Source organism: Phlebotomus argentipes, unplaced genomic scaffold, assembly GCF_947086385.1.
Source record: "Phlebotomus argentipes unplaced genomic scaffold, Phlebotomus argentipes genome assembly contig_15, whole genome shotgun sequence".
NCBI classification, from domain to species: domain Eukaryota; kingdom Metazoa; phylum Arthropoda; class Insecta; order Diptera; family Psychodidae; genus Phlebotomus; species Phlebotomus argentipes.
In genome coordinates this window covers 4,648,906-4,770,801 of record NW_026776181.1, presented here as the reverse complement: position 1 = coordinate 4,770,801, position 121,896 = coordinate 4,648,906, and the positions used below count along the sequence as shown (strand labels likewise).

The 121,896-nt window shown below is 38.8% G+C and overlaps 9 protein-coding genes across 17 annotated transcripts; 4 read left to right on the top strand and 5 right to left on the bottom strand.

Annotated features, from left to right (window-relative positions):
* Positions 1 to 1,611: 1,611 nt before the first annotated feature.
* On the top strand, positions 1,612 to 10,109 carry LOC132263459 (chromodomain-helicase-DNA-binding protein 1). 2 transcript variants are annotated; one of them, XM_059763231.1, is made up of 10 exons: positions 1,612 to 2,022; positions 2,091 to 2,212; positions 2,745 to 2,824; positions 2,897 to 3,143; positions 3,250 to 3,338; positions 4,098 to 7,068; positions 7,141 to 8,585; positions 8,653 to 8,889; positions 8,952 to 9,056; positions 9,337 to 10,109. In XM_059763231.1, exons 2-10 carry the CDS (start codon positions 2,201 to 2,203, stop codon positions 9,539 to 9,541), a joined length of 5,391 nt encoding a protein of 1,796 aa, XP_059619214.1. In that variant the 5' UTR covers positions 1,612 to 2,022; positions 2,091 to 2,200; the 3' UTR covers positions 9,542 to 10,109. The 2 variants fall into 2 exon arrangements, with proteins under 2 accessions (XP_059619214.1, XP_059619215.1); XM_059763232.1 differs by lacking the exon at positions 2,091 to 2,212.
* LOC132263464 (mitochondrial fission 1 protein) lies at positions 10,104 to 10,895 on the bottom strand. Its single transcript, XM_059763243.1, has 2 exons — positions 10,726 to 10,895; positions 10,104 to 10,601 (listed from the first exon to the last, which is right to left on the bottom strand). Exons 1-2 carry the CDS (start codon positions 10,768 to 10,770, stop codon positions 10,200 to 10,202), a joined length of 447 nt encoding a protein of 148 aa, XP_059619226.1. The 5' UTR covers positions 10,771 to 10,895; the 3' UTR covers positions 10,104 to 10,199.
* Positions 10,896 to 10,901: 6 nt separating this feature from the next.
* LOC132263461 (uncharacterized) lies at positions 10,902 to 60,894 on the top strand. Of its 7 annotated transcripts, none has more exons than XM_059763237.1 (16): positions 11,028 to 11,136; positions 27,131 to 27,268; positions 36,423 to 36,492; positions 37,655 to 37,813; positions 38,571 to 38,693; positions 40,661 to 40,826; positions 41,811 to 42,021; positions 42,165 to 42,778; positions 46,104 to 46,278; positions 46,395 to 46,662; positions 46,770 to 47,011; positions 48,102 to 48,828; positions 50,190 to 50,323; positions 51,237 to 51,527; positions 53,113 to 53,202; positions 54,576 to 60,894. In XM_059763237.1, exons 2-16 carry the CDS (start codon positions 27,265 to 27,267, stop codon positions 54,668 to 54,670), a joined length of 3,369 nt encoding a protein of 1,122 aa, XP_059619220.1. In that variant the 5' UTR covers positions 11,028 to 11,136; positions 27,131 to 27,264; the 3' UTR covers positions 54,671 to 60,894. The 7 variants fall into 7 exon arrangements, with proteins under 7 accessions (XP_059619217.1, XP_059619219.1, XP_059619218.1 ...); XM_059763240.1 differs by lacking the exons at positions 11,028 to 11,136; positions 27,131 to 27,268 and adding exons at positions 30,121 to 30,444; positions 30,759 to 31,043; XM_059763239.1 differs by lacking the exons at positions 11,028 to 11,136; positions 27,131 to 27,268 and adding exons at positions 30,121 to 30,615; positions 30,759 to 31,043.
* Positions 23,673 to 25,576, top strand: LOC132263384 (kelch-like protein 10). Its single transcript, XM_059763119.1, has 3 exons — positions 23,673 to 23,687; positions 23,749 to 24,513; positions 24,596 to 25,576. Exons 1-3 carry the CDS (start codon positions 23,673 to 23,675, stop codon positions 25,574 to 25,576), a joined length of 1,761 nt encoding a protein of 586 aa, XP_059619102.1.
* On the bottom strand, positions 59,235 to 70,426 carry LOC132263465 (profilin). The gene is made up of 4 exons (XM_059763244.1): positions 69,872 to 70,426; positions 62,422 to 62,593; positions 62,229 to 62,330; positions 59,235 to 60,937 (listed from the first exon to the last, which is right to left on the bottom strand). The coding sequence occupies exons 1-3, from the start codon at positions 69,980 to 69,982 to the stop codon at positions 62,233 to 62,235; spliced, it is 381 nt and encodes a 126-aa protein (XP_059619227.1). The 5' UTR covers positions 69,983 to 70,426; the 3' UTR covers positions 59,235 to 60,937; positions 62,229 to 62,232.
* Positions 70,427 to 70,656: 230 nt separating this feature from the next.
* On the bottom strand, positions 70,657 to 73,427 carry LOC132263463 (eukaryotic initiation factor 4A-like). Its single transcript, XM_059763242.1, has 5 exons — positions 73,324 to 73,427; positions 72,920 to 73,010; positions 72,712 to 72,859; positions 71,508 to 72,345; positions 70,657 to 71,438 (listed from the first exon to the last, which is right to left on the bottom strand). Exons 1-5 carry the CDS (start codon positions 73,344 to 73,346, stop codon positions 71,294 to 71,296), a joined length of 1,245 nt encoding a protein of 414 aa, XP_059619225.1. The 5' UTR covers positions 73,347 to 73,427; the 3' UTR covers positions 70,657 to 71,293.
* Positions 73,428 to 73,469: 42 nt separating this feature from the next.
* LOC132263462 (ATP-dependent RNA helicase vasa) lies at positions 73,470 to 77,682 on the bottom strand. Its single transcript, XM_059763241.1, has 5 exons — positions 77,569 to 77,682; positions 75,948 to 75,983; positions 74,409 to 75,878; positions 73,855 to 74,343; positions 73,470 to 73,791 (listed from the first exon to the last, which is right to left on the bottom strand). Exons 2-5 carry the CDS (start codon positions 75,972 to 75,974, stop codon positions 73,732 to 73,734), a joined length of 2,046 nt encoding a protein of 681 aa, XP_059619224.1. The 5' UTR covers positions 75,975 to 75,983; positions 77,569 to 77,682; the 3' UTR covers positions 73,470 to 73,731.
* An 88-nt stretch (positions 77,683 to 77,770) lies between these two features.
* Positions 77,771 to 95,707, top strand: LOC132263503 (RNA-binding protein 5). Of its 2 annotated transcripts, XM_059763287.1 has the most exons (12): positions 77,771 to 77,995; positions 78,093 to 78,183; positions 78,252 to 78,416; positions 78,485 to 78,556; positions 78,624 to 78,708; positions 80,705 to 80,774; positions 81,293 to 81,366; positions 82,301 to 82,411; positions 85,779 to 85,893; positions 86,439 to 88,153; positions 95,210 to 95,386; positions 95,494 to 95,707. In XM_059763287.1, exons 1-11 carry the CDS (start codon positions 77,986 to 77,988, stop codon positions 95,336 to 95,338), a joined length of 2,637 nt encoding a protein of 878 aa, XP_059619270.1. In that variant the 5' UTR covers positions 77,771 to 77,985; the 3' UTR covers positions 95,339 to 95,386; positions 95,494 to 95,707. The 2 variants fall into 2 exon arrangements, with proteins under 2 accessions (XP_059619270.1, XP_059619269.1); XM_059763286.1 differs by having other exon boundaries at positions 95,210 to 95,707.
* Positions 95,708 to 95,818: 111 nt separating this feature from the next.
* LOC132263504 (GATOR complex protein MIOS) lies at positions 95,819 to 110,547 on the bottom strand. The gene is made up of 4 exons (XM_059763288.1): positions 109,947 to 110,547; positions 106,176 to 106,645; positions 104,391 to 105,201; positions 95,819 to 97,756 (listed from the first exon to the last, which is right to left on the bottom strand). The coding sequence occupies exons 1-4, from the start codon at positions 110,461 to 110,463 to the stop codon at positions 96,987 to 96,989; spliced, it is 2,568 nt and encodes an 855-aa protein (XP_059619271.1). The 5' UTR covers positions 110,464 to 110,547; the 3' UTR covers positions 95,819 to 96,986.
* Positions 110,548 to 121,896: the final 11,349 nt, after the last annotated feature.

Below are 121,896 nucleotides of genomic sequence, written 5' to 3'. Positions count from 1 at the left end.
GGGTTTAAAAAACACAAAATTAAATACATTAAAAATATTTTTTATATAAATTCATATTGCCAAGCAATACATTATTTTGATGAATGGATCTTAGGTATTGAATTAAAAAAGAATAATTGTAAAATTCATTATTCAAGAGTATTTCAGTCCATCAAGAATTCACAGTCGAGTTAAATGAGAGAGAAATAGAATTTCTCCCAAGAAAAAAAATCGATGGAAAATCATTGCAAATACAGCGTCATCTGCAATGTTTTGCGAAAATGGAAGATTCAACCACTGAAAAAATACCCTAAAGCAGTTTTGATCTAATTTGGAGAGTTAAATTCTATTGGACATACGTTGTCATCGTCATTTCCTAAGATTTGGACTAAAATTTGGCCTCAAAGACCAACTGAGAAAAGTGTCAGTTCATTTTCGCAAAACATTTCTTGCGAAAAAATCATGTTAAGTCAATTTAAGAAATTATATAAAAAAAAACTGTCAAAACGTATGATTTATGAAATAATTTCGGAGCAAAAGACAAACACCGATAAAAAATGGGTTCGGAATATTTTGCAAAAATGATCATTTGAGAAGAATTTAAGTGTTTAAAAAAAATCTTTGAATGTCGATACAAATTGTGTGCATGTGAGTGAATTTGATGAGCGCGAGGGAAGGCCAATAAAATCAATACATTTGAGATTGAAAGAGTCATCAAGTGCGATAAATGAGAAAAATACACCTGAATGAACCAAAATAAATGTATTTTCCGAATTTTCTAGGTACTAAGTTCACAATAAATAGTAAATATACATGCATAAATAGATGATTTCAATAATAAGCGAAAGAGATGAAATTTTTGTGATAAATTATATTAGGAATTACAGTTATTAGGTTATCAATTATGCGGAGCAAAGTAGCAAAAATAAAATTCGTGTTTTTATTTACCACAAGAAAGAAAAATTACTATTGTAGAGTGTTCGTCATGTATCCCTTGTAGTAACTGATATTATAGACCGCGAAAGATTATGTTCTTTCACTGGAAAATTAATGGAAGATTATATCTATGCTGAAGTAAAAAAAATAATTGATAGCCTAATTTCGTTAATACTTCATTTCTCGATAAGGCAAAGATATTGTGTGTTGGGAAAAATCTGATATATTTTGGGTTCGACAGGTTTCAAGCATTATGATAACTTGGCCACATTATATATGAAAGCATGAAATGAAATATAAAATGTTTAATAACGTTATTTGGTATTTTCTCTCTCGTGCGGCAAAATCGGATTGTCCGCGGACAAATTCTGCTGCAGATTGAGTCACTGTTGGGCTTCGTAAACAGATATTTCCAGAAAATGTATCCACTGTGCACTGTTGGACGGCATTTTCATCATAAATTACATCAATTTCATTTTAATTCTCACATTATATTCTAAAAATTCACATAGTTGATCTATTTAAGACCATTCTTCTCCAGAAAACTGGGCAAACATCTTCGCCGCTTCCACTTTATTGTGTGTTTTGAAAACTCATCGAAAGCAAAACGATGACGTTCACGCGGCGAAAATTAATCGATCGCCGACCGATGCGACCTCTTGCGGGAATTCGGCGGAAGCATCAGCATCTTTGGCAAAGTTTTCGAGGATTTCGTGCAAAACATTCTTGTGGTTCAAACAGGTGAAAAAAAGCCCGCTTTGTTGTGGAAAACATACTCAATTTGTGCCCAAGAACGCATGGATCAATTGGATGCAGTTGAATGTGTCCAAAATTGGGTGTATCGCGACTTTTTCGCACAACCTCCGCCGTACACATTTGTCGCCTTTGAGTGCTCCGAGAAATAAGATGGCGACTGAAAATTAGAGATATTTTTCTCGCCCCCAAAGTAGAGAAAATCTTGTGAAAATTACCATCACGTGTGCGAATACTAATAATGCCAAAACCATTTAAAGTGTTTCTATGTGATACAGATAAGAATTTTGGTGTTAAAATCATCGGACACAAGAGATATTCGTATTTTTTTACGTAATCAATAAAATGAATCAGGTAAAAATATCATAAAATCCTGTTTAAATAATATATTATTGCTGAGAAAAACACTATTTCGCTTCTAGGGTCCTCCCTGGTTGCTTTTTTGTGAAAAAGGGTGTGGCTGCCATTGAGGAGTCACGGGAAAAAAGACACTTCTCCAGAGTCTACAAAGTCATTGTTTACCAGGATAAAAATGCCTAAAAATGTAATTAATCCTTAATTGTTCCACCTATCTGTTCGTCTCTAACGATTCTCCAGTTTTTCAGCTTTCCAACAAGGTGCATTTCGTGAAAATTGAAAGGGGACCCTTTTTCGCAATTTTCACTTTTATTCAACACTGCACCCAAAATTGTGCCTTTCCACCACAACAAACCATCTATTTGCCATCATTTCATCTAGTTTTGCTAGATTTTTCACTAATTTTGTGTCGACTATGTATTAATTTACACCCAAGTGTATTTTTCTTGAAGTTTTTGATGAAAAGTTTGTGTTTTAAAGGGTATTTTTGGGCAGAAAACACAAGAAATGGGTCCCTTATTAGGTTATGTTTGGATTTTCCCGCCAATTTCTTCTACAATCCCACCGGGAAAGGCATCCAGACATTCCCTAAACACTCCTGGTGTGCTCAATATCCCCAAGAGTTGGAGAAAAGTCTTAAAGATCGTTGAATTTCACCTGAATTTTCCGTGGGAATTGTGAAGGAAGTCTCACTCTCCATTTATCCCTTTTCAATCCAGGCGAAAGCGGACAAAAGTGATTCCGATAATGAGTCCAGCAGTGATAATAGCAAAAGTGAATCGAGTTCGGAATCCGAAAGGTGTGTAAGATAGTTTCCAGGTTTGGCTTTCCAGAGCCCTGATTTTGACCGGAAGTCCTATGTTCTCGACAGTGAATCGGATTCGGGTACATCGAGTTCGGGATCTAGCCAGAAATCGGAGGGATCGCAGAGCGAGAGTCCCGTGAAGTCTCCACTCGATCAGTCGAAGGACAACAAGAGCCACAACACCTCAGAGGACGACAACATCGGGAAGAACAGCGAAGAAGATGAGGAGGATTCGAGTGATGATGATATTTACACAAATACCCGCACAGGAAATCGTGGGGATTATCAGAATTCGGAGAAAAGTAGTCCCGATGTGAGTGATTTCTTATTGTTTTCCTGATTTTCGAGCGATTTATCGTAATTTTTATGTGGTTTTTCTTCGGACCCTATTTTTGAAATCCATTCCAATGCTAATGAAGGACGATGAGGATTACAAATACCGACGAAAACCACCCCCAAAGAAGAAAGCCCCGCCCACCAGAACCCAGAGTCGTCCGAAAAAGAAAAAGTAAGTGATTTTGAAGCTAATTTCCAGTGATTTTCTTGGGACCCTGTGTTTTTGGTGATGATTTTTCGAAAGAAATTGTATCTTTCAAGAGAAATTACAAAGTGAAGTGAATATTTTGATTTATTTTCTGAATATTTAATGTGTTTAATTTGTTTTCTGATATTTTTTTCAATTTTTGTCTAATTTTTTTAAAGAACTATTGAATGAAACTGAATTTAAAGAAATGAAATGTTATTTAAGACTGCATAACTTAAAAAGTGAGTCTAGAACAAGAGTTTCTAAGCAACACAATAATAAAATATCTTTAATAAATATCTGAAAATAGAATTTTTGCAATTTTAATTTTTTATATTGCATGTATGCCTGATCAAAAGCGTGCACAACTATGAAATTGTCTTCACTTATGTCCATGATTAGCTTTAGCCTATAAATATGTAATTGATGAAGAAGCTACAGCAACAAAAAATATCGAAAATTAAGATTCAGTTTTGAAAATTTTACTGAGAATTGGGATAAAATAACAATATGTTAAAAAATTGCCAATGTTTTTACACTCTTCTCGTGACATATGTGTAAATTTTAAAAATTAACTTGACCACTGTGTAATTTTATATAACTTGAAATTTAATTTCTGTTTAAAATGAACCTTTGTTCACTTCCTTTGGGTGAAATTCAAAAGTTTATCACTTGGTTTTCTTGCTGAGATTGCAAGTGGCAATCTGAACTTGATTGTTTGATTTGATTGTGTTTCATGAACAGCAATCGGTGGCACTCGGGCACGTCGGACAGCGTGAGTGAGAGTGAGGAGGATTCAGCGTCGTATCGACGCTCTGCGGTGACCTCAAAGAAGCGCCCGGTGAAGAAGAGGGTGAGGAATAACTACTCCTCGGACGCGTACAGCGACAGTGAGGATGATAAGAAGCGCGGTGGTTCGCGGCGCGCCGCCACGACGACCGTGAGTTACAAGGAGGCGAGTGACGATGAGAAGACTGGCTCAGAGGACTTGATTGACGTGGACTATGTGGAGTCACCGCCGGCGGACGCGGAGGCGAACAAGTCGGAGACGATCGAGAGGATCATTGGGCGGCGGGAGGGGAAGAAGGGCGTGACGGGGAACCAGACGACGGTGTATGCGATAGAGGAGGCCGGCGTGGATCCCAATGAGGTGGGCGATGATGAGACGGAGGAGCAGTTTCTCATCAAGTGGAAGGGATGGTCGCACATTCACAACACATGGGAGAGTCAGGATTCGCTGAGGGAGCAGAAGGTGAAGGGGCTGAAGAAGCTGGAGAATTACATCAAGCGCGAGACGGATATTGAGATGTGGCGACGGAATGCTGGTCCGGAGGACATTGACTACTTTGAGTGTCAGATGGAGTTGCAGCAGGAGTTGCTGAAGAGCTACAACTATGTGGATAGGATAATTGCGCAGACGGTGCGGAGTGACGGTGGCATTGATTACTATTGCAAATGGGAATCATTGCCGTACTCTGAGGCAACGTGGGAAGATGCGAGCCTAGTCAGCCGAAAGTGGCCACAGAAGATTAATGAGTTCAACGATCGGGAGGCATCGAAGAAGACCCCATCGAGGCATTGCAAGGCACTGAAGTATCGGCCAAAGTTTCACCATTTGAAGACACAGCCAGACTTTCTCGGTGGCACTGATCTCATCTTGCGTGACTATCAAATGGATGGTCTCAATTGGCTGATATTGTCGTGGTGCAAGGAGAATTCGGTGATTCTGGCCGATGAAATGGGATTGGGAAAGACAATTCAGACCATTTGCTTCTTATTTTACCTGTTCAAGGTGCAATCCCTCCACGGTCCGTTCCTCTGTGTCGTGCCACTCAGTACAATGACCGCGTGGCAGCGGGAATTCACTCTGTGGGCACCGGAGATGAACATTGTCACCTATTTGGGTGATGTGCAGTCGCGTGAGATCATTCGCCAGTACGAGTGGTCATTTGCATCGTCCAAGAGACTAAAATTCAATGCCATTCTCACGACTTATGAGATTTTGCTGAAGGACAAGATGTTCCTGGGGTGTTTGAGTTGGGCAGCACTGCTGGTGGATGAAGCACATCGACTTAAGAATGATGACTCCTTGTTGTACAAGGCGCTGAAGGATTTTGACACGAATCACAGACTCCTCATCACAGGCACACCGCTGCAGAACTCTCTGAAGGAATTGTGGGCACTTCTGCACTTCATTATGCCATCGAAGTTTGAGACGTGGGAACAATTTGAGCGAGAGCACGGCCATGCGGCAGATAAGGGATATACAATGCTGCACAGTCAATTGGAGCCATACATTCTCAGGCGTGTGAAGAAGGATGTGGAGAAGAGTCTGCCGGCGAAGGTGGAGCAGATCTTGAGGGTGGAGATGACATCAATTCAGAAGCAATACTACAAGTGGATCCTCACGAAGAACTTCAATGCACTAAGGAAGGGTGTGAAGGGATCGATGTCGACATTTCTCAATATTGTTATCGAACTGAAGAAGTGCTGCAATCATGCTGTTCTGATTCGGCCACTTGAGTATGAGGCGCAGATGACGCAAGAGGATGCGGCGCAGCAACTGCTGCGCGGATCAGGGAAATTGGTGTTGTTGGATAAGTTGCTGTGTCGCCTGAAGGAGACGGGCCATCGTGTGTTGATATTTTCACAAATGGTGCGAATGCTAGACATTCTGGCAGAGTATCTGCAGAAGAGGCACTTTCCCTTTCAGCGATTGGACGGAAGTATCAAAGGTGAATTGAGGAAGCAGGCGTTGGATCACTTCAATGCTGAAGGTTCGCCGGATTTTGCATTTCTCCTGTCCACTCGTGCCGGTGGTTTGGGCATAAATCTCGCCACGGCGGACACAGTGATAATTTTCGATTCGGACTGGAATCCACAGAATGACTTGCAAGCACAAGCAAGAGCTCATCGCATTGGCCAGAAGAATCAGGTGAATATCTATCGATTGGTCACGGCGCGAAGTGTGGAGGAGGAGATTGTTGAGCGGGCGAAACAGAAGATGGTTCTGGATCATCTGGTGATACAGCGAATGGATACAACGGGCAGAACTGTGCTGGATAAGGCGAGCAACAGTAATACCACGCCATTCAACAAGGAGGACTTGTCGGCCATTCTCAAGTTTGGCGCTGAGGAGTTGTTCAAGGATGAACAGGAGAATGATGATGATCTCGTGTGTGACATTGATGAGATCCTGAGGCGGGCGGAGACGCGTGATGAGGGACCAACGATGGCGGGTGATGAGCTACTGAGTGCCTTCAAGGTGGCCAGTTTTGCGGCATTTGAGGAGGACAAGCAACAGAGTCCGATGGATTCGAATGCTGATGATCAGCATGATGGCGATACGAAGGATTGGGATGATATAATACCCGAAGACTTCCGGAAGGCTGTTGAGGAGCAGGAGAAGAACAAAGAAATGGAGGATTTGTACTTGCCGCCCAGGCGAAAGACTCTCCATCAGATCAATCAGGCGAATGATTCTGGTGGCGCGTCATTTGGTGGGAAGAAGAAGCGAAAGCGTCAGACAGATGATTCAGATGATGGCAGTGAAGTGAGTGCTGAGGATCGACCGAAGAAGAGAGGAAGGCCGCCGATAAAGGAGAAGATTCTCAATTTTACGGATCAGGAGTTGAGGCGATTCATCCGGAGCTACAAGAAGTTCCCGGTGCCACTTAAGAGACTGGAAGCTATTGCATGTGATGCGGAGTTGCAGGTATGTTTTTATGGTTTCTTAGAGACATTCACAATTGAGTGTGTGTAATGTGATATTGTGGTGTATTTGCAGGAGAAACCTCTGGCTGAGTTGAAGAAGATAGGCGAGATGCTGCGAAAGAGATGTGTCACATTTCTTGATGAACATTCCAAGGAGAATGACAATGATGCAAATGGGGTGAAGAAGCGAGGAGCAAGAGCGGGATTCTCGGTGAAATTTGGCGGTGTATCATTCAATGCTCGCACTCTGATGGCGTGCGAAGAGGAACTTCAGCCGCTGGATGAAGTGATTCCGGGCTCGGCGGAGGAGAGATTGAAGTGGGTGCTGGAGATTAAGACCCGTCCGGCGAACTTTGATGTGGAATGGCTGGTGGAGGAGGACTCGAAGCTCTTATGTGGCATATATCAATACGGCATTGGTTCATGGGAGGCGATGAAGATGGATCCGTCATTGGGATTGTCGGAGAAGATTCTCTCAAATGACAACAAGAAGCCGCAGGCGAAGCATTTGCAATCTCGGGCAGAGTATCTGCTGAAGATCATCAGGAAGAATGTGGAGTTGAAGAAGGGGATTATGAAGCAGAAGAGGCCGCGGAAGGCCAAGGAGGCGGCCAAGGTGGTGTCCAAGGAGATTGTTGAGCATGAGGATGCCTCGTCGGGAGAAGAGAAGAAGCACATGACGAAGAAGGAGAAGCGAATCTCCGAGGCGGACTCTACGAGTGTCAACAATGTTGAGGAGAATTCGTCGAATGGTGTGAAGGCGCCGATTGAGAAGAAGACAAGAATGAAGCATCCCAAGGAGTCAAAGAAGGCGAAGAAGAGGAACTCCGATGGGCCAATGCACTTTACGGCCAACAATGAACCCCGAGCATTGGTGGTTCTCGGTGATCTCGATCCGTCGGTGTTCAATGAGTGCAAGGAGAAGATGCGACCGGTGAAGAAGGCTCTCAAGGCTCTGGACAATCCTGACCAGAGCTTGAGTACGCAGGAGCAAGTGAATCACACGAGGGCTTGTCTGTTGAGCATAGGAAAGCAAATTGATGAGTGTCTGTCACAGTATCGCGATCCGGACAAAGTGAAGGAATGGCGAAGCAATTTGTGGTACTTTGTGTCGAAATTCACGGAATTTGATGCGAAGAAGTTGTTTAAATTGTACAAACATGCTCTCAAGAAGAATGATGATAAAGATAAGACTGCGGAGAATCTGGAGATGGGCGTCAAGTCTTCACCTGTGAAGGTGATGAAGAGCGAGGCGTCGACGAACAGCAATGATGCGGAGAATTCGGAGAGGCGGCGCGAGAGGAAGGATGGCAAGAGGCGACATCAGGCGCAACAGCAGGGCGGATCGTCGTCGGGCGCGGGCGTGAGTAGGACGAAGGATGGCGGCAGGAGTGACCAGAAGATGGAGGGCAACAATGTTGAAATTGATAGTGGAAAGCGACGCCTGGAGGAGGGTGAATGTGAGCCGGATGGAAAGGATTCGATCAACTACAATAAAAGACTGAATTCGGATTCAAGGTTAGTGGGTTTTGTATTGCTTAGGGAGTATTTAAACAAATATTTGAAATGTGGTGTTCTTCACTAGGATCCGCGATAAGGATGAGAGGAAGGATAGAAAGTGGGATGACTACAATTCTGGGAGTGATCGCATAAGGAATAGACGAAATTCTGGATGTCAATTGTCGCCACTGATGTCTTTGCCACGATCAGCTCCGATATCATCTGTCAATCAGAGAGTTCCTATGTATCAAGGTGATCTGCGAGATGGGCGATTGCCTTATTCCGACCCCTCGCTGGATCCGCGCTGGAATGTCAGGGACAGGTGAGAGAGATATTCTGTGATCTCTGAGGTTTGTGAATACATTTCTTCTGTCCCATCAATAGGTTCAATGATCACAAGAGATACGAGTACGGAAGACCGTCTGGCGGAGGAGGATATCACAGGGAGCGAGATCATCGTGACAGGGATCGTAGAATAGATAAGAGAAGGTATGATAAGACGCGTGTTACTCGAGACAGAGAGCGCGTCTCTGTGTAAATATTGACTTCATTGTCTAAAGATAAGGGGTCAAAGTTCTTGTTTGGCTGAATCACACAGAATGCATTTCAGAAGCTTGTATTTATTTCAACATCATTTTGGGGCTTTTTTGTGCAATTCTTTGTTGAAATTTAAAGAGTGAAAACATCTATTTTTAAACACACAGCAAAGGTCGTTTGTTTGCTTGCGCACTGATCTTTTCTCTCTCTCGCTTCTTTCTCTCACTTGCAGATATCCATCTGGCCATGGGAATTACGGGAGCGGACTCTACCTGCCGCCGGGATCTTACTACCAGTCTCCGGGCGACATGCCTTCTGGCTATCGGGATCGCTACGCCTTGCCGGGCGGTAGTTCGATTGACTGGAACAGAGATCGAGAGTATGTTGACTACCGTCGTGAATATGATCGCCGACAGCCGCCGGCGAACTCGCAGTAGAGCGGCGGACAGACATTTAAGAAAGAGAGTAGCTGAACTAGGTTTTATCATTAAGACGAAGGGAATGCAGAATGAGAGTTAGAAGAGGAAAAAAGTGTTGGAGGAAGAATTGTGAATGCAAAGAATGTGTTTCTCTGGGAGAGGAATTTGAGTTGACAATTATAGTGCATTTTCTTTTTCTACGAACGCAGTGGACTTTTGCGGGGACGGAAGAAAAATAAAAAATCACGAGAACAAAGAGAATTGCAAAAATGTGTATTATTTGTAATATTAGGCGTTTTTGTGAATATATAGGAAGAAAAAGATAAAAAAAAAAGAAAATCAGGTGGAATTATTTAAAGGGGAGAAATGTTTAGAACAAGAGTTAGGATTAATGAATGAAGTGTGAATGATTTCCAAAGGGGAGAAAAAGAGGATGGAACATAAATTGAACCATGCTGAGGAATGTGTGCATGTTGCATAGGATATTATAATTTAAATAACGAGAGAATAGGAAATGAATTATGTAAATAAATACAATAAGACGATAAGTTTTAAGTTTGCCAATAAAGAGACAGATAAATATTCACATATTCTTCCCAATTTACTCGCAGACTTCTCGACAAAAAACATCCACAATCTCACAATGTGATCACTTCTTTGGAATATTCGCTGTGTGTCATTTCTTGGCTAGGGCGAATCCTAGGCCCAGAAGCCCACCAACCACCAGAGCAGCTCCGCCCGCTACTGCCACGCCAATCAGACCATCGCGCTCCATCTTCTTCTTGATGATCTGCTCCAGGTTGATCACTTGCTGGTTGTTGGGCTCAATCTGCAGGAAGCTGCGCACGTACTTGAGAGCCACCGTGTACTCCTTGATGCGCGTGTGTCCGATGGCCAGGTAGTAGATGTAATCGCGCTTCCCCTCCGCATGCCTCGTGGCCAAATCCTCCAGCAGGACAATTCCCTTCTTGATATCCGCCGCATAGTTGCTCCTCACCAAACACCACGCGTACTCGAACTGTGTCTTGTGGGTGACATTCTGCTGCTCCAATTCCTGATGGTACTTCTTCTCGAATTTCTGTCCAGGAAGAGAATGCAAATGAGTCACTGCAATTGCGTATCGACCTTCCGGAAGCCCAGCATTTCACAACACTTTCACTGTGATTGCAGAACAGCGGAAACGAGAGACGTTTAAGACTCACCTCCAACTCCGCTGGGGGCACAATCTCATTCAGGATCTCCTCCATTGTTAATTACTGCTAGACATTCCACAAAAAACAGTCTCAGAGAGAAGATAGTGATTTTGTGTTTTTCCTCCTAATTTTTTCTGCTTATATAAACGTCACAGCGATATTCACTGTCAGCTGACAGCGAAGAATCGATGAATTTTCGCTGTGTGCTGCTCACCAGCGCCAGCGGGCCAACTGTGAAGCGGCAAGGTGGGGGAAATTTTGCAAGTGTTTTCTTGTGCATGTGCGGCGGCTTTGTGATTTTTCTCCTGGAAAAAGACACCTTATCCGTGCTGAAAGTGCCCAAGCAGAGACAAGAGTGTGCAAACAAACGGCTGGCCAGGTGTCTGTCGCCGCCTGAGGTGGACGAGCCTGGTAAATTGGGTGAGTTTTCGCACTCTGTGTTAAATCTTCCGCCCCCAAATCGATGCTACTCCGGAACATAAACATAGCGGCTGTTGTACTTCCCGTAGTATGTTATCTCGAATTGGATGAATATTGTGAGGTAGATTGCAATTGTTTGAGCCATTTCGCTGAGCAGACTCATGTCCACACTCACAAACTGCCAGGCTCTGAGGCCGGGAGAGTTGTGCAGACCGCTGAGGATGAAGTTTCTCAGGATGAGCCCAAAGGTCGCCATGGAGGCGCACTTTGGCTGAATTGCGAGGATTTCCACGAAGATTCTCCGCCGTCGCCTCTTGCACGCCTCCCCGCTGATGGCAAGCGGAAGGAGGGTGAGAATGAATGGGGTGGAACACAGAGAGGATTCTGGAAAAGTTTGGAGTGAAGTTGAATTTTCGAGAGAGAAAGGAAGCTTAACTCACCGAGAACATTGGTTGTGGACGATCTGAAGAATGCCTTGAAATTCCAGTAAAAATCCACTGTGAGCAGAACGCAGTAGCTCGTGATGATCCCGAGAATTGACAAGCCGAAGATCGTCATCAGGAAGGATTCAGAAAGCCACAATTCATTCGCTATTCTCCAGCAAATCTTCACTGTTCGTCGATCAGAGGGACAAATCTTGCCTTTCGCTGAGATTCTGGCTAGAATCTCTTCGATTTCTTGTATGATTTCCTTCAGAATGTCCACATGGAGGATGTAGAGAAAGACGAGAGATCTGCTGATCAGCGAAGGCAGAAACGCTGCGCCGCGATGTCTGAGCCACGGATAATCTTCCCGGAGTCGAATCAGAATGAATATCTCAATGAATGTCGCTCCGCCGTTGAACAAGCAGAACTTCCACAGGAACTTGGTGTAAATCCTGCCAAAGATATCCACTCGATTATTCGCAATCTCAGTCAGAAGCAGTGATATGTTGGTGAATTTCTCCCAAATCTTCCTCAGGATTTCTCTTTTTCGGAAGCTTTCCACAATCGCAAGAATTTGCGTAGCCACGGCAAAGACCAGTTGTGCAATGTCCATAATTCCTCCTAAAGTTGTTCGCACGTCGAAGATCATTTCCTTGTACATCAGAGCGATGATGAGGATGAGAATTCCAACGACAACGTAAAAGATTGTCAGCGAGATGAGAAATTTCTCCTCTGACCTCTTCCTATTCACAGTGATGAGGAACAAGGCGAGAATTTGGAAGAAGATCAGAATTGAACACGATTTTGCTGACATTTTTGTCTCACGATTTATTTGCAAGTGCAGGAAATTGCTGACAAAGAAAACACCTTTTATACGATGTCTCGTGACAATAAAATCTCAACTCAATTGAACATCAGAGACAGTGTTGTTTACTCAAGCGATGGCATTATCGCTACTTGAACACGAGTCCAATCTGTGATCTACCAAATTCAAATTGAATCAGTATAATTAAGTACATCCCCATTGAAGTGGCGAACTGCAAGACAGACAGAGAAGGCCAAGAGTGAGAGATTAGCATCACGTATATAAACAAACTTCATTGAATAAATATAAATTTCATAAATATTTTATGCAATTTTCCCCCTCATTGTTTCATGCGTGTGAAGAAAGAGACTTTTTTTAGCAGAAAGTGAATTTTTTTTTCTTCTTCTCGCGCCAACGAAAGTGAAGTTTGTTAGTCGCCGGAAAAAAATTCCTCAGAACGCGTGAATTTTTAAAATGAATTCCCTCTTCAGTACTTTATTGTCCCAAAAAGCAGAGTGAAATATTGTGTGCTTCATATAATGAAAATTTTTATAAAATGGCTGTAAATTCTGCCGGACTTGCATTGTGAAATTTAATTGGACTAAATGAAGATTGATGATTGTGTGATCATTACAAATGGGATCACGGAGTTCTGTTAGTCAATTTTAAAATGTATATTTAATTCTATGGTTATTGATCCCAGGAAATATGTATATAAGATGAATGGTTTGTGTAATACTTTTGAACAATGTTGATATTCAAATTTGTATTTTCATCTCAAGTTCATCTAGTGAAGATTCTTATAAAACTTACTTTGAATTGAGCGAAGTATTTGATGGGACGTGGCTTTAGAACTTTATCCCTTTTCAACACATTGTTTTTGCATTCTTGAGAGGCGCTTTAAAGTAATACTGTGATATTTTATACTAGACATTGTTCTCGTATATGTAGCTATTTTAGAATGCACTTTTACACACAGCTTCTGGGATATTTATCACGCAAAATTCGTGAAAATATATGGGTGGAATTTGTGCCTTTTCCGTGCTCTTGAACACATCAAATGTCCTATATAAGTTACAAACATGCATAGAGAGAGAGCTTATTTGCAAAAGGGAGGGCAGGAAAAAAGTGAGACGGACTGACACGTGAGAAGGATTTATGGCTCTGAGAAAAATGTGTGGATGAGGGAAAAAAGTATAAAATGCCACTTACCGCGGTAAAGAGTTTAAAATCAAGAAGAAAAATCCCCTTGGGAGAAAATTCGACTTGCAAGAGGTGAATTTGCACAGCAAATTGATGGAGAATGTTATGTTGAGCCTCCGCCTGGATCTGATGGAGATTCCTGAGGATGATTCTTAGTGTTGTGAGGAGGGAATCAGCTGTGCAAACAAGTGGCACGAATGAGAGGATGACAGGAATTGGACAGAGGAAGGATTCTTTTGGAGGACGGTGGCAAAGACGGGAAGAATAAATATAATAATGTAATTTGTATGGGTGAAATTGCATTATGGGAGAATTGACAATATTGAATTACATATTTTATATACGTGAGGGCAATGTACCTGTGACACGAAATGATGATCCAACGAGGATTTTGAGGAAACACCAGTAGAGATCGACAATGAGGATGAGAAAGTACATGGTGGTGATGCACAAAAGTGTCCATGTGAATGATTTATTGATGTTGTAGCATATTTCCCATAAATTTCTATGAATAACCTTTAGAACTTTGATCTCTGCCAGCAAATGCTGCGCTGCTGTGGCGGTTGTTTGGGGGAAAAATTCAATTCTGTGGTGGATCCTTTGTAGCTGTGTAACAAGAATTTGCAAATATCCTAGAGTGATGTGGATGTACAGTAGAAAATGGAAGATTGCCATTCGGTTGCCGTTGAAGGGCAAAACGACGGCGAGTCTGTGCTGAAACCATCCAGTTGATGTGTCGAGACCGCAAATAATCTTTAGTTCAATGAATAATGCCATGATATTGATGATTGTCCCCTGTATGAGATATTTTTTCATTTTTCCCTCCAGCACCACGAGATATCCTGTCACTCCGATAGACTTTAGCTGAGCATTGATGTGGGTGAAGAGTGTCCAAATCTTGAAGATGCGGTCACGCTTGCGAATGGATTCGCAAATTGCAATGAAATACATCCCAATGGGATAGTACACTTGTAATATATCGAGAAATGTACGGAATTGGGATGATAAATTGAAGATAAATGCTGCATTAAATGCCACGTAGATTGATGTTGCGGCCAAAAGGGTACAATTTACTGCAATCCACGCACAATTTTGCCAGCTGAATGTGGTGGAAATCGTATAAAAGCCAGACCATTGGAAGGCTCTTGTTAAAATGGCAATATTGGGTGATGTTACAGTGTGAAAAATTAACTTTTTGCACATTATTATTATTATATTGTGCCAGACGAAAAACTTTGTCAACTTATAAGCAAACTGCTGTAGACTGTCTTGGCGGCGATGGTAATGCAATTAATTCCCATCATAATTTTCATATAATTAATTTGTCGATGTTATATTCTGTATTATATTCATGTCAGGCATCCAGAGAACAACAATTACCATGTAATTGACAATGGAGTGAATGACAGATAGTAGAAATTTGTTGGAGAAAAGGAAAAATCCCATGCCAGACCATGTAAAACACCCATGAAGGAGTTGAAGGGAGAATTGTTTCACCTGAATGTAATGAAAGAACAAAGGATTTGTTATTGTTGGTGGTTTTTGTGGAAAATCCTTAACTCTAATAGTGTTAATTTTACACTCACCACTCTATATGAATGGGTATTTCGCGATGGAAAGCTTAAACTGAATGCATGGAGAGTATTTCCGAGAACTTGTGAATTTTGTATGCATTGCTGGCACGAATGGAACAGAGCAAAAATCGTGATGAGTGGCGGAATTATGCATAAATGCGATTCTGAAATTAGAGAAAGAGAAGTGCTTTTATAGGGAAAATAACCACAGTAACCATTGGTTAATTAGGAATTAGTTGGTCAATATTTTAAAATAATAGAACTTACGAATAGCGTATGAATTGTTGGCGTAATGATGATAGGCAAATATCCAATAAAGATCACAAATCAGGCAAATAATGATGCTGGTGATGACGAAGAGGAGAAAAATCGCGAATCTCTTGTTGAGGTAATTTGACGAATTTCGAAGTAAATTGTGAATGTTCTTTAATATTTTCAAGTTGACAATTGAGAGATGTTCTTTATTAATTCCTGTGTGCTTAACATTGGTATTTTGCACGAAGAATCTCATCTCTTGGCAGAGAAATATCAAATGGTAATTGATCCAATCGATGAAGGAGATAAAGTATAAGATTCCAAAGCGATTGATAATGAAGGATAATTCTCGGGATATCCAGTGTTTCTGCCACTCGGGAACTTGGTCAATTGATATGATAATGTACAATTCCACGCATGTTGTTAGTTGAACAAGTATCATTTTCAGTAAAAGAATTTTTCGCAGTTTCACGTGAGTTTCTTGGGTATTTCTTAACTTTTCCACTTCATTTTGCATATTGTGCATAGTTGTCCACAGTTTTCTCTCAATCGGGCGATTTTTTAGTGATTCTCCAATGAGTGTGATGTGACAAAAAATCGTCGATAGCCACTGGATAATGTCAGTGAGTTTGGAAAGAGAGTCTGTTTGGACGAAAAATGTTTCTCCATAGTGCAATATTGTGGAAGTTGTAACAATTAGGACGGCAAGTTGTAAAATGGCAACAGTGGTAATTAAAAGTCGGTGTGTGTTCGAGTGGCTAATGAATGAAATACCCAATATTTGGTTTAATGGTTGAAAACTATAAACACTGGCAGTGGAATACATTTTGCTGTCGAAACAGTACACAATTTAGGGAGAAATTGTGAGTTTTCACACCTTTTATATAACACACGGTTTTTCATTTTTCCACCCCGAAATGAAATAGAATTTTCGGTGATTTGTCCTGACATTAGTTTGAATTGGGTAGAAAATTAAAATGAATGGTTGAATTGAATAAAAATAGTTGTGTAAGTCGTTATTGCTGCTGTCATCTGTGAGAAGAGGGAGAGAGAGAGAAAATATGAAATATAATATGTGAAATTGCCTTCATAAATTTTTCATAAATTAATTCTTTGGCAAGACTTGGAGCAGAGAGTAGTAATATAATGGAGAGATATTAATTCAATTACCGCCAATAATGTGCTGTGAGAAATGTCCAAAAATTGTATTGATGCAACACTGCGATAGTTGTGAAGTTGAATAGAGAAATTACGTATGATTCTTGCAAGTTTACTGTCATTGGTGTGAATTTTGTGGAGGGATGCAATTATATGAATATTGATGATCTCAAGTTGTTGGCATGAATTTGTCAGAATTGTGACACATGCAATGGGACTGAAGAGCACGAGAAATGACTCTGGAAAGAGAAAAAAATATTTTCACATAATATAATAAATCGATAGAAATTTTTTGGCCACACAGCAGCAAATCCGGTGAGAATCATTATTTATGCAAAATAATGGGTTTACCATCGGCCACAATGGTTCTTTTCTCAATGAATTTGCGATACTTTAATGATTTATGCACCTTATTTATCATATTGTTGTTGGAATATTGGTTTCGGGGAGGAGAAAGAGAGAGGAAAAAAGAGATTTGGCGAATGCTTCAGTGTGCCTGATTAGAATATTAAAATATCAATTTTTACAAACATCACGAGAGCAGCGAATGAAAAATCTTCCCTCATCCGCATTCACTTTAACTTTTCATTGATTTTCCATTTAGTATGCAATACACTTTAAATTTCTTTTCATGCAACTTCATTATTTTCCCTCTCCAAAATCGCGTTTGGCGCATGAGATGGTATGTATATAATGATGTATAAAGTATCGTATGGAATATTTTATCTAAAATCCCTGTGCGGAATTTCGTACATATTGAATTATTTCGATACTGCAAGGAAAATTCCGGGAAAACATATTGCTGGGTGGAATGTTGAGGTGGGATATTTTGCACCTACTTTATCGGAACTTGTATATCATGACTCAGACTAATTAATAATGGTGCACAAATCGTGGAAATTCTATTAAAAAATTTAATGAGTTCTCAACAAGAGTTTTCTTTGGGCAAGAATAAGTTTTTCAATATAATCCGCTTCGTTGGAATTTAATCAATATATACGTTGCAAATTGCAACTTAAACTTCATCTCATTTGCCTTTTATCGGAAGTTTACTTCAGCTGTGTAATTAATTAGCATTAATTATTGACAAATTCCTGGTGTGTGTGTGTGTGCGATTCAAAAGGAAGTTTATATCTAAGCATATAATAGAAAATACTGCTTGGCAATTACCGTAAATAAAGGCAAAATGTCCGTAATGCAATTTGGTGTAGACCCAGTAAGTGTTGACGGTGAGAAGGAGGAAATTGTCAATGAGTGCTGCAAGAATGGCATAAGTTGACCTTTTATTTATTTCCCTCGATAACTTCCATATGCCATTGTGGGTCTGTATTAATTTCTTTATTGTCACCATCTTCCTGAGTGCCTCGGGGAGTTGGTCAATTTGCTCCTTAATGACTGCCAGTCTATTTGTTATATAATCCATGTAGAGAACGTAATGTGTGATCATTAGTCTCTCCACGCAGAAGGAGAAGATCCTGGCGGAGCATAGACGTGCCCATTCGCTTGCCACGCTATGGACGGACACGATGACGTAGATGTCGAATATTAAGCAGGCAACGTTGAAGATTATGAGTTTGGCCAGTGAAGCGGTGTTTACTGCACTTGATACATTCAGCAGTAAATCCACATGCTCAATGCGTGACCACATCTTGAAATCCATCTGTCTGAAGTGTTGCGCTTCTGTCAATACAATGAAGTGGGTCAGAATTGGCGCAATGAGTTGGATGACGTCTGTCATGGTGCCAACGGGGGTGTCCATATAAAACACCTGATTGCTATTAGCATAAACTAGCCAAAGAATCGAGCTCAAGATCGCGGCGTGGAGAATTGATATGGTGTAGAGATGTTTGTCAATTTTTCCATTAGTCGCTTTAGCACAGACGCCCATGCACTGCAAAGTGGGCAGGAAAGATGTGAGAAATGTGCTTCTCATATCACTCATGTCGCTGTACAAATTCACACCACAAATCCGACTGCAACACTTTCTGGATTGATCACGCAGAAATTGATGTGTATGGATAACGACAGGATGATTGATGAGGGATCCAATTTGAATATTTCAGTGGAAATTTGATTAGAGAAGTGTTAGAAGAATAATCTTGGGCGATGTGATCTGGAATTGACATTAATTGCCATGAATTAATAAATATTTAAATGAATGCTTCTGATTCCACTTAACACAAACTTCGATTGCACTGTGCTACTTGAGATTTAAATTTAGAACACTTTCAGTGGAGTGAAGGTTAATTTTATTCAGGTGTTTTGCAAAATATCTCGATAGTCGGATTTCTATCACATCGACTTTCCAATGCGTGATGGCAATATTTTATGATCCTTTTATTTGTGACTTTTTGCGAAATATTCAAAAGTTGTATTCAAAATCATCATCTTTATGGTGTAACTTTCACTGGAGAAATGTATTCAGAAATAATTGTTATTGGTGTTCATAAAAGGCAAGATGCATTCTTGTTGTGAGGATGTATTTATTTGATGTTACAAAATGTAGTTTAAGGTCTTTCATTGCTATTTTATTGGAATTTTATACTTGAACTGTGATATTGTTGGGACTGTATTGATTGGGAATTCGCGGAAATGCCACAGAAACTTGTCTGAATAGCAAGTGAATTTGGGGGAAAAAGAGTGAGAGCTGTAGTAAAGCCAAAATCAATACTATTTGATTGACTTTTATGGGTTTCATATTTTCCAATCTGTCTTCTTGAAGCCACCCAGAAGAAGAATAACTTTCACATGTCAAATATTATCTTTTCTATTGGGTGAAATATAATCTATACATTGATGATGATTCTCTTAGAGGGTTGATTTTAGATAGCTTACATTTACAACAAAGTATAGTGCTCAATGGACAACGTTTTCAACAACTGAGTAGGTGGAAAACCCTTATATATACTTTGGGATGAACCGTAAAAGTTGATGAGATGTGCTAATTGGAAATTCCACTTTCAATTGTGATGTCCCAAACAATTGATCCACTTTGGCCATCGCCAAACCACTCGGTGGAAACTTCAACGCCCTTGTGTTCAATTGCAGAGGGCGGAAGGGGGTGTGTGACGAACCTTTTCGTGAAACTCATTGCATGTGTGGATCATAGTGAAGAGACTTTGTAATTGGTGGGTTGGATTTGACTTGAATGACGGGGATGTTGGTGTCCAATAGAGTGTGCAGCTGAGATATACACAAATATTAAAGAGACTTGTGTCATTCCGCAAGAATTATTCAGCAATTGAGCAACTTGGTAACTGTTGTAATTCAATTTCACTTCTTTGAGGCATCTTTGCCACCTCAATCTATTGGAAGTGAGTGAGATTTCTCTTGACTTTATTAGAATTTCAGCAAATGGAATGTATAATGGAAGTGTGAAGCGTGACAATATAAGAGAGACAATGTAGAGGCAATGCGTTCTTAAAAAGCAATTCCCTGTTGCATGAATAGCAGCAATAATGAAATACAATTGCACGATGAAACAAAGGACTGAAATACCAATCAATTTGAATATTAATCGTCTGAGGAGATTTTTATTGCATCTCATCTGCTTTGAATTGGAATCACTGACACGGTGAAAGATGAATTCCTACATTTTTATGTGTCTTTCTTCTGTTGACAATTGAATTTGGGAGCTTATGATGAAGTGACTATTGAGGCTATGGTGCAGCATATTGAGCGAAAAGTCAGTCAAAAATCCAACAATGTCACGCGTAAAGGAAAATCTTATGGAAATACAGAACACTCACAGCGATATAATGTCGAGGCAGAGAGAGTGGATGGAGATTCACGTGGCACAATATTAATAATCCAATATCATTGCGTCTATTTGCCGCTGAGGAAGTTTCTCGGCGTCGGGGGAAAAATTTTCGGAAGAAACACTTGAAGGGAGAGCTTCTGATGTTGACTGAGGAGATTTTGGATGTTCGTGAGGAGAACATATTACTTGCCTATGAATTTATGACATCAATTTTTCCTCCTAATTGTCCAGTATTAATCTTAGGATGAGCTCTGTCGTGTTGGATTCACCAGGGTGAAAGGGTATTGAGTAGTTGTCGTTATTGTTTCATTAGGTGAATTGGATTCATCGACTTTTGGCATGAATTGAATAAAAATAACCATATACGTTGTTATGGCGGCAACCATCTATGCACGTGAGAGAAGAAGAAAGGAGAGATACAAAGTTTCACTTTAAAGTTTGTGTAGTGTTGGAGATCTCGGTGGATTGTGTATACTTGCCGATTTGAGGAGACGAAAATCCATATTGAAGAATCCACTCACCGTGAACGAGAATGGTTCGTGGAGGATTTGAAGAGAAAAATTCTCAATCTGCAATGAAAAGTTGATGTGCTTTTTAAAGTTGTACGGTGTTGACTTGGCAAAATGAAATTTATCCTCTAGGAGAGTTTTGTGAAATTTTTAATACATTGTGGGCAAAAAGTGTACAATGAAATGTTGTGGGGCGCAGCATTAAATGTCAGGGTGAAATGTTGAGTAATATTACTATTATATTATCTCTTTAATGTGAAACTTGTATAGCCAGTGATTTATGAAGTTTTCACAGAATATGAATTTCTTCGAGAGTTCCCAAGTTCAAAGAAATATTGAACACACTCATTAGAGTCAATCTATTCGGCTTTGGTTGTACTCAAAGTTACTAATTGATTGGTTACACTCGTTCCAGATTTCAAACGGTGCACGAGAGAATTGATCGGGGATTTGTATGTCGTTGAATTGTGCTGATTTGATGGGTTATTTGAATAATGTAATGGACAATGAGTGCACAATTAATAAGCATCTAAATTACACGTGCAAGATTAATTGTGTGTCGGTCAATTATTATACCAATGTGTCCATTGAAATGTTGTGAATGTCCTTCTCAATGTTGTGCAGCCAAAAGCCAATGTGTCGCACGTCATTAAGACATTTCTCACAGGAGTGAAGCATCAGAATGATGGCTGTGAATGTTGGAATAAGGGTTAAGATAAGATCAGGAATTGACCTCAGCTCATTGCGATTGAGAACGGAGTAAATCCAGTAGAGATCGCATGTTAGTTGAATGAAGTTTTGCATCAAAGCTGCCAATTCGCTCCATCTTTTCATCCAGCACGATAAGTGAAGAGATCTCGTTAGGAGAGTGTGTAATCAGCAGAGAAATTAATACCTACCCGAAACTCGAATTAACATCTCCGTGGCACTCCCACAGAACACCATAGATTTTCTTCATCTGCAGAAGGCGGTTCTCGATGCGCTTTGTGGTGAGTTCATCTTTGAGAACAAAGTGATTATTCTTCGTAATTACTACCATTTGCTTCAACTCCTTGCGCACAATGTGGAGGCGTGAACGTATCAAATCGACAAACATTGTAAGATGAAGATGCCTCATGCGGCTTATGAGGAGTGACACACACGTTGCAAGCCAATTTCTCGTCCAGGTTTTGTCGTACTGAATTGTAGCAATGATTGAGAGTTCAATTGCGAGTGTCGCAATGATGTAGATGAGGAACTTGATGGTGAATTTGCGGTAGAATTTATCACGATGCTGAGTAACGCCGATGCCGATTTGGTGAAAGAGACTGTCCACAGTGTGGAGACGTGACCAGGCGGACAGGAGGGTGGCGCGCGTGAGGAGGGCCTCGGCAAGAGTTGTGGCGTGTGTTAGAATCACGGTGACGAATTTCACGAGATCATTAAATTGACCCACATCACTGTCGGGTGAGAAAACACTGTCATAGTTGATGAAGACGATTGTGGTGAGCGTGAGGACGAGTGCAAGATTCACAAGAGACCACAATCCAAGCAGGATATTCTCAATTCTCTTGGGATTGTCTTTTGATGTCTCCAGCGACACTGGACACAATCCCGCAAAGTGGAAAAGGTAGAGAATTCCTTGAAAAATTGTCAATGGCTCCATGTTTCCCAGTCCTATCCTGACATTCAACTGAGAGGCACTGAGCGGAGCTTTTCAGTGCGTAGCGCCATAATAAAGTGCGTAGACCAGATTTTGATCAGATAATTATGTGATTACTATTGACACATTTGATATGGAAGGGAATTTAACAGAAAATTCATCCGTCCAATCATGTGTTCCACGTGTGAAAGGCATTTGTTGAGTTTATTGGGTTTAATACACTTTGGGGAAGTTGGGAAGATGTATAGATAGACAAAGAAATTCCCTGCATGATTTTTCCAATATTCACTGATTAGTTTACTTATCTGTCTCTGATTCTTTCCTCCCACAAATTCACTGCTTTCCGAAGTGACAAAGGTGTTAAAATCACACAATGACAAGCAGTGGAGAGGGAGAAAAAAAATGGAATCTTCAAAATACCAAATATATCAAGCAGTGACCCGATTTTCTAACATAAAATATTCACACTCTATTCATAAATCAATAATAAGAGATTCATTTTTTTCCACAACACCTGCTCTGGTGTAGATTTCTTTCAATATTAAATACATGAAATTTTTTATCACAATTCAACTGTGACGCAGAAGAAGAAAAACTCTTGTGATTTATTGGTTAATCACTTTCCAAAAGAGCTTGATTTTATACGTTGAGGGCGTTGAAAGTAAAATTATATTTTTTTCTAATGGAATTCTCGCGGATGCTAAAAATGTGTCCTAAAAATCGAGAACAGTCAGCTTGTCACAATGTCAATCTTTAGCTTTTCTCTACTTTATAATTTGTTGGGAGATTGATTTAATTTTATTCTCATTTTAAAGTCCATCAATTTTAATTACTCCGCTTTTGGGTGTGTTGAATGTTTGTTGGAAATCCAGTTAATCTGTTGAGAACTATCATGTCTAAAAATATCAATTTTCCTCTCCCTGATTTCTGGCTATTTAGTAACAGTATTGCATTAAAAGCTTGTTGTGCAGGAATTTGGTATTAAATGCATATTAATCTCATTTATGCATTTTGTATTTATCACATGTAGTGTGCTGTTCAATTAAATCAGAGCAAATTGATAAATTGACGTTTTAATTGGCAAAAAACGTGTAGGTATAAAAATTGACTGTATAAAATTTACGTAGGCGAATCACTTTTGTACTAATTTTGTTTGATAAGCGGTGGAATTTTTTCGGAGATAAATTTCGAGGGAATATTGAAGAATGCCGCACATGAAGGTAATATTTTGGAATAATGAAAATAAAGTTATTTTTCTAACCATTGAATCAAAATTTGTAGGAATTTGCAAAATATCGTGAGCATAATATGTTTATCGATGCAATCTTGAAGCTTGATCACGGTCAAATTTTACCAATTCATCGGGTTGTTTTGTCTCAGAAAAGCGAATTCTTTCAAGCACTCTTCATAAATGCTCTGAGATTTCAGGAAAAGAGCAGTAAAACACAAGAATATGAAATTCATGGAATTCGATATGAGATTTTGAAGAAAGTTCTCAAATACATATACGAAGATGATCTAAGTTTGGACAGCGAAGACATTTTTGAGCTACTCAGCGTTGCTGATTATCTTTTGGTCGACGGTCTGGTGGACAAATGTAAAAGTTTTCTCAAAAATTCACTGAATACTCACAATTGTGTGAAAGTTCTGCTCTTCAGTGAAAGCAGATTTCAGAAAGATCTTGAAGAAGCGGCTTTTCAATTTATTATCGTGGACTTCGTCAAAGTGATGAATGAAAATCAGGATTTGTATGATCTTGATTTTGGATATATTTCAAAAATTTTGGCCAGTGATTGGCTAAATGTGAAGAATGAAATTGTCGTGTGGAATGCCTGCGTGAAGTGGATTGAAAAATCAAAGGAGGAGAGAGAAGGGATGGTTTATCAACTCCTGCAATATGTACGCATGGGTTTGATGAATATTGAAGAAATTCAACGTAATATGGAACAGAATTCTTTGATTGTGAAGTGTGAAGAGGCAAATTTGCTGCTCAAGAGGGTCTATGAGTTCCTCACCACTGCGAAATTGTCCCAGGAAATCCTTCAGGTATAATAAATCCATTGTTCATTGAATCTTCTGAGGTGGAATTGAGGATTTCAACCCTTCGGCATCACGTTTCTTTTCGCAGTGCAAATTGGCACAGCCGAGATTGCCTCACGAGGTGATTTTCACTGTGGGCGGATGGAGTGAGGGCTCGGCCAAGATGGAAATTGAGACGTACGACACAAGGGCCGACCGCTGGGTGCGCATCAGCAATGACGATCCATTTGGACCACGTGCGTACCATGGAAGCGTGGCGATTGAGGGGCGAATTTACTGTGTGGGGGGCTTCAATGGGCGTGAATACTTTAGCAATTGTCGCATATTTGACACTGTGACGAAATGCTGGCTCCCGATGGCGCCAATGCATATGCGTCGCTGCTACGTGAGTGTGGCGCTCCTGGATGGCATGATATACGCCATGGGTGGCTATGACGGTCACGGGAGGCAGCGGAGTTGCGAGAAATATGATCTCAGGACAAATCAATGGACAGTAATTGCCCCAATGAATGCTCAGCGATCCGACGCGTGTGCCTGTGTGCTGGATGGCAGCATATACATCCTGGGAGGATTCAATGGGCAGGAGTGCTTGAACACAGCTGAGGTGTATGATGCTGAGCGAGACACGTGGTCGATGATTCCTCACATGAATCAGCGCCGATCTGGTCTCAAATGCATTGCTCATCGGGGCAGAATTTACGCAATCGGTGGCTTCAATGGTCTCGTGCGCTTGAGACACTGTGAACAGTATAATCCGGCCACGGAGGAGTGGGACGCCATCACGGACATGATCAGTCCTCGGAGTAACTTTGCGATTGAAGTCATAGATGACATGATTTTCGCCATGGCGGGATTTAATGGGACATTCACCATTTCCGATGTGGAGTGTTATGCGCCGGAGTGCAATGAATGGATGATGGTCACAAGTATGAATATCGTTCGGTCGGCACTCACGGCCAATATAATCAGATACACGCCGAACATTGAGGAATATTTGTATCCGTGTCGTGCGGAATTGGTCGAGGAACATCGACAGGCCATTCTATCGTCTGATACTGAAACAGAATAACTATAAATTTCCAGTATTTAATTTATTAATGACGTAATCAAATTTGCAAACACCAAAATTCTCAATGGACTCAATCTGTGTGCAAATACGATGAGGTAATCAGTCGCGGAAGGAATTGCACGAACAGAACCATATAAGTGGTGATTGCACTAATCATCTGAAATTAAAGGTTTTCAACTGAGGAAATATTGTAAAATTTTTGTCAAATTTGTTAAATATTTACTGAGCGAAGTGGCTTGAAGTCAATGGTGAAGAGTTCCATCGCATGAAATACGATTGGTTCCTGGACGATTTGTAGTGAGAAATTGAGGAGTGTTTCAGAAATTTTGCCATCATACATTGTGAACTTGACACGGTGTAACCAAATTGAGATACTGTGTATCTGAAAGAGGGAAAAGAGTTTGCAAGAAATTGGTAGACAAATGAGATGGTGTGCTTATTACAGTTCCGAGGCATGACTCTGAAGAATAGAAGCTTAACAGTAAGATGGAGAAGCAGTGGAACAAATTCCCGATTGTTTCTGTAGGTAAAGATGAGGAGAAATACATGTTTTGTAGATAACTTCAATTTTTACACCATTGAGTTTGAGGAACAAAGTGTTTTTCTAATCTCTCATCTGGTGAGGAACTTATGTAAATGTGACTATCAACTCTGTGATTGCAATGGTGAGAAATATATGGGATGATGGAAATTAAGGTCAAATGTGAAGAAAAAGTGTACCAAGTGAGGGTAATTGATAAAATTGCTCATCATTAACATACGGCACATGCCCAGTCCGTAAGATTCATTGTAGATTCTCCAATAGAGCCAGTAGAAATCTGCTAATAGTTCCAAAAATTGACATGCATAATTGGCCACTTGGGACCATCCGAAGTATTGATTGACGCAGTTTGATATTTTCCACAAGATGTGATGTGACTTCTGCAATATCTTGAAGCGATAGTGAACGAATTTGAGACGGTATTTCTCCAGGCAAACACCATTGTATGCTTCAACTTCGAGGGTGTTGAGAAAGATGGCGAGTTGCTGCACATTGCATGCTAATATTCTCGCGTAGTGATGGCACAGATCAATGTAGAAGATATGCTGCAATTGGCGAAAACGACTCTGCACCAGGAACAGCACTGTGAAGATCCAGTAGTTTATCAATTGGTTGTTTTGCATAAGATAAGGGAGTAGCCACAGTTCCAATACGAGGAGCTGGACTGTGTAGAATATGAATTTCCGCTTGTACAGTCGATAGGATTTTTCACTCTCTAGCGTGAGATCAATTTTGATGACGGCAAAGATGGACTCCAACTGAATGGTGTGATGAAATATATCAATAAGTTGTCCTACACGAAAATACGACTCGATCAGTATGAGTGATGTCGTGACGATGGCCGCAGAATACTTGGTCCAATCGTTAAATTTGCCCAATGGATCATACGCGAACATGATGGACATTGGGAAGTACAACACTAATGCCAAGTTAACACACAGCAGTGCAAAATGCATTACTTGAAAGAGGTGACATTTGATATTGACACTTTTCTGTTTTGTCTCCTTACGCAGGGTGGTGAAATTTACGAGGCTGAGACCGAGCAGATGAAAGCACAAGAACAACTTTCTGCCCAATTTTAAATGTGCCATATCAGTTGCCTTCTATCGGAAAGAAGTGAACCAAAAACGCTGAAAGTCACTAATGCATGGGTGAGTTCGATCTATACACTTTCAATTAGTTAATTGGGATTATTGACTATAGCACGGAAAGGGTGTTTCGATGGAGTTTTTCTTCACTTCTTTAAAAAAAAGGGGTTCTAACTAACTTAATGTACACGCGGTTCTGTGTGGAAAACACATAAATCTTTTGCAAGCTGTGTGATTTTTTTTATTGGGAATTTAAGTGATTGCCTAAAAAACACAAATTCTGACTATCATTAAATATCGTCAATAACATTATTAAACCCTTTAAGCCAATCTATATTCGATGCTCTTTGTGTGGTTAAACCACAAATTCCAATTACGTTTTGTACAGAAATTGTTGGGTGTAAAGTACGATAGAGCAATTTTGGATTGAAAGTCAATATGTAATAGTTGAAATTGGACTTCAACTTGTGAATTTGATATGAAATAGCCACTAATGAAAATAAATACCAGTCAATGTCAGTAAATTTATTGTGCAACATGAGCAGTGAATTCTTCAGTTGTTTTCCCCTTTTGATTTTCTGTTTCAATATCGCGGTGTTTGATCACAGAATGATGATCGAAGTGTTGCGGGTGAAATTATTAGCATTTCTCTCACATTAAAGCAATATCCATTAAATTGATGAGTTTTTCCTCAATTTTATATCTACCACAAAGTCCACAACTTCACTCTTACATCGGTTGGCCTTGTCGGTTGAATGAAAGAGGCGCAAAATTGGCGTGCAAAATGGTGCTGCAAAGTGCAAATTATTGGTGCAAAAATGTGGGTTTTTTCCCCTCTCACTCACTCTCGTCTTTGCACAATGCGTGGGTGAATTATCTTATTGCAAATTCAGTGGTGAAATATTTTTAGAGAATTACATCAGTTATGGAGAAATTAGAATATAATTAACTTATGCATAAATGAATTGACTCCCAGCGATGCATTTGATAGAAAATGCTGTGCCAAATGAGTGTAAGAAGTGTGGAGTTTGAAAACTGAAATGGGTTGGGTTAATAGTGCATCTCATGATGTTATGCATTGTATGAATAAGTCTGTTATTGGAAAAATTGAATGGAAATTTAGCATTGAAAGTCGTGCTGCAGAAATATAAGGAGAATTTTCTGGAAGATATTTTCTTCTCTTTATGTGTATATTTCACTATTATTAAATTTTACTATTATGATATTTTTCCCAATGCGTCTCGGGAATGGCAATTTCACGGAAATTATATGGGCGATTTAGGGCTGGGCCGGAAAAAGTGCTGTTCTCTCGGAATTTCACTCCCATGAGATTTCAAGCCTAAAACACTTTAAAGAGTGTCTAACAGCGGAATATTGTGCAAAACGCCATTTCTACTCAGTGATTTACATAATCTTGTGTATGAAGTATATAGGGAGTCGGCAACTAGTATATGTCTTTATTTAAGAGACGCCTATTGCAATTTTGAGGCTTGCCTTCTGTCTATTGCTTATGTGCTGCTGAAAATGAATTGCCAGTGCTCGGGTAATAAAGTATCGTAATTGAATCACTTGTGATGATTTTAACTTAAGAACAATGTCAGGGGATTTCTTCAAAATGCTTTTCATTCCATCATGTGTCATATTAGACAAAATTCAGATGCTGTTCCACATTTAAATTTTGATAAAATTAACATTTCAACTTTTTGGCAGAGCTATTCTTGCAATAACTGTGTATTAGTCCTTGTATAATCATCACTGGAAATTATGCAGGAGAAATGAAGAGGAGGACCATAGATGGCGAAGGTGTGGAAAAGAAGTTTTAGTGAATTAATTTTGTGGTTGAGAAAAGGCAGAATTTAAATCTCTAGATGAGTGTGAAAATGGGAAAGGGAAAAGCGACTTGATGGCAATTTTTTTTCTGGGACTAAAAGAGAGTGTCCATATAGAAATAAACAGCATAAGAATCACAACAATGTGAAAATTTTGAGGGTTTTCCTCCTTTTCTTTCGTACATCTTTTCCCTTGCGGTCTTTCCGCACTGTTCAATGTCCTTTTGTACATGTACTATGTACTCCGATGTGTCGCTATAGGATGTTTATACATACAATTTCCCTTTTAGCCATGAAAATGAAAATGCGCACATGACGCCATCTCTCTTGCTCCTCTGGCGATTGCCATGCATGCCGAGAGAGCGTCTTATCTGGAGACAGAGAAAGGCCAAAAAGCTTCTCTGTACGCTGTCTGTGCGACGTAATCAATAATTGCGTGTGTAAAAAGTCCCCGAGAAACGTGTGAATTGTTGTGCTGAGAGCAATCTAGTGGTGCAAGGAAATTTTTTGTGGATGAGAAAATTGAGTAATTTGGTGTCTTCTTTGTATGGCCAATGTGTGAAAATATCCCGCGGGGGATTAGTGGAAAATAACAGTGGGAATATTCGTTCAGAAATATTTGTTTACATCGTCATCTATGGTGTGTAAATTAAATTTCCCCAATTTTCCTCGCGGCTGCGCATCAGAAAATTTTCCATCCTGTGTGAATATCTTTTTGGCATTTGCTGGTTTTTTTCGGAGAGATTCCTTTTTCGCTTTTCCCAGCAATTTTCCAACAATATGAGAGGCATTTTCTCTCTCTCTCTCTGTACGTGGAAAATATACATCAAAAATTCCCCGAAAGGGTCAGAGTTGCTAAACGACCAGATATATTTTGTGCTCTTGAACATTTGGCTTTTGCGCAGATATTGTATATTAAATTGAACTTGCACCTCTACAGTAAACAATTCATAAATGGTGTGCGCTTCGGGTGAGAGAGAATCTGGCTCTCAGCTCGTCTCCTTCCTGGAGATTTTCTATGGGCAAAGCGTAGAGTCGGTCTCTGCGGGCGCTCGGGAGAGTACAGACAGAGAGTCCCCCCATTCGAAAACATGAGTGTATCCGAAAGCAAAATGCCATGGAATCGCGGTACTGCAGTGCCTCAGTTGGTGCTCCGTGCTCAGTTTCGTGCTACCAATTGACGAGATTGGTGGGTTTTACCATCTGTGTCTTTATTTCGGAGTATTTTGTCCACACTGAATAGTACTTTATTGAATTGAAGAGACACCCAGAGAGAGTTCATTGTACATATACAAAAAATCATCACATGAGACATTGCAAGACGGAGTCTCTTTGATTGTTTTTCTGAGCGATTTATTAATGCTACAGCTGTGCTAGTAGGATTGTAGATGTGATTTTCATTCATTAAAAGTGATACTTGCACCATTTTCCCCCCTTGAAACACACCATTGTATAGTTGTATAAAGCTTAGGTCTCCCCTAAATAATACAAAAGTGTCTTTCTTCCGCATCCCTCGTTTTATTTTATACCTCTTCCGCCTATCGTGTAAAAGTGTGATAGAAATTCCTAGATGTTGCAAGGGTAAAAAGGAGAATTTTACTAGTGCGGGAGTCAGAAGCAGCGTATGAAGTGAAAAAGTACTCAACAATATTTTTTTTATTCTCTCCATGTGTGTTTAAAATCTCCTACTGTGAAAATGTATTTTCCTACACGGCAATCCAAAGGTGAAGTGGCATAAAACAGTGCACAATAAAAGAAGTGTATAAAAAATTTAGAGACAGAGAGAACAACAATAGTCATGCAATTTACGCGAGATTTAATTTGGACTGTGTATTTTGGTTGAAATGTCGAGAGATTTTCTCAATGATTGTGAGTTGAAAATAATTGTAATGGAGTGTGGTCATGCTGAGAATACGTGAAATACTTTGGAGGATTTGGAATTTGTGTAATAGATAGTTTCGGGCACAATTTTCGTCACCACGGAGATACTTCCCCATCAGATTTTCAATGTAAGTTTCCACGACATCACTTTGTGGAGATAGACAAAGTGGCATGTGACGAAGAATTAACACTATACACTACTAAAAAAAACCAATTGATAGCGTCAAAAGTGTTGAACTTATTTCGTCTTTGCGCTACTCTTTCATACGGAAAATAGAGAGGCGTATTTTGTGTATGGAAAACCATATAGTCTGCTCTACTGTTTCCGGTACGAGACTGTGCTTTTTGGGTGGGTGTTGAGGGACTGAATTGTGTTGAAAAGAGGAGAAAAGAAAAAAAAAGTATAGCAAGAACCGATTTAGAGGGGGAATTTTCTAACACTGCAATCGGCATAGTTGCACAATTCCGTCCTTTATTATGCATCCCACATTTTAACACATAAGATTTATTTCCAATGTTATTCTTTTCCCCCTCACTGTCGACAAATAGTGTCTCTCGTAGTGAAGTCATGTTTCTCGTCTCTCTCGGCGTTGCGATGTTTGATGGTTGTGTATGTGAGGAAATAAAATCGCATTAAATGAAAATTGCTTCAATGGCTTTTGTGCCTTTTTTGCCGCTTAAATCACCAAAGTCAGAGGGAGAAATTAATGCGAGGAAGTTGGAGATGAGCCACGGTGTCTGGATGAATCGGAAATTTATGATTGATATTATTCATCATGAAGTATATATAGAAGAAGTATAACATCAAAGTTATGCGGCGCTGATGGTTCTCTTTCTCGCTCCGCGAACGTGTCAATAAATGTGCGATTTTCTTCAAAAACTCCATTAATATTCACATGAAGCGCCACAGTAATATTCACCAACGCTATTAAACTAGTGATTAGCGTTGTGTTCTTGTTTACACACTTTTCACTCTGTCTATACGGTGAGTCAACAGGGATTGATTTGCTCTCCATCTATAAAGTGTAACATTCACGAAAATGTAATTATCTCTTGCTAGATGTTTACGTAATTTTCCAATGCAAATTTGTTTACAGTCAATTGTCAATCAATTTTTCACAATTGAAGTTAGATTTTAGAGGAAGAGAAATCACACGATTTGTCTTAAAGCATGGGTGGAAGTTTTCTTGCATAAGAAAACCAGTACTTGGCGTGTGGAATTTTGCTTCTAATGAAATATCACTTGAGTGAGAAAGTGAGAGAGTATAAATTTCCATTCAGTTTTGGATAAATCTACCACATGTGATAATCCGATTCTGATTGTGTGAAAAATATGAGTCTTTTAGCTTATAGAATTGTATGAACCGGGAGAGTTATTGTAGAAGCGCATTTTGTGTGGGAGAGAGAGAGAGTAAAAAATTGCACAGCGAAATTTATCAGATTTTCCATATTTCAACCACCTGACATTTTACGTGATAATTCTTGTGGCAAAAAATGTGTTTTCTTTAATAAAAAAAAAACATGTGATATAAACTTTTGTAAATTTGTACTTTTTTAAGAGAGTAATGATTTTTTGCAATGAAGATTTATTATAGGAGTTCACAGTGGATTACCAAAGAGCCCGCATAAATTGTAATCAAACGATCGTTTTTTATAATCAACTACTACATGCGTTTGATAAACCACAAATACGATTAATATCTACTAAATTTCTCTTACAATTTTTTTATTACATGAAGAATAAAATCAGTGTCAATTGATGGAGTTGATTAATGCGTGCGTATGAATTAAAGTTGACTTTTGAATGGAAATTGGTGTTGAGGTGTTTCGTTCGAAATAACCATACGGACTGTGATGTGAATTGAGAGTGTCCAGAGGTCATATAATCAATACGGCAATGATCAAATTCAATTGGCGAAAATATATTGAGACAATTGGCGAATAAATTCAATGACCTACAGCCCACAATAGTGTGACCTTCATCGCAACAGAGTCGCTTTTATTTTTCCACTGAATGTGCGAAGTAGATATTTGCACACGTTTTAAAGTCCCCACGGGGAGTTTATTTGCACAATGATTTTCGCAGTGTTAAACTGCTGCTGTGTGCCCTCAACGCGCCTAGAGGGTGACTAATAAATATTACGGATGAATTAGTAGATGAGCAGTTTTAAGCAATTTTACCCGGGGTTTGAGAAAATGTGTGCTCTTCTCGCGAAGGGGGATGGAATTAAAAATAAATATTTTAGCACAGTTTCATGGTAAATTTTCACACATACTTTTCCTCCATCCCATGACTTTTCTGTCATCTCCGCATATATAATAATTCCACGGCACGCAGTGATATAATTTTCTCCGTTCCATGTGCTGTGGCGGAAAGGTGGGAAGGAGAGTGAATATTTGCAATGTCTGTGTGATAATAAAATCTCAGGGTGGAAATATACATAGCTCTTTGTGTCGTATTCCATGGGAAAAGATATTGTGATACTCTTTCACCCTAGCCTGAGCCGACGAGAAGCAATAATTCACGGCATTAAGTTTTGAAAATGTTACATTAATTTACACGGAAATTATGCAGGAAGTAACTTTTGCAGTAATTTCATATATAACATAATTAGAAATTTCGTATCTTGTAATATGTTAATTGTATGAAATTTTCACACGATGTATAAGTTCATCAACAGCAATATTTATAGTATATACATATGAGCAGTCTGATTCCAGTGACCATTGTAAATTTAGTCATATCACGTTAATAATGTATCGCTTGTGGAAATGAGGAAATAAGTGGTCAGACGATGCCAAAGCAAAACACTCCATCTGCTAAAATATGGATACGCGCTGTGGTGTATAAATATTGCAATTTAATTGGGCTTGTGTATAACGTGACCGAAGAGTATTTAAAGTGATTTAAAACAAATTATTTGTTTATCAATATTAATATGCAGATGAGTCAATATTTTCCAATTGGATTCGTTAATTGATTTCAGAGTGTATTGAGCGCGATGCAGTTGTTGCAGCAGCGAACAGCTTCTCTAGTTATACACATAACTGGAAGATTACCTCTGCGAAACTTGCGTAGTGTGAGCAGAGCATTCTCCCATGACTAACTGCACACTATTTGTCTACCTAGCTGACCACGAAGCGATTAACCATTTATTGCATGCACTTTCTTCGCGTTCAGCGCATCTTCTCTTGCTTGAACTAATAATTTAATAAATAGTCTCTCTATTAATCTGAGAATTAGGACGCTAATTCCACGATTATTGGAGTACAATTTTGCTTCAGCATGAGGGATAAGTATTATTCCTCTTATACATTACATATACATATATAGCATATATAAATTGTATTGTGTACAGAAATCCACTTTGTGTTGTAAAGAAATGCTATGACACGTACTTTTATACAATTTATTGGTTAATCTTTGGGTCAGTCAGAATGTAATGGCCTTTAAGGTGAACATCTCCCGCTTTCCTTGGGACATTTTCTCCCCTTGGATAAAAATACATATAGGCTCTATATAAGTTTCTGAGCTTTATTGAAATTCCTCTCAAGGATTATTGGGGACAATAAGTCATTTTTGTGCGTATATCGCGTCAAAGAAATTGAGAAATGCTGGGTGTGGGTGATTTTCCAGGGGTTAAAGGTCGAAGTGGATTATTTTTGCAATATATGTGGGTAGATTTTCATTACTTCAGTGACATTTTGATGCTTCAGAAAGCATTATGATGACATGTTTTTTTGATTGTTATACAATCAAAAGTGCTCTTATTCTGTGAATTTATAATAAATTAGGTAACATATGATGTGCATACTTTGTAAATAATTCATTGGGCTGTGAGAAATCATTGGTAATCCAATGAAATTTTCTCGGTTTTTATTCAACACACTTTTGTATTGTTTTGTTTGCATTTATAATTCATCAGTCTCAGATATCATATTTTCCTCATTGGTGCATTTTTTCTGCTACGAAAATTTCCTCGTTATTGTGTGAAAAAAAGGTAATTTAAATCTATCAACTTCTACTGTTTTGTACATTTAAGAGAGATTTTGTGGTTGGTTTTTTCTCTGTCAAGAGCGGCGCTTTATTGCGGAGAGATGCAAAAAATAACTCTATTTTCTCGTGTTTAAAACACAAACAGAAATGCTATCATGAAGCAATTAATCAGTTTTTGTTGGTAATTCTGTGTGTTCTGTGTTGTTTTACGGTTTGGAAAAGGGGGAGATGTAAAAGCTTCAAGATTGCAGAAGATAAATAAAAAATGTCCCTTTTACGACTGTGTCAGGAAAGGGAAATTAACAAAACAGTCTGGATTTCTGGGTTGGGAAATGATACTTAAAAATTGTGCGGTGGCAAATTAAAAATAAATTGTATTTTTTAATTGTGACACATGCCATATTTCGCCATGCACACGAAGAGCGCCGTTGCGAAGGAGGTGAAATGCTTTGTGTGGAAGATAGTACTGATATATTTCTATGAATTGCACTAACTTCTTCCCTCTCCACTTCAACTGCCATGCTAAACCACAGTTTTATTTTTATATATGAGAAAGAGTGGGTTTATTGAGATGAGAGTAACATGTAAAACAGTTACACATCATCATCGAGGAGCGACCAAATTGAATTTTCCATTTCTCTTGCACTTAATAGTTTTTCTCTCTTTTTCCCACGCAATTGTTTTGATGGTTTATTGTGGATGGTTAATGAAAGTAAAATGGTTTTAATATCCAATTCACTACTATGTATTTTTTTCGGAATAAGGAGGAGGAGTAGAGCGAAAAGGCATGTGTGTGTGTGCATGGGTGAGATGTGAAATGTGGAAACATATCCGAGGTTTTGCCTTTATGTGTGAATCATACGACACGTTTATATAGTGAACTTTCAAATTAAATCTTTTAGAGCGTCTCGGTATCTTTTTCGCACACGTCTTCTCACAACAATCACGGATGCGGGTCTCAAATTGAGACAAAATGACAAAAACACCGTCCGTTACTTGGGCAGATTGAGCAAAGTTGTGTGTCTAGAGTGTAAAAAGGGGAAAATGCTACAATTGTCTGATATTCAAGTGTGAGCTGTGTTTGTTTAGCAAAGTTCAATTACAGTTGGCCGTTTTGCGCCTCGAGAATTCAACGAGGAGCGCAAAGAGGTGGAAAAACAGCACATTGCTCTATCGGTTCTCGTAACCCAATTTGTTGAATTTTGACTTTACACATTATCCGTCACTTTGTAGGAAGAAAAAAAGTCCTATTAGTCAAATTAAAGTAATTCGTTCCAATGGAAAGTTTTTTTTTTCTATATCCACTCACGTCTGTAGTGTTGAATTTTCAAGTGGGGAGAAAGAGAGAAAAAGACTGAATGTCTTGTAGCCACTCGAGAAACTTCCTGACTTCAATATCCCTCTTTTAACAACCCAAAATAGAGTTGAGAAAGCATTCTTTACAAGTACATAAGAATTTTATAACATTTGTTGTCATAACTTTCACCTTCTTTTTTTTTTACTCTTTCAGAGAGGAATTTTGAATATTTTACAACGTGTGCAATGGCCCAGGCTGAATCGAGACAGATACTTCGAACAGAGTAAGGAATCAATAAAGAAACACCCACATTTGATATATCCACTCATAGTGTCGTACAAAATCCCATAAAATACTCAATAGCATGTAGAAAACAATCTCAATACATTTTGGAAGGGAGAGTTTTGATGGAGAGTCGGGAGAATGGGACAGAAGTTTCTGATTTTGTCGTCTTATTCCCATATTATATCATCTTTATGTGATAAATACGCTCCCCACACACATTCTTCTTATCCACCATGTGAAATTTAGTATGGGAGGAAAAATTATGGCAATTTGTCGGGTAGAGTTGATGAGTCTCAAAACAAGACTGTTACTGTAAGAACAGAATTATAATGAGAACATCGTCATAGATGGATGATTGCAGACAGATTTAATATGCAAAGTAATTTTTAACTCAGAGTTTCACTGTCTGGAGATTTATGGGCATCACAAGAAAGTATCTCAAGAGTGAATCAAGATTATATTCAATTTGATATTCTTGACATTTCTGGTATAAGAATTAACAAAAAAAACTTTTCTAGCCACTATTTATGAGCATTGTCACAGTAATTAAACATTTTATTGAGCAATGTTGGAATTTGTTTTTTTACACAAAAGAGGAAAAGAAACTCTTATAGGGAAATTTTGTACAATGTTTGTGGCCTTCGTGCGGGAAAATTATAGCTTCACGTGTGAATAACCTTGATTAGATATTTAAAATAAACGCAGAGTTCAAGTATTTTGGATGAGTGAAGAGAATACATATTTAACGAATGACGATTTGCATGAGAAAATATCTGGAATACTTCTTGATCTTTTTCCGGCAACAATTGGTTTCGAAATTGGCAACATATGATCATCTCCAAATGGTGCTGATGCAAGATGTGCCACACATTATTGGGAAAATTGAGAAATTCACCAGCGAGTGAGTGGTAAATTGCAATAGAGAATATCCGAAGATGGAGGAAGAGTGATACTGCGGCGGGTGTGTATTGTATAAAATGGCGCAAAAGTTGTGTTGGCAAGTTTCTCCGTGAAAATTTCTCACTTCCAAACCCCCTTAATTACAATCGCAAAATGATTGTGATTCAGGAAATTTGGTTGGTTGTCAAGGGGGCCGCGTCAGCATTGGTGTGAGGCTGGGAAGATGAAGTTATAAATTGAAAATTTCACCTCTCTTGCAGTGGGGGAATAGATGATGTGGAGAAATCGCTGGAACTGCTCGATAAGGTGTTATCGGAGTTTGAAGAGCCAGAATCTTTGCCTCCACCAGTTGAGCCTGAGAGTCCTTCGCAGGGCCATCAATCTGAAGACGATGGCTACATGAGTATGAATGGTCGACGGTGAGTGTTCTATCTCTTGCTTCTGCGATAATTTATTATGTGCGCCTTTTCTTCTCTCTCTTGTACAATCCGTAAAATGGCGGAATCACGGGTGGTTTTTATTTTGTTACTTGAAAACCAAAGAAAACCATCCCACCTACATATAATAATACAATTGGGATATACTATTACATTTTGATTTGCTTTCTTCTGTCCTTTTTCTGTCTGTGTGTCCTCGTCGACAGGATGGGGAAAAAGTTGATAAAATAGACGATAAATTTATTTTCTTGTTGCTGAATGGCACAAATGATGGGGAGTTTCAATGTATATATGTTGGGGGTGGAAAGAAAAATTCCCTCATCTTTGTCTCACTCACGATGCAGTGTTCAGTTCCTCGGTGATTCTGTCTTCCTTCAACTCTGCAATAAATAAATTTTCTTTGTCTATTTCTGCCTTATCACGCTAATGAATGTTGGGATGGAATTTCCTTGGTCGAGGGTGAATTTTTCACATATGACGCGAGAGAGAGAGGGTGGATATCAACTGGGGGAATGAAGGACATTAAGCTTCTCAGATTCATCTAATGTAATTATCATGAGAGTGTTGATTGTGTGACAATCAATAATGGGGAACTTTCACTTGAAAGACTCATCCTTGATGTCATTCTTCATTGTGCCATTTTATGGATCTAATGGTATATAGTGTGAAAATATTGCGAGAAAATGGATTTGGGTGGTGAAAATAGGTGATAATTGAAGATTTGAAACTGTGTTTTCAGGGCAAAATTCTCCCCCGGCTTCCAGCCGACAGATGAAGGACTTCCACATGGCACAAATTCGAATAATGAACGACCACCGCCACCCGAGGAAGCCGAACGTATCATCTCGGACATTTTGCCCAGGTATAAATTTCCTATTCAAACTCTGGGGACATTCACACTTAGTCCTGATCAACAGAATTTTTCTGCTGACTCCGAAAAATGCAAAAGTTTCTGCAATTACTTGCAAAAATACTGGTTTATTTGCATTTGCAACTCTTTTAAGAGAAATTTCCAACTGGCACACGATGCTTTCAAGTCACCAGACTGAGTGTGTTGGGATGAAGTGCTTTAAATCCTCCTAGGGAATTGGCTATTTCTGCTAGACTATTCGTTCTCAGTTTCAATTCGTCGAATGAATGCAAAAGTCACAGGAAATTGAAAAAGCAATCGAAGGGTGGAATTGACGGTTATATAAATTGCTCTTACCACGAAATATCGTCAGAGTCAGCAAATGAGTTATCAATTTTAAAACCCCTTATATATATTTTTTTTATTGTGTTGATTGAAAATTTTCCAACCCCTCAACTCTGTTGCCAACCATATAAATCAAATTATTATTTTCTCGTCAATTTCCACCGGAAGAGTGTGTGAAGGTGGAAAAACGAAGGGAGGCAGAAAAAATCAACTTTGTCACGTTACATTTTAGACATTACAAACCATCCTTCGTTTTTTTCACCATTTCCTGCCATTCAAACCAAATTCTTCATCACGATGGCGAGGAGAGAGATTTTGCTGTGTGCGGACACCCATTGAGAGTGCACTTTGGAGTCTGTGAATGCTAAGAAAATTCACTTCACTTGTTGACTGATGTAACCACACTTTGTCTTATTGTTGTGTCTTCACATCGCACCATCATGATTTCTATGTGCGATAATGAAATGTTGCCTGAATGAGCAACAATGAGGAAAGCTCAACAATAAATTGCGCTTTTGTCATAAATGCAGAAAATACTATCAGTCTGAATACTTGACTGATGCATTCACAATCTTATCGTTATGATTTATTTACATGGAAAACTTTCATATGCTTGGAACTTAAATGCATATCTCTTGGTTTTCCGCAATCATATCTCTTTTGCATGACGTTGAAGTTTATTATTATACGCCAAACTTGACGGCAAAGATGGATAGAAGTCAACAAAGATGGAGGGGGTGGAAAATTTTTGAGGAAGTCAAATTTGGGGGGAAAAAACATATTTTAATGGGTGTAATGAGGAAAGATGTATAATTAAATTTTAAAAGTCCACTTTAGTATCAAGAGAAAATTCATTATGACAAACCTAATGAAGTTAATTGACTTGTTTTTCCTATTCTTCGAATTACATTACTGTCAATGCGTACCTGAAGATGTGAATATAATTAAAAGCGGTGAGGAAAGTTTGTTTTCCACCGCATAATAAATCTCCCTTCTGGTAGGCCCATTTCTCTCTCCCTCTCGCTCTCGGTAGAGATGAGATGGTAGTTTTTCACGTAACGCTCGAACGAGTCAATTTCTTATTAAAAATTAATTGACCTTGTTTGAATGGATTGCTTCTATGTCGGCTGGCGATGGTGTTTCATCTCAAGAGTTTTTGAGACGTGACGACTTTTAAAATAGTGTTGAAACGTCGGTGGCGGAGAAATATTGAGATTAGCACGAGGCTCATTTATTCAAGCAGAGGATGCTGCTTTTTTATTTTAGGGATGTGGTGCATACATACTCTTGTACCTGGAAAAAGAATGGGTCTGCCGGAAGACAAAAGACCGCTTTCCACCCACAGTCATTCATAATGAATGAAAGATAAAATGCGCGATGACACAGTCTCAACAACCCTGTACCAACACTTCACATTCCATTGTTCAATGGAGCTTCTGATTTCAATGGGGCTCTCTCTGATGTGAGGAGAGCGAGAGAGGGCATGTTTCTTTAATAATGTTGTACATGGCCATTTGCAATTTGTCTAAAATGAATGCAGAGGGGAGGAGAATGGCGATGAGCAGAGAGATGGAGAAAATGCACTTGAATAGAGTTGAGGATAATATAATAATTCACATGGGTTAATATTGCAGAATCTCGCCAACAACTAGTCCACTTTCGAATCAAACCAAGGAGCAACTTGATGGTATCTTTGCACGAATGAGAAAAATTGAAAAGACGCCAACGGACACGGAAATTGGTGAAAAGGCGGCAACAACACGAATTGAAAGCGGAAATCATGCGCAGCAGACTACATTGGTATGTTTCGACAAAAATACTTATTTACCCATTCAGTTTTTCACACATATATGTGATGATGGCGCAGCATAAAAAAGGGGAGTATGGAAAGCGGAAAGCGTCGTGTGTAAAGAAGAAAAAAAAAACGGGGGGAATATTCTTAAAAGATGTAAAAATCCTTTTCACTCCATCAGCTATTCATTTTTCGTTCTTTCTTCTCTCTATATATTTTCCACTTTCGAGGATTATACAGGAGGAATATTGCTCTGAATATGTATAATAACTTACAGCCGAGGAATCAATTGATGGAATTGGTTAAATTCAATTCCACAACCTTTTTCTTGTGCTGACGCTACAACGCAAGAGACAATTTGCTTTGCACAGTTTCAGCATATTCAGGATGAGGGATAAGATTGGAGAAAAAAGAAGACTAACTTTATTCTTGGTTGAATATTATTTCGCTTCTTGTAACACGACGGCGCAGAATGAAAGAAAAAAAATGCAATTGAATGATGGCATCGATGGCATTGAGAATTACACATCTACCGAAAAAATGTGTACTATTGGAAAAAGGGAAAATCTTTTATGATGCAATCATGAGAAATCCAATATCTCAAGCGATATCGCATAAACTTCCTTTTATACTCCTTTGCTTGTGTAGAATTGATGGGATTGTATATGGAAGATATCCAACATTTACTTTATGATACTTGTAAATTTTAAGGGATCCTTTTCATAGCCATGCAATGATTTCTGAAGCATTTAATTGATGCTGATGTGTTGTGATTTTGCGCGAGCACAATGACTGAGCATTTCTCAGAGCGCATTAAGCGCGCGGGGTGTTTTTCAAAAGGGGTTGAAAGGATTAATTAATTTATAAATGTTGAGAAGAAGCGTGGCTGCAATTCATGCATCTGATGGATGTTTTTCTCTCTCTCCCTTGTTTTCGTCGGCACGGACGAAGACTGCGACGATGATTAATGAGTGTGATTGAATATTTTGCAGCCAAAAGCACGTCCTGTGACTGTGGCAGCGAGTCGCTACGGAAGCTTACCAAATTCTAGTCCACCCCGTGAGTTTGGGGCGAGTCGAACAAAGGACCAAGCAGCAGAGGCATTTGCAGACATGTGTGGTGATGGCAAGACTATTTTGGGCATTGGAATAAGTGCGGTGCACGATGCCGTCTTGCGTGGCGTCGGCGTGGGAAAGATACCAGGTGAGCTTCTATTATATAGTGCATGATGTCTATGCTTTAATGTGATGTTTCCTTACATCTGTGCGCCACCCTTTCTCACCTCCTGTTCCTCTTCTCCCGCGTGCTGAACCTGTGAATATGTTTTTTTCTTCATTGATGTATAGAGCCAATTGTGAATGAGCATCCTGTTACGATTTATCCGGGACGTGCTTCTTCGCCGCGTCGTGTAGCATCACGCAATGCATCATCGTCGGTGGAGAGACATCGCGACATTCGCAAGAATTCATCCCATTTGGAGTACGATCAACAGGATTCGGCGACATCGGCATCGTCGGCGTCATCGGATGAGAGCAATCATCTCAGTCCCCCTATGGCGATTATAAGCAATTCTCCGTCCGCGCAGCAATTGCTGCAGCAGCAGGAGCTCCTCTCCAAGTCACCGCCATCCTCAATCATAATGCAGAAGAATATCAACAATTTGAATCGTATCAAAGTACGACATGGCCATCATAAGAATAATTCCATCAATTTCGATGGCACAGTCGGCACAGCGACACGTACGAGTGACAGCGATGATTTCTCTGATGACTCCCTCGAGGAGACATCACTGCCGCCGCCGCCACCGCCTCCGGTCGTGCCACCGCCGCCAACGCTCTCGGCGCCGGTGACGCCGAGCAAGAGGGGCAGCATTGCATGGGAGATTAATTTGGACGATTCTGTTAGTGGAACGGATGAGCCTCCCAAGGTGGCCCAGTCGCACGAGTCCATCAATGCAAAGGTAAATACTCTCTCTCTGTCACAATTAGCAATTTTTTCTACAACTCTTCCCATCAGTACCGCGCTCGCCGTTCTCCCATCTTGTCGCTGGGTAATTCAATCTGAAATATTGACACGCTCATGCAGACATGATGATGAAAGTCGTGTGTGGGATGAGAGAAAGGATTCCAATTCTCATTTTCACAATGTTGACTCACAAACACTGGGATTTAATTTAAAATTTGACCAATTTGCCTCACATCCTCTCTCTCACTCTATCTCTCAATTGAGTAATTGTATTTTACATATATAACACTGTGCTATTGGGGACTTTTTGCCATTCTGCATAATGCTTTGATAATCATACTGCAGAGTCACACAATATTGCGTGTGGCTTGTTTACGGGTTGGGATTTATGCTACTGAATTACCATTAAAATACTTCCGACGTCCTATCGACGAAAGTGTGCGGCTCTTGTCAGTTGAGCTGCTTATGTCGTGAGGGGTTTTGCCTATCAATCTTCAATTGAGATTCAGTAAGCACCATTGCATTTTGCGTGAAAAAAAAGACAAAAAGGGGTTGTTAACTGAACAACTCTATTATCCTGTGCCAGTTTTATCCCAGACTTTGATATATAGGTTATTAATCATTGTGGAGGAAGATATAAATTTAGTAGGATTTGTGATTAAGCAACAGAAACTGATGCTTTTCTTGCAATCGTGGATTGAATAAGTAATTTTATTGATTTCTTTTGAATCTATTAGACTTTCTTATTTGAACTATGCAAGAACATTACCTTAATATTGACACTGTAATCGCAGTGGGGAAAATTTAAAGACTCCTAAGGAGGAAAGAATGCCATAAAAGACGTTTCGAAATCTTTCCATTAAAATACCATTCAACTGGCTTTTCTCGGCTGTGACCAAAGACTCCTTTTATATCTTTTCTCTGTGGAATTACATAATTCTCTCGGAGATTTTCCGCACATTGGGGAGAAGTTATTTGAAATATCCACCATAAAATCCAATTATCTTTAAGTATTGAGGTGAATTTTTTGTGGTGCGACGCCATAAAAAAAGAGCTTCCAACGAGGAATTTCGGTGTAAATCACTGAAAAATGCGAATTATTTTCATTTAATCATGACTTTCTCGATCAAATTCTCACTCGCGTGGCAATTGGGAGAAATTAATGGCAGTTTTTGCACAATTGTAATAATTTTTATGTCTTATTGCAAAATGATTATTGTTGAAACTATGTGTGAAAAATGGGTGGCAAAACATGAATTTTCTCACATGATATGATACCATTGTGAGAGGTTGAGATGATATTGAATAAAAGATGACTTCCTCAATATCAACACTGCGTCGCACGTAACATAGAGAGAAAAAAGTTGCTCAATAAATTCCTATTAAATGATCCCATTAGGTATCATGATAAATCTTAATTGGCACAAGTCTAGCTTATTGACGTGGTGTTGTGTGCGTTGTGTGATGGCCTTTAATTGCTGTGCGATACAACTTTAATGTAATAGCAGCCAAAATTTACTTACTTGTACTCAACTTGTATAATTTGCCACCATAAATGGGTGTTTTGCGCGCAAGTGCAAGTAATTTGCAAGGTGAATGAATTGGGCTGCAAAGGAGGGAAAGTGGTGTAATTGGTGAAATGTAAAAATTAGTTAATTATTCTGTGTACCTAATTTGCAATTTACTCAGAAGATTGTGTGTTCGTGTGTGTGTCCTGCAGAGGAAAAGAAAGAATGGGACGAAATGTGGGAGGGACAAATGCGAGAATCCGATAGAGTGGTAAAATTGAGCCTTTTATAGCCTCAGGTATTAATGGGAAATAATCAATAAAGGTTAAGTAAAATCGGAAAGTCGATTGAATGGCTAAAGACACGAACAAACATACTTCACTTTCATGTTTGTGCTCCACACGAGTGGCGAAAATGAATTTTCTCCCGTTCTCTTGTTGGTTTGAACTTCACAAGAACTCATGTTGTTGAAAATGCTGTTTGGCCTCCTCTTATACTCATGGGGAGTTTATTTTCACTTTAAGAACCCCTCATTCCGTTCAATTTCAACACACACTTTACCTCAAAATTTTACCTGATGCGTATCTCATTTTATTTCATCTCCCCATCGCAATTTTCTTGCCCACTAAATATAACATGTTTGAGATGAGAGAGAGAGAAAGAGAAGAACATCAATGGTGGCATTATTCACTTAAAGTGCTCTGTCGATTGGCAAATCACCTGTGTCTAAATTGTATGCGAAAGATGTGCCCTCGAAATGGGCGCGAGCTCACAACTGTGCCATCGGGATTGGGAATATTGAGGACTTGATATTTTCCTATTCTAGAGCGAATGATGGCGCTAAAACTGTGCGTTTTATGGCAATATTTGAGCATTTTCTCTGCATCTGTTCAATTTTTCACAGCAAGTCAAGTCGATGAAGAAATAATCTCTTACGCATTTCTCCCTTTCCACACCTCGCCAAAGATGTTTTCTTCTTTCTTGGGGGGAGGATAAAACAAGAAATGTATTAAATTGAGAGAAGGAGAGAAGATATTTTTGCCCTAGATTTCTTAAGAATGGTGCGTATTCTATGAGGAAAACGGGAATTGTATTGATTTTTCTGCTTCACTCTCACTTGATTTTCAATACAATTTCATCTCTCCACATGTGTGTTTACCATGATAATAATTCGGTGGAAGTATATTTACAGATGATGAGCATTAATAGACAATAATGGTGTGGCATTCTTCATCTCCGTTTAGTTATCACGAGGCGAAAGATGTGCAGAAAGAGAGGGAGGGAAAGAGAAGAGGAGAATTTGGGAGATTTTGGACGGATGGCATCTAAATTGGGATGTGCTTGCACAAGATTGAATTTCAATGTTGTCAATAACAGGTGTAAACAGATTTACCCTGAAGCTCAAGATGCAAATTAAAGGAAGATTAAGATCCGATTTAACGGTCTCTTTGTACTGCTTATCCTGATCTTTAATCTGTGATGGTTGCAACTTTTATCACACAAATTTCCATGCGTCTCTTCGTGTACACGATGTATTTTTTCCTTGAGCGCAACTGCCAATTTCAGTTGATTAAGTTCGAGGGCATGACATCGAGACATTCGAAAGGCTGGGGGGAGATTCCTTAGAAGAGGTGTACACAAAAACCTCTTCAAATAAACCCCGAACATTGTGATGAGAGGAATTTTAGAGAGGAAATTGGAGAAATTTCCGTAACTTTTATATGAATAATTTGTTAAGGAAGAGTGAAAAGTGTTGAATAAGTAATGATATTATATTTTTCTCGACATTGATTGCTATCGCTTCTCTTGCAGTTCTCAGGACGACGTCCAAAGCGAAGTACTTCGGGTTCACAATCTAGTCTGGCATCAACTCCTGGTCATAGTGGTACAAGCAATAAACGAACTGGATCTGCTGAATGGCCAGATCCACCTGAGGCACCAATTTGTAGTACAGAAGATGAGGCGGCGTCTATTTATTCGGATTCTGGTGAGAAGAGATGGAAATGTGTGAATTTTTCATGCACAGAGAATTTATATGTATCTCTTGTTCTTTTTTTTTGTGCTTCTTCTCTCCCGTAATATGATGAATTTGCCATTCATTAGATGAGGTCATTCCATATCCCACGAGCTTCCTCGGGCAAGGGACGTACGTTATTCGCAAGGGCAGAAAGCAGCGTCAACGAGTGCCGAATATGGAGGCGGTGTCATCAGTTAACACAAGTAGATATGGACGAGAGGGCGGCGGGAGTATTGAGTTACCGAGTCCTGTGTTTCCAGTCTCTATGCTCATTCCCAATTCGAGGCATAGCATAGATTTGGGATCTCCTCCGCCGCCACCTCCGCCCATTATGAATTCACTCTGTTCACCAAGGTGAGATTCTTCTCAATCATTCTGTACAATTTTTCGTCCACGTCACAATAATATCAATATGTGTCTCACACGGTTTATTTTCTTTACAATTATATCCTCGCCCACAGATCACGTTTATCACTAGACTTAAGTTCACCTACCTCAGAGCTTCCCGCATCGGCATCTGTCACGAATAACAGCACTGTAATCTCACCACGATATTCTGAATTCAAAACATACAGTTCCACATTCGATGGACTTCAGGCACTTGATGCAAGCAATAGCGGACAAGCGGCTTCTACTGGCTATAGCAATGGATATTCTCTAACTCGTGTGGCATCGTTACCAGCAATTACACCACCACATTCGGGTAATTTTTTCCCACATTTTATACTCCGTCGATGTTGCCCAATGAAATTCAGTCCATTGTGATAAAGCAGACGAGCTTAAAAGCCACCAGAAATCCTTTTACCGACATCCACCGTGTGCCTCGACAAAAATCGATAATTCATTCATATTCATGATGCACAGGCTTCTTTTTAATTGATTGAAAGTTTTTCGCACCAGAGAAATGTGGCGTGTGCACTGTTGCAATGCTATTTGTGTCTCTCGACATTAATTGCTTAAAATATTATTATAAATTTTTTTACTCTTCCTATTTGATTGTGCCAACGAGAAACTTCGCTAACAACGTCGATTGTTGACATCGTTATTTTCCCTTGGTGTTTTTCACATGATAGCCGATGGGATTTACCGTTCGAAAAGTAGACATTATGCAAATTCAATTTATTGGATTACACTCTTGCGTGATTTCTCCCCTAGCCTAGAATATAGATACTTGAGGGAGGGAATTATAACAAAAAAAATAGCGATGCAGTACCGTTGAGGTTTATTTTTCATGTTGATACAATCTTTTTGTACCTTTTCGGGCGCGTGATGGCACTTTGGGATAACATATTTGCATCCTCAGACAATACGTGGGGTGAAAGTAAATTGCAACTTTTTTCTTTTGTGGGAATGGTTTCTTGAACCTGAGACGACTATTTTATCTACTTGAATAACGTAAATTCCTAAATTGCAACATAATTACAAGCTATCGTTTCAAGCGGTATTGATGCCCCACAGTTGGAGGAAGAGGAGAATGGCGAGAGATTATGGGAAATGGAAAATTGAGTGGGATCTGTCTGGAAAACTATTCTTTCTCTCCCCCACACAAGGAAATACCATCCGAATGCCGTGGTATTCCTGTGGGGTGTTTGCAACTTTAGCAATGGAACGTTAAAGTGGTAGAAATGATATAAATTTGCAGCGGCAATAAGAAACAGCTTTACTGTTTTTCATTAACAAAAGTCACAAGGAGTGTGAGAAAAAGATGAACATTTATTAAAATTTTAATTAAATTGTTGACACTGATTTGAAATATTTCTCTTTCTCTTTTCTCTATTGTGTGGCTTTTGCAGGTGGAGAAAATCTCTCAACCCCACGTCGCGAGCTCGCGCCACCCATCGAAGAAGATGAGGAGCAGGACAGTGAATCTCAGCGTGGTGCCCCATTGCGTCAGATTGAGAATAATATCAGTGCATTGCTGCGCGGTGACATTCCGGTGGCCCGTGTGGCGGATATTCCAATGATTCGGCGACCTCTGGGCTTTCGGCCTGGTGTGCACAAGTCGGAGAGTGCCAAAGAGATGCTCCTATCGCAGTCGGTGTTCGGGCCGCTGCCGCCATCGCCACCAAGTTCTAGTCCTGAGATGGAGAGTGACGGTTTCCCGCCATTGCCGCCGTCTCCGCGCCACGCGGAGTCAAAGGATGAGTATCTCGACATGAAGCGCACACCGCGGCTGCCGCCAAAGCACGATAGCTACTATCAGGAGGACGAGGAGCAGCCGCCGGCGGTGCCGCCGCATCGTGGACCATCACTGAACACCCTCAAGACACGATCGATGGACGCGGGCTTCAGCAAGTCCTATCGCAATGGCACTTTCGCCCCCACCTCACCGCATGGCCCAGGCACCCTTCCGTCTGAGCTGGCGGGCGGCGTGGGCGGGTGTGGCGGCAATGGAATTGGCTCACGGCGACGCTTCATGTCGGGTGCATTTCCCAAAAGGTTGTCCGGACAGAGTCCGCGCGAGGAGCGCCGCCTTCAGACATCGTGCAGTTTGCCAGAAACACCCATTTTCGCCAGAGGGTGAGTTGAACACCATCAATTCTCATTCGTTTCTCCTTCGGGCTCCTCTAACGTTTCACTGTACTGTGCGATGGGCAGTTGTATAGACACACTATTTTCACCGAGGGAGTGAAATTCCATGAAATTTTGATGTGATGGTTTTCGGAAAAGTTTAATATTGAGGAAAGTTATAGCATTTCGTCATAAAATCATCCACTATATTTTTCACAGTACTGTGCTTATCCTCGGATATTCATTGTATGCTATAAAGTATACCGTCTGTCTGAGAATTGTATAAATTCAACTGAAAAGTAAGCACAGGAAAAGGGTCTCAGGTGGAAAAAGTATGTTGTTGTACATTAAAATATTTGATTTTAGTATAATTTCAGTGTAAAACATCTTGAGATTTCCGAACTGATGAGCGATAAAATTGAAGAATTGTGTCCTTATTAAATTTTAGGATCAAACTTTAGTGCTTTGACAAACGATTGCACTTGGTTGTCTGTGTGCTCAATGGAAAGTTTCTCTTCCACTAGAGCAACTATCATGAAAAGTTGAGAGTATAAAACTGCGAGTAATGCAAAATGATATGACGCGAGGGAAACACAGGAATAACGTTTTATATTTATAGAGAGACTGTTTGAATTCTGATCTAGTTAAAATCCTGCACAAATATGGATTTTTTCGTCATGTTGTGTGTGGAATTCACTTTAAATGCAAAAAGAGTGGTCATATCAAGATTTCAACATGAATTCACACTCATGGCCATATTTTTATGCAAGAAACAGACACGCGCTTTGTGGAAAGGGGTGAAATACACATAAATTTATGTTTGTGTTTTGCAGGGTTTGTGAATTTATTCTGTTGTGTACAAGATCTCATTTTTGGCTCACTCAGCATATTATATATATGTCTCTATAAGATGCTTTTCTCCTTCACTCGCAAGTTAAGGCGCTATAAAAAGCCGTCGTGGCCAAAAAGCGAGCTCCTGTTCCTGGGGGTGGCGATGCATTAAAAGTGAATTACCCGAAATAAGAGACATATATGAATAATTAATGATTCAATTTCGGCATTGCGGAAGAATTAATTTTGCATGCTTGAAATGAAAAATGCGATAAGGCAAAACATCACTTTCGTATTGATAAATTTCCACTTCATCCTCCTATTCAATGTTATGCTGTTGAAAAAAAAATTAATTTTACCTGATGAAATTCCATGTACATAGTTTTTTTTTATTGAAAAGCTCTGCTATCGACAAATTTTCATTAAGCATTCACGAAAGTGTTTTAATTAAGAATTTTTTTCCACGTAGAATTTTAATTTGAACAAATCGATAAATATATACTATCCTGACGTTGGTGCTATTTATTTATATCTTTCAGGTGTGATATTCCACGGACACCACATCGTCGGGCGCCTGAATTGCCGAATTCTGGAACAGGAAGCAGAACAGCTCCGCGTTCTGGGAATAATTCCGCCCATTCTGCATCAATGAACGCCTCTATTGTGGGAATTGGTGAGAAAGATTGTCAGTCATAACACAAGTATTGCACTATCAGGGATTGTGGAAAAACCATCCGCTCGCCTCCTGGAAAGCTTTAGTTATATGTAGGCCTCTGATTCGTGCAGAGAATGGGTGCAAAGAGTGGAGAAAGAACGATAAAACTTACTCGTTTGCACAATCTCAGTTCGGAATAATGGAATGGCTCGCTTGCAATTGTGTTTGTTCGCACTGCAAGTGAATTGCGAAGGAATGAACTTGATCAAGAGTGATAAGGGAGAATTCATCTTGTTTTCCTTCTCTCACTCTCTCAAACAAATGTGAGGGGATTAAGGAGTAATTTTTGTGTGCACCTAGATGGAAAATTATGCAATGAAGAGGGCTTATCGCCACACAGAAGTTATGAAAAAGTGCTTAATAACTTCAGAAACTAATGTTTGTGAAATAGTGCTTTCCGTCCTGATTTGTGGGTCATGTGCTGTATTTTTTTTAGCGTGATACATCAACTTGTGGAGCTTAATATTGATTTTGCTGAAAGTTTTAAAGTATCGTTGGGGGTTCTTTAAAGGACTGAGAGAAAATCTCGAGTTGCTCTTGAGAAAATGAGTTGAGCGTTTCTTATGGTCTCCGAAGTGAAAGCTGTAATTGGATGTATTTATAGGCATTATCTAATTATGCGTGAAATTCCTATGTTATATAGGCTTTCTTGTTCTCCGCGATGAGATTAATTTCAAGTATTAAAGCGACATTGTTGTAAAGCCATATTAAAACTTTATATAATACTTCGTAAGTTTTCCACTAAAGTGACTCTGTGAAATGATGCGTAAAATTAGTATCACAGAGTCAGAGACACTTATTAGGATTCGTCAGATGCGAATATTCATGGAATTGATGGGGAATTCTGCTCACTTGCTAATCAATTTTGCAGGAAATCCAGTTAGCAGTCGCCAGAGGAATATCAATCACGTGCTGGCGAGTGGTGAGATGCTGCGCCTCGCCGGCGGTCCGGCCCGTGGATGGTATCCGAAGCAGAGACACCGACCGGCGTCCACGGAGAATCTGGATCGGCTGCACCAACAGGCGCAGGGCTTCAGAGCATGGGACGCTGGTACGAGTAGCCGCAAACCGCTCACTCTGCCGCCAAACCTCACACCCAAATTTTTCAACAAGTCGCCACGTGAAGCTTTGCGACGCGTCACTAGTTTACTCATTCGCAAAGGTACGGAATATCGGGGTTGGTAAAAGAAGCGAACGCGCGCATTTCCTTTGGCCGCGACTCGAGGGTATGGAAGAAGAAAAAGGCAGAGAATCTTTTTTCCTATTGAAATATGGGTTTGTTGACCTTTTCTTTCAAATTTGCACTTTAAAAGTTGATTTGGCAATTTCTAGCTGAATCTCTGTCCTGTGTGTGATTTTCACAGTGAAGAAAGCTTGAGTGGGGCTGAAAATAAAATCCGACGGCTGCGTTGAGGTATTTTTAGGATAGCATCGAAGGAGAGAGAGAGAAAGCGAGTAATTTAGCATATTTTGGGCGTGGGTTACGATTCAATAAATACGAATTATTTAACGATTTCACACACATCGTCAAAGTGATAACGACTTGTGGATATTTATAGGCTGCAAATGAGTCACATTGAGTGAGAAAATTATGTGCCTTTTCTCCTTGTTTTCCTCTCCATTTGTAGGATTTACGCATGGGAAGAAAAATCTCAGAAGATTCCTTTTATGAATCCGTCTTTTATAGTTTTTTTTTTCTTTTATGATTAATCCATAAGATTTCGGACGCAAAAGGGAGGAGAAAAAAATATTGCGATAAGCTATAAAAGTTTTGTGTGTGTGTGGTTTTCTTCGGTGCTTGTCATATAAAAAAAAGTTGTGAAAGATTTAATTTTTTATTTCCCATTATATAAATTCGATTTGATATGCCGATAAGGAGAGAAGGTCAATTGGGAAAGATTGATTTTATACACCTCCACATGGTCGTTTTGGGTGAATGTAATTTTGCCAGAAAGGCCTCACGTTTCTTGCAGGCGAGAAAGAGTAACATCTTATGGCGTTTGAGCATTTATATTCACATAAAATGTCTCAATTGATTTCATCAGGAGTGACAGAGGAGCGGAAGAGAATTAATGGCGGGAAATGTGATGAATTTTTAAGTGAGATCGCGCGCAGTGGGTTGATATATAAATAAAAAATTGAAGTGGCGTGTGTGTAAAAATAGCAAAGTTCTCGATATGGATTTTGGGACAATTTTTACGCGGAATCATTGAAATGAATATTGGAGGTGAAAGTCGGAAAAAAATAACACAGTTAATAAACACAAAGAGTAGTAAACTTGTGGCGACGTTTCACACATCATCTAAAAACACACCACATTCACTCAGATTCATATCATATCTCGCTGTTTATTCTCCATGTGTAATCATACAAAATAGATAAGAGAAAATCCCTCCACTTTGCAATTCGATCCATTCATTTTGCACATCTATTAGCATGATATTTCCAGAACTAATATTGTACAATTCATGCAACACTGTTAACTCCTCTCTTCATTATTATTACCTTGTCTACATGTTTATCAGTAGATCTGTAGTCAGTTAAAAAGGATGTTAAATGGAAAATTCACAGCATTTTCTCATCTACGACAAAATTATTTGGCCAAATGAAAAGAAGACGTCTAAATTCTAAGCACAAAATCAATCATTGTTAATTGCTTTCATTCACTGCATTTTTCGTGCTGTTAAATTTCTACATGACTAGGAGCGAAAATCTAATGAAAATCTGTCATCTTTTCCCATCGACAGGCAACAATTCTAAAGAAGCGAAACGTGATAGTCAACGAGAACGCGATTTACACTTGACACAGTCGCATTATAATCCTTCTGGTGCATTAGGTGAGTTTACTTGTATTCGGAGAAATGTTTTTTCTCAAAAATGTTGTTAATTCCACGGCAATTTGCATCTAAAGTGTGTGTGTGCAACTGCACAAAAATGTTTCACGACAAAGTGGCATGATTAAAGTCGTGCGCTTTGTTCAAAATCCACTTCAGTCTGCTATGCATGAATCGCGCATTTGGGGATGAAAGGAACAAAGTTGAGAGCAAATAACACTGTGGCAATTCTTGCGTGAAAATTCACTTCAACTTTGAAATTTTTGCTAAACAATTGGCAAAATAAAGCAGATGTGCTCTAACATAAGGCATGAAAACTCTCGACTTTTTCTAAATAGAGGAATTAAAATGCATTTTTGATGTTGTGGACCAACTTTAATGTGGAGAAATTAGTTTCAAATGTAAATTTCATGAAAATAGTCCATTTTTAAGAGATAAATCTACTCCCATTTGGATTCCAAGTCACTAGATCTTAGTCTTGTTAATCTTATTATCAAGTGGAGAGCTAATAACATAATATCCTTTTATTATATGTAGCTAAAGTCGCTTCATTCAAATAAGTACGCATGAAAATCATACATTTGTCTCTACACTCCCATACAGTAATGAGTTATTTTAAGTTATCGTCTCGCGATGTGATGACAAATTTTATCAGTCATGGAAATATTTGTGTGCGCCGTGAGAGAAAATGAGAGAATGTATGACGTTGAGCATTACATTTCTTTATGACACTAGACTTTACGTGTGTCTCAGGCACAATCGAGTGATAGATTTTATTCAGCACAAGTCTTATCTGTTTGAGGTATTTTGCGAATGGCGATAAAGACTGTGAAATGTCAGAGCTAACATTTGATGGACTCATAGTTAAATGCAGATATTTGCTATGAACCAGTTTGCTAGAGATTTTTCCTCAATGCCCTTCAGACATGCCATCAATTTTCACTTGACACTTTCCCATGAATGGCCAGCGAATGATGCCAGGAGAAGAAAGAAAGAGAGAGTGGTTAATTTGATGGCTTATCATTTTCGCTGGAAAAAAGTCACTCTTTTTCCCTATAACGGAAATGTTTGCTAATGATTCACGAAATTAGTGGAAATGTGACTTCACCTGGCTAAGAAAATTTCCTTTCTTTCACTTAGTCTTTTCTTTGAGAAGGAGCGTGAACAAAAGGAAGGAAAAATGCAAAGAAGTCCACGTAATTTTTTCACTTTTCTGCTCTCTTTCACGCTGAGAGATCAAAGAGGTTGAGAAGCAATTTCAATTTTTTAGTGACTTTAGCTGAATTGATGGCAATATATCCATATCTTTAGCATAGTTTTATAAATTTGCAGAAAGTGAAGGAGCCTTTAAATAGCTATTGATTGTCTTGTTTCAGCCGAAGAAGCCCCGAAGAATCCGACAACACAGAAGAAGAAGGGGTTCTTCAAGAGTTTCTGGAAGAAGTCAAAGCACTACTCATTGGAACAATAATTTTCCCGCTTCTCATGCGCCTTTTGGCACCGTCGTGAGGCCGACGAGGACGATGATGATGATGATGGTGAGGGAGTCAGTGAAGTGGACGTGAGGCAGGCAAAAGGGATGAAAAGGATGGAAATGTAATTATTAGAATTTACACACATAGAATTTTTCCACATTTTGCTGTTAGTCTTGTACGGAGAAATGATAAAAGATGGGTAAGACGACATTCAATGGGCAAGTTGAGTATATAGAGAAAAAGGTGTGATTAACACAACACATTCGTGCAATTGTCAGTTGGTTTTTATTTTTTCAACGTTGTTTTACATTTGCGATATTCTTCAGATTTATATTTTCATATTAATCATTCTGTGCCATGTTTGATTTTACAAGAAATTTCTATTAAAATTCTCTCTTACATTTTCATCACATTGTTTTCATATATAATGCAATTTTTAATAACGTGATTTTGAAACAGATGATAAACTTTTTCATGAACTGCCATTGGAATAGGATAACATTAATATCAAGTAAAGGAAAGTCACAGATTAGAATCTCTAAAAGTATTTTAGAAAACCCTTCCAAAGAAACAAGAATCATGAAATGAAAGAATTTCGCACAAAATGTGCTGATAAGATAAATTTAAACGTAAAGAAAAAAATTTTGTAATGGCCTAGCAAACTCAACATTAAGAAGGGAAAAAAAATGCGAGGAAAAAAACTCACGTAATATTAAACTTATATAAATGATAAAACAAATATTTGTACATAGAAAGTATCAGCAATTTGTTAGAAGGAAACTCCATTTTTTCTATCATGTCCCTTTTCTCTCTCTCTCATAAATCTGACAGTGAAGCGAAAGACAGAGAGAGAGAGGGAGAAAAAAAGGACTTTTCGCAATTCAAACTTTTCAAAGAAATAACATTAGTATTCTCTCTTTGTCCTGAAGACTAAAGAAAAAAAAATCATTGACGAGGCGAAGGAGAAGAAATCACTGATAGCATAACAATAATAAAATATTTTTATAGAATAATATAGAGGAGATACAAGATGGAGAAGAACGGAAGTATTACATGATGAAACGATATACAAAGAAATAGGAAAAAAAACGCATCAAATTTTTTGTTGTTGTCTCCTGATTAATCACGCGCAGCAAAACAATAAGTCACAGATAAAACGTAAAACGCATAAGGAGCCATTTTGGGAAGGAGAAGTGTTCTATTTTCTAGTGTTACTGAAGAAACAGCGAAGATGAAACAAATATTGCAGAGTTGTGAAAAGCACAAATTTTCCGTTTACAATCCCTGATCCAATTTCCCCAAAGCGAATTTCTTTCAAGTTTGCTGTGCACTTGAGAGGCACACAAACACAAGATGAGTTACAACTTTGCATAAATAACTCTCTGAATTATTGCTAAATGAATGTGAGTTACATTGAGGTCGGTTAGAGAGATGTGAATTGAAAAGAAGGAGAAGAAGATGTCCTATTTATATCCAATTTATGTGTTTCCATTCATTCACCCACTGAACGAGACTTTGTTTACATGTGTTTTTTATCGTTTCTAATCATCCTTTCAGCGGTTTAGCAATTAAAAATATCATAGAGGAGATTTCAGGCCATAAGAAGGAATAAATAATGAGCACAAGTAATGATGATGAATGTGTGGACACAATTGAGTAGGAAAGTTACTTTTGTTAACAATGAATGTCATGAACAAGAAAGTGCCCCAAACACACACTCACACACACGCGCAACATGTATTACAATTACTAGTATTTAAAGTTTAAATTAAAGGGATGATCACGTGAATGAATCCTTTTTGAAGAAAAATGTGTGTTTAGAAAAGGGATATGGAGTGAGGCTAGAGAAATTTGACTCCTGACAAGAAGTAAGAGATGAGAAGAAAAGAAGTGAAGAAAAAACCACTCAAAGACTATTTCAATACTCAAATTTACCTTTATATGAAAAAAGAGAGAGAAAGATGATAAAACGACGAGAAGAATCTCTGGCAGGAGATTAAAAAATATACCACATGAAGAAAAAAAAGCGCACGCCACATTTGTAGAGTTGACATCAATAAAAGGAAACTCATGGATTAACCGGAAGAGTTTTACACCAGAGTTTTGTGAAGAATTCTTGCAGAAAACTTTCTCAACGCCCATATTTTCTTCGATTTATCAGCAGAGTTTCGCGCCGGGAAAGTTTGTCTGTGCATTTTTATGCAAGAAGCGCAGTCAACAGAAGATTTTTCTGAGTGGAGTTTCCGACTGGATGAACATATGGTGTGGATTCTTCGCTGACGAGACGAATATGAATGACTTTGCAGACGAGCAACTCGACTGTTTGTTTTTTGTCCAGAAGCAGATGATTATGCGCAATCGCGAGAATCATGTACATATTGTGGCACTTTGTCTGCTCGAAAATTTGCATGTGCGGTTTTCATTGAGAAAACTCAGCTGAATTTGCGAGAAAACACAAAGGAAAACTTCAGGAGTCACTGCAATTCTGCATTTGTAGACAAAAATATCGATTTACAAGTGTGTAAATTCGCTTTTAAATATTCTTTCATTCGTTGCTTGACAATTGAGGATAATTCTTTTGCTGTGTTGTTAATATCATCAGAGTAAATCAACATGTATTTTTTTGTCCTTGTGAGACTGCTAAAGACTCTAAATATTGGTTTTGAGAGGTTATCAGCTTCTTTAATCACACAAGATTAGATGAGTTTAACCTCGTAAAACCAAATATTTGACCGTTCTGATCACATAATCAATCCTATAGCAAGATTCTACTGAATTTTTTTTACTTTTAAATCCTTGATTTCAGTCTCAATATATTTAGGAGTGTTAGAAAACCTATAATTTCATATTTGTGCATAAAAAGTCTTGAATTTATGCCGAGAAAGGTGTTAATTTTATAGGAAACCAGCTTGATTTGAAGGTAAATTTGAAAACTTAGGTTTATGACAATCGAAAAGGATTTGAAATTACGTAGATTTAGACTAATTTCAAGACCTTTTAGAAACTCATTTCTTGATTCAATAAAATATGATTTTTCTGAGTGCAGTCATAAACACAGAAATATGCTATCTAATACTATCAGATGGGGTGATAATTGAGCTCTGTTTATCCCTATAAAAACGCGTGAACGCAATATGGTTCTGGAACCTGGGTTTTGGTCTATCAACTCAAATTCCTCACACTTTTCCAACGCAAATAAACACACGCGTCTAATGAGGTCACACATTCCCCAATTAGACACTCTCACCTTGGAATCTCCGAAGATCTCTTAGGCAATCTCACCTCTTAAAATAGAATCGCGCGCGATCGACTTTCCCAGGTCAGTGCTTTCGCCTCTCCAGAAGTTTTGCTCTCTATTATTTCTCCGCAGGTGTCATAAAGTGACGCTCGTGGAATCAACTGAGGAGCATATCGAGCTGGAGAAAGTGATGTTGAGCCATCAATCATGCGACTTTTCAAGCGCATCGACGCACAAGCGCGCTAAGCTTAGGCACAACACGAGGTTTTATCACACAAGAAATGGTTGTTAATTGGACGGAAAAAAGTGAGAAAAATGCGCAGTGCTTTTAATGAGACACACGGAGTTATAATACAAATTTATTATTCAATGATTTTTGTGTTTTTTTTTCTTCTTTTGTATAGACATTCCTTGCAAAGAATAATTACAAGCTATAGTCCTAGATTTATATTTTACTCCTTTTCATTATATGCAATATTCTCAAGTATGTTGTAATTATTTTTAGGATAAGAACAAATCAATAAAGAGATGAGACAAAGTGGGAAATAAAGTGAAATGAAAACTATTCACGTGTTGTTTTCTTTTCTTAGATTTGAGCAATTATATCGTGTAAAGTTGATTTGTTTTTCTCGTTTTTTTTTAAATATGGATTAAACTCCTCCCGGAAAAGCCACAATAAACATTGACCATTGGAGAGCACAAAAAGCTGGAAGCATGATTGGAAAGTAAGTGAAAATCATCGATTTATCGTCTTTAATTTGCATATCTGTGTTGCTTTTACAAATTTCCATGTTAATTTTACATGCATAAATATCTCAATTTTTTCTGCATTATAATTTTTCAGATGAGAACTCTGATTTTTTTTTCTTTTATTTTTAAATGCCACTTTTCTTCACTGCAAACATTTTTTTTCTCATTTCATTTTTTTTTAATTCGAAAGATGATTTTTCATTTTATGCGTTACATTTTCTCTTGCATTATTTTTTTTCTTATTTTTGGGACTAGCAATTGGGAGGAAAAATGTGTTATTTAATATATATATTTTTTGTATGGATTTTACACAACATCATGTAAAAAATTACGAAATTTTTTCACCTCTTCTCTCAAAACCACTAGCTTACATGTTATTACACTCACTTTTATTATTTGTTTTCTTTTTCTTCTTTAATAAAAATTGTTACTTTAATTATTTGCCAGTATCAAAGTCGTTATTTTCAACTATTTCATTATCCATTAATTACTATTGTGTTGTTTTTCCTCAATCTTTCATGTTGTATTGTTCTTGATATATGTTTATATTATTTATTCATAATTTCTTAGTGTTGTTTTTTTTTTCTTCATCCTTCTTTTATGCTTTACTATTACAAAGTCATTGGATATTTCAAAAATATCAGCAAAAATGGCTTTTCTACTCATATTCTTGCAATATTTTATCAGCTTATTTTCTTGTTGCGCATAAGTCGAAAAATTAAAAAGGAGAAAAGGTGTTGAAGAAAAATTTTTATGAAATACTGCTTAAAAATTGCTATTTTCTTCCTCTTACACCAAAAAAAAAAACATGACTCTCTTCTCATCATCACAAATCCTTCTTTTCTTCACCTTTTTTTTATACTCATCTCTACAAATATTCACATCAAATCTCACCAAAAGATTAAAAAAAAAAATGTCAGTGAATTTGGAAGATGAAGGAATATTATTTTGACGAGATTTTACAAAGTGTGTCTTACTTTACTTTCTAAATCTTTCCGAAGACGCAAAAGAAAAAGCTTTATCCCACTTTTTTTTTGTTTTGCCTTTAGTCACAACACAGAAATTACAATATTATTTCTTTTTCATCGTCAGAATAATTCTCATCATTTCTTTATTACTTCTCATCCTCTTTTTTCTCAATTTCCTCCTTCATTAAATATCTGATAAAAATACTACACCTACTAAGAGTAATAGAAAAAATGAACTTTCTCTCTTTATCCTTAGAAAAATTTACTGTTCGCCAAGAAAATTCCTTCTCGATATCAAGACATCAAATCGCAGCTTTTGCAGCGCGTGTGATTAAGATGAAAACTGAGAGAAAATTATATTCACTTGATTTCTCATATTTTTATTTAATTATTTCCGCAAAAAATTCTCCACATAATTATATTCTTTCTTTTTCCTCTGAAATGATGTGATTTTATGACATTACTTTCTTACTCACTGTTTTTCTCTTTACTTTGCGCAATATGATTTATAAGAATGATAAGTGTTTTTTCTTCACTTTTTGTTTATTATTTCCTACATTTAAATATAGAGACAAAAGAAACAGCTAAAGAACGCGGGCTGTTGTTGAGAAGAAGAGAAGAAAAACATTGAGGTGTGCTTGCGAGAAAAATCAAATATACAAAAGATTTTACCATTTAGAGAGTAAAAATAGAGTTAAAAAAACATAGGCAATTTTTTTATATAATTGTAAAACAAAAAAAGACAAAATGCATAAAAGCCAGTTCTCATCAGTAAAACTAATTAATTGCAAGAAAATTACTATTTCTCAATTTCTTTTTGTTTAGTTTAATTACAAATGTCAACGCATCTTCAAATATCATTTTTTTTTTCATGCCATTCCATGTTAGAAGAACTAAAAAAAGCCAAAGACTTCAGAAATTCCTGTTGAAAAGGTAAGACAAATAGTTAACATAATGATCTTTTTATTTCTCGCTACATTTTTCCACTGGATTTTTTTTTCACCCTTCTTGAATAATCGCAAAAAGAACATATTCAAAATATTCTATTTTAAATTTTGTAATAAAAAAAAAAGTGCAGCTAAAACGCAAAGTATTGAATTTATTCCTTACTTCTCTTCCATTATTTTTCTTCTTCTTTATATCATTATCCTTTTATAGCTGTTTTTATCTTGTTTCCATCATTCTTTTTTCTTCATCAATTTTTATATAATTTTAATTTCCACTTCTTTAATAATTATTAATTCTTATACAAATTAATGCCGAAGAGAAATGTGATTACATGATCGTTCGAGCACACACACATCAACCTGGAAAGAATAGCAAACAAACATTGCTTTAGTGACATGAAAAATTCGTCTTTTCGAGAGAGAAAAATGTACTAAATTATGAAATTTCAAACAGAAAAAAACGTTCCTCAACGTCTTTTCTCTGTTCAAAGTCTCTGCAAAGTATTATTTATAGTTTCAATTTCATTTTTCTTCATTTATATTGTTTATTTATTAATAAATTTGTTTGGCACACACAATTCATGCCAACATTTTCTCCTCTTTTCTCGCTCTTCTCTACGTCACAGTCTTGTGGGTTTGAAGAAGAAAAGGAAAGAAAATACACAACAAAATGGTTTATGGATTTAATACAGAAATTACGTGTATTGCATAAAAATGGTAATTTTTTGTGCTTCAAAGTCTTCAAAGAAAGTAAAGTGAAATAATTTAATTAACAATTGAATTGAGTATTTTCATATGTGTTTTACACACACTGGATTTTCTTTCCTTTCTTTCTTATTCGCTTCGATTATTATTTCCGTTTTAGGAGGGTTTTTTCTTCTTTCTTTCTCTCTCTATTAATACTTGTAACACAATCAAACGAAATCTCTACTGAAAGTCTCTCTAAATTGTGGATGATTTCTGCAGCTAAACAATATTTTTTTTTAAGAATTGAATAATATTTCCTTCACACATTTTACAGTGACTTGAAGTAAAAGCAAGTTTTGCGGAATAGTCATTGAAGCCACAATATATAATTTTATGCTGAATAGTGCAGATAATATGTAAACACACCAACACTGCATTTTTAATCAACAACAACTTGTTGCAAATGAGATTAACAAAAGTCCGGGAAGGGGAGAAAATTCAATAGATTATCACCCAACTTCAATGCTTATCATCATTTGCGAAATGAAACGCATTAATTAACCTTATGTCCAACACCATAAGATTCTACATTCGCCACTCTTACTTTCAATAGCCAAATGAAGTCATGTTATTCGAGTGCATCGAAGCTTATCAAATTCCATGCATTCTGTGACATTATTGCAAATAAAATTTCGCTGATAACTGCAAGTCAATTTCATGGGAAGTTTTAATGAGGTTTACGAGACGTAAAGTGTTTATTTTAGCAATAAAAAAATACTTCTCAATTTGTCATACATTTCTGCACTTTACAACAACACGTTGAGGTCATTGAAAATATTCAGCAATTAATCATGCAATGATTCACTCATAGATCTTTTCTCAACCTTAACCTTTTGCTAGCAGACAATAGAGAGACTTTCAGTTGATTTATCTTTAAGATATGGCAAAAAGAAACTTATCATACCTCTTTAGTACCCGCATGTAATCAAGTAATCACCAAGTTTCTCTACAACAGAAGCCGCCTGTTGCGGTTGAACAGGATCCTCATAGATTGAAACTATCACCGCTGCATTTGGGGAAAAGAAGGACAACACAAAATTGCATTAGATTATTTTTGCATTAGTCAAACACTCTGAATGCACAAAGAGCAATCCTACCTTGCTGCGTCTTCATACAATGTACGCCGACTTTGCCTAATTTGGCACGTATGACTCGATCGGTTCCCGACAAGTAAATATATCGCTGACCAGCTAAGGTGACACCGCCGCTTGTGAGCAGATCCTCCCTTTCAAACCCTTTCACTAGTTTTGATATTTCATCTTTTGTCACCTGAAAATAGAACAGAGATCAGCATGATTAGTTGCATTTATAAATAAATACAGCATTTTTGGCATTTTCAAACATTGCGAAGAAGGTGAAATCCGCTGAATGACAGAGAATTGCGTAAAATCAAGTACTTATCATTGGCAACCAATTTGTTTCTTACATTTTCATAAAAAGAAATGTACAGAGTGTCTTAGAGATTATATGCTAATGATATTAAGGGGAAAATGTGATAAAACATCATTAGGCTTTTCCATCTTTATTCCTCTCTGTGGTGGCAAAAAAACGTGGCGCACCAAATTCATTTATCAAAGTTTCTTTCCGTTTCTTCCCCTTCTTATCTCATTCCCCGAACAAGGAGGGATTCCTTGACTTCGCCATTCAGCAAAAGATTAGTGTGTGCGGTGTAGAATAAAGTTATTATGCAGAGAAGAGGTTTCCATTTCCAATGAAAGCCACATATTCGCACAACAGCAAAATGGCAGCACAATTCTTTCAAAAAGGAAACTCCTCTGATATTATATATTTTCCCAATAACATATTTATAATACTTGTGATTTTTTTCTCTTCTACCAGAATATGCCTAAAAATAGATTTGCGCGCCGAATGTGGGTCTCAACCTCAACTCACACACAAACACACATTCGCACAACACAATCATCTGTATAGACATAAAATACTCATGATATTGGCCTCTCTTTCAACAAAAGATCAACTCCGCAAAGATGCTGCCGTTTGGTGGAAAACGCGTCTTTTATGACATGAGCAGCAGCTCTAAGAAACCCGTTTGCCGCACTGTCTATACTTATTTTCTTTTTCAATTCAACCACTGCTGTTTATATGTACATAAAATTATAACCAACACCACATAGAGAATTGTGTCTTCCCAACATAATCCAACATGTTCTCATCAATTTATACTCAATCGGTATATAAAGAAATTCTACTTTTTCCCCAACTTAGCAACATTGTACAGACTCAAATGCAGAATCTCACTTTAAGATATGGAATTACGATAGTGGAAAATATAGACAAACAATCGCAAAGCTAAATTTTTTCATCACATATCTGCATTTCTAATGAATTACACACAAAAAAGATGAAACTTTGCGAGAATTTTGTGAGGTCTTTCATTTTTAACCCCATCAATTGCTTTCATTGCTAAAAGTTTGGCCATATTAGACTCTATAGCAAGGAAAAACAACATGAGAATTATGCGCAGAGCATCATCAGTTCAAGAAATCTTTATCAACACAATTGCAAAAATTAAAAAGCAGAGTTCCGACTGCGCAAATTACTCATGTAATGATTGTTAAATCCCAGCCCTAAAGCTATAAGATTGTTCAGAGCAACTCTCTTGCATTGTGAGAAAGATCACGTAACGTCTATTGATAACGTTCCAGACAGAAGTCAGTCATGACCCGAGTAACAGAAAATGTATGTAGAAAGTAGATAAAAAAAGAGAGAATTCAACGACGCTACCAAAGTTGCGACTTTATATCGTCAAGTCAAATTCAGCATAGTTAAGAGATTGCGCGCCTTTGGGAAGTCCAACCGAAGACCGGAAATTCATCGATAAGATTACCACTATGAAAACTGACTGCTCTTGTTGCCACTTTCTCAAAATGAAATTGTACAAATTTTACTATGACAATATTTGAAGAAAAATATCAAGTGAAACCCGCAGTCGAACTTTATCATCATTGAACAATCTTAGATTGCAGTGTAAGATGAAACATTTGCACAACACATGTTCTCAACTGTGGCCGCAGCACAGAAGAACAACTTCATTATATATTTGAGCTTGAGGTGTGAATAAGCCGTGAAGACACCATCAAATTCAAGCCTCTCTTCTCTCTCTCTCTCTTCCTCACATCGCGATATGTATCAAAAATTCAGTGACGTGTGAATATGTGCGAAAAAGCCAAAAGTGCCAGCACACCGGCAAAGAGAGAAGTTTCAAAATTTATTTCACGCATTCACCATGTGGCGCTTATGGAGAGACGAAACCCAAAGAGCCACATGGTTTGCAAACTGAAAGAGGAGAGCGCAATAGAGAAATCACACCGCGCGCGCGCGATTGTGAGTGAGACTTTATTTGGTTGCATATCCGTTTATGGTATTAAATAAGTCAACCTTGGCAATAAGAAGAAAATACGTATATAAAACAAGCAACTTATTTAAATAGTGACTGCCTTCTTTCAACGTCACCTTCTGCATGTATCAAAACTCGTTGCAAATTGGAGCCTGGCTTGCTGGTCACTGTGTTTCTCTCAGCGACAGAACACAACAATACTAATAACTTCAACTCTGCACGATTTTTGCACACAGTGTCAAGTGCAAAATGCTTGAAAATAAAATGAAAAATGGCAAGAGAAACAAGTACGAGGATATTTTACACATACAATGTGTGATCTTGTTTTGCAATTCTTATGCCAGACTCATTCATACATGTGAGAATTTTGAGAAGCCAAGGTGACAAGAAGCTCACTTGAAATCGTGTGTGAGAAAACGCATACAAACCAAAATGGGAAAAGATATTAAATTAGCATTTGCATCATGGGAGAAATGGGAGCAAATTCCAACATTTATACACTCTCGCATCCTCCACTTTATTTCAACGCTTTGGAAGCAAAGGCAAGAAATAACCACATTTCTCGCCCAATTTATATTTATACAATATTATTATAAATATAAGAAATGTGTGTGAAAAAAACAGAGCATTTTTTTCCGAAGAAGAAATGCCTCAAGATACCCTCAATATCATCAACTTGTCTGCCACCTTTTTTGCCTATCAGTTTCTTCTCTATCTCTTTCTGTCTCTCTTTCACACACATTAGCATCAAAATCACATCACAGGCTATAAATACAGACAGAACAAAGTAAGACATTTATGAAAAGTTTCAAAACTTCTCATTCACAGCGCGAAAACTTGCATCATTTTACAAGAGAATCCTCTCCACATCATATGTATATAAATAGCCCGATAACTGCTCATTGTTCACAGTGGACAAATTTACTCTAAAATATTGGAAAGCTCGCTCAAGTCATCTTTTTTTCTTCTTTCTTTCCAACAATTAAAATCAACACAGATTAACTTTCAAGTTCATCATTTTGTGAAAAGCAATCGAACACGACGACGACAGAAAGAGAACGACATTGTGCACAACCTTGTCTTATTTCTCTTTCATGGAAAGTTTTATAATTTGCTACTTCTTTTTCCTTCCTCTTCTCCTTTATAACTTCTTCTTTAACCACTTAAAAACGGTGTCACACAACATTTTCTTTTCCTTCGCAAACATATTAACATACACACACACGTCACAGAAAAGAAAATGAAGATGGCACATTTAATGAGCACTTCTTTCGTAATATTGCTACACATTGGAAAGAAAGGGGAAAAAAACAGTGAGTATTTGAGTAATTTTCCACCTGATTAGTCGTGTTCACCAAAAATATCGTGTGTTGTTTTCGTGCGCAGAGGAGAAAAAAATCCTTACATAAGCTGCATTATTTCACATAAAGTGAATTAACTACTAAAAATATACTTATCGCAAATACGATAAACACACACAGAAACGCTGACGAGAGAGGAACATACATGATAACGCAACGCTGTTAAGTCTCATTGATCCACAAAAATGTGATATGCAATAATCAAATTGGGAGGGGTCGATTTTTTTCTTAGTCAGGCACTTAACCCACCTCGAAAAAAAAAAAGAAATACATGAAGAAGCCTCGAGTTTTATGATGTTTCTCAAGCATGGAAGTTTTTTTTTGTCTAGCGTTTATTCCCATTTCTGAGGCCATCGATTGATTTGAAAAACCCGTCATTTCTAGTTGAAGTCAATTTTTGACATCGCAATTATTGGAATATACAAGTTTTTTATGCGACAATATATAGAACAAAATGTCAATACAAGTCTAAAAAAAACAGCCAAGCATAGGAATAAAATGCGTGTCATAAAAAAAAGTTACGACTCTCTGACACATTGACAAATGTCACAAGTACGCGCATTGCACTTTCCTTGAGACATCTATACAAACATTGAAATTTTATAGTCATAGGAATATTGAATTGAATATATTTTGCTGTACCCTTAAGAAAAAAAAGTATCCACACATTCGAACTGTGTAAATATTACTACTTTTGCCGCTGATTTTAATTGAACTCCACAATATCTTAGTGAAATGATATTCCACAAAAATCATGACCTCTATTTTATTATTATTTACTTTCACATCAATTTCATATCTCTGGCTTTCGATGTCTCTCTCGCTGCTCAGTCATTTATATACAATATATTATATTCATTTCACTCATTAATCAATGGTTTTTGGCAACGAAACAACAGCGGCTAAACGTTTGGATATCATTTTTGAAGAAAGAAAAAAAAACACAACTAATTTCTCTCCTAATTTTTAATTCATTTCATTTAACGAAAATTGGTCTTTTGGATGCGTGGCAGAGAAACTTTGGCTTCCACAGTCTTTTTTTTTCTCTGTCATTTCTAAAACCCACAACCGAACACAAAAAACATCTAAGCTACTCTTTAGTATTCCCTCCGCTTTTATTAACATCTTGTGCGAAAGACGAATCACATGGAATTTATGATTATAATTTCATTTTGCCATCAACAATACTTTGAGGGTATAGAATAATTAGGTAATTTGCAATTTAAATTGAACAATAATCAGTTTTCAGATTGTATTAAGCGTATCTAACAGGAAGTGTGTGTGTTTGTCGCTCTTCTCTGCTTAAGGCGAACAAGAGACACACTGAGATGACAAAATGAGGAAATTGCAATATAAGAAATCAATAATATTGTCCGGCTTTGGCTCACTGAAACCCACACCTCAATTGCACGCATTTTACTCTCTGTACTTCTTGTATTTCTCCTCTCACACAATGCACACGCTCATTGCACACAAATCAGACACGTGCCCACTCTTTCTCTCCCTCCCTCTTTGGCCTCCGGTAAACACACACAAATGGTCGCCACGATGAAGGATAAAAAGAAACCTCAAATGCAATATCGTCGCCGGCATTAGCATGAGTCATGCGTCCGCAGACGGAATGTATGAATGAAAATTGACAATTAAATAGGACATTGTACTCATCTGCAAAATTAATCCTCTCCACTCTCACTCCAACTCTCTGTCCTATATTTAAATATCACACTCATCGGCCCAAAATATGTCTCTCTCTCTATTTGTGATGGCCCACGAGAATTGTGCGATGAATCAACATTTTCCCTCCTCAAAAAGAAATCTGTTGCCAAGGTTCTCTCCGTCTCTTCACTGCTTAGCCATATTACACATCGGGCATTTTCTCATCATCTCACACACTCACACTCTCGTGTGATTAATCGTGTGAACTTGAGTGATAAAGACACCATAAGTACAATTTTATAACTCCTTTCCTTAACCCTTCAATGCATCAACACTAACAAAGTCACACATTCTCCCGTGTGTCCCAATGAAACTTGCGATTTTACATAAAAATAGACTATGTCAAGCGTCATAAATTCCAAGTAATTTGCAACACACAATCATAAATTACAGACAAATACTTGTGAAAAAACGTTCTATACACTTTGTGGCAATTCATCTGGTTTTATTTTGTAAACATTTTGCCATTACTCCAATGCAGGGTGACACAAATGGCAAAATCAATTGGCTTACTTTATCAATAAAGACACATTTAATGTGTCTGCAAAACAGAACATTACGAGAAAAATGCCTGTTTTGCTATCGAGGGCGAATGAACATTATTAAATTTCACGTATTGGACTATTTTAAGGTGCTTGCACACTATAGGGTATCATTAGCAATCTGAAGAATACAATATCTTGAAACTCTGAAGTTTTGTCCTATCAAACAAGCAAGAATTAATCGATTTGTCCAATTTGCAAATTATTTTAATGAGAAGCTCGCCAAACGCTCCGCCCAGTTAAATGCCACGCCCACTTTCTTAACCCGGATAGAAATTGAAGCTTCAATGATAGTAAATATTGACATTCTAAAATATTTCTCAATTCTTATTGGAACAAAACACCAAAGAAAGTAGTGTGCAGTAATTTTGCCTAGAAACAATCGAGCAGTTTGCAGTGGCAACGGGCGCAGTGAAGGGTTAAAATCACTTAATATTCCATTCTCTTGGTGACGTGTCGCTCCGCAGGAGAAATGGGCAGCGGTGACAAATTTGCACGGGAGTCTTGCTCAAGTGATACCTTATCCGGCGTGGCGAGCCTGTGAGCTTCTCGCCCAGTGGCCTGATAAGACAATAACATCTCGCCGTAGGCAGAGAGAGAATATCATCATCTCTCCTGTATTACAATATTGTTGAGTGGTTGTAAATACAACATCTCTCAAATGGCTAATAGTTGGTAATTTCACGCTAACTGAACCAAATAAGAACAGTTATTGCTTAAGCAACTTGCAAATTTCCCCGCATGTACACTTTTACCAATTGGATATCACATCTCAAAGAGATTCAATCCGACTCTCTTCTGGCGTCTCGCGAAGCTTCTGACTTTGTCGTCGCTCAACTTCTTGGGAGAGAGAAACGAAATATGACTCATTCCGGGGGGCTTTTCGTCACGTATCTCTTCTTGTTAGCATACTTTCCCGTCCACCAGGCCGCGGAGGGGGTCTCTTGGGATCCCATCGGGATGCATGGAAGTCAGTCTGGGCGAACTGAAGAAGCGCCAATGCCTTTCCGGACAGGCAAACGTGGATGTGATTTGCACAAATTCTCGTTTTTTGTCAAAATGGCAGCCATTTTGACATTCGCCGGTGATGACTTGAGCAAAACTCCCAGAATTATCACTCACTGCCACTTCTGACGCATTATCCGGATGTGCACACTGCTCGCTCGGCCACGGCCCCGGCGCTTGGCGGGGCGCTGGGGCGTCTGGGAGCGCCACATGGGGCGAAAAGTGATCCAGACGTCTGCACAAAGGTCGCCTGATGGGCCACATTTTGGACAGTCGCGGGTCACCTGGCATCGCCAAGCCGCCGTTCGCGCTGATTTGGCGGCTGAGGATGCCGGTGAGTGGCACTGGGGTGCGCCTGTGGCGTGCGAAGCCGGCTAAGAGCGCCAACAGACAGGTCACACCCTTGAACTTGTGCCGGAAAGTGCACATTTTCACACACTACACACGGGAGCACCTCTGCGACGAAGCCAGGCCGCAAGGTGTGAAGCAAGGCAGAGGGGCCCCCGGGGGGCTCATGGGGGCTGCATTGGGGGCATAGTGGGTGAGTTAGAGGGACTGCAATTACCTCAAATGCGTCGGATTTGGCCCAAACGCCACCGTCGTGACCAGCAATGGCCGCTTTGGAAACGCACCGGGAAGCCAGAAGCTGGTTGTCAACATAATCCTGCCAGCTCATTGTGATTTAGTAGCGTGTTCCGTCTGTTCCGTGTGCCGAAGAGCGCCCCAAATGGCTGGTGAATCACACAAGAGCACTGGATTTGCTGGGATGGAGCGCGATTTCTCACTCGCGGGGGCCGCCTTTTTCGCGTTCGGGAGAACGGGAAAAAATACGCAATGTGTGTGTGAATGGGGGGAAACGGAAAAAACAACTGAAATCCAAGTGTGTCGTTCTGCGCAACACCCGAAAAATTCACACAACTGCAAATTTCGAACAGAGAATTAGCGCGACCCTTTTCCTCGCCGTCTCTCGAACTTTCCCTCCTGTGGTGGCTCTTTTTTTACTCTTCTACTCCGCCCGCTCTCGCGTTCGCTGCTGTGGAAATTGCTTAAATGGCACTGTTCGCAGTGGAAAAATTACACTGAGAAGAAATTAACTCAACGCGGCAGGCTTGGACACTCGGCGACGATCGGAATGACATCGCGGTCGCGATGACAAGTATAACAGAAACCGTGATACACCGAACATGCCCGAAGTGGAGCTTCGCGCGTCACCCGCCGGAAGCACCGCTGAGGCGCTAACTGACGGCCAATAGGAAACACACCTGCGCGATTTATCTCCATGAAATTGCATGAAATCATGTATGAATCAAATTCAGTTTTCAGGAAGAGCAAAAAGGCACAAAAAAGGCGTTTTCACATGAAATCTCAAAATGTTTAATGCCCTCAAGATTAGTTTTTAAAAGATATTCTGCTTCTTTTAATTATAATAGAATCTACATCAAATTTCGCTTACAATCTTATTTGGAATACAAAAGAAATTCACTTCCATTATAATCATTTTGTTCATTATTAAATTAAATTCCATACTCTCTTGGTAATAGTTTCTTGAGTGCAAGATACAATGTTATATTTCTCTTTGCTTTAATCCTCAAATTCTATTTAGGTCTCTCTTTCTTTTTTATCGATAAAAAAGACATGTCAGAAAACACAATTAAAATCATGATTAAAATTGCATTACTTCTCCGTGACTCTCAATATTATAGAACAAACAAATCAAATACAGAAAACAAACTTCTCTCTCTCTCTTTCTCTTCTCTCCACAACATGAAATATTTCATTGTGAAAATCATTAATTTGCAGCTCTGTCGCATTATTCTGTTGGCAAAGAAAATTCTACCAAAAAATAAGCCTTCAAATTTACGTATCATTAAATTCTTTCTGCATTACCTGGGATGCGTTCAGAAGTTATAGTATTATTTCTTCTTCATTCATTCTCGATAAGACAAAAAAAGTGTGGGTGATGAAATTAGATGAAAGGATAGCGAGATTAGATCAAATCTGCCACATTTGATGGCATTTCCTCAATGGTTGTGTTGTAGAATTGTTCGATGTCGCGAAGAGTTCGCTTGTCCTCTTCAACAATGAAATTAATTGCCACACCTTTGCGCCCAAAACGACCGCTGCGTCCAATTCTGCAAAGAGAGACAATCAATGAAAATCACGCTGTGCACAGATGCTTGGCGGGAAAATTCTCATCTCACCGATGAATGTAATTTTCACGATTGGATGGCAAATCATAATTGATAACTAATGACACCTGCTGCACATCGATGCCCCGCGACAGCAGATCCGTGGTGATGAGGACGCGCGACGACCCAGTCCTGAACTGCTTCATGATCAGCTCACGCTCGCGCTGATCCATGTCGCCGTGCATCGCCGACACGGTGAACGTCTTCTTGGTCATCTCCTCAGTCAGATAGTCCACCTTGCGTCGCGTGTTGCAGAAGATGACGGACTGTGTGATGGAGAGAGTGTTGTACAGGTCGCACAGCGTGCCCAGCTTCCACTCCTCGTGCTGCACATACACGTAGAACTGCTTGATGCCCTCCAGCGTCAGCTCCTCCTTCTTCACCAGAATCCTCACCGGCTCGCGCATGAAGTACTTGCTCACCTCCAGCACGTCATTGGGCATCGTGGCGGACAGCAGGATCACCTGAACGTCATTCGGCAGTGTGCGGAACACATCCTGAATCTGATCCTTGAACCCGCGCGACAGCATCTCGTCCGCCTCGTCCAGCACGAACAGCTTGATCGACTTCGTGCGCAACACCTGGCGCGAGATCATGTCAAATACACGCCCAGGCGTTCCCACCACCACATGCGATCCGCTGTCCAGCTTCCTCATGTCCTCGCGCACATTCGTCCCGCCGATGCACGCGTGGCACTGCGCCTGCATGTAATCCCCGAGGGCGATTACCACTTTCTGGATCTGCGATGCCAGCTCGCGCGTGGGCGCCAAAATTAATGCCTGGCATTCGCGGTTCTGCGTGTTTATCTGCTGTAGAATTGCAATGGAGAATGTTGCCGTCTTTCCAGTTCCTGCAACAATATAAGAAACACAAGTATATAGCAAATGATTTTAGAAGAGTAACTCGACTTTGTATCGTCTCTTAAAAGTCAATCAAACATAAATGAACGCCTGAAAAGGGCGTTTCAGCATCCGAATCTATCTGTTAAGCTCTGTTCTGGGAGAACATTTTTAGACAACGCCCAAGACAATGGCTTGAGCAATATCAAAGACATCAAAAGTAGTAGGATTGCTCTGTGCAATTGGGCCAGGACAAGAAACAAACGATGTGAGGACGTTGCTGACGAGCTGCGTAAGTGAGGAGGGCGCAGGACAAGGCAGGACGCGCTCATTACCTCAAATAATGTGCAACAGTTTCTCAAAAATACCACACTCACCAGACTGCGCCTGGGCGATCACGTCGTGTCCCTTCACGCACGGCATGATGGCGCGCTGCTGGATTGCCGATGGTTTCTCAAAGCCATAACTGTAGATTCCGCGCAGGAGTTCCTCCTTCAAGTTCATGTCGTCGAAGTTGTCCACAACCTGGAAGAGAGTGAAGTGCAAGAGTGAGAAATCTTCCCGGCTTGGGAGCACTCGTCATACCTCGTTCCAATTGCTGTCAATCACGCCGTCCGGGTCCATTCCCGTGGGTCCGTCATACTCAGCCGGCGGTCCGTTCTTGCCATCCTCATTCCTGCAACAGAAGCGCTCTCATTAGCCATCTCACTCACGCTCCTTACACTGCCAGTTCGGCAGTGCATCGCGCGGGGGCGGCAAATATGGGCAATGCATTTTCACACCGGCCATTCACATGACCACAGCAGTCACCAGGGGCGCCCGAATCGCGCATATTTTCACCACACCAAACATACGGCTTTTCCCAGCCACCGCCAAAGCCCGCGCGCCGGAAAACACCGCAACTCGTTCAGGAAACCTCTTGTGCACGGGTGAGAACACTCTTGAGGCGCTCAAGCATTGCCGATGGCTGAAAAAACTGACAAAATTACCTTCTTTCAGCTGTATAAGCCATGATTAGTAGTTAAACTCTGCGGCCTTGCCAGATGGAAAATCTCGCGAAAATTGACAGCGCGCTCACGAGGACACCTCGAGGAGAACACCGGAAGGAAGTTTTCGCGAAACAAACGCATGAGAGTCATAAAGAATTCATATTTAATACTAATTTCACTGATTTTCCTGATTGCAATTACTCCATGTGTAGCTATCAGATCACGAGTTTTCTTAAAGGAAGAAGTCAATTCAATATTATCCTATAAGAAATCACAAAATTCTACTGACGATTAAGTCAGCGTTGTTAAAATATGAAAGTAGAGATTGTTAGAAAAAATAATTCAATGTTAAGTTTGTATAGTAGAATAATGGAATCGAACTTCTTGAATTATGATGTAAATCGCCGTCTACCAGAGCTCATCCTCAACAAGAGCGGCCACGGCCTGAGGTCTCTGGGTGCCATTATTCTGAAAGAGAAAAGAACAATTAGGAACACTTGCATTCACACATTCACTCATTTAATGACTCACCTTGCGAACATCTCGCCCGCCGAACGTTTCCTGGCCTGAGAACGCTCCGTGATCATACTGCTCGAGGAAGTCAGGCACCGGCTGGTTGGCTTGCCTCAGGATGCCCACCAATTTCCCTCCAATATCAGCATCTTTTTCGACGTCGAAAAAACTGGTGGCCTTGCCAGCATTTCCCAAGCGTCCTGTGCGTCCAATCCTGTGCACGTACTCATCAATGCTCTTCGGCAGATCAAAGTTAATCACGTGCTGCACATGAGGAATGTCCAGACCACGGGCAGCAACAGATGTGGCAATCATGATGGCCATGCGACCACACTTGAAATCATTCAGCGCCATTTCGCGCTCCTTCTGCAGACGATCACTGTGTATTGATGTAGTCGGGAATTGTGTCTCAGACAGATAAGAAGCCAAGAAGTCAGCACTTTTCTTCGTCTCCAGAAACACGAGAACACCCTTCGGTCCCTCGCTGCCGCAGTTGTTGAGAATTGCCTGATAAAAGACAGAAAAATAGTGATTAGACAAAGTCTTTCGTATTCAATTCGTCTCAAACATACCAGCAATTGATCGCGCTTCTTCCTTCCGGACACCTCAATAAAATTCTGCTCCACATCAGTGCACGCGCCACCAACAATACCCACAGTCACAAAGGCATAATTGGTGAGATATTTCCCGGCCAGATGCTGAATCTCTTCCGGGAATGTAGCCGAAAACATCAGCGTTTGTCTCTCCGTCGGCATTCCTGTCATCACATTCTCAATGTCACCAATGAAGCCCATGTCCAGCATTCGATCAGCCTCGTCCAACACGAGAAAGCGAATGTCCTGGAAGGAGATGTAGCTCCTCTTGACAAAGTCCAGCAATCGTCCAGGCGTGGCCACGAGAATGTGCACGCCATTCTTCAGCAAATCTCCTTGATGGCGCGTCGCGGTGCCACCGTAAATCTTCTGGACGCGAATGTATGACTTGTGGGCGAACTTGTGAGCCTGTTCGCAAATCTGTATGCACAACTCCCTGGTGGGCGTGATAATTAGCACATGAGGCTGTCCCATCGTCACATCACGATTGTCCGTGAGTAAAGTATTGATAATGGGCAGAAGGAAGGCAGCCGTTTTGCCCGATCCCGTCTGAGCGCATCCCATCAAGTCCCTTCCCGCCATGATGATGGGAATTGAATGCTTCTGAATGGGCGTCGGAGTCGTGTAGCCCGATTTCTCCACATTCGTCAGCAGAAACTCACGCAGACCCGACGAGTGGAAGTCACGAATTGCCGGCGGAATATTCTCACCGGTCACCTTCACGGGAATCTTCGAGAAGTTGTTGAAGTTGATTCCCTGATCAATCTTAGCATTGAAAATCTCATTCTCATCCGTGGGCAGATCCGGAGGAATGTAGAACTCTTTTGGCTTCTCATTGACCATTGCATCAGTCATCAAGCCAGCTGGTTTCTCTTCATTACAGTCGAAACACGCAGTCCTCGAGGCAAAGTTCAACTTGCTGCACGACGGACAGGTCCAGTCGCCAGGCCTCTGGCCGGCTCGTGGCTTCTCCCCCCCTTCATTGCAGCCAAAGCCACCGCGTCGTCGTCCTCCTTCGCCACTGCTGACGACGCAGGACTCGTCCTTCTCCTGATGGCAAGAGAAGCACTCGTTGCGCGATGCAAAGTTGCTCTTTCCGCATCCTGAACAGTTCCAATCGCCAGGCCTCTGGCCGGCTCGTGGCCTTTCTTCATTAGTGCCACCAAATCCTCCCCCCCGTCGCGCTCCCTCGCCAGATTCGTCCTTCTCCTGATGGCAAGAGAAGCACTCGTTGCGCGATGCAAAATTGTTCTTTCCGCATCCTGAGCAATTCCAATCTCCCGGACGTGAGGCACGAGCTCCGCCGCCTCCAAAATTACCTTCTCTTCCACCTCCGTAGCCATTGTCACGTCCAAAATCGCCGTTATTCTGCTTCGTCTCAAAGCCGTAGCCATTGTCATGTTGCTTATATGATTTGGCCCTCGCCGAGTCGAGACACACAGCGGTATTCTGCACAAATGCAATGGGAGATTAGTGATGAAATACTTGAGATAGTACTTGAAAATTTCCACAACTTACATCATCATCATCCCATTCGTCGCCCATGTTTCCACTCTGTGAAGTACATTTGAAAAATTAATTAGTTTAAGAATAAATTATTACTGTTTTTTGTTCATCACACTAGAAAAGTACGCATTTCTGGACTGTCGTCCAATGTCAAAAGACCGGCATGCTCGGCAGTGTTGGCAATTTTGGAGAGGCGAATTCAAAAGCACAACTCCGAATATATGATTTTGAATGTATCAACCGATAGGCTTTCCGTGTTAGTCATTTAATAGAAATTTTGTTTTTGTACAAAGAAAGGAATTTCTATTTTTTAATGAAGATTATTCTCTTCTCTGATAGTCAGTGGGATTATGAAGCGAAATTATTTGATATACGTTTTTGTGATCTACTAAATCGACGGGTGAATCGAAAACTATGCAGTGGATTTTTCATAGTTTGCGTTTTACGTATTTTTGAAACGCTCTTTATCATATATAGCATATAAAGTACGAAAAGTTGATTTTTTTAGAAATTGTTTGGATGATAAAATGCACTCAGAGACTATTTAAAATCGACTTTGGAAAGTTATATTTTCTGTTTTTCTATTAACTCTGACATATTTCAGTCAAAAATTTCAATAAATACCAATAAAATAAATAGATTTGGAATTATTGACAAACAAAACAAATAGTAATAATAATAAAAAGGGAAAAAATTGAATAAATCTCTCGCGCATTGATATCAAAATTAAAATTGTATACAATAAATAGAAAAAGCAAATAGAAGGCAACTTTTCTCTCAAATTGTGTACAAAAGATTTTTTCGTTCTCCTTTCCCTTCCCCTTCTGACGTTGGCGAGGGCGTCAGTCACTCTTTTCGCACCGGGAATAGACTGCATCCCGAGATAAGAAGAGAATGCATCTGCTATTGGCCTTCACACTACGGTTCACTGCATATTTGGATCTATTTGACACGCTTGTGTTTGGGTTATATTATATGCGAACTCAAAACACTCAAGAGCTTCCAGATGTGTGTTCAGGTCAAATAAATATCTGAGCGCCCTTTTTAGGAACCATAAAATTACTTCTTTTTCTAGATGAGTTGATCAATTACAAACAAGACGCTTTTCGCTGCGATCAAGTGCGAGCAAATGCGATTCAGAAGTGTGCAGAAGAAAACCACTTTTCTCCTATCAATAGAACAGAAATATTGGCAATGAAAGCCCTACGAAGCTGTGACACACTATTTTAGCTTATTACTCCACTTATTTATGCGATAATATCTGTGCAAAACTCTTTTTGATGATCACGCATTTTGTTTTCCGGACATGGCGTCGTTTGGACACGATGCTCACGTGAATCAATTCGCAATATGCAAGATCAGCAATTTCTTATCATCAATTCTTCGATACGACTTTTCTCGCAATACTTTTTGAGATAAAACCATGAGAGGGACTTAAATAATATGATTTATGTAGGAAATTGAGAGAAAAGCAAAGGGAAAAGCTGTGATAAATGGATAAAAAAAAAAGAATTGCATCATGGTGAAATAGCGCGTGGTTCGCCCGGCATTTTTTGTTAGCAATTTTCAGCGGATTTTCACGCTATTTCTCTCACACTACATGTACTCCACTACAAATGGGTATCGCACTTACCGTTTGCGTTAAAGAAAGTGAAAATTAACACTGGGAAAATTCACTAAAATTGATCTTTTCTAAAGCTGAAGAAACACTTCGTCGTCACACCGCGAAAAGAGGACCTCGAATGATTGTGCGGCGTGAAGTTGCTTGCAAATCAATCTTCGCGACTTCGCGTTTCGCACGAACTTGCACTATTCTCCGCAAGTGGCGTGACTGCATGATGAGTTGTCAAGTGATGGGCATCTGTGAATAAAACAAGAGTGTTCGTGTTTCTTATATTTTTCACAGTACTTCACAGTACAATACTCACACTTATTTTAGAGGAAATTGTGTAAAAACTCGCAGGGATTGTTGAAGATTGTGGGGACATTGGAGTTTTAGTGATATAACTTGGTTTGGGGGTGATTTTTCGTGTGGTAAAGTTGGGACGATATGAATCGACGTAAGCGCCATGTTGACGAATGCTTTTTGTCTCACATGAAAAATTCATTGGTATTGTCGCTCCTGAGAGTAATAATTCTGTGTAATGGATTCACTAGGATCGCCGAGTCTTAGCCCGGACGGTGGGTATCGCTATAAGGAGAAGCGTAGCGATAGGGACTACGGAAGAAGACGCCGAAGCCGCTCTAGGTACTTTCATTCTATTTTTACTCTGCCATCCGCAAATATAGTCATTAATTTGTGGGCGTTCGTTTCAGGGAGCGCTATGGACGGTCTCGTCGCAGCAGATCGCGTAGCCGCAGCCCGCGGTCACACTACGACAAGCGCCGGAGCAGCGACAGGGACGCCTACAATCCCGACCAGGAGGACTATCATGGGGAGCGCGATAAGGGATACTATGGCCACCGTGAGAGAGATCGAAGGTTCCCACGACACAACTCAGATCCCAATAATATTTACTCACGCATTCCTGAATAATCCGTGATTTTAGGGACAGGGATGGCAGATCAAGGCGTCGCAGCTATTCGCCCAATTTCGACGATGAGTACGACAGTCACGACAGGTGAATTTAGTCCTGCGGAAAAGTGAGAGATTTTGTGCTGATGGCCTGCCTTTTGCCCCCTTTTCAGTGACACTGGCGAGCGATACACCACGCAAATACCGTACAATAAAATAATCGTGAGAGGATTGGCTCAGCACATCACGGAAGCGGATGTGAGTATCCGTTTTATTGACTATACGGGTTTCTGGGTGTGAGTTGAAATTAGTTGCATGCAACTAATTGCGACGAAGCAATGTTTTTATTCCGAATATCTTCAATTACTCAATATTCCTCTTGTGTGTGCATTATTTTACCACAAATAGAGGTAAAGGGTGAGATTTGAATTGGCGAATTTACTCTTGAAATGTTAATTAGAGTGCAATAATTTGGTATATTCATGAGTTTGCCCAATATAGCGAAGTGCGATAATTTAATATTCTTTGCTAATTTGCATTTCCTATGCATCAACTCTAAAAGTTAATTAAGAAAGTGAAATTAGTAAATACAAGTTTCATCGTACATATGTTTTATCCTCTGATAAACGCTTGTGGAAGTTTTGTAGTTGAAAATGCTGTGAACAATGCCATCTATATGTGGGGCTTTAGTGCATACAAAATCTTATCTTAGCGTCTCAATCTTTTGTTTGTGCAATAGAAAGTTAATACAATAGAGGTACACTTGTAAAAATTGTTATGTACAGCATTTTCTTCCGATTTTATTCAGCTATATTCTATTCCTAAGCTGTGAAAAGCATAAAAATGCATGCCAATTTTCATAGCTTTTACGAATTGAAATATGAGTTCTGTGAGTTGCAACGACCCATTATTTAATGTATATTCTTCATTTTCTGTAGAATCCGCTGTGAAACACACTACCACAAATAGTCGTATTGAAGGGAAATTTTCTATTTTTCTGTTTCTATTTTCCTCTCAATCTATATCAATATGTTTTTTTTCCCATATATTGTAATTAAAAAGCAGCATAGCATTCCTCGTGGTTTGCTGGTGAAAAATGTTTCAAAAGGGTGAAGTTGGTTTTGCATGTTTGTGACACACTTTAATTTAAAAACAACATACTTTTATGAATGGCAACATGGGGATGAGGGTTTTCTATATAAAACTTGGTGTACTAACAATATTGTTTGGTGGCGCTTAAATCACCACATGAACACACAGTGTTGTGTTGGGTGCATCTGGAATTGAAGTTAAACTCTCATGAGGAACAGAGTGTGTCTCTTGCTGCGGATCTGAAAGTTTTTCCTGGGCGCAATTCTATTGGTAAATGTCCACTGGGATTGTTGCAACTACATACATTGTGACTGTTAATAGCATTAACTGCGAGTAATTTTCTGTCCCTTTGAAGATGCATACAAGAGCGCTCCCATGGGGGATTATGATGATGGTGACATGCAAATGAGAATGTGTGTGCAGTTGAGAAATTTTAATTTATACAAATATTTATTCCGTATAGAGAGAATGACGGAAAGAGAGAGAGAATGTTTAGTTCAAAATTTATGCTCAAAAAGGGGAAATTTACAACGTATGGCAAATTGTTTAGTTATTTGTGTCACAAACATATAATTTTGGTTGTAAATTTCAAAGAGACTTTAATATGATCAGAGAAAATTATGTTTCATATATAACTTGTCAGCAAATTACATAAATATATATTTACAAAATTGCCAAAACAATGTGTTGACCAGAGGCTGAAAATATAACTTTTCATCATGTATCTGGGTTGATTTTTCATATTAGTTTTTGGGTCATGATTTTTGCAGTGAAAAATACGAAGCACATCGAATAAATCATTCGAAAATTTAGTATGCAATTAAATTTTTGGTAATGGAATTGAACAAAAAAAATACAAAAATAATTTTTCCCCATCATTATCAATGCCATTGTGTGTGTGTGAATTGTTGTTTTTTGATGCACAGAAAGTACTAACATGTTTTCACACTTCAACCAAAATGATGATTGAGTGTTCATGCTTGTTCACTGTGACATCAACATTGGCAACAATGTTGGCTTTTGCAATTAATTACTCATTCACTCAATTAGCTTCCTTCAAACTGAAAATGATGATAGTCAATGGAATGACGCTTTGCTTTGGTCTCTGATGTGAAGTCTATGTCTGTGATTATATGTAATGGTTTTTCCTCTCTCATTGCAGATTAGCAGCGATTTGATGCAGTACGGCTTGAAACCTGTGTCCATTCGTTTGATACGGAGAAAGAAGACAGGTAAAAACATGTGCAATTTGGGATTCTATCGGGAATTTATATGTATTACGAATAGAGAAATATGTATAAAGAAAAAAATTGGGGTGTTTGAGTGTCAGGAGAAACTACGATTGGAACGAGTTCCTCTTGCCACTCAGCATTCGCACGTAAGTATTGCACGAGGTTTCCTTCTCACAAAATGCGTTAAGGGAGAAGTGAGTGCGGAATGTTATGTTGGAGTGCAGTGAAAAGCGCGCGATGGAGAGACAAAAATCACGTCAAAGCTATGAAACACTGGATGGGAGAGAAAGAAGAATGAATAATATGGAAAGTTTCCCATTGAGAAATCTAAAGTGTTTCTTTTTATCATGGTAAAATGAGAAGACAGAAGGAAAGAAAGGAGAAACTTTAGTGATTTGCATTTTGCGAAAGAAGAGAAATGATAGGAGAAAACCACACATGACACTCACACATTTTGTTGACAATGAGAATGTACGTTAAAAATATCTGTGTTTTGCTCTATTTCTTGTATACTCTAGGTGCGTCACGAGGATTCGCATTTGTCGAGTTTAATACTGAACAGGAGGCAACACGTTGGATGGAATATAAGCAGGTATCATTGTATCACACAAGAAACAGCCAAAAAAAAAGAACAGAAAGAGAGAAAGACGTTGGGGCAGATCGTCCAGAGAATTCTCAATGACTGAAGTCGTCTCTTTCGGAGTTGTCATGCTTTGCTGTACAGGATAAAAATCAAACAACTCGTCCTTCATGCGATTGCCTACAGATGTGATTTTCGAGTGGGTGTGTGTGTCTAAACACACGCACACACACGCGCGAGAGAAGGAGTGTAAAAAAATGAGAGGGAGTGAATGCAAGAAAAAATGATATCCCATAATTCAATGAATGTGTGAAAGATAAACGAAAACATTGCTTTAGGGCCAATTGATAGGGGGAAATCGAACGCGGGAAAACATACCCTGAACTGAAGATGTTGATACAAAAGCCTTCTCTTGAACGAATCCCAAGTATTTGCTATATATTTTTTTTTTACTTTTCAACTGGTTTTATTTTTTCAAGATTCATTTTTGACATGAATATTTCGAAAGAAATTTTCTTAGACAGATAAAATTCACTGAAAAAATTATTGGTGACTGGCTATTAAGTTATCTTTCAGTTATATTTTTGCAACTTAATCTGTTTCATATGAAGAAAAATCACCTTTTTATTCAATCAAAATAAAATTCATTTGTGAGATTTAATTGAGAGAGCGAATCTGAGAGAGAGAAAGAGAGTGAGAAAGATGATCTGTAAGGACAGTCGAAGCTCTTTTCAAAGACAAAAATTTTCATCATACACAAAGTTTCATCTTATTGCAATTCCTCGTGGAATTGGCTAGGAATGAAACTTTGCACCTTTCAAAGGCCAAAAAAAGAAGAAAGAGTGATATAAAGCGAGAGATAAAGAAAAATGAGGGGAATCTGATAGTTATTTTCCAATTAATTGATATTAATCTGTTCCTTTTTCTCCTCTGTGTCTCCTTTCAGGGCATTCTTATGCTCCAGGATCAATATCGTGCTATTATGCAATACAGTATCACGAAGGAGCCTCCCAGCGTGACGAAGGATAAATATGTTACGGATTGGTATTGTGCCAAGGTGAGTAATATATCTTAATTTATTTTCTGAAGGAATATAGTTTTAAAAATATATACTCTCCCTCTCTCAAGAGGGTTAAGTTGGCTATTTTATCCTCAGCCAAGATGATGCAAGTGTGAGTTTGGGTGTATTGAAGAGAGAAATATTATTCCCTTAACTGAAAGTATGGCAAAGTGGGAACTCGTTAAAATCTCATCCACAGACATTATTAATTTTTCATTTACTGATGTTGAAAAATCCTTCACTCTCCTTTGGCATCGTGTCATTGTTTCTTTTGTACTGTTTTATGTCATGTAGAGAAAAAGTTTTTCTACAAGATAACAAGTTCACTTAGCTACACATGCACGATTTTCATTAATTTTGCGATATCTTTTGCAAGAGTGAAAAATCTCCTTTTCTTCTGTGATATTTTGTGAAAATATTTGCTCAGCAACAAAGAGAGAGGTGAATTTCGAGAGAGAGAGAAAGAGCAGAGGGAATAAAATTTGTCTGGTATAGAAACTATTCAACAAATCCATTGTGTATGCAATTTGATATTGAAAGTTTAATAAATGTAGTTTTAGTGTCTTCAGTCAATTGAATTGATAATAGGCAACAACAATATGCCTTGAGAAATGAATCAAATTGAAATTCAGCACTATCGCATTCCATCAATTCTCATTAATTACTCCATTCAAAAATACAGTAGCGAAAAAGTTATTAAGATATGGGATTTTTTCTAAAATAATCCCCTTTTTATTTTCTATTTTAGGGGTTGATGTGTTACTTAATAAAAAATATCGTCTTTTTCACAATGAAGAAGTTATTTTTAGGAAAAATCCCATAACTTAATTACATTTTCGTTACTGTATATAAGCTAAATCATTTTTGATTAGCAATTTGCGGAAAATCACAATGATTTATGGAGAATTAGAGAATATTTTTGTGTTTCACTAGTGATTTCTATACATTGATGTTTAACATGATTTTCTAATGGACTTTGCCTTGTGACAAGGGAAATTCATAAGTTGATAATGACTACAGTAATATGGAAGTGCATTTGCATGATTTTATGTTGTGAAATTAGCTGTTTACCACAAATTTCCATTGTCGGTTGGATTGCAGACAAGTGTTGTAGACATAGAAGAGATAAAACTATTATAAAGTTCATTAGAAATTAATTTGGGTTGCATTCATGAGTTGAAAATAGTATATCTAAACAGTTAGGTGAAACATGATATGGGACAATTAAAATTTCGAAACAATACTGTTTTACGACAAGTTTAATACGGAAAATCTTAATTAATTCTCATATGAATTGCGGGTGGTGTGCAAGATGATATTTCTTCGAGTTTTGCTAGTGAACTATTTTGCCGAGCGCCCTTTTGTTCAGATTTATGTATGTGTATATGTTGTGCTCCTTTTTGGATAGTGAAACACTTGTTAGAATTAACTTTTGCAATATAGATGAATTTTCATGCCAAAGTATTTGTACTTTGGAAGTGATAATAATAATAGATGGAATTAAATTAAAGTTGCCCTAATAAATTTCATTTAATATGTCGTGTGCACAACTCAAGAATCAAGAATGTTGAATGCGGATTTGTGGGTGAGAAGTGGAATGATGCACTTTCGATTAGACATTTCCTCATGTGAAAATGACAGTGGAAATGTTGGATTTGCTATGGGAGAAATTACACTCACATCTTTTGTGGTGACATTGTCCTGCACCGCATATATTTAACATCCCTTGACGTGGGTTTTGGTTTGAGAAGGGAGTATATTAAAAATTTTCAATGATATTCTTCCTCTCGACAGCTCTTTCACAATACACACAACTTTCAATGGAATTTTCTTTGTGCACATCCTTTTATATGGTTGACTTTTATATAATATAAACGGTGGGTATATTACCGTGTTGTCATGAAATCATGCATTTACCGAAAATTCTTCTCAAATCACGATGGTGAATCGTGTCCTGCAAGAATAAGTGTATTTTTAGAATCTCTCCAGACTGAAAGAGAGATGTTTTTTTCGTCACAATGAGATTGTCTGAGAAGGGATTTTTTTCCCATCATAATTGAAATTGGTGCTCTTTTCACATGAAATGAAAGAATATCTCATAAAATTTTCTCGTTTATTGAATAAGCGGAGCTGCTATCCTTAAACTCAATCAAGTAATTAGTTCATGCTGGCAGCTTTATATTGAAAAAAAAAAGAATATCTTCTTTGACATTGCCAGAAATGGGATTATATAGAGGAGGATATTTTCATTTATGATCCTTCATGTTGGAATTATTTTTTTCTCCCAGCAAAGACAAGTCGCTTTCGTCCAAAGGAGAAAAATTAATGTTTCAATATGCCTAACATACTTATGTGCGATGCAAAAGTAAATGTCATGAAATACAGCCAAACTGCCTAAAGACTATTGATTTAGGTTTCAATTTGGAAATGTACTTTTATTATATGTGACTTGCTTCAGATAAGCAGTCTTAACCATTATTAAATATTAATCATTGTTTGTGTTGTAGATAATTTTTTTGTTCTCTCCGGTTTTTCTTGCCGCGCGAAATAATGAGAAAAGCGGAAAACCTCTGGCATTTTTTTTTTGCGAGACGAGGATTAAGATGTGTTAATCCTCAATCTTATGAATATTTAAGTGCAGTCTTGTGTGAATTTCGTTGAATTAATTCAAATGAAATGTTTGGGGAGGAAATTGTGGGGTAGAATAGAAGAGCTACAATTTTTTTTGCTGTCCGTGGAATAGAACATGCTATCTCTGTTGTTTATCTCTGTTGTGAAGGAATTTTTGCAATTTGAGAAAAGTTAAATGACAATTTTACCTGTTTTTTGCAATAAATTCCCCTTAAGTGTAAATAGTGGGTGAGAATGCAGAGGAGAAAATCCAAATATAAAGTAATTACACAGTGTTGCAGTTTAAAATTTATTCACAGACACTCTGGGTGAGTGTATACCGGTTTTCATGTTACAGGATACTCGCTTTCTCTTTTACACTTTAATGGATGAGCCTGGAGATGTAGAAGATTGTTATCCCTGTGTTCTCGAAATGCTAGTATACCTTTTTTTCTATCCTCCGTTGGGTAGAATGAGTCCTGTGTGTGCATGTTGCAGAGAAACTGTACACACAGTTTTGTATATTAAAAGTCTAAAACTAAGGTCATTAATTCACATAAATTTATGCTAGTGGACGAAAGAATGGCGGGGAGGGGGAGGTGTATTTGATTAAAAGACATCAAATTTATATAGGGGAGTAATTAAAGTGGGAGATGATGGGCAGGGAGTGGGTTGAGGGTGTGGAGGAGTATCTCTCTGGCGAAATTAGCACTAAAGTGCTTCTTTTTTTTCTCTTCTTTTATTCTTGCTATAGTGCGGCGTTTTGAATTTCAAGCGACGCGACAACTGCTTCAAGTGCTACGCTTCGCGGGAGGAGAGCGAGAAGGGAGGCGAAGGGAGTGATGAAGTCAGCAATATCCTGACAAAAAGTGAGTATACACTCCTAGGAAATATTCACAGAATTAGTAATGGGCTAATGTCTCCCCTAATCTCTTAACATTGAGCTTTACATTGTTCATTGAACTGGACGAAGCGCGTTCTATCTGCGAACGCGCGAAAATCGAATCTCGCAAAATCGACTAAAATAACATCAGGGAGGCCAAATATGACGAAATATGTTAAAAGGAGGGTCATTTTGATCAATGATAATATTTTCAAAATTTTAAAGTCAACATTTTTTTTTAAAGTAAAGCTATTTTGAAAGACGTTTCACAAATGGGGTTATATTTTTTGTCAATGTCATAGAACTCGAGTTATGGCGGTTTGAAATTGTTATATTAAAATTGGGTTGATCACATTTAGAGTTAAGCTAGCCTTGGCGTTTGCTTATCTCGTCCTTTGCCTTGGGTTGGGCATTGAGGCTGTGTGCATACCTATAAAGTTTACATGCCACATATTTCTCCGAGTGTGTGGCAAATTGTGGTGTGATTTATGGATGGATTTTGACTGAGTGGGATATTCTACATACTTGCAGAAATCATGCTGAGGAATTTGGACGTGCTGACAAATGAGGAGGGTGTATTGACGATGATGCAGGAAGTTGTTCCTACGCTTGTATCGAAAATCGCCAAGATTCTCATATGTCGTGATCCCTTGACATCAACATCGCGCGGCGTGTGCTATCTGTCTTTTGACAATTTGGTGGATTCCATGAACACCCACAATGCCCTCAAGGGGCTCGAGGTGCCGCTTAAGATAGACAATCGTGAGGTGTTGATTTCGTATTGTGTGGATCCAGAAAATCCCAGTGCGGTGAAGCAGCAGCAATTGAATGCGAAGACATCGCAAGGATCAGGTGATTCCCCAGGGAATTACCAAGGGAACAACTATCAGTACACAATGGCAGATGTACCACGTTTGGCGGAGTACAGTGCAAATATGTATGCGTCAAATTCAGTTGAGCATGAGCACTACTTGAAATACTATACACAGTACTATATGGGGCAGATATCCAAGGGACAATTTAGCAATTTGCCCACAATGTCTCAAATGGGGGGTGAGACGGCAAATTCGGGGGCGGCTGTGGCCCAGTCAGCCATACAGAGGAAACAGATTGCTCAACAAGGTGGAAAATACCATGGTAAGGGTGATACATCGAGTAACTCAGCAAATTCAGCACCAATACAGACTCCCAGGGGGACAGACGGAAAGAAGTACCCCACGCCCGATGTGTCACAGTATCAGTATGATGAGACATCGGGGTACTACTATGATCCAACTACGGGTTTGTACTACGATGCAAACTCACAGTATTACTACAATAGTGAGATCAATGCATATTTGTACTGGGACAATGACAAGAGCACGTACGTTTTGGCATCGAGTGCAGCGGCATCCCAGGCGTCTTCGGCATCAGCGGCGTCCGCTCAAGTGATGTCTGAGGGTGATGGTGAGAATGTGCGGTTCCCCGTGGGTGAGGATGGGCGACGTGAGACGCGCAGAGAAGTGGCGAAGCAGGACAAAGTGAAGGTGGCGAAGAAGATTGTGAAAGATATGGAGAAGTGGGCGAAGCAGCTGAATCAGAAGAAGGACATGAACATGATGATGCCAATGCCTGTGAAGGAGGACAACAATCAGGGCAAGAGCAATTCGCAGAGTGGCTATGCCGATGTGGGATTCAGTATATTGGAGAAGAAGGAGAAGACAAATCTGAAATATGGCACAAATGATGGTGCATCGGGGAAGCTGGTGGCGGCCTATGGTTCAGATTCGGAGAATGATCAGGAGGAAGGTGGTGGTGGTCATGGTGATGGCGCTGCGCCGGCCAATGAGAAGGACTATGTGGACTTTGAAAAATTGACTTGTCTGCTGTGCAAGCGGGCATTCCAATCGCCGGACATTCTGCAGAAGCACCTGCAGAAGTCGACGCTGCACCTTGAGAATATGCGACGATACAACTTGTCACGTGGTGACGGTGATGCCGCAGGTAATGCGGGGCAGTCGTATCGTGACAGGGCGTTGGAGAGGAGATTGAAGTATGGCGAACCGGATCCACCGCCGCCGAATCGCAGCAAGGAGCGATTCCAGCGGGAGATTGAGAAGCAATCCACGACTGTGCCGTCCTCAGCGGCGTCCAGCAGTGTGCCAATCGGACAGAACAATGTGGGTAATAAATTGCTGCAGAAGATGGGCTGGACGGAGGGACAAGGCTTGGGCAGGAGCAATCAAGGGCGCACAAATATCATTGAGGTGAGTAAATGCACAAACACACACTAAATTTCATACAGTTATTTTGTCCATGCGGGGGAAAAATTCTGCAACTGTATTTAGTTAATTAGTTAAAACAATTTGAACAATGCCATATGACGAGGAGTCGGAAAAGTCAGAATGGCGGGGAAAATGTTTAAAGATTGCGTTATGGATACATTTATGCATGAATATATGTGTGGTGGTAATTAAATTTTAAATATTTATACAGAGCATTCTGTGAAAATGGGTGTGGAAAATTCAATTTAGTGCAATTAGTGAGTTTGGTGGACAAAAATTTACATTTTCATTTTATTATTACTATGAAATATTTACTCATAAAATATGAAAGTCTAATTAAGATTGTATGATGTGAAAAATTAATGCAGTCTGTCAGTTAAAAAACTATTCACATTTTTTTACACTAACAGCACAAATTTTGCACCCTCATTGGGACTGGTAAAAAAAATTGATACGATATTTTGGTTTAAATTCACCGTAAATTACAATTTATAAGAGATTATTATACTCCTAATGGTCGTGCATTGGGTCATAAATCTCGCCCATGTTCCTTCCTTCTCTCGCGGAGTTCCTTTTTTCCATCCTCACCGCCATGAGATATTTTTGAGTGAATCACTAGGAAAAATTTCATTATTGTGAGCTTGTTTCCCAACAACTTAGATGATTCAATGTTGAGGGTGGGAAAATGAGATAAAGGAAGGAGATATTGGAGTTTTCTGCAACAATCTTTTTCACACACGAGTGCAATTCCACAAGCGATGGTAAAAATGTGAAGCTCGAAAGTTTTGGTTTACGGAAATGCAGAAGATTCTCTCGTGAATCTTTTCAATTCAGAATAAGAGGGAAATCAATAAAAAAATTAGTTATTTTTAGATGAATAAAATTCATTTTAATAACTTCTTCATATTTGTACAAACATATATTATCGATGTTCTGAAAATTTCTTGTGTTTTTTTCTTCTGAAATAATGCTATTTAAATAACATTATAGCAATTGATTCTGAGGAGAAACTTTTGAGGTATTTTATTAGATAGGATTTCATCGTTTTGAGAAATAGACTCTCGTGGAGACGAAAATTTGTACCGATTCGATTTAAGAGTAAGTTTTCACACACAAATTCCGCCCATTTGATTGTGTATTTATATTCTAAATTTTCTTCTATGTAAAGAAGATTTTCAATGCTTTTATCATCGAGCATGAAAATTTAAAATGCAAAAGTTATTCTACAAAAGAAATTAAATAAAAGCTTGATGTGCTTTCAGATGCTGAAGGGAATAGAAGCGAGAGAGAGAAAGGCGTTTGATAAAAGAAAATCTCAGAAGATTAAGAGTTTCTGAGATAAGAGAAGAAGAGCTGAGATAAATTGGGGGGCGATAATATATTGAAAGAAAGAAATCAATTAACACACGTGGTGAATTTCAATTTACTTTGTATTTTCGTAAATTGTCTTCCCTCGTTTTGCGCCACAGTATATTTTGCTCCTTTGCAAAATGGCATTGGCAAAGTGTCACAGGCGGGAAGATAGAGTGAGGAAGAGATAGGGGAAAAATGGAACAAATTTTGGGCGAATAAAGATTCTTTTTGATATTTATGTGTATGGGAGGTTTCCTATCGGAAACACATATCCTTTATCCTGTATCACATTCTAACTCATGAGGAGGCGGGTGAAAGATGGGCGCAGAAGGAATGCTGTAAAGGTTTCTCTCGTCGCCTCTCTTTCACATGGAGCAAATGATAAATATATTTTGTCATTTTGCCAAAGAAAGTGAATCAAATACACAAGGAATTAATTTAAAGAAGAAGACAAAACGGAGCAGCACAAACAAGATGTATTAATCTATTTTTCTCAATGCAATTCAATTTGATTTGACTGTGGGTTGTTTTTTTTTTATAGTGAACAACAATGGTGATGATAAAAGATGCTTTATTGAATTTAACGTTAGGCATAAATACAGGGGAAAAAAGTAACCAATTGAATATATTCATTTTGTTGTGTGAATTCTGTGACATACAATTTTGCGTATTCTGGGAAAATCCCAATATTTATTTGATGCTGCGGTGGAAAATGGAAATATCGATTTCCACAATGTAGACTCATTTTCATATTATGCGTATTATTTCCCTCACTGTATCTTCTTATAATATTTGATCAAATTGAATGATATTTTCATAGCAAATGAATGATACTCGATACACAGTTGAGAAAAAAAAAGATGAGAGAGAGAGAGAAAGAGGGAAGGACGAAGAATGTGTGACGAAATTCTATCTGGAAAATGTAAAATGTTGAAATATATAGGCGGGATTATGATCGTCTGGCGTTGGTAGATATGAATTTATTATGAGAATGGAGTTTTGGCTTAAGAAAATTCAACTATACACGGAGTTACTACATACCATAGTAGTCACCATGAATTTATACTTAAGCCACACATACCACAGAATTTTGGGGTATATTTGAGTAACTCAAGAATTTTGTGTTATGTGCAATAAAACTTACCACATCTAGGCCACAATACAATTTTAATTTTCAACTATCAAAGTTTCCTTATTTCATTTTCTCTTACTTTCTGTGAATACAGACAGAATGTCGCATTTAAGGAGAGAAATCATGAGATTGTGTTGTATTTTATCACCTGTTTTTGATATGTGATATTTACAATTTATAGAGAGCCACTGTTGCTAGTTTGTAACCTTAAATTACACACATGCTCATAGGTAAGAAGAAATACATTTCTTGGATTTCAATACATGTCAGTGTAATGGACTACAAACCGCAGGTTACTAGCTTATTTCGTTGTATCGCGTATATCAAAAGGGGTTGACAGGAACGGGGACTTTACGACTTGCACTGATATTCTTGCAGGGTTCAGATGTGCCCTCGAGACTCTGTGATAATTAGTTTGTTCCACGAGACTTCTTCCATTTGCAGAGAGAGAGAGTTTCTTATCTAATTCAAAATATTCCCAATATTGTTTTGTTTGCCACCACTGAAGCACGCTGTCAGACAAGGCTGTGTGTACTTGTACGTGTGTTATTGAAATTATCCCAATAATGTTACATGTTCCCCATATCGAAGGGCGTTGAAGAAACCACTTAAGACATAATGTATTATACTGCCAGGAATATTAAGGGATATCATAGAATTTCCTCATAGCGATTGAGTCCACTAAAGATAGTTTTCTCCCTTATTAAGAACAAAGAGTAAAGATTTACTTTGTCAGTTTTGGACTTCTTCGAATTTTAATGTATAAGAAATTGGACAGAAAAAAGTATTGTTCGCGAATTCATTAATTTTAAAAAAGCACTTAGGAATTGATATTATTATTTCATGATATAAATACATATTTTAAGTAAAAGACTTAAGGTATTGTTGAAATATTTCTGCCTCTTTCCCAGTCATTTCATGTCTTTGAGGCTGAAAGAACAATCTTCTTTATCATGGTCGTTCTATACACTCAAGTCCGTCGTTGAAAGAAAGTTTTACTGCTGCTCTTCTCGTTAATATCTCTATACACATACTCTGTCTATGGCAACAGCTTAAAGTCGCGTCTCGCCGATGGACGGTATCTTAAATCTCTGTTAATAAAGCGGACAAGCGATCTCGCTGTTCGCGGGACACAGACGGCATCGTGCTGTGTTATATATTGTGAAGATTGAGAGGTTTAACTTCCACATTTTATAGTGCGGCAAAGTTGAAAAGTAAGTGCAAAAGGTGGATAAAGCTCATGCAAAATTGGGTCAAGTAAGAAAAACATCTTGGAAAATTCTGTAATTTTTGCTTCCCTCTCTGGAACACTTTTCTATTGAGAGAAGGGGAAACCTTTGTATGTCGTCGCCTTATTCTTGAAGCTGATGAAGTGCCTCGAGGAGGAAAAGAGCACACAATTAACGAGTGGAAAAAGTAGGATTAAACTTGAGTTGTTTCATGATAAAATTTTGGTGAATTTTAGAGAAGATTCCTATTTTTCCAATGAGAACATTTTGCTTCATGACAAAGTTCAATAGATGAACCGGATGGTTTCTCTTGCTCATAGCGAAACTTTCTCTATATTCTTTGACTAGTGGAAGTTGGATAAGAGTCAAAGGGGAAATTGAAACTTTAATCCCTAATTTAATTCTATATTTTCTATCGGCATCTTAGATATGTTTGAGCTATTTGAAGTTAGGAAATGTGGTGTTTTAAAATCTCATTAGCTCTTGTGATGGTTTCTCGCGAGTTGGTTAATTTGTAACTTCAGCGTGGAAATTCATGTTTCTTCCTCTAATAATAATTAGCAATAAGTGCAAAGTTGAAGTTTTCACGTAGTCTATTTTATGGTAAATTTCTTTGCAGAAGAAAAGACTAATGAATTTAAAAAAAAGTTTCACTCTGACTCAATCTCAATTCTTCAAAAGAAAAAAAAATTCGCCCTTTTTTTGCTTTAGAGTGCATTTTTTTGTCATACAATCAATTGTGTATTTGAATGCATTTTCGTGCTCAAAAGACAGTGCGAAATGAGATAGAAAGATATGGTAAAATGCAAAGAATGCATTGGGATGTATAAAATAGTTAATTCATTGTTAAATTTATCAATGGCTAAAATAGAAATGCACAAAAGACAATAGGATTTTTTACACTTGTGCGAAATGCAAAACTATTCATGTGGAAAAATGACGGTGAATTTTTGTGCTACACAATCGCATTGTTTTAATTTCACTCTGAAAGCATTTTAAAGTGGAAACGAAAAGAAAGCAAAAAAGTGGGAATTAAAATTTAATGTTTCAAGTGGTTCTTGGAAAAGCAGACATTAAGTAGAAGAAAATCACCCTCAAAGACCACGGGAAAAGTGCATCGCATAGTTGCAAATTTAAAATAATGTTGTCACTTTTGTTATTACATTTTAATTGAATTTTGCATAAACAATTTGTGTTATAATCTTGTGGTTTCGCTGGCGGCATTATTTTATACTTTCAGTGCAAATGAGGGGGAAATTTTTGTGACAGTGCATCGCAAATAATGTCAACATTGTCTTTATTATCTCAAAAGAAATTTACTTGATAAACTCTCACTCTCTCTCTCTCTTGCTTGCAAAATTCGTAACTGCAAAAACATCTTTTGCCTCCAAAAGTCTAAAGTTTATAACTTTAGAGAGTAAGAATTTCAGGAGGGGAAAAAATTTAATATTCTCCACACACACACTTAAACTGGTTAAGGATAGAAAGGAGAGGGTCAAAGAAAATTGTGGGTGAAATACAAGAGTGACATAGAGCGGGAGTTTGTGAAACATTCTGCAAGAGTGGGCGAAGGACTTGTTGAAAAGTATTTCCCATATGTGGTCTGCAGCGCTTATGGTTGTGAAACTACGGCCATGCATAATGCAAAGGGGAATTTTTAAGATACTTTGCGAGCTTTGGAAAGTAAAATAATCCCTCCAGCTGAACGTTAAATAGCAGCATTGGTTAGTGCAAAATTTCTTACAGTCTCTTGTGCCTTGTCGATTCCTTAAACAAGGGTCGTAAGGAAGTTTAACTATTCATGCAGAAGACGAATTTTTGAAGTTCAAACTTTCTATTGTTAGAAATTGAATTATCAAAGGGATAGTTTGACTATGAGAATTAGCAATAAGTTTGATTCTAACTGTGTTAGCACACATGGATGATTTTCTTTCCAACTTTTTCCCAGAAACATTTTGCAAGCATTGTTTTTGGCAGAAAATAGTCTAAATTGAAAGGCAATGGTTTAATTAGTGATAAAAAGCACGATTTGGCACACTAAAATAGGGTTTATTGTCTCAAAATAGTACAAATAGAGGCGATTTGCCAAGAAAATTTGAGAAATAAATTTCCATTGGGAATTCCGAATATTGAAAATTTTCCTAGCAGCTATTTTGATTGACAGAATAGTTAGTTTAGTTTAAAAGAATTCTTCCTTTCAGAATATTTTTGCGCTTCTCTCTGTCTGATGGTTTTTCAATCTCAGGTTCAATTGTTAGTAAACACAGTGAAATCCCTTCGAATTGGAGAAAAGTGACAAAATACGTTGATTGCTTATGAAACTGGCGGCTTACGAAGCTTTTCTCGCTCTAAATTCCGCCCACTTTAGTGAAAAAAGGATTGAATTTATTATTTGAAATTGAGAATTTCCCCAATAAGCATTAAAATTCGAATGGGTTTTATTTCCAGCCAATTTTTCATGATTATTTTCAACGCTGTGCGCGTTTTGATTGAAAATATAAAAGCCTTTTGAGTGGTCATAAAAGTAAATCAGTCAATTACAAAGAGTGAGTTGGTTATGAATGAATTCACCGAGCGAATAAGAGGGTGACAAAAATTGGGGAAATTATCAATTAAATGCTGCGCATCAGGCAAGAGACAAAAACTGTATTGGTCAATATATTTCATCGGTGAAATTGAAAAAAAAAATGTTTGACTGGGTGATTTTTTCAGCCAGAGCTCAAATGAAGAAATTTATTGATTTTATTCTCTCTATTGTTGGTCACACAGAATAGATTTGTCTCTCAAATTCTGCTTTTTTTTAGCGATGTCTTTGTGTTTTCGGGAGAGTTTCGAGAAAATGTTGAGCGAGAAGAGCAATTTCTATCAAAGTCGGTGAGGATATTGAATCTCTCAGAGTCAATTTAATTCCGTGTACATTGATACAGACTGTGTGGTGTATCTTGTGTGGGTGGGTGTGAGGATGTCTTTTCAAATACTTTTCACCCGCTCTCTCGTTATCTTGCATTGTTCTGTGGCCATTAATTAAATTTCCTCGGAAATTGATGTGGACAAAAAGCAACATGAAAGATGCATTAGATTTAAAAGTAATGATGGGGGTTCAATTCATATTCTCGTGGTTAAAATATACTCTCAGTTTGACAACGCGCGCGTTTTCTCCCCTTTTGGACAATGTAAAATGTATTTTCTCTGCTATTCTCTGGAAAATGTCTTTCAATTTAAAAGATGAGGAGAATAAGAGAGAGAGAGAAACAAGAAAGCATGAGAAGTAATATTTTTTTTTCACCCTTCCAATTCTGTTCTTGGTTTTCTGTTTCATTGTAGACGGAAAGTCGAGCACCAGCAGCGGGTTTAGGCACTAAGGCGAGTGCTTTTGGTCCTGGAGACGATTACAAATCCTACATAAAACGTATGATGAAGACGAGATATGAACAAGTGGATATCAAGGATTAATTTTATTGTCGAAATGTGGCTTTGGGAGTGGAATTAATAGGAATCACCGTGAGTAAATATACTTCTTTTTATTTACTTTTAATATACATTTGTAGGTATATGTACGAAAATGCTAATATATAAATTTCTCCTCCCTTTTCTACGGATAAAATAAGATATTATTGTATAGAGAGAATGAATGTTTGCCGAATGTGAGTAAAGAAATATATACGCTTAGGAGAAGAGATGTGAAAATTCTAGCATAAGATTTTAATTTCCGGTGACGAGTCACCGTTTAATTTTAGTTTGCATATAATCTGAATATATTGATGGAAAAATTGCTATCTGTATAAGTGAAGTAATCTGAATAAATAGTGAAATGAAATTCGATGTTTGCCATATTTCGACTCATTGAATATTCCATCTGACTGGTTAAGAGAAAAATTCATCTCAATTCCATTTTACTACACCTGAATATGCAGCTCGGCGGAAAATTAAGTGAGGGAAAAGGCAAGTCACACAATCTGTGGAGCATAAAAATATTCAGCTGATTAGAGAGAACAGCACAGGAATTTCACCGTTTTTGCACACATTCTAGTCACACCTTCACTCTTCGTCTGGATGGATTTTTTTTTGAATGTGATGACAGAACTCAATTTGGCCTCGATTAGAAACTGCAGAAAGCTCTCTGAATGCTTGTCACAAGATTGTGTGCACTTTTCTGGTCGAATCTAACACTGTTGAGATAATTTGAGTCTTTCTCGACGCTTTTATTTGAACAGCAACTCACGTTTCATTCTCCATTTGAATAAATTTCCTTTTGTGGAAATGCACTTGTGCGTGATTCACGGTAAGTCTTTATGCTAAATTAATATAAACCAGAATCTATGTAACCCTTAAAGTTTCCTCGCATCGCTCATTCAGATTTCGTCAACACACTCACACAGAGACATCAATTTTAGGTACGCAAGAAATTTAATGTTATCCAGTCATCAAAAGCCATCTCGATATTGGCTTGCAAATTGCGGGACGTGAATTTAATCGTAGGTTGACCCAATAAAGTCAAATAATAATGTTCAAAGGGCTTCCACCCCTGTTCAGTCCCCTTTATCTCCAACCCCGAAGATCCTTTCCAGTCCGGGGTCAAGAGGCTCCGTGCTATCTCAGATGACTTCTTGACCTGGAGGAGGACTAAACTGGCCAATTGTGCAAATTTGCTCTCCCTTCGAGTGACGCCAAGCGGCAGTTGAGCTCCTTTTCTTCTCACATCATATTTTCTCCTTGATTTGCGCTTCTGTGATTGATGAGACATGCTTTCTTTTCACCTTCGCCAGGAGTGTGTTTTTCATTAGACAATTTTGCACTCTCTCTCTCTCTCTCTGTGGCTTGGGGAGGTCTTTGACTAAGTCACATAAAGCAAAAGTTTGACAATGGCAGCACATTTTCCATGGCAGACGCTGCGTGAAAAGTCATAAAAATAAAATTGTGCGGCAAGGGAGGGCATTTTGGCACAGTGCAAGAGTATTTCATGGAAAAATCCCCCCGTGAGTGAGTTGCTCTCGTGGTTGGCTGAAAGTGGCTGGGCTATCGTGAATATGTTGTCAAATTTATTAAACTCTCGCTGGGTGGAAAACATGTGGTTTCGCGCGAGGGAGAGACTGAGGGCGCGCTATGCTGTGTGCGCGGCCTGGAGGTTCTCTGTGGGAAACTTGGGCATGGGCTGGTCCACGGCGAAGCACTTGCAGTTGCACGATGTGACAGGACACTCGGAGTGCTGCTGGAACCACTGCACCAGATGCTCCGTGTGGCCGCCGTGGCGACACGTCTGGCACCAGGAGAACCACTTGGAGAACGGCCTGGATTGCCAGCCGAGCGCTGAGTGGCCGCCGCAGAGGTGCTGACTGGCGGCGTTGCCCGTCGTGGTGCCCATGTGATGCAGGCACAGGGCGCAGCGGGGCAGCGGCTTGCGGCAGTTGGGACAGGAGGAGAGCTTGTTCACGTGCGCCGTGCCCGTGCGACTCCGCACCTCCTCCTGAATGCACCCGCTCACGTTCTTGCCGCAGAAGCTGCACATGAGGAAGACGGACTTGGAGACGCGCGGCGGGGATCTGATGGCGCCCAGCAGGATATCCAGTTGCGCCCGCTGCTCCCACAGGCCCCACGTGTTGAGCAGATCCTGGTAGCTGCTGATCCAGTACTGCACGCGATAATCCCGAATCAAGTCAATCGGCATAAAGTGCACCGCAATCAGCGCCACAGTCTGCACGTCCTCCGTCCAGTCGAGGTGGCTCTGCAGCAGCGTGATGCCCTCGTTTGTCGCCCCCGTGAGCAGGACGCCATTGAGGTCTCCCTTCTCGATGCACGTCTGAATGGAGGACTTGACGTAATCCGACAGGCGCTGATCCGACAGGAAGACACACGCGAAGCCCATCCGGTCGCCTGAAAGAGATCGAACACACGCGCCTCAGTTAATCCACACTTAATTCTCATGGGCTTTTTCACAGTTACAGCAGCATGCAAAAGTGTCCATTCAATTAAGTCAAGAGAAATTTCATTCAAAGAAAGGTGTAGAAAATCGAATTATCAACTCAATTTTCCGTTCCACTTCTGTTCTTAAAGATTATAGGGTTAATAAAAATTTTTCATTCTTTTTCATCCCATCGTGATAATGAATAAGATCAGTGGAATTATGCTAAAATTGACCAATTTTTCCAGTGTCGCTTTACAACGCCGACAATCGACTCTGCACTCCTGCAAATACTTTTTATCGTCAAAATTACCCCAAATTACGCGAAACATCGCATTCGACCTCTGCTCAAAGTTTCTCCTGGCTATTTAAGCACGATTTACTGTGATTTTCCTGAGCACGCTTTTCACGGCCACTTCTTCACGCAAATTTGCCGTAAACGTGTTCCATTGTCCACAGGGAACAATTTCACAGCCTTTGTTCCTCACCGGACGCGATTTTTTCCGCGATTCACGGGAAAAGTGGGAAATTAAATCTCCAAATTGTCTCCGCGCGTGTCCGACACTTTATAGCAAGTTATGCATTTTAAAATTTCATCTCTCGAGATGGACTTTTTGCCTAACTCTAACTCTTTTATTTGAGAATTTCGATAAAATGAGTGTAGAAATGCATTGACTGGAAAATAGTAGAGCAAATATGCCGTATTGAATAAATTCATCTTGCATCTTGGATGTGTTTTGTCAGAACAAAACAACCAATTTTGTGTCAGAATTCATGTTGTGGCTTCTTATAAACATTCCAAAAGATACTTAAGCTTTTACGGTTTGATACTATAAATTCAGAGTTTTTAGCTTTATAATTTAGTCACTTTGCAGATGTTGTACTCCTTGTTGTACTCTAATGAAGCCTTCAGAGCCTGGATTTCCGATAGTAACTTAAAACAGCGAGAGAAAAAAATCCATTGATCTCATATCGTGCAACATTTACATTTTCTGAATAATCTTCTTGAGCATACAATACATTCCTGAAATGTCTGGCAAGAGGAACTCGCAATATTGCAAATGCATTTCTATAGGGAATTTCTAATGGTATTTGAGTGTGATATTTCATAGCAAAATGCTCTCGTCCAGCTTCAAGCGCCCACCCATTTCCAATACACTTTCGAAAGCCACTGTATCGTCCCAACTCAAACCCATATCAATTAATTTGATACGAGTGATTTTTCCCTGAAAATTCTATTTTGTAAAATCCACCGCAGATATATTGGGCCTGCTATATGGTAGCACATTGTATTGATTGGGGATATTCACGGCTCCACACGCCATTCCGAACGTCAAATCGCCTAATTGACTTTTCCCACATGATAAAAGCGGACAAAAATGATCAGGGTTGAGGGTCATTTGCCAAAAATAAATGGCTAAGAGTGAATTTGCGAGATGCCTTTTCACCTTTAACACTTTATTACCGTCATTGAGCTATTATGATTGTATGATTTTTTTTTCTGTAACATCTCAATGGCAATGCAGATGAAACGATATGATAAATTTTAATGGGATAAGCAGAGAGACTCTTTGTGAATCGATAAGGACGTGAGAGAGAGAGAAATCACGCTGACCTTCTCAAATATCCAAGAGAGTTCTCTTCTACCCTTGTCGGAGCGATCAAAAGCCCGTCTCGGGAGGACTCTGAATTATTAACTTGGCCTCTTTGAGCTAATCTTGTTGGCCTCTTTTCGACCAATTCCTGCCAACTCGTCTATACAAGTGAGAGAAATTCAAAGGAAAGACGGCAAAAATGCAAATTCCTAATATAAAATACATAGGAAAAACATCCAGTTAGAGGAGCTAGAATTATTTAAATTCACATCCACACAGAGCCACTGTATGTGAGTTTAATTTTGCAATTTTAAGCACTCAAATCCCCACCCGACAAAACGAGAAATGGCATTTTGATGAGACAGGAGTAGAGGCGAAAAAAAAAGTCACGAAACCGCACAGTCAAATGCATTTTAGAGTGATATTGTCAGCTCTAAATTAATCCTTGTTAGCAGCCAAATTTGCTCGCAAGCCGAGTCTTAGCTCTCTGCCAATAGCCGCCAAAATTGATTAGAATCCACGCTTTTCTATTGTGTGTTTGTGGTTGACAAATAAAATTTCCCCAAAGCCAGTCTGGAAGAATTTCGTCAGGTGTACATAATATGTTCAGTAATTTTTCAAGATAAATATCATACATTTTAATTAAAAATAAATGTGATATTCATTACCATGGCAATTAATTTGGGTGTTGTATGCTCGAGGGCATTAGAAGAAATGTCACGGATTTAAAGTGTGCAATTTAGTCGTGTGCTTGTGGGAAGATAAAGTGCCTTTTTTCCTCTGCTTTTCCACTTTCACAAACTAATGTGACTTTGGGAGTTTTGTCCAGAATGTGGAAAATTCCAAGGAATTCAAACCATCAACCAAGAGAGAGATCTGCAACGAGTTATAGAGCATCTCTTATTCAATTACATCTCTTGAAACATAATTGAAATGTGAAGATAATGCACTGACATTATGGAATTTTCCACCACACGGAATTCACACATACACACAGTCGTGAGGGATCTTTTGGTATGTTAATTGAAATTTTTCCTTTGACTCTGCTGCTTTTCTCTCTGCCAACTTTCACGTGAGTTCACTTGATAATCGCAGTTAACTAATAGAGTTTAATTGTCTGACCTCTGATATTTCTAGCCTTTTTCAACCCTCCACAAACTTTTAGAACAATGAAATATTTCCACCTCTCGCGTTCCTATGTAAAGATGCAACTCTAGATGTATTTCAAATATTTGACTTTACACAGAACTGACGGAGAGAGAGACAGTTTGTCTTTATTGACTTTCATGCTGACAAATGTTTAGTGTGAAAACTAACATTTCTACTGAATTTGCACAACTAGCAAAAATTCCCATAAAAAATCAATAAACTTTAACAAGTTTGCAAATGTGTTAAACGATAAAATTTCAACGCATTAGCACGATGGTCTTAAGAGAATAATTAATTGAAAAGTTTGCGTGTATACTTTACACAAGATTAAGTAGGAAGGATATTAGAATTTCACGAACGCAGAGTGCTGAAATTTCACAAGAAAAATAGTCCCTTTCGCTGTGCTGAAAAGCAAATACAGCGTGAATCACTTCTGATGTTTCTTGTTTCTATTTTATTGGGTATTAAAATCAGTGAGGCTATTTTCTATCAAAACAATTGAAGTGTGGCAATATTTTCATGATCACATCACCATTTGAGACTCAAATAAATTCGAATGACATTGCAAACGACAATGACACTCCGCCCTCTCGAATGCCACGCCCACTTCTGGATATAATTCCTCCCTTAAAATCCCCTCTAGCCAACATCCAGTGCGACCTGTACTGCGATTGTATCAATTTTTAAATTAATCTGAACATTAATCCCCAATCAACTTGAGACTCTACTTGTGCAAGTCTTTAATCTTCTTTCCTGTCCCTTCCACATCTCCTTCCGACACTCTTGCTGAGATATTGACTGTGGAGCTTTTGCGGACCTCAGAATTGATCCCGACGATGAACTCTGTAGCAATTCATGGGCAAGTGAAACATTTCCTCTCCTGCACAAAGTGGCACATTCTTCATCCTTATCTCATGGTGGAGAATAATTCATCATTGAGAAAATGAGTGAGAGAAGAGTGGATTTTTTCCCTTGATTTCCACTGTCGGTGTATTATTTGAAAATCATTCTATCCTTTTGACTTTCCTCGCTTCCCTTCCACTCTGCCTTCCCCACCATGGCATGATTCGCCAATTTGTGTCAACGCTCATTCACATCAAGCTGTGCTGGGCTTCTTCTGTGCAAAAAAACGTAGGGTTTTACCCATGAGGAGATCTCCTCGAGAGAATGCTAACAAAAAGAATCTCACAAGTACTCATGTTTAAGCTTGTTGAAATTTGTGATTTTTATCTGCAAATAAATTTTAATGCGGCATAAAGAGTGTGTTAGTCACGTAACATATGGCGAAGGCTTCGCGCTTTTTATGAACCATGTGCACATACATCATATTCCAGCACGAAATCATTGATGGCACTTCATCTGCATTTCCCTGCTTATGTACAAAAACCCATCCTCATCCGTAAATCCCGCACAGTTTACTCCCAGACAAAATGGGCTTTTATTTGAGATCAACTGCCTCGAGTTTCGCTGTTGCCATTTCGCTCCCTCGTGGCCAGGATTGAAGAAAAAAAAATGATTTCTCGACAAAATAAATAAATTTTATATCATTTCCCCAGTTATTTTCATGCCAGAAGTCATTTCAAGTGGTGGTTTCCACTCTGCCTCTTGCATACGAGCCTCATTCTTTCAATTGGAATTTTCTTTCCCACCAGAAAGGAGAAGAAGACGAAAAAAAACTCCTCTTTGCCTTCTCTCAAGACTTTCTCGACATTTTGCGCATGTAACAGGAAGGAATCGACCGGCTTTTAAAGTATTTCAAACGAATAAAAGCGAGTGGTGGGTAAATAGATGTGAAGATGAAGTGAAAAATAGGAGGAAACGATTAATCCCATCCCAACAAATGCTGATGGTAAGTTGAAATCGATGGGAAATCTAAGTGGAAAAGTATCTGTAATTTGTCGCTTCAAACAGCAATTAACAGGCACAATATTTTGCGCGACACTCACGTGAATTTTCCGGAATAGGAGTGGAAATTTTCTATTTGCACACTCACAACAATAGATGCGACACTTTGTGTTCTCTCTCAGCTCTCCGTCTGTTTACCATTGGAGGATTTTGGCAACAGAAACACGTACAGCGAAGACAGTGCGGGGATGCCGAGTGGCGGCAGCACAAAAAAAGAAAAAAGAGGCAACAAGACAAGAGAAGAAAATATCAAGAATATTCCTCCATCGTGCACAATCAACATCAACATTTATCATCTGCATTGTTTATTAACAATATCCCGTATATCTTCGTCGTTTTGTGTGAAACTTGAAAATTTCCACCCAAAAAACTTGAAAATGTTGACTTTCCGACGGAAAAGTTATTCTACCCACGGAAAATATCTGCGCTAATATTGACGCTGTCCTTTTTTTCAACGCTCAGAGAAACATGTTTTGGACACTTTAATTTACATTCTATGCAAAATGACTAGAACAATTTGCTGAGATGAAATTGTCAACTCATGAAGACACCCAACTTATGTAATAAATGCAGCAGCTTAACTTGGGATTCCTTTAAAAAGTGTTTCAATTGCGAAATGCATTGCAAAACAGCACAGAGAAGAAGAATTGCAATAAAGGCATCAAATTGCATAATTTCACAGCAATTTTCCTGGTAAATTGGTAGAAAATATACTTAAGGGAATTTTCTTTCAAATCCATTCCATTTAACCATCCGCCATGCAATTTTGCACGAGAAGCGCTCTGTTAAACTTCATGTTAAACAGGGAATTTCTGTCTACGACAGTTATTGATTGAGAGCACCTACACTTAAAACACCTCGGCAAAATGCTTGCATTGCCAAACTGTCAAAGTACATCCAACTATTTTTTCCCCTTCTCACTTGCACACTTGCAATCGATCCTCTAGCGAATTTTCAGAATTCTAATTTTGTGTGATTGATGCAGAGGCGCCAAACTCACTAATGATGGAACAACATTCGTAGAAAATCTATACGACACAAAATTGTGAGGTGAACTTTAAATGGGTGTAATCAAACAACACCCACGTCAACAATCAATACTTTAATTACTCCGACGTTGCCTGCACTACACGATTTCTCACACTTTCTCTCCGCTCTGTTATCTTCGGGGAAAGTTTCACATATAACTTTTGAATATTTCATACTTGAGCTTTTGCTCGTCGTCTCAAGACGAGACTCAATTTCAAGAAGAGGAACAATTTTCTTCACCTCAATGAACAGGGATTTTTCAGAAAAATAGAGATAATCAAATATAACCTCCAGCACTTGGAATTTTGCAAGAAGGATGATTTTCACCAAATCCTTTCGTACAATACCGTGATAAATCAATGTCTCCGCTGAGATCTCTACAACTTTTCTGTATAGATAAATCTGTATAGATATGATCACGTGTGACTGAAATAAAATCCAGGCGTTTAGGTTAGGAAATTGATCGCTAGGAAGACACACTATCTTGGGCGTCCCTCAAGGTAGTGTCCTTCTTTGAATTGTGTCCCTTCCACTCAAGTTTAATTTTGTTTCAGTTGAATGATTGTAATAAACTAATGAAAAATGGTTAGAAAGTGATCCCGACAAATTCTCAATACTTATGCAAATTAGTCTATGCATGACGCGTTATATAGTGAATTAAGAGCACTAAAAAGCATTTCGACAATAATAATAACAGTTCCATAACACATACATCACATATAATGAGTTAAAATGTAGAATAATTACTGAAATTGAGAATATATATTATTTAATTGAAAAGCATATCTGCAAATTTACTGTTCTAATTGAAACTCATAATACTCATTGCGAATCAAATAAACTAGTGTCACTGCTTGTGCAATTTAGTGCTCCAAATAAATTGTATAGTTTCACAGTGAGGATAAAAAAAGAGAGAGTGATTTCTTACTCAGTGAGATGTCAGTCTCGTTGAGGAGCATGTCGTACGTCTCGCTAGAGTCTGGAGCGAGGAAGGCAAAGATGGCACGAAGGTAGGGATCGGAAATTTGAGCATGAGCCTGAGCGCATTGGTTGCGCCAAATGGCTCCTTTCTCCACATTGAAGCCCGACAGAGCGATTGCCGCCATGCGAAAGCCATTCGCCTGCTCGGGCGTCGCCAAATCCGCACCCTTGGCCAGAATCTCGATGGCGTACTTCACGCGCAGATGCACCACGGCAATGAAAGCTGCTCTGGTGAACTCCTTGCGCATCATCAGCTCATCTATAAAGGCACTGAAGGTCCCTTCGCGCTCCCTGTCGAATGTCCAGCCGCACAGTTGCTGAGCAAAGTCGCGATGCTCACTGCGGAAGACGCGAATGTAGCCGAAGGAGGGAAAGTCCTGCCATGGAATGTTGATGATCTCACTGCGATGCATCGTCTGCATGACATCGGGCGTGTTGGAGATGCCCAGCTTCTTCTTCAATCCCTGCGCCCAGTCATCGCGACTCATGTGGGCCAGCAGTTTCCACACACTCTTCAGCTTCGGATTCTGCGTGAGCTCCTCATTGCGCTGAATGTCCGTGCCGTGGCCGTAATCCATCAGGGCACGTCTGTAGATAACCGCTGAGATATCATCGTCTGTGTTCGATGTCACGTCCGCCACGGAGTCTCCCGAAACACTGGGTGAATTGGCAGGAAATTGCTGGAGATCCAGACGCACTCCAGACGATCCCCACAAGTTATTCTTCGTATCCCAGGCAATTGCGACGCGCTGTGGCACCTGAAAGTCACACGTGAAATTGGCGAATGAACATCTCTTCTCCTCGCATATCAGCATGTCGAGAAAAAAATTGGAGTCAGCGAAATGTATTTGGAATGCACGTGAGAAACATTTTTCAGAAGTGAAGGTTTTGGAAATAAAATACAAGAGTTACGGAAATTTTGACGGAAATTGTATTTCAAGGAAAATTTGCCGATTTGCCACTCGATGTAGTATTTTTGCGAGAGAAATTTTTCACATGATTGCCCACATTTCCAATCATTTTTATATGTTGTGTATAGACAAATAGCATCCAATACACCTCTTTATGATCGTCGGTGACGAGCTGGATTTCGCCTCAAATCGAGTTTGTAACAGTCCCAATTCGTATCCGGAAGCTAAACAACGTGTTGAGCTCACATTTTTAATTGATCATTTAAAAAAGAAATTTATATTGTTATGAGGAAATTGTAGCTTTTGATTTAATAGGTTAAATCCCTATTTCAACATTGTGTCAAGTATAAATTATTCCTTGACAATTTATCCTCCTCATGGCCATTCAAATAGTCCTGTTCAGGCATTGCTCAAGTCATGTCCATGTGAAATATCACAAAACATAAATTTTCACTGAGATGTTCATGCTCTTAGAGATTGAAATTTGGTTATTCTGTACATATTTGAATGGGAAATTCGATACTACTCGCATTGAAGATATACCCAAAAGGATGCGAAGTGAAAAGGGAGGAATGTTGCGAATTTTTCATATTCATAGCCTGATAGTGGATATTTGTATGCTGATTTCGAATCAAAGAGTGCACTTTAAGCAGAAACCCATGGTAATTTGAGGAAATTGAGGGTCTCTCTCACCCCCACTGCTGGGGAACTTGTCGAGGGTGATCTGTTTAGTAATTCAATGGATTATGTTGTCGTGTGAAGAATAAAAAGTCACATTGAATTTTTCCACACTCTTGCCTTTACACACCCACACTCCTTACCTGGAAATCCGTCACATTTCCCGCACCAGTCACAGCCAGCATTCTCTCCAAATCTTTTGGATGCCACGAAATGTGCTGAATTGTAATATTACGGGCGCCCGACAGGATTCTTGACTGGAAGGGAGCAGCGTAGCGCTTCATGGTGTAGGGCTCACCTTCCATGTCACTCCCCCCAGACCAGTGTAGGTCCAGGAGGTGAACAAATGGCGAATCCCTCTGAAGAATACTCAAAACACTACTCCTCGTTGGGCACCAAATCACATGATTGATATTCTTCTGTGTCTGTCGCTGACTCAGCGATTTCTCGATATTCCGCACATCCCACAAAGTCAGGTTGTTATCTATGTAACTGGCCAAATAGCGGCCACCGGGAGCCAAGCACAGCCCATGGATGGCCCTGGTGCTGGTTGTTGACACACTGGAGCTGCCCGACCTCAGATCCAACACCTTGATATGCTTGTGGCTCATGCCTGCAAGACAGAGAGGTTAAATTCCACAGTTGTTAGATGTGAATTATCCTCACAGCGAAATGATTGTTTAGGATCAACGTCGTCCCGACAGACTTTCTCTCTCTCTCCCCCTCTCCTCGTCTGCCGGGAATTTCAATTATAATGCATGAAATTTCTTGATGGAAGGCTCACATAGCATGAGGAAGATACACCCTTCCCATCGCACGTGAAATCAACATTTTCTCCCATAAGTCTCTAATTGAACAAACAATTTGCAAGTTGGGAAGCACAGAAGTTGTTTTTGAACCTATATATGCCACACACATTTTTCCCGTGTGTAAACTTGTCGGATTTGCTTTCACTATTACAACTTCTACAGATTATATGTGCAGACAATGTTTAATTGGAGTTTCTCACAAAATATGACTGAAATGGCAGAATATATCCAATCAACACCTTATTATTTTATGTACAAGCATTGTATGTCTCATTATCCTTCTTCTGAGAAGAGAAAATAATATTTTTCGCATCTCTATTAAGCTTTCCGTGCATTGAAACAAGATGCTAAAAACTAACACTTCACCATAAATGGGCGTGGCATTAAAGTGGGAGGGGCTTAAATCATAATTGCACTCTGCAAACGAATCGACAATACACAGGAAAATAAAAACTTTGGAAAATCTATTTCACCGGACGAAGAATGTACACACAAAATTAGTTCCTTCCGAGAGCATGCAGCGAAATTGATCATTCTTCGAGGAACTTTAAACACGACGCTAGCTGTAAAATTTATATCTTTCTCCAAGTCTTTTACAGCTGAGAATTTATAGATTTCCACACCCTTTCACCCCAGATTTGTGGTTGAATTCTTTTTCCTCACCTCAAAGCAGCGCTTTTGCCACCCTCTTGCGTTCTGTCTTTGCAATATACATACGCTTATATATCAATATGCGTCTTTGGGGAATATTTAAATTTATATATTAAACCAATTTGTGCAATATATCCACATCTTATCTATCTGAAAATACCATTATAGAGCCTCTGAGACTGCCATTCCGCATTTTCTGGCGACAAGTGAAGGGAAAGTCGCGATATTTGGAGATTGTCGGAGTGAAGAACATGTCGCAACATTTGAGATTATCTCACGAGAAATCTCAAGGGACATAAAGTCAACACTTTAATCCACTCTAATCCTCCGCCGACGGAGTGGTTCAAAAACTTACTTTGCCCACTTTTTGGCAATATTCATTTAATTCAACGTGAGACGCCGCGCACCCTTCGCAAATATTTTGATGTCAAGACATGAGATTTTCGGATGGAAAATTTTCCAATTTAACGCAAATATGCTTAAACTTTTATATTTCTCATGGCATAAACCGTTGGAATGGGGGCAGAGGGAAAATCGATTAGCTCTTTTCCTACTCTGTGTTGTCTGTGCGCCTCCATATCTCGTTTGCCCCACAAGAATGGACCACCATAAAACAAACAGAATGGAGGCCAGAAAAAAACTGGTGAACAGAAGAAATTCCTGGACGTCGTTAATGATACTTGGAAATTGTTTCTCAACTACCAAAAGTGGGTGAAGAAAAGATGAAGAAAAACATCTTCAAACAGAATGTTGCGCTTTCAATTTATTTCTAGCCACCCCAAAGATTTTAAATGCTCTACTGAAATTTGCTCATGAGAGCGCAACAAAGTTTTGCTGAGATCATTTTTATCATCTGGAATGGCACAAAATTACCAAGGCACACGCAGACACAATTAAGAAATCGGGAAAGAGGCCTTATTCAGTGTAAAACTACAAATGAGACTATTTATTATTCTCTATGAAAAATTGCTTTTGCGACGTCAAATGTGACATTTGCTGCTGAAAATTGAGTTTTGAGCGTGTCTTAGGGTGAAACATTGCCAGAATAAATTCGGTGCATTTGAGAAAAATTACCCTTTTTAGAGGCACTCGTGTGTGCGAGCGAAGAAAGTTCTGCTCATGAGTGATGCAGAGTAAGAAAAAAATCTGCAACAGCGTGCATTTCTCAATGGCTTCCAGCAAGATGTTCCCATGGCTTCTGAAGCTCTGTCTTATACATCCTCATTTTTGTTTGCTATTTTATCGCTCGTCTTTCCCTCTAGTGCCATCATTATCACACATTCACTACAATTTTCCACAGTTCAACAGGGTGGATAAATATAAGGGAAGAAGTTAAGAAAAGTGGATGGAAAAATATATATAAAATTATCTCAAAATGTTTAAAGTGTGTGACAATGAATTAAATTGAAAATCCACTTCAGAGTTGAAATTGTAACTGCAAATGTGCCACAAGATTGAAGATGAAGCGTTCAAAATATATTTTACGATCGACCCATGAATATATTTCTCAAGAGTCGACATTCCTCATCGCTTTTATGCACCATTGATTTATGAAATAACATCATATACAACATCCGGGAGTTGTTTTACGATTCCCTCAGCAATGTTAATAAATTTTAGGATTTAGAGCCAGAAATCCTTTTGGCTTTTGAGATGATCTTTTTGTGATAAATCTCGAAGAATAAACATTTGTGAATGGCAATGAATTTACCACAGATTTCATAAATTCCAATGCAATTCTTAAAATGTGGGAAATATAGACGAATTTATATTTAAGTTGATTTACAGTGATTTTTGGTTACAAATATGAAACGAGAAAGGAAACAAATTGTTGTATTTTTCGAATCGCTCTTTCTTCGCCTAAATCGAGAAACAATTTTGATGTTAAGAGTCGCTGCAACTTTACTGATTTCATATTCAAATTCGTAAAACCTACAAATTTAGATTGCAATTTTACGCTTCTTGCAATTTATATTGGCGACTGCGTTATTTACCTAATTTATTTGAAACACTTTCCAATGGATATCTCTAAACTGGAAAAGTTCCCCCTCAATTTTAGCAACTCTGAACCTAATTATACGAATTACTTGCAAACAATTTATTGTTTAATGCAATTCCGTGCGAGGAGAAGAGTGACACAAGGGCCTCAAGATGGCCTCAAGCACTGAATGGAGCCAATTAATTACTTGGCATATTCAATCATTTTAATCTCATTGTGCGGGCGACGAGGAGATCCCTTTAGGTACGCATCATTTGACGACTTAATTCTTTGCGCCCTCAGCCGGGCCCCCTTCTGGCGTCCCTTAATTGGCTGTCCTGTTCAATTTGGCCTCTCGGAGCGCGAGAGGGATTAATTGAAAATGCATAATTGATAGTGCGGAATTGGCGCTCTGCCGCTCTTTGGCGGCGTTTGCGGAGGAACTGTGGGGATTTGGTCGTTGAAGGGCCACGTACCTGCATAAATGACGCGGGCGCTTTTGTCCCAGCAGAGCGAGTGGGCAGTCTCGGAGAGGCCGATCTGCTGCACAATGCTGAGGTCCTTTGACGTGTCCCACACAAAGATGCTGTGGTCCGAGCGATTCCTGTCATATCCCATGGCCAGCAGATTCGTCTCTGTCTCACTCCACGCCAGGCACAGGCAGGCGCGCGAGTGCTTCGGCGTGAATTCGATGCTGGAGTCGGAGTGGGTCAGGAAGTTGCACAACACCGCCTTGCCGTTCACCAGGCCGGCGGCGGCCAGCAGGGAGTTGGGCTGGTAGGATGGGGCCGTGCAGCGGATGTACACATAGCGGGGCTCCGTCACCTGGAGCACCCCGTGAGTGCAGGGCGAGAGATCCAGATACGCGTTGGAAGTCACCGACAGATTCTGCCGCAGACTCGTGTCCACTTTGTACACATTCATCTCGCAGCCCCACGTGTAGAAGTAGTCGGGATTGCGTGGATACCACTGAAGGCCCTCAATAGAACTCATTCTCAACACTTTCCGGGGGGATTTCTTCACAAAAACCACGCGATTTCCTCTCTATCCATCAAAACACTCCACAATGTTTACGTTTCTCAGCTGTCTTGCTTATCACTGGTGTGCAGCGCCACCGCAAGGGTCGCGGACGGTAGTGTTACTAAGAGACGTGCGCTGGAAAATGAACAATCAAATTTTAACGAACAACAATGAAATATCCACTCAAAATTGCAAATAAAACCCTCTGGCTATCAATTTTTATTTAATTGCATTTTGTTCAATTCATTTGATTGTTATCTGCATGATTAGAGCATATGTTGACGCCTCAATATCACTTAATGCTACATAGTTTGCAATTTTTGTTTATTTCTTTGATTCGATATTGAGTATTTCATTAAATGAAACTAAAATAATTTGTCATCATATAAATGAAATTTTGCTGTGAAAATTGGTAAAAGTACGATTTGGTAACTCAATTGATGCTTTCACTGACAAATAGTTTTGCCAAAATATATTCAATTTGCTTATATGTACATTTGCTATTTGTGATTATGAATAAATTGGTAAATACAGGTGACACAGATAGTGGATAATGGAGATTAACATGAGAGCGCTTTTCGTATTTTTGCAGCATTGCCATCGATTATTATGGGAATTTAATTATCATGGACAAATAAACTGAAAATGAAAATTAATTTTGCTCAGGCATTAGATTTTCGCGCTGGCTTCTTTTTCACAGCGCCAAAAATACCTCCCATGGGACACATCGTTGTACCTCAGTTGGTTTGTGTAATTAGTGAATTAAATTTCTGCCTCAGCAACGCATTTCGGGAAATACACAATGAAGCATGTCTGCTGGTACACGAAAGAGGCATCAGCGATGACAATTTCATGTGTTAAAGTGAAATTTTCCGACATGAACTTGATTTGAATGAGCACAAGTGTTAAATTCTTCCTTGAGAAAATAATGGAAATGCGGAAGTCAGGGCGGGTGGAGATCTTTGGGTACACAAATGATTTAGGAATTATAGTTGAGCACTTATGTGTGTTGGAGCAATTGTGCCGTGCGCCCGAGTGAAATGCGCCTATAGTGCAATTTACATAAGCCAGGAAGCGCCCCTATTTACTCCGCCTTCCACATAGCAGAGTGCCATGCTGTATGTGCGAGATGTGAGAACTTGAAGGATAATGCTAAACATACACACATCTCGACTATAAATTTCAATTAATGTCATTTTTCGCTGAATTCTCTAAACAATCGTGACAACATTTTCACAATTAATTTCTCACCGCCTAAGAAAGATTCCGGACACTTTTTCTTGAAATTTAAACTACAGCCATTTTTAATGCTCTTTTAAATCTTGGTCGCCAATAAAGGCTCAGTTCATTTTGTGGGGTTCAATAGTCAGGACTACTATTGATGCCCTTCCAGTGACACTGAACTTTATGATCCGCTTATTTTTCTACCCCGATATTGTTTATATATTACAAGTTTATTTCTATTCTTTTCTATTGTTTCTTATAAAATTTTGAAATTTATCATTTGCATCAACTGAATTTTTCTGTTCGTTTACACGTTGTTTAATTCTATCAGAGTTTCTACATATATCACACTCTTTATGCAAATCTATATTAATGCTACATCTTTTGGTATCGTGATAAAATTTATTATGAGATTTTCTTTGTATAAATTCAGAAATCAATATTTCAGTTCTGACCACAAATTCTGTCAACTGACGTTTTTCCAATTCGCATGTCAAAAGACATTTTGATTAAAATGTATGTGAAAGACAGGAAAAATCAAAGGGCAGAAGCACCTTTACGACCGGGCACTGTAAGCGCATTCGTTCCTCAATAGTTCGATCATTATCATTGGCTGTCCATTGAGGAGTCTTCATTCTATCAATTTCACAGTAATAAAACTTTTCCGTGGCATTTCCCTCGCCCTGTCTACCTGGGCATGGCGTAATGAAAAAGAAGTTGATGGGTATTTTTGAATGGGACTTTAGAAAATTGCACACCAAAGCTGAAAGGAAACTCAACAAAGTTCTGCAGGCGATCCAAATGAAATTCCTCCAAACTGCTGAAAGAGAGTGAGTTCCCGGAGGGTAAATGTTGTAAATTAATTGATAATGTTCATTGGACCATTCGCAATGGGACCGTATAAATCTTTATGCATATACATAGTTATAGGTCAGTGAAATATTCAGACGTGTCTGAAAATTGTCAAGCAATTTGGAATTGCAAATAGGAACCCTCGAAGGGCTGATTTTAATATATTAAAGAGTGTTTCAAAATTTATTTCACAATTGGGCTTTCTGCTCTTCAATCACTGGGTGCTTTTTCGTTTTTGCATATAATAACGAAAATGATTCCGGATAATTTAAGGGCAGTGCATGCGGAATTTATTCACATGATGTGTCATGGAAGTTTGGGTGTTAATTATGAATTTTTCTGTTGAAATATGGATAAACATTTTCGGTGCTAAAATATGTGAAAATAATAAATTAAACAGAGAAAAATGACATAGAGAACAATCATTTGCGTGATTTCATGATATTTATGGATATAAAATTAGCTGGAAGTGCTATTGACAATTCACAACAGGCCCTTTTTGGCCAAATAACTCAGTATCAATGTGGCATGCAAAATTAATTACAGAACTACTAAATTATCTACATGACCATGAAGACAATCTCTGCTTATTATTTATTCCCCCATTTCTCTGGCCATTCGCTAATTAAACTCAAATATTCATCGCAAGTCAATTGGTTATTTATCCCCTCCTGGGCGGAAGGAGATATGTGTTTTGGCTCAGAATCTTAACATATTTACAGGACGAATTATTAGGCATCGCCATATTGACGCTTAAACAGTTTCGAAAATGAGGCACAATTGTCGATTGAAAAGTTGCATTTTGGCCATTCTCCAAGCAATAAACACTGAGACGAGATTTTGGAAGTGAATGGAACAACATTAGAATGGAGCGCATTTAACAAATAAATAATGCATGTGAGACAAGTTTTCCCTCCGCTGCAATTTGCATGTGTCGCTGTAAAATACATGAAATATCTTTTGCGACAGTAATACAATTAGGAAAATGTGCAATGAACAACATATCATAAGCACAATTTTGTTGGTAGTTGTTCCCAAATGATAATAACTATAAACCACTAATCGCCACACAAAGAGCTTTCTTTACTCTCCGCTTCGCCCGTCTGTGCAGTACGTTTGGATTGAAATAAATGAAATTTTATGCAATTCGCGCGAAATATAATTCTATCCGCTGAATAGAGAAATATTTCCTCCAGCAAAACATAGAAGAATACTTCTGGAAGATTCTCGGAATTTCATAAAGGCAGAATTTTAATTTTCGAATGAATAATGCATGAAAATTGAGAGAGTTTTCTATGTACAAATTCAAGGGGTGTTCTGCTTCTGTTAATATCAAATTAACACTATACAGTTGTCAATTAAGTGGGATCCGTGAATTTTCAAGCGAACAGCGCAATTATTCAATTTAATAATTACGAGTTTGGAATCTTTTAAGCAAAGTCATTTCATAGAGCTTCAAACCCCTCAAGTCCCAATTTAGAGTGTTCGAAAGAAAATTTTGCCGGTAAAAGTTATTTCATGTTAAAATAATGCTCCCTTTTACTGGGCTAAATGCACTCAAATGCACGTGAAAATGAACCAATAATTTTCATTCGCAACACACATAATTTTGCTATGCTAATAACTCAACTCCTTAATATCTCGACCACACTTTATCTGTGTGAATTTTGAATGTGAAACTCTGGGCAATAAATTAAATTTATTCAACAAGACGTTCGCATTTGAATTTCAGTCGCACTTTTTTTTATGTGTCTCAGCTTCCTTTTCAATCATGTTCTGCTTTTTGTAGAGGAAGTCGTGCATACTTTGCGAAACTTTGTAATTTCCTTGACGCGCACACCTGAGAAGGACTCGCAATCTAAGCTTTTTGCCACGCTATTAAAGTTCAGCATAACAGATCACTGGCGTTGCTGTGGCACCAATATATTTGCACAAAGTTGTAATTTTTGCAGTGTTTTGGCAAAAGCCCTTCAATGTGTTGCTACTAATTTGCTCTATGGATGCATTTCCGTAATGTGTTTCACCTCGTTTATATAGATTATTGGCTCATTGTCAATGCTTCCAAATGGTGCATTTGTTTGCATTGTTTGTTCTTAACATGCTTCAATGCACGGCAAGAACTATTCACCATCAGATTAAAACCATTTTACAGCACTAATTTACTATTGCATTTTCAACATTAATCACAGTCACTTTGTATTGAAATCACTCTTAATCCCTTTCGCTTCATCCTCTATGAAATTCATAACTCCCCAACGCTCTTCTCGTGAGATTCTCCGTTTAATGCGACAAATCTCTATTTTTATCATCCGCACTGTAGCTTTGCACATTTCCTCGGCGTCGTAGAGCCTTTTATGAAGGAGTAACACTGGGTGAATTTTAATTTATATGCACTGAACCTAATTTCCCATGAAACTCTCTCTGGTATAAAACTTTCGCACTTTAACTTTAAGATAGAGTGGACTAATTTGAAATTTAAAATTGTCTCTCATGCAGAAAAGTTGATAGATTTTCTGCACTTCATGGAACTTGTCTTGTATTTGTTCAGATTTTTTCGTTGCCGATATGTTATGGGGAAACTTTTAGTTGCTTTCACGAAAAAATTCACAACTATTCCATTCATGATTACAGTGCAATGCATATTTGAGGGCAGTCGAAAGTGTGCAGTGAAGAGAAAAAAACTCTTTATTTATTTATGGAATAAAGAGCTTTTCATATTATTCTGAAAACCAGAAAAAATTGTGGATCAATGATGAAAAGTCTGTGAAATTGTTTGGAAGATGGAAGTTGAAATCTCGTCCTTCGATCTGCGATTGTCAAAGATATTATTTTGTCAAAAAACATGACATGATTTTCCACGACGTGAAGGAGAAAAACGATTGATTAAACTTTGCTCTGCTGATCGGATGAAACGTAAAGCTAAGTTGAAAGAACTCTGAGTGCAGCCTAAAGAACAATTTCCCCATACATTTTCCATATACAGCTGGCAACAAAAACGACACACCACCCGAGGCATATCGCGAATCAGCAATAATTTTGCAGCAACATAAATTTCACATGAATCGCAATTAGAATTTCTGGGGAAATTGAATGAAAGGCGATCGATAGCGTTGGGGATTTGGTGGAGTGAGTTTGGGTCTCACCGGCGGCAAAAATGTGGATTTTTATGAGGAAATTTCACTCCCCAGTGTGTTTCATGTTGGGCAACTCGAACACCCCATGTTGTCAATTGTCTCTCCTTATCAGCAGCCCCCTGAAGACAGAATAAGGGACGCCAAAGGAAGCCCTGAGCCGAGAGAAAGCTGCGGTGATGTAAGGGAAGGAGCCCGTAAAAAAATTTAAACATATTTTCCGTGAAATTTATTCGGTGAATTTCTTAGAAAATCAATGATTTCAAAATATCTTACCGTTAAAATATGACAGAACATTGGGTTTTTCTTGCCTCGGTGCCACCCTCGTAGTACTGGCATTATGTACAGTTTGTATTTGCCTTAGGCTAACTTCTCTCTTCACCTTTCACATTATGTAATCCAATTACATAATGTTTGGGTGTGATGGCAAAGAAGGGAAATATTTGAAGAGTCAGCGAGTGACATTCTGTCTCACTCTCCGCTCTCGCCCAGCATCCGACCAATTTTATATGGAAAAGGTTTACGATGGTTGGGCAAAACCTTTTCTTTTATAACTATAGTTGTCACATGGGAAGATGAGACTTGCCAGCAACCCGAAATACACCATCAATTCACATTGTCGCCCTCGTTGTGACCTGCTCGCTCCATTGTTTTTCACTTTGTTTATCGCGCATATAAATATGATGGGAAGTGTAGTCACATTTAATGACCCAACTTCAATGCGGGGGAGGAAAAAAAAGCGGAATGGCACTCACGCATCCGCTGGGGAAGGGGTGTGATTTTCCAATGATAGGAGATTGGCGAGAAGTGTGGGGTTTAAATTCACGAGAAGAGCAGGAAGATCGCCGGAGGAGTGGAACTAATTAAAAATATCACAATGAATCAATTTTAAAATTAAACACCACCGCCACAAAGTGATTAATAACACATTTGAACATACTAATTTACGTCTCTTTTTCACCCTCTAATTGCACTATTAATCAACGAGAATGATAAATTGATCGGAAGTTAATAATAAGGCCAATTCTGGCGCATTACATCTCAGATTGTTTGGTGAAATTTTCAAACTCTCATTATGTATGACATTAAAGAGTTTGATTGCCACTCTGATTGATTAACTATCAATTTTCCACCACTCTCACATTCCATTGAAAACTTCCTCTGTGCAAGTATTGGAAACACTTTGATGAACATTCAACTGGAATTATTCACTGCTGAATTTACATATTTACTGGAAAGTGAAGATCGATGTTGGAAGACGAAGAAACCGCCCGGAAGGGAAATTGCAGTTTCCAATATGTATTGCGATATGTAACAGTATGAAAAGAAATGTGTAAGAACTTATGTTTTATTGTGTTGAAACAAATACGATTGCAATTCTTGTTTCAGTTACTCAAAGACGATGGTAATCTTATATGCTGTGCTCATATTTTGTGTCGAACTGAAAGTTCTTCTGTGTGATTAACCATCACAAGAACTTAAGAGCGCTTCAAAGATTTCTTTGACGCACAAGTGCTGGTTCACATGGAATCTGTTTTCTTGGAATGCGATGATTTTTCCGATCCAATAAAACATTTTGCTCTGATTCAAAAAGAGCCGAAAATCCCTTTTAAGTACTATAAAGATATCGCTAAAAAGTTTGAAATACATTCTAAGTGTTCATTCTCGTAAACTCTTCTTAGAGTTTAGAAGAAATAACACTAAAATACGAGCTTAAATATAGAGATTATTTCCAAAAACATTTTCACCTTTTATGAGAAAAGACTTTCTTTTGAACATCAAATTCTTATATTCCTTATTTCAAATTAAAGTAACACTGCCTGAAATTTTCATTGATTATATTTCTTTGGAATCAGATTCAAATTAAATTTTCAACAGAAATCGCATGCATTTCCATAAAACTCATTACTGGAAGTGTGTTTGATAGAATATTTTGAATATTTATATTCCATCCATGTTCAATTTCTCAAAATTATACCATGTTCATATTTCACATGAGAATTCACGTCTTTCCTAAATAATAAAAAACTCACCATTGATAAGGAATTCTCTTTTCTCACTGCGCCAACACCGAGAGATTAATCTCAAGAATGAAATGGTTTTCGCGCACGCCGCCACGGAATGATAAATTGCACACCCTCCGTGAAAGACACCCTCAAACCACTCATGGAATTTGAGATAATATTCCAAAAGCCAAGATAGTTTGAGCTCATGCAGTGCAAGAATGCAAAAAAGGCCAAGAAAGATAACTTTTCTCAGCTCAAATTCTCACATCTTATTTTATAATTAACACAATGAGAAATTTGCCTGGAAAGCGGGGACGGAAGAGAGGGTTGAGATGGAAATTTTCATGCGGTGAAGAGTGTTCAGCTTTCAGTTATATGGCAATGGAACTGCGAAATTAAGATTAAGAAATGATAAAATTGTTCATTTCAAAACTGCACCCTCTCTTGGCCCACCGCGAGCTTGAGCGAAAGTTTCATGCAGCAAAAACTGCACTCTAGAATCTATAGTGAAATTGTTATTGTGGCTCAAGCGAATGAATCAACTCAGACACAGCCATTCGTGCTTGAATACATGGCGTTTCGGTCGTCTCTGCAGACTCCACTTTGTCACTTTTTGGTATTGTCTTTGCGGTTCGGCTATGTACCAGCGTGTAATGCACAGAGTTGAAATGTAAACAAAGTGAATATCCATATAAACCACGGAAATATATATGGTTGAAACAATAAACACACATTAATTGTCGACTCTTTCGGTGCTGATGCCACTTCTTTGGCGGTCCCAGAGTGCATTGCCGTGACCTTAAGTTGAAACAGAGAGCTTTTTCATTGAAAGTCTACCCGTATTCTTGACGATTTCTCTGCAAATAGCAGACTTCTTTTCTCGTGTCTACTTTGCAATGGTGTATAATTTTAAAATAAATACAAGGGGCTCTTAAGATTGTGATGGAGATTGTACGAATTTCCAGAGCAAAATGTCTTGGTTCTCGTTAAGACAAAGACAAGATAGAGACTCAATTGTTGTGGAAGTGTCTTCATGTCCTTCGCCGAGTCGAAACACTGAAACAGTTATCAGTTGGTTAACTCTGGAGAGATACATATTTAAATTTGAACCTCAAGTTTACACTGGTAGACGACGCTAATGAGCTCCACAAGAAGGTTTTCGCCTAGAGATAATCTCTGCAAGTGAAGTAACAGAATGAACGGGACAGTTTTAGTCAAACCTTCCTCCAAATTGTAACTACATCATCAATGAGCTTATGCTCATACAGGCTGTGATATTTGTGAGCCGATAAAGTTGGTCTGACCGAAGGATTCATTTAAATCTCCTCATCTACATACATAAATCCAATTTCGTATACAACTTTCAAGCTCTATTGATACTCCTGACGCTGTTCTGTCAAAAACACAGGCATTTGTCGTGTTTACACTGAGAGAAAATCGGGCTGAAATTTAGGAATTCATCAGCATAGGCTAAAATCAAGATTATCCGACTTAAAATTATTTTTGTTCGCGACAAAGTTTTAGAGAAACTACTTTCTTTTTAGTCTAACTGAGCAGAAAAAAACATAATATTTCCAGCCTGGACAAAGTTTAAGTAATCAATTCTCATTTCTTGGTTCAAGAACATTTCATTTTTCTGAGTGTATGAGACATATTGCAGTTTCACATTCCGGGAGAAATACACATAAATATACAAATTTCAACTGTATTTTCATGCATTTGGTTTGGGAAACAATTCCTGACTGCTGTAGTTGGTGCTTTTAAGGTGAATAACAATTGTTATGTTATGCAAGAGTTGAGAAATCAATAAGTACAATCCAAAGTGAATGGTATTATCTTGGTTTTCACAGAAGAATCCTCCCAGGTTGTCTCATTAAAGATCCACCAACTCTTTTGTCATGTCTGAATGGGGATTTGCACACGTAGCGACGCCCACCACACTGATTCTTTCTCCGACATTAGGTATTTTCTCCTGAATAATTGTCACCAGCTGCTGGAGGGCTTCCTTTTTGCTCTGCACCCCACTCCAAAGTCCCCTTTTTGCCCGCACTGACATACAAGAATTTTTTTTCCTCCTGCCGCTTTTTCCCCGTAATTGTCCCCACCATGTTCGCATACTCGGCCATGTAGAATTCTAGGTGCAATTCTTATCACAGCCAACTCTTGTGCTTATGTAGTAGAAATTTTCTGAGGCAACATTCTGCTCTTTGAGCAGAGTCAAAATGTATTTACCATATCTCACCATTTCTATCTCTCCCACTTTCTATGTGTATGTAATGTGCCTTGGAGCTTTAGCCATTTGGGAGCGCTGGAAAAAGTTGCACTGCTCGATGTCAAGATTAATGGGTGCTGGCGAGGGTTGGTTTTTGTGTGTGTGTGCAGCGCAATGCCAAATCGTGTATATGGTAATTCTTTCTCTTTGACTCTCGGCGTGATGATTCTCAATAAGAACCGGCGAGTCAGTCAATTGGAAATGAGTTTGGCTTCTGGGAAGTCTGAGTTGAGCGAGAGCAAAAAAGGACGAGCTCCTGATGTGGCATAATTTTCCATGGAGCTTACACCAATTTGCCAGAAGGAATCTGTAAACTTGCTCCATTTTCACTGGAAAAACTGACACGGTTGAATGTGACGAGACTTTGGCTCTTCGGTCACTGTTGCAACTTTAATGCATTTTAGTATTAGTGGGAAGACAAGGTTTGTGGGCATGGAATTTTTCTCAACTTGTTGCATCGCGCATTTGAGATGCCACGATGTACAAGTTGCGCCCTTTTCCTCTCTCTCACTCTCTCAGCATACATATTTTATCATCCCTTTTGTCGTGTGCATGTGGTGAAAGTGTTAAAATCAAGTTTAAATAATAAATTCTGAGGAAAATGTAAAATGCAGGTGTTGGGCGCGAAAGCAAAATATGTATCACATGAAATATTCATAAAAGATGAGATAGAAAATCACAAGATGTTTTTTTTCCTCTTCCTCTCCAGAAATACACCACGCCAGAGAGGATAAAAGATGGAACTTCAGGAAAATGCTGAGGCGGAGATTGAGGTTTTCCCGTTCTCCAGCAAACATTTTTTCTCCCTCTCTTTCCACCGAAGCCATCAACAAAACCTCTCCTTTTTTCGCTATTCGTGTGCGGTGATTCTCCGCGTGGGAAATGTATGAGGCGTTAAATGCTTACAAATATTATTCAAGTGGGAGAAAGATGAGGATGTTGCGGGTGAAACACCGGGTACACAGTTGAAAGAGAAGTAATTTGTGCCCGGTGTTTGTGCTGGGGCTCCTTGACAAAATTCTCCAGGGTATTTCACGGATACCCAAGCACCAAAGTCAAAAAGTTTTCCTATTGTATTAAAATAATTTTATCATTTATCATACAGCAACTTTTCCACATCTCTGCCCCGCCATCACCCCACCTCACCCCCCCACCCCTGGGCCGGTCTTTTTGATAATTTATATATGCATATTACGTCTATGCATATATCACTTGCCATTTCCTCCGAAGAATACTCGGAAAAAGAATAACGATAAAAACTTTTGCCACCGTCCAAAGTCATACCCGCGCGTCACTCGCGCCAATGGGAGAAGGAAAAGGATGAAAAAGGAGAAAAATATGATTAGACGGTGTGGAAAAAACTGGACATTTCCATTTTCCACCACTGACTCGATGGCCGGACTTGGGGAAGCAGAAAAGTTTCATTCTCTACCACGTTTTGCGTAGACAATTGGAGATATTCATGGGATTGTATGGATTTTTGCATAGTCATTATAGCCGGAGAAGTTTTTTTCTTCTATCAATCCGACATAGACACTTGATTGACTGTATTTCCAAAATATGTGCAATAAATATTCCACTGGAATTAATCATGGCCAGTTTCAGGGGGTTAAAGAACGCTTCACTACTCGTTTCACTATCTTGCGAGATAATAAGGACATCAATCTGCACAGCAGTATTTGAAAAGTTCAATGTGAACAATATAGAAATGGCTGCACACATGACTGAATTCGTTCATTTCGCTGTCAACGACATGAAAAGAGGCGCTGATACATTTCGATGAAGCAATATGATGTCATTCCAACTCGAATATCGGGCACATTGTGGCCAATTCTGAAGTGCTGCAGAAGATAGTAACTGTCTGGATGCCAAACTTGTCTCTCGGTGTGTAATTGTTATGAAAATGGCAATAGAAGCGTTT

Coding starts and splice junctions, on each gene's coding strand:
- LOC132263459 (XM_059763231.1), top strand. Junction 8,890..8,951: donor CGCTGGAATGTCAGGGACAG/GTGAGAGAGATA, acceptor TCCCATCAATAG/GTTCAATGATCACAAGAGAT. Junction 9,057..9,336: donor CGTAGAATAGATAAGAGAAG/GTATGATAAGAC, acceptor TCTCACTTGCAG/ATATCCATCTGGCCATGGGA.
- LOC132263464 (XM_059763243.1), bottom strand. CDS start 10,770: ATGGAGGAGATCCTGAATGAGATTGTGCCCCCAGCGGAGTTGGAG. Junction 10,602..10,725: donor TGCCCCCAGCGGAGTTGGAG/GTGAGTCTTAAA, acceptor CTTCCTGGACAG/AAATTCGAGAAGAAGTACCA.
- LOC132263461 (XM_059763233.1), top strand. CDS start 10,905: ATGAATTTTCGCTGTGTGCTGCTCACCAGCGCCAGCGGGCCAACTGTG. Junction 40,827..41,810: donor ATGCGCAGCAGACTACATTG/GTATGTTTCGAC, acceptor AATATTTTGCAG/CCAAAAGCACGTCCTGTGAC. Junction 46,663..46,769: donor AATTCACTCTGTTCACCAAG/GTGAGATTCTTC, acceptor CCTCGCCCACAG/ATCACGTTTATCACTAGACT.
- LOC132263384 (XM_059763119.1), top strand. Junction 24,514..24,595: donor TGTCCCAGGAAATCCTTCAG/GTATAATAAATC, acceptor TTCTTTTCGCAG/TGCAAATTGGCACAGCCGAG.
- LOC132263465 (XM_059763244.1), bottom strand. CDS start 69,982: ATGAGCTGGCAGGATTATGTTGACAACCAGCTTCTGGCTTCCCGGTGC. Junction 62,594..69,871: donor CCAAATCCGACGCATTTGAG/GTAATTGCAGTC, acceptor TTCTATTTTCAG/GTGACAAAAGATGAAATATC. Junction 62,331..62,421: donor TTGTATGAAGACGCAGCAAG/GTAGGATTGCTC, acceptor CCCCAAATGCAG/CGGTGATAGTTTCAATCTAT.
- LOC132263463 (XM_059763242.1), bottom strand. CDS start 73,346: ATGGCTTATACAGCTGAAAGAAG. Junction 73,011..73,323: donor GCTTATACAGCTGAAAGAAG/GTAATTTTGTCA, acceptor CTTCTGTTGCAG/GAATGAGGATGGCAAGAACG. Junction 71,439..71,507: donor CGTGAAAATTACATTCATCG/GTGAGATGAGAA, acceptor CTCTCTTTGCAG/AATTGGACGCAGCGGTCGTT.
- LOC132263462 (XM_059763241.1), bottom strand. CDS start 75,974: ATGGGCGACGAATGGGATGATGATGAT. Junction 75,879..75,947: donor ACGAATGGGATGATGATGAT/GTAAGTTGTGGA, acceptor GCATTTGTGCAG/AATACCGCTGTGTGTCTCGA. Junction 73,792..73,854: donor GCGGGCGAGATGTTCGCAAG/GTGAGTCATTAA, acceptor TTTCTCTTTCAG/AATAATGGCACCCAGAGACC.
- LOC132263503 (XM_059763287.1), top strand. Junction 78,184..78,251: donor AGACGCCGAAGCCGCTCTAG/GTACTTTCATTC, acceptor CGTTCGTTTCAG/GGAGCGCTATGGACGGTCTC. Junction 80,775..81,292: donor GATACGGAGAAAGAAGACAG/GTAAAAACATGT, acceptor TGTATACTCTAG/GTGCGTCACGAGGATTCGCA.
- LOC132263504 (XM_059763288.1), bottom strand. CDS start 110,463: ATGAGTTCTATTGAGGGCCTTCAGTGGTATCCACGCAATCCCGACTAC. Junction 106,646..109,946: donor CGCCCGCGTCATTTATGCAG/GTACGTGGCCCT, acceptor TCTGTCTTGCAG/GCATGAGCCACAAGCATATC. Junction 105,202..106,175: donor GAAATGTGACGGATTTCCAG/GTAAGGAGTGTG, acceptor TGTGACTTTCAG/GTGCCACAGCGCGTCGCAAT.